General features: G+C 44.2%; 10 protein-coding genes across 15 annotated transcripts in view; 3 read left to right on the top strand and 7 right to left on the bottom strand.

Moving 5' to 3' along the window:
• Positions 1–729: 729 nt before the first annotated feature.
• Positions 730–14429, bottom strand: LOC130194421 (cilia- and flagella-associated protein 69-like). The gene is made up of 23 exons (XM_056415447.1): positions 14325–14429; positions 13699–13758; positions 12974–13039; positions 12496–12605; positions 12284–12360; positions 10696–10863; positions 9918–10070; positions 9508–9682; positions 8810–8933; positions 8274–8322; positions 8065–8186; positions 7728–7959; positions 7312–7509; positions 6834–6949; positions 6547–6665; positions 5780–5861; positions 5452–5644; positions 4907–5044; positions 4531–4607; positions 4165–4362; positions 3084–3170; positions 2909–2992; positions 730–1376 (listed from the first exon to the last, which is right to left on the bottom strand). The coding sequence occupies exons 1-23, from the start codon at positions 14403–14405 to the stop codon at positions 1212–1214; spliced, it is 2874 nt and encodes a 957-aa protein (XP_056271422.1). The 5' UTR covers positions 14406–14429; the 3' UTR covers positions 730–1211.
• Positions 14430–14776: 347 nt separating this feature from the next.
• On the top strand, positions 14777–23738 carry LOC130197026 (lysine-specific histone demethylase 2). Of its 2 annotated transcripts, XM_056419482.1 has the most exons (21): positions 14778–14912; positions 15163–15308; positions 16504–16625; positions 16732–16821; positions 16908–17019; positions 17136–17249; positions 17336–17374; positions 17508–17700; positions 17816–18000; positions 18072–18242; positions 18572–18646; positions 18755–18889; positions 18964–19135; positions 19222–19349; positions 19441–19572; positions 19686–19760; positions 20325–20441; positions 20542–20667; positions 20881–21003; positions 22422–22574; positions 22795–23738. In XM_056419482.1, the coding sequence occupies exons 1-21, from the start codon at positions 14897–14899 to the stop codon at positions 22876–22878; spliced, it is 2508 nt and encodes an 835-aa protein (XP_056275457.1). In that variant the 5' UTR covers positions 14778–14896; the 3' UTR covers positions 22879–23738. The 2 variants fall into 2 exon arrangements, with proteins under 2 accessions (XP_056275466.1, XP_056275457.1); XM_056419491.1 differs by lacking the exons at positions 22422–22574; positions 22795–23738 and having other exon boundaries at positions 14777–14912; positions 20542–20632; positions 20881–20998.
• Positions 23739–23986: 248 nt separating this feature from the next.
• On the bottom strand, positions 23987–28273 carry tekt1 (tektin 1). Of its 2 annotated transcripts, XM_056416756.1 has the most exons (8): positions 28006–28273; positions 26791–26997; positions 26542–26707; positions 26262–26387; positions 25982–26128; positions 25674–25899; positions 25195–25391; positions 23987–24600 (listed from the first exon to the last, which is right to left on the bottom strand). In XM_056416756.1, exons 2-8 carry the CDS (start codon positions 26954–26956, stop codon positions 24441–24443), a joined length of 1188 nt encoding a protein of 395 aa, XP_056272731.1. In that variant the 5' UTR covers positions 26957–26997; positions 28006–28273; the 3' UTR covers positions 23987–24440. The 2 variants fall into 2 exon arrangements, with proteins under 2 accessions (XP_056272731.1, XP_056272739.1); XM_056416764.1 differs by lacking the exon at positions 28006–28273 and having other exon boundaries at positions 26791–27015.
• A 2598-nt stretch (positions 28274–30871) lies between these two features.
• LOC130195928 (probable C-mannosyltransferase DPY19L4) lies at positions 30872–43896 on the bottom strand. 2 transcript variants are annotated; one of them, XM_056417735.1, is made up of 19 exons: positions 43535–43896; positions 43179–43364; positions 39131–39255; positions 38969–39059; positions 38759–38880; positions 37891–38036; positions 37574–37697; positions 37348–37482; positions 36693–36824; positions 36317–36418; positions 36143–36216; positions 35862–36020; positions 34635–34754; positions 34385–34505; positions 33768–33824; positions 33604–33686; positions 33384–33516; positions 32310–32468; positions 30872–31739 (listed from the first exon to the last, which is right to left on the bottom strand). In XM_056417735.1, the coding sequence occupies exons 1-19, from the start codon at positions 43608–43610 to the stop codon at positions 31575–31577; spliced, it is 2310 nt and encodes a 769-aa protein (XP_056273710.1). In that variant the 5' UTR covers positions 43611–43896; the 3' UTR covers positions 30872–31574. The 2 variants fall into 2 exon arrangements, with proteins under 2 accessions (XP_056273710.1, XP_056273718.1); XM_056417743.1 differs by having other exon boundaries at positions 43185–43364; positions 43535–43894.
• A 678-nt stretch (positions 43897–44574) lies between these two features.
• Positions 44575–47979, bottom strand: LOC130195961 (nucleolar protein dao-5-like). The gene is made up of 10 exons (XM_056417816.1): positions 47649–47979; positions 46832–46951; positions 46628–46744; positions 46431–46541; positions 46197–46337; positions 45969–46103; positions 45739–45897; positions 45487–45642; positions 45255–45396; positions 44575–45169 (listed from the first exon to the last, which is right to left on the bottom strand). Exons 1-9 carry the CDS (start codon positions 47698–47700, stop codon positions 45302–45304), a joined length of 1086 nt encoding a protein of 361 aa, XP_056273791.1. The 5' UTR covers positions 47701–47979; the 3' UTR covers positions 44575–45169; positions 45255–45301.
• Positions 47980–48698: 719 nt separating this feature from the next.
• ints8 (integrator complex subunit 8) lies at positions 48699–62150 on the top strand. Its single transcript, XM_056417722.1, has 28 exons — positions 48699–48787; positions 49764–49893; positions 50914–51088; positions 51324–51464; positions 51585–51656; positions 52419–52470; positions 52579–52758; positions 53416–53523; positions 53620–53772; positions 53936–54036; positions 54160–54301; positions 55100–55170; positions 55265–55440; positions 55520–55650; positions 56195–56305; positions 56417–56621; positions 56737–56858; positions 57162–57346; positions 57438–57471; positions 57547–57606; positions 58068–58129; positions 58249–58367; positions 59936–60039; positions 60377–60427; positions 60502–60575; positions 60651–60715; positions 61088–61131; positions 61944–62150. The coding sequence occupies exons 2-28, from the start codon at positions 49770–49772 to the stop codon at positions 62058–62060; spliced, it is 2979 nt and encodes a 992-aa protein (XP_056273697.1). The 5' UTR covers positions 48699–48787; positions 49764–49769; the 3' UTR covers positions 62061–62150.
• LOC130195950 (G1/S-specific cyclin-E2-like) lies at positions 62100–67501 on the bottom strand. Of its 2 annotated transcripts, none has more exons than XM_056417804.1 (12): positions 67441–67501; positions 66766–66798; positions 66606–66651; positions 66449–66499; positions 65472–65611; positions 65220–65355; positions 64719–64865; positions 64385–64480; positions 64159–64293; positions 63870–63981; positions 62902–63059; positions 62100–62644 (listed from the first exon to the last, which is right to left on the bottom strand). In XM_056417804.1, exons 2-12 carry the CDS (start codon positions 66777–66779, stop codon positions 62573–62575), a joined length of 1107 nt encoding a protein of 368 aa, XP_056273779.1. In that variant the 5' UTR covers positions 66780–66798; positions 67441–67501; the 3' UTR covers positions 62100–62572. The 2 variants fall into 2 exon arrangements, with proteins under 2 accessions (XP_056273779.1, XP_056273769.1); XM_056417794.1 differs by lacking the exon at positions 67441–67501 and adding an exon at positions 67212–67421.
• Positions 67502–68694: 1193 nt separating this feature from the next.
• Positions 68695–81493, top strand: LOC130195942 (T-cell differentiation antigen CD6-like). 2 transcript variants are annotated; one of them, XM_056417756.1, is made up of 13 exons: positions 68695–68790; positions 69689–69784; positions 72044–72325; positions 73325–73639; positions 75347–75661; positions 76675–76773; positions 76969–77106; positions 77693–77812; positions 77960–78082; positions 78312–78377; positions 78542–78697; positions 80588–80698; positions 80773–81493. In XM_056417756.1, the coding sequence occupies exons 1-13, from the start codon at positions 68748–68750 to the stop codon at positions 80865–80867; spliced, it is 1959 nt and encodes a 652-aa protein (XP_056273731.1). In that variant the 5' UTR covers positions 68695–68747; the 3' UTR covers positions 80868–81493. The 2 variants fall into 2 exon arrangements, with proteins under 2 accessions (XP_056273731.1, XP_056273739.1); XM_056417764.1 differs by having other exon boundaries at positions 78542–78687; positions 80773–80861.
• Positions 81494–111900: 30407 nt separating this feature from the next.
• Positions 111901–113985, bottom strand: gdf6b (growth differentiation factor 6b). Its single transcript, XM_056417780.1, has 2 exons — positions 113649–113985; positions 111901–113053 (listed from the first exon to the last, which is right to left on the bottom strand). The coding sequence occupies exons 1-2, from the start codon at positions 113983–113985 to the stop codon at positions 112158–112160; spliced, it is 1233 nt and encodes a 410-aa protein (XP_056273755.1). The 3' UTR covers positions 111901–112157.
• Positions 113986–114675: 690 nt separating this feature from the next.
• Positions 114676–139710, bottom strand: part of LOC130195914 (fibrocystin-L-like) — a 62541-nt gene continuing 37506 nt past the window's right edge. Inside the window, exons 42-76 of the mRNA XM_056417709.1 lie at positions 138947–139103; positions 138684–138840; positions 137388–137597; positions 135453–135582; positions 135065–135306; positions 134844–134980; positions 133731–134760; positions 133232–133423; positions 132412–132563; positions 132133–132292; positions 130830–131001; positions 130155–130243; positions 129876–130039; positions 129664–129793; positions 128413–128531; positions 127833–127962; positions 127543–127716; positions 125758–125861; positions 125421–125547; positions 125211–125332; positions 123241–123331; positions 122996–123144; positions 121023–121145; positions 120828–120939; positions 119683–119799; positions 119429–119594; positions 119102–119334; positions 118053–118217; positions 117802–117959; positions 117558–117698; positions 117132–117471; positions 116874–117025; positions 116624–116770; positions 115520–115673; positions 114676–115261 (exon numbers count right to left, since the gene is read on the bottom strand). Of these exons, the coding sequence (XP_056273684.1) occupies positions 115038–115261; positions 115520–115673; positions 116624–116770; positions 116874–117025; positions 117132–117471; positions 117558–117698; positions 117802–117959; positions 118053–118217; positions 119102–119334; positions 119429–119594; positions 119683–119799; positions 120828–120939; positions 121023–121145; positions 122996–123144; positions 123241–123331; positions 125211–125332; positions 125421–125547; positions 125758–125861; positions 127543–127716; positions 127833–127962; positions 128413–128531; positions 129664–129793; positions 129876–130039; positions 130155–130243; positions 130830–131001; positions 132133–132292; positions 132412–132563; positions 133232–133423; positions 133731–134760; positions 134844–134980; positions 135065–135306; positions 135453–135582; positions 137388–137597; positions 138684–138840; positions 138947–139103 (6370 nt within the window). The 3' untranslated portion in view covers positions 114676–115037. The remainder of the gene's footprint in view (positions 115262–115519; positions 115674–116623; positions 116771–116873; positions 117026–117131; positions 117472–117557; positions 117699–117801; positions 117960–118052; positions 118218–119101; positions 119335–119428; positions 119595–119682; positions 119800–120827; positions 120940–121022; positions 121146–122995; positions 123145–123240; positions 123332–125210; positions 125333–125420; positions 125548–125757; positions 125862–127542; positions 127717–127832; positions 127963–128412; positions 128532–129663; positions 129794–129875; positions 130040–130154; positions 130244–130829; positions 131002–132132; positions 132293–132411; positions 132564–133231; positions 133424–133730; positions 134761–134843; positions 134981–135064; positions 135307–135452; positions 135583–137387; positions 137598–138683; positions 138841–138946; positions 139104–139710) is intronic.

The raw sequence follows: 139710 nt of genomic DNA on the forward strand, positions 1-139710 counted from the left end.
GGCCATGAGGCCCCGTGAGGTCATGAGGCCCCGTGAGGCCATGAGGCCCCGTGAGGTCATGAGGCCCCGTGAGGCCATGAGGCCCTGTGAGGTCATGAGGCCCCGTGAGGTCATGAGGCCCCGTGAGGTCATGAGGCCCTGTGAGGTCATGAGGCCCCGTGAGGCCATGAGGCCCCGTGAGGTCATGAGGCCCCGTGAGGTCATGAGGCCCCGTGAGGTCATGAGGCCCCGTGAGGTCATGAGGCCCCGTGAGGTCATGAGGTCCCGTGAGGCCATGAGGCCCCGTGAGGTCATGAGGCCCCGTGAGGCCATGAGGCCCTGTGAGGTCATGAGGCCCCGTGAGGTCATGAGGCCCCGTGAGGCCATGAGGCCCCGTGAGGCCATGAGGCCCCGTGAGGTCATGAGGCCCCGTGAGGTCATGAGGCCCCGTGAGGTCATGAGGCCCTGTGAGGTCATGAGGCCCCGTGAGGCCATGAGGCCCCGTGAGGTCATGAGGCCCCGTGAGGCCATGAGGCCCCGTGAGGTCATGAGGCCCCGTGAGGCCATGAGGCCCCGTGAGGTCATGAGGCCCCGTGAGGTCATGAGGCCCCATGAGTTATAAGGATGAGGATGTTTATTGTCATTGTAAAAACACACAACGAAACTAAGTCGGCCACAGCAACAGGTACAAACATGTATAAAAACATTAAGACAGGACATTTAAAAATAAAAAAACAAGTCATCAATGGCTTAAAAGTGAACAAGTGTGGTGTTTATTGTGTACTTTGGTCCCCGCAGCACAAACAACGTGGTAGAATGAACACATAGAAACCGTTTAATTATGTTTAATGACAAATTAAATTATGTTTCATGTTATCTAAAAAAAACTAAAACACACGTCTTGTTTTGTTATCATTCATGAATATAGTTCCACAAAGGCCAGTCAGTTTACTGTGTGTGTGTGTGTGTGTGTGTGTGTGTGTGTGTGTGTGTGTGTGTGTGTGTGTGTACAATGGGAGGACTAGACTACAAGGTGCTGATTGTGATCATGTGATCATGTGACCTCATGTCTGCATCCACACTTCAGTCTGTGGCTCTGGATCATAAATAGGTAAACGTGGTCGTGGCCGTGTGGCCGTGCTGCTGCAGGGTTCTGGTCCACGTCGTGTTGCATTCAAGTCCACAAGATAAAATAAATGTTTGATAACAATGCGATGGGCGCGAATGAAACATCAGTCCGTTACAGACACGGTGCTGAAGTACTCCGGGTCCTGACTCGAGACTCCGACGGGTCCCGGACCCGCGGCCTCAATGGGAACTCGGGCGATGGTCACTTTCACTCCCGCGGGCCCCTCGGCGCCGGTTCTCTCCACGGACATCGCCTGACCCACGAAATGCTGAGGAGACACAGCAAGACAGCATTTATAAAAAAATAATACAAATAAATAAGTAAAAATTCATACAAATTAATAAAAATAAATACCAATAGAAAGTAGAAATAAATAAAAACATATAAATAAAAACATATAAATAAATTAAAATAAATAAATAAAATAATAAATAATAAATGAATAAATAAATAAATACAAATATATTCAAATAAATAAACAAAAATAAATAAATAATTTCACTTCTTCAATACTGACTGCTCCCTGTTTAATTATGTAGCTTTCGAAAACAATTTCTGTGAATTAGACACAAGACATTCCCTCAAATCACAAAAGACATTTTGAAAAAGAAATTAAATTTCCTAAACTCTAAACTCAAAGCAGCATTACCTCCTGACTTAATTTACTGTTGTATTCTTGTATCATTTAGTGTATCAGGAAGACTTTACTGTTTCATTTGTTCTTCTTCCTGTATTAAAGATGAGTGTTGGGTCTGTGCAGAGGTTATTATTGGAGTCAGAACCGTGGTTCATTAGAGGCTGTAATGAAAACTTCACGAAGAAATGTCAACCTTTCATTTCATATTTTCTAAATCTGTCATTGTTGTCTCCTGAATGAGACACGTGTAATGTGTGTGTATGTATCTGGTCCTCTGCCCTTATCTGACTAACTGTAACTAAACCTAAATACTTAACTTTAGTTTTACAATATTATACGCAAACTATGGGAAAAAATGTGAAGGCCATGTGGGGTGGGTCTGCGGGTGGCTGTTTTATTATTCATTATTATAATAATTATTTGTTATTTTTGTTTTGCCTGTTTTATTATTTGTATCTTTTATTAGTTTCTTTACTTTTATTTTTTCTGTTTTCTTCTTTACAATTGTAAACCGATTGACACATATACAACTAGAATGGGCACTCGGTAGAGCGCATACCTTCGCATATCACAAGATTGGGCATTGAATTATGAACATTTTGGCATTAGTTGCATGCCAATTGGATAAAAATTGACCGTGCTATGGTAAAAAGAAGATGTTGACCTTTTCATGAACTTGAACTTTGACCCGATCGATCCCAAAATCTAATCAAATGGTCCCCGGATAATAACCAATCATCCCACCAAATTTCATGCGATTCAAGAAGATTTTGACCTGTTCATGACCTTTGACCTTGACCGTTGACCCGATCGATCCCAAAATCTAATCAACTGGTCCCCGGATAATAACCAATCATCCCACCAAATTTCATGCGATTCGGTTCAATACTTTTTGAGTTCTGCGAATAACACGCATATAAATAAATAAATAAATACACGGCGATCAAAACATTACCTTCCGCATTTTCAATGCGAAGGTAAAAATGTAAAATACTTGTTCTTTGATCCCTGTATATCATATTGTGCATTATCATCAATAAAGTATATATATATATATATACAGTACATACATAAAATAAAGACCGTGGTCCAGCTGAATGACGACTAAAACTCATTGTGTGTGTGTGTGTGTGTGTGTGTGTGTGTGTGTGTGTGTGTGAGACCTCTTTCGGGTGGGGGGCAGCATCCGGGTGCTTTGCTTCGGCTCTGGAGGATTCAATGTACTCCTCCCGCTGAGCTTTCACTTCCTGTACAAACAAACAAACAGCGTAGTTCTTCAAGTCTTTCAACGCGCAGCGACGACGTCCATCTGCTGGACGTTACGAGACGAGTGAATACCTTGAGGATGTCATAGTTAGAAGTCCTGGAGACGTAACGGTCCCACGACTTGGCCGTGAGCTCCCGCTGCTTCCAGTGAGACTTCATCTGCAAACGGAGACGTGTGAACAAAGAGAAGAGGAGGGCTGCTGTTGCTACATGGAGTATAGGTCAAGTTCAGTGTCAATAGCCACCAATTTATATTGAATATATACAGTGGGTACGGAAAGTATTCAGACCCCTTTACATTTTTATTTAAACACAGCTGGACTCTAATGAAGGAGTAGACCCATCTCAAGGAGGATCAGAAGAAATGGACAGCATGAGGGTTAAATATGAGCGTCACAGCAAAGGGTCTGAATACTTATGACCAGGTGATATCTCAGTTTTTCTTTTCTAACAAATTTGCAAAAATGTCTACATTTCTGTGTTTTTCTGTCCAGATGGGGTGCTGAGTGAACATTAATGAGAAATAAAATGAACTTTTTTGATTTTAGTGAACATTTTAAAGGGGTCTGAATACTTTCCGTACCCACTGTATAAGAAAGCATTGAAGGCTGCACCAATGGAAAGACACCCTACCTACAGACACATGGGGATGCGTTGTGTCAGATGTGTTCCTATTTCAGTTCGTGAGAGGAAAACAGGGGTCACACACATGTTGACCAAGGGGTTTCCAGGACTTTAAACCAAATTCCCATCCCTTATCCCGAAGCTACTGTTGCTATGGCCACCGAACTTTTCAGTTGAGGTGCGTTCACTTGCAGTGGGAAAACTAATATATTGCGCCGCGAGTATGCCGGCTTATATTTTGAGCGTCTTTCTTTTAGTAACATATTGATTATTTCAAACTCTGCGTCAATGAACAAGTGAATATAAAAAAATGTCCAGGACTTTTCCGTAACTTTTGTGATTTCAATTCTTTCAAGGACTTTTCCAGGCCTGGAAATAACCATTTTAAAATTCCATGACTTTTCCAGGTTTTCCATGACCGTATAAACCCTGGAAAGATGACATATCTACACCGGCACATCGGCCGTGTGTGTGGTAAACATCCTCGGCCGACGTTCGCAGACGTTCTGCCGTATCCGACTCTCGGCACCTCCGTGTACAGCAGCTCCTCCTCGCCGGCGTCCTCCTTCTCCTGCTGCTCCAGGATGTCGTTCTGCTCCGCCGCCACCCTCCTCGCCGTGTCCGCCGCTATCCTACAGATGGCGCTCAGGGCCTCCTCGTCGGGGGTGATGGGCCTCACCCCGTCCAGAGTCAGCTCCCTGCGGATCTCGTCCCACACCTCTCCGACCTGCGGCACACGCCTCGATGTTCTCAACGTCTCCGGGACTCTCGCCGTCATTTTTAGAGTTTAAATGTAACAAATGAGAACTTGTTTTACACGTCTAATTATTCTGATGGTGTAAAAATGGCAGAATGAAACTACTTTCCTCTCCGACACATGCTGAAGCAGCTCTACCTTGAAGTCCAGGTATCTCCTGACGATGCTCAAGGTCACATGATGTTGTCTCGACAGTCCGGGGAGGTCTTGAAAACCTGCAGAAGGGACAAAGTCATTATTATTTTGCACACAGCATAGTTCATCATATACTGAATATCCGTTTGCTGATTTACTCTCATCGGGATTTTTAACCAGCCTCAAGTGACACTTCTTTCCTGGATTAAGTTGATTGCTATAATAATCATGGATCTCGTTTTACCATCTGTGTAATACTAAAAGACTGATCTAGATCCACACTTACATACCTGGTGGCTACTTTTTAAGCTGTATAATGGGACTTAAACCACAGCTTTTAGGCATTATAGAAATAGCATTATAACTTTGTAATCCTTACCCAGTTTGCAGAAGATGGAGTAGATCTTTAGCCGCAGGTTCTCCGTCAGCTCCAGCACCGCTGCACTCGAGGTGCTGCCAGGAAACAACACCAGGCTGTCCTCCTGCTGCTGGTGCATGAGGACGGGTCTCTGGGGGTCTTCGGGTCCACAAGGGAACGAGATACAATGAGATGCACGGGAAAGATGTCTGAATATCAGCCGGAAGAGCTGCCGCTGCAGCTTCTATAAAAGGTTAACGTTTTATCAAACAGGATTCAAAATGGGATTATTGTTTCACCCTTTGATTCGGGTTTGTTTCCCCTAATAAACAAATTTTTGGACACTTAGCACTTTGTCCCTCACTCGGCTCCAGTGTGCTAGCGGTGGTGTAAACGCACCATCGTGTGGGGGAGGGGAGCTTGTTGAATGTGTATAACTATAACCATTCAACCAAATTATTCCAAGTCTCTGTTTCATAAACGCTTAAAGACATCGAAGTGTTCCACATGGCATTGAACATTTTCATTTCCATAACAATAACTTGTAAGTCCTCAACGTCTCTGACCTGCGACCCCTCCGTGTCGGTTGCGGCTGACTTGAAGCTCCTCCTCCTCGTCCCTCCACAGGTGCAGCAGCAGCCTGGGGGCGCTCTGCCCACCGGCGTCCCTCCAGCTCAGGACGTGGGACAGGGAGTTGGGGTTGTCGCTCAACTCCAGCAGGGAGGCGAGGACGTTGGAGTGTAGGCATCTGGGGCTCGACTGTTGGAGAGAGAAAGAGAGAGAGAGGGAGAGAGAGAGAGAGACGCCATGTTTGATATCAGTTCTTTACATGCAGGTGCTTATGGACACACACATACAACAACACCTTCAGGTGAACATCAATCATCCACTTACACTGAGTAAGTCCAACAGAAGACACGCCCCCTCTTTAGCCAAAAAGTAATCTTCTGTGGTGTAGCAGCCCACTATACAGGACCTGATGGGGACACACACACACACACACACACACACACACACACACACACACACACTGTGGGGACGCAGCGGGTGATTTCCTTCCTGCTTGTCCGGCAAAATCTCCCATATTAAATGTTTACTATCTTATACTTCATGTGTCTTGGACTGTTTTCAGAAACCTAAGCAACAAGGTCAAAGGTCAAAGGACAAAGCATATCAAGGGAATGACGATGACATATTGTTGGAGGGTGGAGATGAGGTGAGAGTTCAGTGTGTTATTAACCTTCATTTGGTTTCTTCCATTGAGGGTTAATTAAATACCAAACATGTAACTCTTGATTGGGTTTGAGTTGAAGAAAATAATCGACAACATTCATTGCACCTTTCAAATGAAGTACACCTTTGAGTTAAACATTTAAATTAACGAGAGAAAACATTTACATTTCCGACATAAATTCATCATAATAAGAGTCCTCATTTAAACTGTTACGCAACACACACATCAGCTGAACCCATGCGAGGGCATTGGGCCCGGGCTGCAGGCCTCAGCGTGCCTCTGGCTCAGGAAGACGCGGTGATACCTCTAGTCGTAAATTCATTCTGGACGTGTGTGATCGGGACATTCATTTCTATGTTTAATCCTTAAATAAATGACATTTAAATTCAAACGGTTTGCCAGTTTGAGTTTCCTGCGCGGCTCTGACCTCACGCAGTCCACCGTGGACAGGATGAGCTTGTTGTGTCCGACGCCGCTGTAGAAGCTGTCGCAGCCTTTCTTCAGGAAGTGAATCGCCATCTCCACGCCCTCAGATCCAAACAGCTCCTGTGGCGCGACCAAATAAATAAGTTTAGAGCTTAAGAACAATGCCGTGACCTCTTGCCATCTTTCAAACACATTTCAAAGTCCTTCAGTGGCTCTGAGTGAACCTGGTGGTCTCAAAGTGACCTTATAGCACTACTTATAGTTACAACTGGCTTTAACCAGCGTCACCTTTCTGTGCATGTCGTTCTCACACAGCGCCGAAAGTATCAGTTGGATATCGGACTTTATCTCCAGGCTGACCACGTCCTCCTCGTCGGGACTCGCTTCCATCTGCATCAGAATCCCTGAGAGAGGACCACGGGTCAGTGGGTGTGGCCTATGTTTATTAAAACGGCCAGTGTGTAGGATTTCAAAGGTTCCATTAGCAGAGATTAAATAGGTTTTTATTAGTGAGAATCATTGGGTTTTTCTTTAGCTTAGGGCGGGAACACTGGTTCAAGAGAGGCTGTTTGGTGTTTTCTTTTCTTTCTGATTGCTCCTAAAGTGGTTTTCTCATATGAACCACGGCCTCTGAGCTGAATGGTGTTCAGGGAGGAGTGTTGGAGAGCTATTTAGTTGTTTGCAATCTGCAACAGCTCGATGCCACCAAATCGTGCACGCTGGCCCTTTAAGTAAAAATGTCTCTGCACGTTGAGACTGAGCGTACCCAGGAACTGGCTGATGGTCCCTTGATCACAGAAGTCCTGGTTGACCGCGTCTTCTCCTAAAGACGTCACAGACCTCAGCACTCGGATGCAATGCCGCATCTGAGCCTTCGTGCTGCCTCTTCGTCCTCCTGACCCTCCTCCTCCTCCTCCTCCTCCTCCTCCTCCTCCTCCGTGGGAGCCATGACCAAAGAAACCATCTGCAGAAAGAAATATAACAAACAAACGTACTTAAATCTGCAGGTGCAAACATTGCCAAGGGGGTTATAGCGTCTGATAAATGTATTAATGAAAGAGCTATTCTTTTTAGGTTGTCAGTTGACCTATAAATACTTACAGGATGTTTGACCTTTGACCTTGCAGATATAGGACTCCCACTAGCCCCGCCCCACCACCACGTGTTTAGCAGCGTCCCCACCTTGAGCAACGCACCAGTCCAGCAGGAGCAGCAGGCAGGCGTTCCCCTGGTGGGTCATGTAGTCGTCCAGCATGAGTGGGGCGACGGTGCAGAGGGTGGCCAGCGCCTGCAGCTGGAGCTCCTCCCTCTGGCCCGAGGACCAATGGGGCGACGCGGAGCGGCGCTCGGGCGAGGCAGCGGGCGGCTTGGCCAGCGTCAGCAGAGCCAGCATGACTCGCTCCTCTTTGTAGAGCTGCAGGACGAGGAGAAGAGGAGGAGAAGAAGAAGAGCATGGGGGGGGGGGTGTTCAGAAGGTCGCGTGTGGTGTGAGAGGGCGTGGCCTGTGAGCGCCACCGACCTGCAGCGCGGCCGAGTCCTTCGACATCAACACCAACAGGTTCAGCAGCAACTTCTTCATCTTCAGGTCTTCGTGTTTGTAGGCGAGCTTCAGGTTGCGGACCAGAGGGTCGTAACTTTTCACTGAAACATAAACGGAAACAATTAATCTTTAAAAAATGCTACTTTACTCAGAAATATTTAGAATCGAGATGTAAAATGTGGCCTTACGCTCTGGAAATGTGGCCAAAACCACGAGCTGTTTGGCAAATAAACTCTCCTGAAAAATTAGAAACACAATGTCAAAGCACATCTCACACCTTCAAATTAGTGCAGGTTATTTTATACAGCTCAATATAAAAAATGCTGAATTTGCATCAGCGGGCTTTACAATCTGTACACATACGACATCCCTGACCTTTGACCTCACATCGGATCAGGAAAAACTCCCCAAAAAACAGAAAAAAAACCTTCCAGGTAAAAAAAGGTAAGAACCCCTCAGGAGAGCCACAGAGGAGGATCCCTCTCCAGGATGGACAGAGCAATGGACGCCACCTTCTAGAACAATGGACGCCACCTTCTAAACCTACTGGGCCGCTGTGAGGCTATGAATGAGTCTGGTCCCGGACTCACGATGAGCAGACAGCTGGGGCTCCGTGAGGTTATGAATATGGTCATAAGTCTCTGGTCCCGTACTCACGATGAGCAGACAGCTGGGGCTCCGTGAGGTTATGAATATGGTCATCAGTCTCTGGTCCCGTACTCACGATGAGCAGACAGCTGGGGCTCTCCGCGATGAGAGTGGTGATCACGAGCAGATCGTTCCTGAGTTGGAGGTCAGAGGGTCGGGAGCCGTTCATCAGCTGGTGGAGAAACGCTTCTTTCAGAGGTCTGAAGGACAAAAGAAAAGCAAGTAAGAAGTCTAATATCTGTGTGTACTGAATGAGAACACACACACACACACATATAACTTCCTCACCGGCACATTCTTAGCTTTTTCATTTAAAATGTTTAACATTAATGCACAATTTTCTTTATTTTTCTTTGAATTTTGAAAGTTCTACTTTCACCCATAAAACCACGATGTATTGTATTGTATGAGGTGTTCTCATGTTTCCCTCTGGGCCAATTAAATCCTCTTTTCTTATAGTTTCCACGAGGGGCGTAGAGGCTGCTGCTGTTATGCAGCACATTGTTTTAATGATCAGAATCAACGCTATTAATCAGAGACTGTGGATACAAAAAAATCCACATAGCACGAACTATAAACTAAATAATTAATTTTTCTTCTTCTCACAACTACAGTGGACTACTCCGGAGAACCCGTAGGACCACCAGGGGTCGGAGGATCGACCCCGGGCCCCTCCAGCCACATACAGCCCAAGAACATGACCCATTTCAGGATTTTTAGTTTTGAACAATCACACACGCTGGGCCCGTCAGCCTCGTCTGTATCAACACGTACATGACACACTCCATGCGGCTGAGCTGAGCGGTGACCTCCTCGCTGCCTCTCTCCAGCAGGTTCCAGAGGATCTCGGTGGAGCGCAGCAGGACCTGGCCGGACGGGTCGGGCTCGTTCATGTGCGCGCAGGTCGTCTCTGCTCCCCGAGCGTTCAGGATCAGGGCGCAGTTCATATCTGTGTTTGTAAAGCAGAGTTGTGATTAACGTGAGGGAGGATAAAAACAACCCTGTTGACCTGCTGACATTGACACGAGGACTCTTAAAATCACAGTTTGGGTCGATGGTCTGATTGTCGTGCGGTCACGAGAATGATTTATGCACTCGAGAGCGGGGCTACTTTATCTAATGAGCGAGGCCGGATTGACGCGTCTGACAGATCCCCTCCCTCGCACGTCAAATCAGCCACTGACCGGAGGAGCTGGAGAGCAGCTGAAGGGCCTGCAGCAGCGGCAGCTTGACGGCCGGCTGGTGCTCCAGGGCGGCCATGGAGAGCAGCAGCGTGGGGGCCAGGGCGCTGCGCTCCAGCAGCTGCAGCCGGTAGCCCGGAGACGTCGGCTGCAGCCCTGATTAAAGACGAAAAACAATCAATAATACAGTGAATGACCCGCTAGGACCAAACGTAAGAGAAGACAATAACATGTTTGGGGAAACTAAAAGAATTTGGGGGATACGAGTACAACATCATAAAAAGATGAAGAACGATACGACACAAGACAGGAAGAACGGAAGTTTATGGGGAAAACAAAGAATACATGAAATAAATATATATATATATTCTAAAGAATATAAAAAAATACAGACTAACTGATTTCATGAATGGTTCATAACAACAGCATTTGAGGAGGAGGAGGAGAAAAAGAAGGAGAAGAAAAAGAGCAGAAAAGAACAAGAAGAAGAGGAGAAAAAAAGGAGGAGAAGAGAAAGAAGAAGACGGAAAAGAAGGAGGAGGAGGAGAAGGACAATAAACAGAAGAAGGAGAAGAAGAAAAAGGAGGAGAAGAAGTAGGAGAAGAAGAAGAAGGTGAAGGAGAAGGAGAAGGTGGAAGAGAAGGAGAAGGAGGAGAAGAAGAAGGAGAAGAAGAAGAGAGGAGGAAGAGAAGGAGAAGGAGAAGAAGAAGAGAGGAGGAAGAGGAGGGTAAGAACAGAACCAGAGGCACCAGCATGCCCCACAGAGTCCATGAGAGCTCACTCAGGGAGAGTCTAGAGAACCGGGGCCCGTTGGCCGTCCGAGGCTTGGTGCCGGCGGGCCGGTCCGTACCGTGGAGCAGCAGCCGGGGCGCCACGGCGCCGTAGAACCACCTCACGGACTCAACTATCTGCTGCCTCACCTCAGCGTGGGACACCCTCATCAGGTAGCCTGCCAACAGAGACACTCGTCATCATCACTCCTGTCCGGAGACACTGGACCAAGTCCAGAACACAAAGGTCCAACTGTAAACTCAGGAGTTAAACCACAAGGAGGGAGGTGGAGGCGCTGTTGGATCTTAGAACAAAGAGATTGGCCCACCGCCCCTCAAGCCCCTGGAGGAGGTGAAGCCACCAACACACGGCGACACCACGAGGGGATCGCTTCACACGTAGTCCCGTGACACGGAGCTTCTACTCACCAGATGTGTTTCTATCCTCTCTTGCACCGCGGCCTCCTTCAGTTTGAGAAGACCACTTTGCAACTTTCTGACCTGCTTTTGAAGATGTACACCAGGGTTCACACACATGGGGACCAATGGGTTTACAGGACTTAAAAACAAATTTACATGACCATATTTTGTGAAATCTCACAAATGAATGAGAGACAATAGTTTGATAAAAAGAATGAATATGTATAGAAATGTTTATTCTTTTAATCAAACTGTGTAAATGAATGAATGAAAGAAATTACTTTTCCAACATTTTGGGAAATAACATTTTTTTAAAGGAATTTTCCAGGCCTGGAAATAACCATTCATTAAATTCCATGATTCTTCCAGGTTTTCCATGAGCGTACGAACCCGGTACATCTTCAGAAGGATCCGATGGGCTCAGGGCTGCGTGCCGGGGACGCTCTTTCTGCAGCTGTCCTTAAGTATCGAGTCTCTTCATGGGATTTCTCGTCACAGTAAAACAATATATATATAAAAGACACCTGAAATAATCTATGAATATATATATATATATATATAAATATAAAAGACACCTGAAATAATCTTTGAAAAAAACCCACATATAATATATCATATAATATATCCTATACTAATATATGAGTGGATATATGTATATATATATATATATATTTATATATATATATATATATATATATAAAAGACACCTGAAATAATCTTTGAAAAAAACACACATATAATATATCCTATACTAATATATGAGTTGATATATATATATATATATATATATATATATAAAAGACACCTGGAATAATCTGAGAAAAAAACCCCATATAATATATCATATAATATATCCTATACTAATATACGAGTGTATATATCTATATATGTTTATGTATATATATGCATAGAAAAAAGACGCCTAAAATAATCTTTGAAAACAAACAAAAAAAGTACATATAATATATATATATTAGTATTGAGTCTCCTCATGGGATTTCTCTACACAGTAAAACAATATATATATATATATATATATATATATGTATATATAATAGCGGCAGTCTTATCCTTTAAGTCTCACGTCTTCAGATTCATACCACATTGATAGAATGAGAATTAGTGGATGCTGGAGAGTAAAGCAAATGGTAAGTTTTAATTGAATAAGTGGTGGTGTACCCATGTGAGAGAGGAAGTCGATGACATCCTGAGCGTAGTTCAGCTCATCGGAGGCTTTCTCCTTCAGGAAGGGGAGCCTGAGAGGAAGCAAGGTAACGTGTCGATGTTCAGGCAGACGATGTCACACACACACACACACACACACACACACACACACACACACACACACAACAACCATCGGTGCTTAATTAAAATATATCAGAGTTTCTCACCTACAGATTTGAAGGGCCTCACACAGGATGGGCACATACTCACGGTGCTCCTTCACCTTCTCAGCACAGACGTCGAGTATTTTGGAGATGCCCGTCAGCTCCTTTAAAAGCTCGTAAAGAGTTAAGAAGCGTGACACTTCGGTACAACACGTATACGTAGATGAGTCCCGGTGAGGGTTAGGGAGGTGACGGGGCAAAGAGTCATCGTGATAACCGGCGTCATTTCAGAACATGGAAAACGCTGACAGACACAGCGATACAGCGGTAAATTAGAGCCTTGGGAACAACATCTCGGCTCTGTGTTCATGAGAGGAGCAATCTATTTCCACGTCTGTGCCAAGGGAGCGCGATGAGGACGGTTTGACAATCGGCTGCAGTGTGTGGCACCCGGGAGCTTTATTTTGGAAAAGACGGACACGTCGAAGAGGAGTGTGCGTTATCAGACGTGTGTTTCAGAAGAGTCCACATCGAAGGATACAAAGCCGATGTGGCTTCTCTTCAGTAGTTTCTTCAGGACAAAAAGATGCCTCTCCTTCAAGTTAGCCTTTATTACAGAAAACAACAACATGCACAGTCAGAGTACACACAGGGAAGGACATGTAAACACATTTTAGGGGGGAATTTGTTCCTCCACCGACTGGAATCCAGGGGAACTTAAAAATAAATTGGAGGCACTTTTTGAAACATGTGAAATAACATTGAACCTTTGCTTAAAACATAATTACTATACTTATTTAGGCTTACAGGATATGAGCAATGTTCATAAAAAGGGCAATAATAAGACTATTAGGCAATAATAAGACTATCAGGCAATAATAAGACTGTTAGGCAGTAGTCTATGATTAAAACAGAAAACATAAATCAGACAATCATATTCAATTGTACACTTATTTCTTTGTGTGTATTTATTGTTAGAATTAAAGAAAACAATTATAACTTATGTATTTTGTTTTAATATGTCAATATTATATTTATTGATGTATTCATTTGTACCTAGAGGCAGTACAAATATAGGACACTATTACATTATCAGAATTATCAGAGGAAATTATGGGGCCATGTTCTGCCCCTCACCTTGTGACATCAGGGGCAACATTCTACTTCTTAGGGGCAGATTTGCCCTTTGCCCTCGTGTATTTCTGACACTGAGTACATATGACCTCACTTAAAAAAAAAGTCTTATGACATTGAAGTTGAACTTACTGTCAAAGGATCTTCAAGAAGACGGATCACCTTACTGAGCTCAAGACTTTTAACGCCGACCTGTTGAGAAATTACAGTTCTGGTCTTCTGTCTTCTTCGGTGGCAGAACTATTGAACACAAGTTTATCACAATGTTGAATATAAATAACAATAACCCCGCGTATTCTGACGATCTGTAATCCAAACATCTCGTGTAATATTTGGTTGTGCGTCTCCACGCCTGTTTTTTGAGCCAGAAGCCGCTGACCTCTTCATGGCCCTTGGTATAATAACCCAATTCAGAGCTAGTATTTGCTCCATCGTTTATCCATTTACTTTTCACATAACTATTTCTACCGTTATTGTAAATTGTAAATTGTTTCTCAACATCTTGAACAATTCAAACCACTATTGGATTTGTGCTGTTTACAGTCTTTGTTATTTTCTTCCGTGGCATCCACCTGTTATATCTTCTAACTTTAACCCTTTAACACTTTGTAAATATGAGATTTACTTCTCTGCCACAAGTATCTGACATTGTAATATTAAGTACAACATATTAATACTTCTCTCTACATGGATGGTATTAACTGATAAGGACCAGCTGACTCAAACAAACCCTCAAAGTAATGACAGTAACTGTTTACCTCTGGAATATGTGGGTTCTTCTCCGATGCTCTTGGTCTTATGTCCGGGTTTCTTCTGTGCACAATTTTGCCTGAATCCATTTTCAAAACGTCTTGTTGGTAAAAAAATAAATAACGTTACTCACTTTACCAGATCATGTGGATTTTAGTTTTATCCGAGTTTACTTCCTATCCCCGGAGTAACAACGAACTTTAACGGAAGACAGACGTGAACCCCGACTTGCTTTCTCGTAACAAAACTCAGATAAAAAGCCAACAACAGCTCAGTAACTAACGCCAGTCGTCCATCACCTGTCTACCTATCTCTCTCTCTCTCTCTGCTCCCGTTGCTCTGGTCTGACAGCGTAACATTACTACAGTTGCCGTGGTTACCGTGTAGAGGACGGCAAGCCGCGGCGCTCAAAATTAATCCGCAAAAGGAAACGCCCATTTCCCTTTTATAACCGGAAGTGGTTTTCTCGCAAACCGCAGCGCATTGATTTTCCCCCACAACAATAAAAGGGCCACGAACAGTGGCAATTAGCGTGTCACACACTCCCGTTAGCACCGGACGAGAAGCCTCGCGGCCCGCCATGCTGTCGGACGCAGGTCAGTGTCCGTAGCGCCCCGCTGCACATTGCTACATGCTAAATGTGTATTATATGTGGTTTAAAGAGCTCGCTAATGTGTCGCCACCATGTCTGTGTTCACAATGAATATCCTCCTTCCATTCATGAATAGCTCTGTTTATTTTCTGCATCGTGTTATCTGTCAAAAAGAGCTCCAATCAGTCGTAATAAAGGCCCGAGCTGCACGGCATCGTCCACCGGTCAACATGTCCACTGTTCCGATTGTTTAGACTATTCCGGGAATGCCCCCGGGAATGCTCGGCGAGCCAGGAAGAGGAGCTCCGGGGAGTCCCCGGCGGACGGCCAGACGCTGCGCTCCTCCGGGAGGCAGAGCACCGTGCGCGTGAAGCGCACCAACAACCCTCCACCTGGACAGGTAGAGCTGTCTGTCTGCTAGCACGGCCACGTCTCACGCTCCTCACGTGGTCCCCTTTGTGTGTGTGTGTGCCGTCTTTGAATATGTATATTAAAAATAAAAGAATACAGAGCAATGATGTTATTCTGAGGTCACGTGCAGGCCTTTATGTTTTATGCAAATATATATATAGAAAAAAGACACCTGCAATAATCTTTGAAAACAAACAAAACATACACATATAATATATCCTATACTAATATACAGGTGTGTATATATATATAGAAAAAAAGGCACCTGAAATAATCTTTAAAAACAAATAATTCACATATAATATATATGTATATATATATACATTTATATAATACATATATATATATGTGTATCATATATATGTATATAATATATATTTATATAATATGTGTACATGTATATATTGTATACATGTACATATAATATATATTATATACATATATATGTGTATGATATGTATATATATAATACATATATGTGTATGCTTTTGGTTTGTTTCCAAAGATTATTCCAGCTGTCTTTTTCTTTTCTTTAATTGACAACAAAGACAAAGAGTGACATGGAAGATGTGGGGAGAGAAAGGGCGATGATGTCACCCGCCACCTCCCCTCATCAACTGTCATCTACTCCTCTGCTATTCATCAGAGGGATTCAAGAACCCCAACATCTGGGGGGACAACCTATATATATAAAACACGGTTTCAAATATATTTTGGCATATTTGTCCTGCAATTTCTATTAAATTGTCAGATGAATTATTTGCCACGACGTGTTTATACATCTTCCCCTTTCTCTGCTTTATTGAAGAAGAAAACAACTTCCTAAGTCCTCCCTTATTGTATTTAGTTCTCCCTTATTATATTTACTTTGTTTTGAATTTGAGTCTTCTCGTTGCATGCCTTGTTAGTCCTTGACAATTTCGAAGAGTATAATCACTAAGCTCACTATTAATTGTTTGTGCACCCATTGGAAAGTGTAAATATTGTATAACATTGTGTAATCATATGTTTTTAGGTTTATTTTATGACATCTCGGGACTACAGATGAAAAATAGCCTCTTGGCTAATAACTCTGGCACATTTACAGAATTATTTTTTATTAATATGCACTTATGCAATGAACAAAAGAAAACAACTTCCCTCCGTGAATAAAGTTGATGACTTTCTCCACGCTCTCTTTCTAGAGCAAAAGAAAAGCCACGGACACGGAGGAGGAAGACGACCCGTCGGAGAAGAAGTACAGGAAGTGTGAGAAGGCGGGATGCTCCGCCACGTACCCAGTTTGCTTTGCGAGCGCCTCTGACAGGTAGCGCGGCTCTCGCTATATTTGGGGAATCTCAACATGGCCACTCACCTTTTCCCCCCCTCTTTTTTCCATTCAGACAGATTTAATTCTCTCTCTCTCTTCTCAGGTGCGCTAAAAACGGATACACGTCCCGCTGGTACCACCTGTCATGCGGTGAGCATTTTTGCAACGAGTGTTTCGATCACTACTACCGCAGGTAATGTTGACGGAGCAACCACTCGCAGAACAATAATCAACAAACAAACCGAGGCCATAACATTGACCCCTCCCCCTTTGTGTTAGTCACAAAGATGGCTACGAGGTCTTTGCTCTGTGGAAGAAGGTGTGGACCAGTAACGGGAAAAGTGAGCCCAGTCTGAAAGCCTTCATGGCCGATCAGCAGCTTCCATTCTGGGTGAGCGCCGCCTCCATGTTGGACCCGGGGATCCAGCCCAGTAAGCACATGATGGTCAGTGGGGTGTGTGTGTGTGTGTGTGTGTGTTTGTATGGTGTGTGTGTGTTCCTTTTCAGGTCCAGTGTACGAAGCCGGACTGTGGCAAGTGGCGCCAGCTGACCAAGGACATCCAACTCACGGCCTCACTTGCGGCCGCGTACCGCTGTGGGATGAAGTTCAACAACATCAAGGTACATGGGGGGGGGGGGGGGGGGATTCGACAGGCCACTCGCAAGCATCATTTCTAATTATACTAATATTGTGTCGTCTCCTGCAGAGCGAGGGGTTGGACCACTGCTCCCAACCAGAGGACTTGGTAAGTTTCTGATCTTGTGTTCCCACAATATCAAATGTTTATTCTTCTTCTTACAACCCCCGCCCCCCACACACACTGGACGATGCACCCTCTTTAACCCCCCCCCCCCCCCCACGCCGTGTCATTCCCACAGCGGGTGGCCGAGGTGTCCGAGAGCTGGTGGCACTCCATGTTGATTTTGCCGCCGTTGTTCAAAGACAGCCCCGCCGGCCCCTTCCTCGCCGCCTACTACCCCGACTGCGTGGGGATGAGTCCGTCGGGCGCCGCCGGCAACCCGTCTCCGGCCGAGCTCCGGGCGGACCACTGCCGAGCCGTCCCGCCGCAGAGTGAGTCCGCGGCCGCGGGGGGACGGGAGTGCTCCCACTGGGAAGCTGGTCCTGCTCCTCTGTCTTCGAGAAGTCGTGCGGCGTAGTCACCGGGGGGGTGTTGTGTGTGCCTCAGTTCCAGGCCTGTGTCCGTACTTCCAGCCCTTCTACCAGCCCAACGAGTGCGGCAAGGCTCTGTGCGTCCGGCCGGACATGATGGAGCTGGACGAGCTCTACGAGTTCCCCGAGTTCTCCCGCGACCCCACCATGTATTTGGCATTGCGCAACCTCATCCTGGCCTCCTGGCACAGGAACTGCAAGGTACTTCCAGAGGGGGGGGGGGGGGGGGACGCGGGACTCTTCAAACGCCCTCTCCGGTTTGTCTTTTCAAGGAGGTGCTGACGACCCAGACGTGTGGCGTGCACATCGTCGCCCGGGGGCTGGTGCGCGTGCGCTGCGTGCAGGAGTTGGACCGCGTGCTCCACTTCATGACCCGGAAGGGCCTCATCAACACCGGCGTGCTGGCGGTGAAGCGGCCCCTGCTCCCGCAACGCCACGGCTCCGTAAGCGTCCTCGCGCTTCATTCTGGTCACATGACATCTGCTGTCCTGGAGGCGGATCCTCCTCTGTTGCTCTCCTGAAGGGTTCTGCACTTTTTTTTTTCACCGTGAAAGGTTTTTAAAAATATTTCTCGGGAGTTGTTCCTGATCCGATGTGAGGTCAAAGGTCAGGGATTTTCGTATGTGTACAGATTGTAAAGCCCTCTGAGGAGAGTTTGTGATATTATAAACAGAATTGAATTCCTTTATCAGATGTAAAATCTTCTTTTTGTGTTCTTTCTTTTCTTCTGTCGTTCGCTGGTTGAGACTCACGGTCTTGTTCCCCTTTGCAGAGGAGCGTCATCGTCATCGGCGCCGGGGCTTCGGGGCTGGCTGCTGCGCGGCAACTGCAAAACTTTGGCACTCGGGTAAGAGTGGGTTATCTCATCAGACACCCCCCCCCCTCCTCTTCCCCTCCATCCCTCCATCCCTCCCCCCGTTCGTTCGTCACAGTTTGCCGTTGTTTTTTTCTGCAGGTGGTGGTGCTCGAGGCGAGGGAGAGGATCGGCGGGCGCGTGTGGGACGACACGTCTCTGGGCGCCACCGTGGGCCGGGGGGCTCAGATCGTCAACGGCTGCGTGAACAACCCTGTTGCCCTCATGTGTGAACAGGTGAGAGAGCGAGAGAGAGAGAGAGAGAGAGAGACTTCACCCTGGAGCTCTTCATTTAAACTCGTCCGTTGCAGATGGGCATCAAGATGCGCAAGCTGGGCGAGCGGTGCGACCTCTTCCAGGAGGGGGGGCAGGTCACCGACCCGGCCATCGACAAGCGCATGGACTTCCACTTCAACGCCATCCTGGACGTGGTGTCGGAGTGGAGGAAGGACAAGTCCCAGAGCCAGGACGCGCCTCTGAGAGGTGTTGTTCTCAACAATAAACCCAACGAGCGTTCTGGTCGGCGTGTGGAGGTATTTGACCTCCAGGTTTTTTTTTTATCTCCACAGATAAGGTCCAGGAGGTGAAGAAGAACTTCCTCCAGGAGTCTGGGATCCAGTTCAGCGAGTTGGAGGAGAAGGTGCTTCAGTTCCACCTCAGCAACCTGGAGTACGCCTGCGGCAGCACGCTGGACCAGGTGAGGAGAGCTCCCGCACAAAGGTCACGGCCCCCCCCCCACGGGGGAGGAGGACCGCTGGAACCAGGACGCGCTCTCTTTCCGTCTGCAGGTATCGGCGAGGTCTTGGGACCACAACGAGTTCTTCGCCCAGTTCTCAGGAGACCACGCGCTGCTCGCCCAGGGCTACTCCGCCGTGCTCCACAAGCTGGCCGAGGGCCTGGACATCCGCACCAAGTGCCCGGTCCGTGACTCCCGTCCCTCACAGTTTAACCCTCGAACGCCCCGCGCCGCAGGCCGCTCGCGTGGAGCTCAGGAGTCAAAGTGGGTTTTTTCTTCTTCTTCTTTCAAATCCAGGTCCAGGCCGTTGATTACTCGGGTGACGTCGTCAAGGTCACCGCCTCCAACGGGTCCCAGTGGACGGCGCAGAAGGTGGATGACCGTGGATGAATGTTGCAGGCAGAATATGAATATGCATCGTTTGAAAGATGTTTGATTTCAGAGGCGCTGCTCGTGTTCAACGGTTCTTCTTCTTCTTCTTCTCATCCTCCTCCACCTTCTTCTTCTTCTTCTCCTCCCCCCCTCCTCCTCTTTCTCCTTCTACTTCTTCTCCTCCTCCACCTTCTTCTTCTTTTTCTCCTCTTCCTCCTTCTTCTACTTTTTCTTCTTCTTCTCCTCCCCCTCCTCCTCTTTCTTTCTTCTTCCTCTTCTTCTTCTCCTCCTCCTCCACCTTCTTCTTCTACTCCTCCTTCTACTTCTCCTCCTTCTTCTTTTTCTCCTCTTCCTCCTTCTTTTTCTCCTCCTCCACCTTCTTCTTCTCCTCTTCCTCCTTCTTCTTCTTCTTCTCCTCCCCCTCCTCCTCTTTCTTTCTTCTTCTTCTCCTCCTCCTCCTTCTTCTTCTTCTCCTCCTCCACCTTCTTCTTTTTCTCCTCTTCCTCCTTCTACTTCTTTTTCTCCTCTTCCTCCTTCTTCTTCTTCTTCTTCTTCTTCTTCTAGGTTCTGGTGACCGTCCCGTTGACTTTGCTCCAGAAGAACTCGATTCAGTTCCAGCCGGCGCTCCCTGAAAGGAAGCTGAAGGCGATCCACAGTCTGGGAGCCGGCATCATCGAAAAGGTAATGAGCGTTTATTTAATGCGCGAGTCGTGGTTGTGAATAAGTAGAAACGTTGGCACTTTTATTTTATATTTATAAAATAAAATGAAACGTCTTCCAGATCGCGCTCCAGTTCCCGTACCGGTTCTGGGACAAGAAGATCCAAGGGGCGGACTACTTCGGTCACATCCCCCCGGGGCCCGACAGCAGAGGCATGTTCAGTGTCTTCTACGACATGGAGCCACAGGTCCGTTCCTCTCGTCTCCACAAGGACACACGCCTTCAGTGGAGCACTACAACGTGTGTGTGTGTGTGTGTGTCTCTGTCTGTGTGTGTGTGCGTGTGTGTCTGTGTGTGTGTGTGTGTGTGTGTGTGTGTGTGTGTGTGTGTGTGTGTGTGTGTGTGTGTGTGTGTCCGTGTGTGTCTCTGTGTGTGTGTGTGTCTCTGTGTGTGTGTGTAGGGGAAGCAGGCCGTCCTCATGTCCGTTATCACTGGTGATGCTGTGGCTGCTGTCCGGGACATGGAGGACCGGCAGGTGGTGGACGAGTGCATGAAGGTGCTGCGGGAGCTCTTCAAAGAGCAGGTAACGCTGGACTGACACAGGAAAAGGCCCCTTTCTTTTGTAAAAACTTTTTTTCCCTTCATTTTCGACAAAACAGAGACACCTAAATAAACACAACAAAACAAACGGCATGTAATCAAAACAGTGGTATCAGTTTCCTATATCAGTATATTTAACCTGCGGAAAATTCACTTTGGTCACTGCCTTATATTTAGTATTGTTATTGTGTTTTATTTGTATCTTTTATTAATGCTCTAATGTGCACCCGCTGCTGTGTACTGCAATGTCCCCACTGTGGGACCAATACAGGAATATCTAATCTAATCTTTTCGTCGTTCCGCCCACAGCAAGTACAAATGCCAACCTCCAATATCCACATGAACATACTCGTACACATACACTCCACGAGGAGGGTTCACTGAGGAGGGAGGGAAGGACTGACGAGTTAAATTGAGAACATTAAATGATACAAGTAAATATAAAATGATCGGCTCTTTTCAACCAGGAATTCAAACCCGAAGCTCAGTGTCTCTCTCCAGTCGTCGTTTGAAGCGATGGCTTCTGAAGCCACACGACAACACGAGGACATTGTTCCTGACTTACTACTCGGACGGATGTTTGGATGGCTGTAAAGAATGTTGTGGCTGGATTTCTTTCTTTTTAGTCCATTCTGACTCATCTCTTAACCTGACGCTTATAAACTCGTTTCTCTCCACTATCTCACTGCTGGTGAGACGCCACAGGACACACACACACACACACACACAGGACCTCAGTAATCAAACACCCACAGGACACACACACACACACACACTGGACCTCAGTAATCAAACACCCACAGGACACAGAGAGTTTGGATCAGAGTTCAATTCACGTAGATTTATTTGTAACTAATAGTTTCACAAATAAACCCGAGCTGGCTCCGGTAGTGAAGACAACAACCTCCCTCCACATCGGTCTTTCCCAACTCCCGAACAAACAATGACATATTATTGATACCATCACACTCAATGCATGTGCCGCCACTCAATGCAAGTTTAATACACACTATGTATATATGTTGTGGAAGCTGTAAATTAATCAGCAATAATATTAAAAAAATAAAAAGCAATATTTCATTTTTTGGTATTGATAATGAATACATGACATTTTTTTTTTTTTTTTTTAGAAAAAATAAAGAACTTTCACACAATATTTCAATTTTCTTTTAATATATGTTGTGGAAGCACCCAATTCGAAACCTTTTGACCACCACGAGAAGGAGAAGCACACCTGCAGCCTCACACACGGGTCGGAGTTGAGTTCTTCAACTACAGTCCAAGAACTCAACTCAGACCCTCGTTGCTCTCAAAAAAACCAAATGCATCTTAGCACGGTTCTTAAATGTGTCTCTATATTGAGCATCCAGCGGTATGTTCAGTGCGCGTCTCTCCCGGCAGGACGTCCCGGAGCCGCTGCGTTCCCTGGTCACCCACTGGAGCAGAGACCCGTGGTCCCAGATGTCCTACAGCTTCGTGAAGACGGGGGGCAGCGGAGAGGCCTACGACGTCCTGGCCGAAGACGTGCAGGGGAGAGTCTTCTTCGCCGGAGAGGTGACGCTCACTTTACCCAACGCGTCGAGAAACGGCTCGTTGATTAATTTATGATGGGCGAGTGACTCAGACGCCATGAAACCGCTGACTCCAGTGTTGGAATGATCTGAACTCAAGTTCCACGTCCAGCTCGTTCCTTTCTCACGATGAAGACCCAGTGAAGACGAGTCAAACTGGATCACTGATGTCCTCCGTGTTTTGTTGTGTTTGTCGTCACCAGGCCACCAACAGACATTTCCCTCAGACGGTGACGGGGGCCTACCTGAGCGGGGTGAGAGAGGCCAGCAAGATGGCTGCCATGTGAGGCCTGAAGCACCAGCACGGACACACGGGTCGCACTGAATGCGCCTCTTGAAAGTGTGTGTGTGTGTGTGTGTTGTTAAATTTGAGTTGAATGCCTCTGCGATGGAAACGGGAAGAACTCGTCATTTGGAGAGTTCAGGGTTAATGAAACATCGGTGAAAGTCAACTTTAATCTCCAAAGGAGTCAAGTTTCTCGGGGTGATTATCCTTTGAACTATTTTCTTTGCGAGCGCCCCGTGTTTCATCCGGCCGTGTCGCGTGAGATGTATTAGATGTGCAGTCGGAGTCCTTCTGTGGTAGCACTTTTGATTTAAATGAGTATTTGAGTGGTTCCCGTGTCGGACGGCGAGCGCGACCCCCTCCGGTCTCAGGGGCGCGATCGAGAAACGAGACGACGACGGAGGAAAGATGAGCGTGAATGGACATTTCTGGGAATAATAACCCAGCCGGCCGAAGGAGGAAGAACAGCTTCCATTGGTTCCTGACCAACGAGGCTCCGCCCACGTCCTCACGTCTCTGGATCTCTACGTGGAGGTGGTCGCGTCCTGTTGCTCCGGCGTCCCGGGGCTATAGTATTTATCTTGTGTGTAATAAACGGAGCGATCCACTGCCATGGCGACCGCTTTCACTGGTGGACGGATGTTTGGCTCCTGATTGTTTTACAGGATATGTTGGCATGTGTGTGTGTCAAGTCAACTTGAATGGGTTAACTCTTGAGTACTGTTGTGAATGGAGCGGAAACAAGTAGTCAATCAATTAGTAGAAAACTTATCAGCAATCATTTGGATAACGGTATCTTTTCTTCTTCTTCAATTTAACTTTGAGTGGCTCTGAATATTAAACGTTTCATAGTGAACTGGACACGCCTGAAAACATTATGATGTTCCTTTTCTACAAAAACAGCGACTAAACTTATTCTAATGAACAGAATGTGATGAGTCAGCAGCAATTTGCACAGAAGAAAATACTTCAATATTGACTCTAGCTCTTGATTTAGCCTGAATCAGCATATATATATGTATACATATATATGTATATTTATACATATATATGTATATATATATACACACATATACATATGTTTATATATATACATACATATACTTATACATACATATATTTATATATGTATATATATACATATACGTATATATTTATATACATACATATACATATATAAACTTGAATGTATGTAATTTGAAGTATAAACTTAGTTTTCAACTGTTTACAAGGTAAAAATATACTTCAAACTGAAGTGAGTTGAGGTCAAATAAGACAACATGAGACCTCTGAAGGAAAGGAGGAGCGTTGCTTCCCTCATACTCTGACTTTAAGGACAGTGGCATGAATTCTCTCCATCGTTGCGTATATAATCTTGTTTTATGTATTTTACATGCGTAAACTCACCTGGCTCATTCAGGCTAGTGCTGTGAGCCTGATGTCAATGAGGCCTGCTGTGTGACCTTTGTGATCTTCAGTTAAAATGACCACGCCGTAGGTTGGAAGGAGCCCGTGTGACGCGGCCCACTTTAATTCAGGGAACATGTCCGCTCGTGGCGATGCTCAGAAGTTGTGTACGACGACGCGCTCCCGCTGCCGGGCGCAGACGACCTCGTCGACGTAGAGCGCGTTGGCCTCGGCCTCCACGCCGTCCTGCAGCTCCAGCTGGCAGCGGACCAGAGCCCTCTGCTCCTCCCCCGACCGGCCCCACGCCTCCTGCAGCCTGAGGGGCGGAAAGACACGAGGCCTCAACGCCGGTTCACACACGGCGGAGGTCTTCAGACTCATGACGCCTACGAGAACCTAAAGAACCCGTTCCTCTGCTGCTCCTCTAAGTGTTACACTTTATTACTATTTATATCCATTACTTTACTATTATTACGACCTGGAACGTTTCCATGAGTTGTATTTATGTTTCGTGTCATCGCCTTTTATAACCGGCAGATGTAATAACTACGTATTCACAGTTATAGTGTATTGTTTTGTTTGTTATTGTTTGTGTTATTTTGTTATAGTTCTGTTTGTTTTCTTGATTTATGTTTGTTTATTATAGTTTAATGTTGGTTATTGTATTATGTTTATTGTTGTTTTATATTTTTGGTTTTATATTTGTTGTTTTGTGTTTGTTATTGTTTTATGTTTGTTATTGTTTTGTGTTTATTATGGTCTGTCAAGAGACGACAGATGCAGAGTAGCTTTACGTGGTGACATTTATGTTTTAACTGTACATGGTCCCTTTAATTAATATTAATACTACTAATAATAATAATCAGCCCTGTGTCCTGTTGAAAACATGGCGTGTGTGTCGGGGCCTTACGTGCCGATGTGAGCGCTGAGCTGCCGGACCTCGGTCAGGAGCTGGGCCTGTGCCGGGTCGTGGCACTGCTCTTTGCCGGGCCTCTGGCGGCGCAGAGCCAGCCGGGCCTGGGCCAGACTCAGGACCTGGTCCCTCTCCGCGATGGCCACCTGCAGATCCTCCGCAATCCTTTCCTGGCTGGCGAACTCAGACACAATCTAGAGGAGGAGAAGGAGGGTCACCAGGGTCACCAGGGTTTACAAAACGTCCCTCCAAATAAGACGACATCACTACTCATGTCCATCCTCAATAAAGGGATCGTCACTTCTAACATCAGCCTCACACACACACACACACACACACACACACACACACACACACACACACACACACACACACACACACACACACACACACACACACACACACACACACACACACACACACACACACACACACACACACACACACACACACACACACACACACACACGGCCTACCGCGGCCAGCTGATCCTCCATCTGGCTCTTGGCGGACTTGATCTCCCGGACGTTCAGCTGGAAGGCCGCCGCCGTGGCCTGGACCTGCCGCTGCATGTCGGCGGCCGTCTGCTCCAGGAGACATTCCACCAGGGCCCTGAGGGCCACCGAGTTGGCCTGCTGCTGCTCCGCTTTGGCCATGTTGACGTCAGAGATGTTCTCCCACTGCTTTGGGGTCACCGCCGAGCTGAGAGAGAGAGAGAGAGAGAGATAACAAAAGGTCTATTTCAGCTGCGCGGGTCACATGTGAACTCGTCATGGTGGTTCACCTCGGCGGGACAGCTCCAGTGTCTCTGGCCCGCTGCAGGTTGCTGATGGCGTGGTGGGTCATCAGGAGACAGGAGGTGTCGATGCACTCGGCCTCGAACTTCTCCTTCAGATCCTTCTCCAGCTGGTACTTGGCAGATCGGTCCAGTCTGGAACACAGTTTTGTCTCTTTTACCGGCGACCTCGTCTTCCGATTCGCCTTTTCAGGTTTCAGGACTCCAGTCGTTGTCACGCTGTGCGTCCTTCGAGATCCCCTCCGTGGATCAGATGCGTCTTTCTCACCTGATCTGCTCGGTGATCTGCTCCGCGACCCTCTGCAGGAGGGAAGCCACTCCCTCAACCACCTCCTTCTCCTTCAGCAGCTCTCTGTCCACCTCGTCGTGAAGCCTCCGAGAGGGGAGGTGCTTCCTTCCGCAGGACACAAACGTCTCTCACACTCACAGTGCAGATGAACGTTGAATTGTTGCATGTGTCATGTTTGAAAGGTGGACTTCACAATACGTGCAAACAAAAGCTGGCGATTGTAAACGAAGAACATGATGGATGTGTTGGAGATGCTCACCTCTCCTCCAGACAGACCACGGAAACGTTCAGAGTCTGTGTGCAGGCCTCCAGGGCTTTCGCCACCCTGCTCTGCAACGCCACGAGGACGTCGATCTCCACGACGACCTCCTCCAGCTTCAGCTCCAACTCCTTCTTCAGAAACTGGATGTCTCTGACCCGCTGATCTGAACAGCAGCAAGGGAAACCCGACCGTTCAGCCATGCGACGTCACCCTTACGGTGCTCAACACATCTGTACCCCCACTTACCGAGTCGCTTGCTGTCATCGTTCTGCATGCGCTTGCACGCTTTCTCGGTTTCCAGCATCAGCCTCGTGCATTCTGCTCTGAAGAGCTCGGAGCTGTTCCGCAGAACCTCAAAATTCATAAGCTTGGTTCCTTCACCCTGCTGGGGACTGTGGCCCGGGACAGACATCACGCTTCACTGGGGGCCACCGTCAGTATATTATATATCGGCTGTGGGAAGAACACACATGAAGAAATGGTTAGAAATGTGGCTCCTCGAGATGAAAGAGACCTGAAAACACATCAAAACTAGAATGGGCACTCGGTAGAGCGCATACTTTCGCATATCACAAGATTGGGCATTGAATTATGAACATTTTGGCATTAGTTGCATGCCAATTGGATAAAAATTGACCGTGCTATGGTAAAAAGAAGATGTTGACCTTTTAATGACCTTGACCTTTGACCCGATCGATCCCAAAATCTAATCAAATGGTCCGCGGATCATAACCAATCATCCACCAAATTTCATGCGATTCGGTTTAATACTTTTTTACTTATGCGAATAACACTCATACAAATAAATAAATACACGGCGATCAAAACATTACCTTCCGCATTTTCAATGCGAAGGTAACTACAGAGAAAATATACTATACAGGTTTTACTGGACACCATCACTTATGTTGAATGGAAAAGGCATTGGACATACACACACACACATATATATATACACATATATATAAAATATACATATATACACACAGATATATATACATAGACACAGACATATATACCTTTTCCGTATATATATATCTTTATATAGATATATAATTATACAGATATCTATATACATATAATGTAAACAAATAAATATGTTAAGTTCAATAAATATTTAGAACTTTTTATTTCATAAAAAAATATGTTTGCTTTGTTTTGTAAACTGTTGAACAACAGATGGATAAACCACTAAACTAAAGTTTTGGTTTAAGGTGAATTTATTGTCACATAAAAGTTACATCTCTAGCAAATATATATTTATATTATTGTGCAACTGAATTGTAAGTTGTAAATGAGTCTGTCGGTGTGGAGCAAACATGCATCTTGTTTTGCTGTTAGGCTTTCTGAGTTTTACTAAACTCTTCTCATAGTTTCATCAGTTTTTCTCAAAATTGAAATGAAACACGAGTAACTTTAACTAACCTCTAGTTTAACTGTTATTAAAGTATCTCTACGTACCTTTATGGTGACTAATAGGCGGATCGCTCTCGAGCTCTTTCCCCTCAAACGCGACGACAAAAACGGTTACCGTGGCTACCGGTAATGGCGGCCACTCTTCCGGCTGTTTGGATGACGTCACGAGGTGGAAGAAGGATTCAGATTGAAAATACTCCGAGCAATATCAAATATTGCTAATAAATCTAATAAATTAGATTTCTCATTAAAAAAAAAGAGACATTTAATTTAACATTTGTTGTTAATTACAAGAAGCTATGGAGCCCAAAGTCCCGGAACATATTTATTAAATACAATCATTCACAAATAACATACCCTCGTGTTGTCCTGGGGTCAGAATATTAAAAAAAAAATGTTAAACTTTTTGCTATTAAATAAAATTTTATTTATCAATTGGTCTGAAAATAAATAACAGGTTCGATACTCTGCTCTTCTTGATTGATATTGATTTAGTTTTTTGATTTTGGGTGATTTATTGAATTTGATTTTACTAGCTCTCTCAAAAGACTCGCAGCACAAAAAAAAGACAACACAAAGTGGTCCCCAGACGGTGTCCCCCCACACAAAACAACAAAACTGGATCTTGGATGGTTGTTTGTGGGGTCAAGCAAGCAATGGTTCACAACAACAACAAGAGGTCTTTTCTCACATCACAGCACCATTCACATTTCATTTCTAGAGATCAGAGGCAGGAGGCAGGTATATCAGGAGGCCCCATAGGGGGTAAATAATAACAGGAAGGAGGACAATGCTAAAGGACAGGAGGAGAAGAATCAACGGATGAGGGATAAAACATACAGACCACATGCTCCTTCTTCCTCTGAAAAAGCCACTGCAAAGAAAGAAAGGTCTGAAGAAGTGAAACAAAAAAAAGGAAGAGGAAGTGTAGGAATACACTTATCATGATGAAGAGGAAGAAAACTGCTGAGGAAAAAATGAAAATGAAGAAGTGTGAAGTGTGAGGACTCTAACTATACTAAAGAAAAAGAAGAACTGACTGATGAGGAAAAAAAGAAGAGGACCAATAGATAATAAATAATATTTCCAGTCAAAGGATGAGCGATTGATCTGGTCTTACATCCCTCCCAGTGACGACATGCTGACACAGCAGAGAGCCGAGCCACCACGTCATACGCAACGTCTATCATCCATGACATTGACTGTTTTCTGCCTGTTTCTATCGAAGGCCGAAAGAGGAAGAACAAGAAGACAAAGGTGGGAGGGAAGGAGGAGGAGGGGGATCGATTTGCAGACATTGTTGATTTCTGATTGGCAGACGGGTTTGTTGATAGTAGCTACAGCTAGTTCAGTAAATGGCAGCAGTGGGAGGCATGGCTCCCCGTTTCATGACACTCAAGATTGATTTGACACAAAGACACCCAGAGCAGATCGTGCAGCAGACCAACTCTCTCCCTCGAGACGACGTTTGGGGACGTGTGTCTCTCTCTCCGCCGATGTCGCTGTCATCATTCAAACCCAATCCCTGTAAACCCAGGTAAATATAAAATAAAAATATATAAATGGATGCATGGGTGCCAGCTGCATGGAACATGCAAGTAGACACCCACAAACTGCTGGTGCCCAGGTCAGAAATCAAGAAATGCGAGTTGTCCTTGACATGACAGGTCTCCACACCAAAAACCATCACCGACAACTTCTTCTTCACTTCTTCATAAATATAATAATATATAAATATAACTGGTTGACTGATTAATTTATAAATTATAAACTATAAACAGTCAAACAAGACACAAAGACCCCACCCCAGAGGACAATAGTTGGGATTATGAGCTGCCATTCCAAAAGTGGAGTGGTTTAGCATCCTCACCTAGCATCTAATATATACCATACCAGATGATGATGATCTATCAGAACAGAAGACTCTAGTCAGAATAATTAATCATTATATTTATTTTTTTTTTTTTTAAAAAAAAAAAAAAAAAAAAGTAAGTTTATGTAAATGAGGTATTAATTTTCATTTTAAAAAATGGAAAAAAGAAAATGAGTGTTGTTATCAAAATGCTGTTGTTATAAAAAAACACACAAATTGGGGAAGTATCCATTATATTCATTAAATAACAGGGTCACAGGGTCATTTTTTTTTGACCCCCAACAGACAGGTAATTATATATTAAAAGAAACATGCATTAGAAACAATGATTCAAAAAAAGCATGACATGCAAACGTTGACATGTACCGCAAAAATATAAATAATATAAAAAAAATATAAAAAAAAAAAAAAAATTTTCCATTAAAAAATTAAAAAAAAAAAAAAAACAAGGTTTTTTGGCCCTAAATTAAAACAAAGAAAAAAAAAAAAAAATGAGTTGGACTGGGGTAAGACTAAAGTAGTAAAAAAAAAAAATTAATTAAAATAAAATATTTATAATATATAATAAATACATACCTCATTTTGACCTTTTGGTCAGGTTTACAATCAGAGGACCAGTAGGTGGGAGGTGTATAGAGAGTTAAGCCCTTTAAAGTCTTACATGCTACAGTTGTGTGGTGTTCTCACTGATCCCATACGAGGTAACCATGACCCTGAGACCCAAAGTAGTATTAATAATGACCACAACTTTATAATCAGAGTAGAGTTGTGATATTTACCACGCTAACAATCTTGAGACGAGTAACATAAATATTATCACAAACATCATTGCAGACTTAAGATTTCCGACGGCAGAGGAAAAGGCAAAAAACGTCCTAAAAAAAGGAAATTTAAGATGACCAAAATAAAATAGTACGTTTAAATCTATTCATTGGAAAAGGAGAACATGACCTCTAAAGAATAAGTTAGATTTAAGGTATCCAAAATACATTGAAAGCATATTACGCTGAACAAAACAAATGACACCATATAGCAACATAAGGAAATGAGCTTTGTAATGAACTCATACACACTTTTATTTTCCAGGATTAGGGACAGCTATCGGGGACACCTGCATGGCGACACCTGGAGAGATGATGACCACCAAATACTTGAGGTCTGACCCCGGAAGGAGGACCACGGTCGTGATATAGAGGATTGTCGGTCGGACACGTCCCGTCATCTCAAAATAAGGCATCCGGATGAAGAAAATGACAAAGACACGGGAACAGAAATAAGCATCAGCGGCAGAAAATGGCAGAAGCGGCGCACATGTGACACATCGAAACCACACAACCCTCCACAGAAACCAGCGCTCCCCGACATCTGTCGCAGTGAATATATTCGCTGGCTGATGGTTCAGCCCAGGAGTTATAGGTATGAACTCAGGTGGAAGATCCTCTCACCTTTAACGCGTCATCTCTCCCGGCCTCCGTACAGAGCGAACGCACATCGTTAAATACATCACGGTAACAGCGTTTAAAACCACAGTGATCGTGACCTATGGCGCGTTTCAACCGGGCCCTTTCATGTCGATTCCACTCGACCTGCGGGGGCCCGGACCAACGCGCTCCCGGCGCCACCTCCGCCGGGATGTGGGCGGGACCAGTGATTCGACGTGTGCCCCTCCTCCCGAGTCCTCCGGCGTCACGCGGTGGATGTGACGTGGAGGGCAGAGTGGAGGGGGGAGGGGCGGCCGCGGTCAGAACTGAAAGGAGATGACGGAGTTGACTTTGTACACGTGGTACGAGCGGTTCCAGAACACCCGGGTGAAGTAGTTTGTGTAGGGCGAGTAGTTCATCTTCAGCTCGTGGCAGAAGCGGCCGTGCTTGGAGAAGGAGTAGATCTCTCCTTTGTCATGAACCACCTGGATCAAACCAAAGGGGACGGGACGTTAACGACTATATTAATACGTAATACGTGAATAACTATTTTTGTAACCGCACTTAATTTCCCAGAATCATGCCTTCCATAACACACACATGCCGCCTTAACAATAATTCGGAAATACTTATTTATTTTCTAGCTGCTCGTCAGCTGATCGATACCACTCGTGTCTAAACGGTAAATATGAAGCTACACTTAGCTTAGCATAAAGACTGTAAACAGGGGGGAAAGTTAGCCTGGCTCTCTCTCGGCTCCCAGAAGTCACGTCTTACTCGAATCCCAACACCGTCGCCTGGTGTCATCATCTCTTATCCCTCCTATTACCTTTGGGGTCAATTTGACCCCATTCGATGTTTAACGCCTCTAAGAAAATGATTGACATAATTTTTTTTGCTTCATATTTCACGGCTTTTCCTAATTTATTGGGGATAACTGGGAAAACATCAAATTCACATGATGATATGTTTTCAATGTCCTGAACACAACTTGTCTTTATTTTCAAGAACATTTAACCCATTTTACACATTTCTAGACGGGTGTCTGGACTCACGTGTCCGTTGGCGACGTCCAGCAGGTCTTTGATCCGACAGCCTTCGTTGAGACTCAGCGCGTTGCAGATCGACTCCTCGATGATCACGTAGTTCGCCTTCTGAGAGGTCAGAATCTTGTAGACGTCCTCTGGAGACCTCAAGGCATACACCTGGTAAGTCTACGAGGAGAAGAACAAAGACATTCATCGTGAGCGACGTTTTCTTTGTTTTTACTTGGTTGAAGACCGAGGCCAATATAAATCAGGGGGCCACTGGGATCAGGTGTTGATAGATTGGCAGGGAGAACATGTGAAACTGTGTTATTGATTTCATGCATTTTTTTGAGGAATAGACAAATGGGAACATAGATTTTGGTTTGTGTCGGAAGCCGTACAACTTTATAAATAAATAACAATTTACATTACAAACATGACATTGCATCTGATATTGCACAAAACTAAACCTCCAAGCAACCACAGGGACCTCTATCGTTAAGCAACGGGGTCACTACATTAATAACTAGAATGGGCACTCGGTAGAGCGCACACCTTCGCATATCACAAGATTGGGCATTGAATTATGAACATTTTGGCATTAGTTGCATGCCAATTGGATATAAATTGACCGCGCTATGGTAAAAAGAAGATTTTGACCTTTTCATGACCTTGACACCTTTGACCCGATCAATCCCAAAATCTAATCAAATGGTCCCCGGATAATAACCAATCATCCCACCAAATTTCATGCGATTCGGTTGAATACTTTTTAACTTATGCGAATAACACGCATACAAACAAACAAATAAATACACGGCGATCAAAACATTACCTTCCGCATTTTCAATGCGAAGGTAATAAATAAAAAACCCTGTCCATTTATGTTCACCTAATCTGTGATGAAAATCTCTATATATTAATTCTCTTTCGTGTGTGTATGGGCATTTGTTCGCCTTAAATAGAGACCCAGCAGGATAGAAATGACAGAATAACACGTTATTATAATATTTTCATGGATTTGATCACAGGACCGTAGATACTTTATTTTAAACCGTGTGTACTCTTCGAGGTTGTGTTTTTCCTTGTCTCGTCACTCACGTCTTCAGTCCTCCTCAGCAGGTCGATGTCAGAGTACAGCGGTAAACTGGTCACGGCTGACCCTGAACACAACTTCACCGTTCCCAACAGCTGAGGGCTTCCAGCAAAGACTGCGGCCGCCGGAGCCTGGGACCTGGAGGGCGGGGAGACGACGTGAGAGGTGCCCCGATAAAGACTTTAAAAGACACGTGTGAAAATACAGAAAGATGGGGCGACCCACTTGATCCAGCTGATCAGCTCCACTGTGTCCGGGTCGTAAAACTCCTGCACGTCAGACAACTCGGCTAAGATGCGAGGGCAGTACTGCGAGACGGACGAGAAGATACGAGTCTCTTAAACGTCCAACATGGAGAGCGATGGAAGGTAAAGAGCTGAATATCTCACCTCTCTCCATAAACTGAAACCAATGATAGTCGGAACCGCCGTGCTCAGGATCATAGACTGGAGAGGAAGAGCCACAAGGAACAGCTCAGGGTCAAGGTGTGATGGGAGAGTCTGTAGCTTCTGTGACAGATCTCACAGTCAAGAGGAATTATTGAACGGTGTCCAGTCACGAGAGGGATCTAACTCAAATCCTGTGTATTTGATCCGGTGTATTTGATTGGACTCCTAAAAAGTGGGCGGGCTTAAATATTTAGCGTGATTAAGAGCTACAAAGGACTGCTCCACACACACCTGTGTGGCAGCCAGTTGCCCAAAGTTGCATTTTACTGGATGACTTTTGGGGCAGAATGAGTCAAACATTTGAGATTTAATGAATAAAAATACTCAGCTACTGATTTTGCATATACATGGATAATTAACACGGGATTAAACCTGGGAATGTACTTTTTAATTTTACTGGATCTTTTAGCTAGAACCTATATCTAATAATAATCCCAATGATAACAAGTTAAAATTCCCATTGGAGAGAATTTGATGGGAGAAAATGCTCTTTTTCCTCCTCTCTCCTTCTTTTAAATATCACGTTTGCAGTTACAAGTGGACCTCAGACCACTCACCAGGACCACCGGGTGGATGGACTTCAGTTTGAGCCACTTGAACACGGTCATCCAGAGGTCTGGAGAACACACGCCGAATGCTGTAAACATGCAGACGTACGGGGTCCATAAATATTTCATCCTGCATGAAACAAAAAGAACACGGCTGTCGTCTAGTTGTGCCAAAACTCAGCAGAAACAAACAATTCAGCAATGCTAAACGTAGAGACATGTTGGGGATAAAATGCACTTTTCACGCGGACGAGCGTACCCGTCAAACAGCAGGGCCAGGCCTCCGAACAGCAACGTGTGGAAAACGTGATATATGACTTCTGGCTGCTCCCCTATTCGTCCGTCTTCAAGTCTGAGGTCGGTTTTCCTCGGCTGGCCACTGGACGAGAGTAAAAACAGGGTTCTTACACATGTTGACCAGTGGATTTCCAGGACTTTTCCATGACTTTAAACTAGGGCTGTGAAACGATTACAATTTTTAATTAGGTTAATCACAGGTTTCTGTGGATTAATCATGATTAATCCCATATATACATTCAGGGTTTTTCCTGGGTCTGATCAGACAAGAAGACACGCTTATCAACTCCAGTGTTTCCTCCTATTATAACTTTGAGCACATTAAAACATTAAAGAATGACATGCTGCTGAAATAACTAGTTAAACCTGTAATTTAATTACCTGAGTTAAGGCTGTCAATCGATTAAAAATTAACTAATTAATAAAGTGTGTTCCTTCTTTTAAAGACAAAACTTCACACAGAGCTGTGTTTTCAAAGAGATGATAAATTGTTTCTTCAGTGAAACATCAGATTAGTTTGGTCCTGTCATCTTTAACACTGAACAGCAGAACCAGTGGCCTTGGGAACTGACTGACATTCAAATATGTCCTGTTCACCCTCTAAATAAATTAAATTCATTATACATCAAACATTCCAGAACAATCTCAGCTCTGAAATAAGGCTCATTGTCCTCACGCCATGTTCTCTGGTTCTCTGACTGACAGGCTGCTAAATGAGCCTGACCTTGACAAATCACATTCCTCTGTGTATCAGAGAAGGAGGAGCAGGAGGAACCCGACTGATTCATCCACGTTTAAACTGATTTCTGCTCCTTATTTAAGTGGAGAAATAATTGTTTTACTTTAAACCAAATTTCCATGACCAAACTGAAATCTCGGTATACACATGAACAATTTAGAAAATGTTGCGTATCGAGAGCGTACGCCGGCTTATATTTTGAGCGTCTTTCTTTAAAAAAAACATATTCATTATTTCAAACTTGGCGTAAATGAACACGTGATTATGATAAATTTCCATGACTTTTTCAAAACTTTTATGATTTACGTTTTTTCCATGACTTTTCCAGGCCTGGAAATGACCATTTCAAAATATATAGACTTCTATACAACCAGAGGAGTCGCCCCCTGGTGGACAGGAGAGAGAATGCAGCTTCAACGCCCCGTCTATGCATCGTGTTTGCGGGCGAACCTGAGTCTTCTGTAAATGGTCTGCAGGGTGGACAGCAGGCACACAGTGAGCACCAGCAAGTAGAAGGGCAGGACCGAGGTCTGCGTCAGTCGTAGGAACAGGTCCTGACCGGGCGTCTGCAAACTCTCTTGGCACAGGAGGAAGTTGGTGATGAAGTCACTGCCACAGAAGGAGAAAAACACATTGAGATTAGATTCAAAGTAGACCAGATTATGGGGACTATGCACTATGCCATCACTGTGCAAGAGCCGGCATTGTAACTTTTAACAGCCGTGACTCACGTCGTCGTGTTGAGCCAAAATTTTACTTCAAGGAATTTCAAAATGAAGTCACCGCCACTGACAGGTACAAGTTTCTGTGAATGAAGAACAGTAACAGTGGTGATTAACCGACAGTTATGAACCAACACATAACTAATGGACACGGCCGATGCATGTTCCTGTGCTCGACTTTACCTTGACCAGGTAACTGAAGGTGATCCCTGTGGTGAAGACCAGGTGGAAGTGGAGGAAGAGCTTCATGACTCTGGCCACAAAAGGTCCCATCTTCATCTTTTGCTGCATTAGGAAAACAGCAAACGGCAACAGACGATATTCTACGGTCCAACACAGAGGCATCCATATTTAATGATTACAATACAGAGAGACATTAAAGAAGCTGCCACCAGGAAATATACACAAATGTCTCTGTATGAACTACTTTAAATGATGACTCAGTTATCACTCATGATTATCTGTCAGCCAATGTTTTGAATAACGGCGTGAGCACCAAAGGTCACCCATCTTGGATTCTATTCTGTGGTGTAGAATTTGACTGAGCAGCTAACTCTACCTGGAAGTACCTCGCGAGCACTGAGCCAATCAGGAGGCTGAGCAGAGGCGAGCTGACCAGAGACGGGTTCTGAAACTGGAGCAGGTAGGCGAGGAACAGAGCGCCGAGGTAAGCTTTGTGAACGTCGGCTATCTTCACACCGCAGAGGGAAGGACGGGGAGAGAGAGAAAAAAAAGGAAAAAGCAGACAGGAATATTTAGGCTCATTATAACTAACCAAAGAGAGGCAGTGTTTTATTCTTCATCTACATTTATAAATAACTGGCCAAACTGTTCAGGTTTAATTCTATTGAATTATTTTTTTGATATATAAATAATTAATGCATCAATCAAAAGCCGGAGCGAATACATTTCCTCAGTCAACAACATGTGTTGCTTTCAGCGACATGGAGCTAGAAAAGAGCTACAATGCTTTCCCAGTAAACCAAAACACGACAACATCTGATTTCATAATTGAGTTCAGGGTTAAAGGAGAAGTGAGACACTCTGGAGATATGCACTTTATGCTTTGCTAACAGTGGGGAACAGTTAGCCTGAGTGTCTGGAGGCCACACACTTAAGCAGCTCTAAAGCTCAGTAATTAACACATAATATATCATTTCTTTCTTTACACAAAAAGCAGTAAAATAAGATTAAAAGTGCGATGCCTTCCTCACCTTACGCGGCGGCACCAGGTCAAAAGAGTCCAGCAAGAACAGACAGAGGCCTTGGACGAAGAGCACGTAGTGGCTGTGCTCCCACACCAGGAGGAAGATGAAGGTGGTGGCGGTCAGCGTGCAGTAGCAACACATCTGAGGAGAAACGGAGTTCATCAGTGCGCGTCGACGCCGACTCGGATACAGCGGAGGGGTGTTCGTACGACTCGTTTGGCGAGGGGCTCACCTCGGTGGCAGAGCTGATGTTATTGCTTAGGAATCCAGTCAGAGTTGCAACCTGGCAAGAGAAGTAAGGCAGAGCCCAGTTGTCCCGCAGAGGAATGGCGTAGTCCACTTTGGTTGTATCCGGTCTGAGGAAGAAAAGACACGAGTGGAGGGGACGCGTCACCACAACATCTTAAGAGAACAAGTGAAATGTTCGAATGGTTTTCGACTCTAAATGTGTATGAGACGAATGGAAAGAGAGGACATTGTGGTAAAGTCCAGGAGGGGTCACTTCAAGAGGGAACATCCAGAGAAACCGCGGGTCAGAATCCTTCTCACCTGTTGATCACGTACCAGGACACGGCCAACATGCCGGACACCCAGGTGCCGCTCATCACCCAGCTGCACACGAACAGGGCGATGACGTAGATGGACTGGAGGCCGAAGACCGCTCCGATGTAGAAGTAGATCGGCTCCACAAAATCCTGGAGGGAGAGACAGAAACGGAGAAGATTTACCACAGGCAAGGCCAACAATCATATGAGCAAGATGATACATCACGACGTTTACATATTGCATAACAGTTGTGTGATTAGTAGATGACCAGCCCTCGACACGGGAGAAGACGCTCTAGTTGTTTTCTGCATTTTGAGGTTTTCTACAGTGAGATCTACTCACTGATAAAATGATGCGACTTGTGGTGCCGTGCAGCGCGACAAGAGCAGTACAGAACAACAACTACTGAGCAGCAAGCCAACGTTAGACCACTGAATCTGACAAGATTCATCTGTCTGCCAGTGTTGATCTGCATTGTACCGATTTAGCACCTTTGTTCTTAAAGAAAATACACATGCACACTTCCCCTGCATGTATTACCTGATAGAATACGACACCAATATGTTAAAACATGGTGAAAACTGACAAATGGCTATTACATTTCATTTAAAAAGGAGCTAAATATATATATATATGACATTCAGAACATTAATAGAGCAGCAAACAGCAAGGTGCTGTGTAAAGATCTAGTGGAGTCATGGCGTCCTAAACAGAGAGTAAAGATTAGCGTTCTAATCTTCTTAGTTCCACTGTGGGCCCCTCCTCGTTTCTTCCCTTCTGTCCCTGTGGATAATTGCTGCTACGCCTGAATTTAGTTCACAGTCCCTTTATCTTAAATCAGGTGCTGATCAAACGGAAGAAACATCCTCACCTGGCTGCCAGTGACTCTGTATATGAAGCTTAAGATGAGCTCCGGATACAGAGAAAAACGCTCCACTGCGTTGATCGTCTGACCGGACACCGTCCCGTTGTCTAGCGTCAGCTCATAGAAGCCTGGAGAGCACAAAGCAAATAGTTATGAGGAGAGTCCATCAACTTTTAATTCAAGCTAGTGTCCGGTTTGATGTTGTATTTCTCGTACCCTTCTCAAAGGACGGTGCCGTCAGCATGTGCTTGTAGTAGAAGTAATAGAGCCCGCTGCCGCCTTGGAAGGTGATTTCTCGCTCAACGTCCTGAGAGACACGGAAAGTACATTTTAGAATCGCCCCGAGCAGGCTGACGACGAACAAACGGCGTCACCCACCTGTCTGATGGAAAACCAAAACTTCCTGCCGTGATACAGCGACATATACGTGGCGTACAGCACGCCGCAGGCAGCCGCCGCCAGGCATCCGAAGAACAGCCTCGCGAGGTGCTGCAGCAAACCCGCTGAGGAGCAGAACCACAACAATGAACACGTCACCGCAATACTTCAGCGGTTTATAATGACAAGCGTGTTAAGACACAATTGAGTACCACCTTCCTAGTTTAAGATGGCTCCTGTATTTATGTTTTAACTGACTAAATATATACAATACCACGATAAACTAGAACGGGCTCTCGGTAGAGCGCATACCTTCGCATATCACAAGATTGGGCATTGAATTATGAACATTTTGGCATTAGTTGCATGCCAATTGGATACAAATTTACCGCGCTATGGTAAAAAGAATATTTTGACCTTTTCATGACCTTGACCTTTGACCCGATCGATCCCAAAATCTAATCAAATGGTCCCCGGATAATAACCAATCATCCCACCAAATGTCATGCGATTCGGTTTAATACTTTTTGAGTTATGCGAGTAACACGCATACAAATAAAGAAATAAATAAATACACAGCGATCAAAACTAGTGCTGTGAAAAATAACGCGTTAACTCAGTTAATAATCATTTCAGTTTTAACTTTTTTTTTTTTTTTTACGCACGTGATGCATGATGAGCTCTTCAACTTGTTGTTGTTGTGTTGGTCAAAAAAAAAAAAAAAAAAAAAAATGAGCACCACCAATCCAATCACTTCAATCTGAACTCTGTCCGCTCATGTCTGTTCGGTCTGTTCATCGTCCGATCCTTCCGCAGGTTCCCGGAAACTGGAACTTTTTACTTTTCTTAGATCAGTAGATCCAACACGTCGATCGCGACGACCCAGTCGATCGCGCGCGAGTGTTGTAGATCGCATGACATTAAAAAGATTGGCCCGCCCCGCACATGTTCTCTCTATAGCGCCTTTTTTCTTTTTAAATAACTAAACGTCTGTTGATCGAGCATATCGTCTCAGCAGCATGTCATCTTGTCTCTCGCGGCGTTTAACAATCGATCTCCTTCACGCGCGCAGCTCGCAGCGCGCGAGCAAAAAAAAAAAAAAAAAAAAAATCAAAGTCTGTTCTGTCCGTGTGGTGTCCCGGTGTGAGTCAGCTTGCAGCGTCCCCCAGTCCCTTCCTTTCATCACGGCCCAGTTCATGAAGAAAAACCCACAGTCAGTTTGGCTCAGGAGCTAGAAGAAGAGAGAGGCCTTATCATGGTGGAGTGGAGGATTGGTGGGAAGAAAAACAAAACAATGTTCCTCCTGTTACCTTTACATTTATTTTTACTTTTACCTTTTTAATTACAGCAATTCCCAATTTCAAAAAAAAAAAAATTAATATTTAAAATTATTATTGTTTATAGGTAAGTTTGTGTTTGTTGAGGTATGTTATGTTTGTTTGTTTTTAACCTAAATAATAATATAAAAATAATAATAATTTATTTATTTTATATAAACAGGAAACAGGGGTCAAATTGACCCAAAGAACACCGATAAAAAACACGTCAAATAAAACCAAGGTAGGTATAACCACAAAGGTAGGGTTTTAAAGGGATTTATGTGATAATGTGTTGTTTTGATGGAAAACTGCTAAATAAACTACTGCTTTGCTTGTATAGAATAATGTAATGTATAAATGTATATATCATATTTTTGTATATAATCTCAATGTTCTCAAATAAATATATATATATCGTGTATATGTAATCATGATTAATTGATCCAAAAAAATGATTAACAAAACCCGATTAAAAATTGTAATCGTTTCACAGCCCTAATCAAAACATAACCCTCCGCATTTTCAACGCGAAGGTAACTAGGGACCGTCGTTTTGGTGAGACGACTGCAGGAGTAAAAACAAATAAGTGAATTAGCCTAGAGCAGACATGGGCAAACTACGGCCCGCGGGCCACATCCGGCCCGTTAGGCTTTTTAATCCGGCCCGCCGAACTTGTCCAAACCGCGACTTTGTTTACTTCCGGTGTGCGTTGGCGCGGAAAGAACTCGTCACACAAAACCCTTCACCGTGATTTGTCAATCCGTTTGTCTGTCAACATTTTGCGAACAAAAACAACCAATGAACACTCAGTAAATCACAAGGCACCCGCCCACCACACAGGTTAGGCTAATTTAGAAACAGCCGCAGTGATTTTGGCGAGCAGCGCGGAGCCTGGAGGGGCTGCAGAGCCACGAGGAGGAACACGCAGCCAGAAGAGATCCACTGGGACCGGGTAAGAGTCTTTACTACACGTTACGTGTCACGGTGTCCGTCCCGGTGTCCGTAACTTGTGCGCGGTGCTGACTAGTCTTGTATTTTACAGAGAGGATTCACCAGCGCCTACAGCGCAGCCTGCAGCTCCACCTGCCCGGCCAGCAGAGAGGTCTCGTGACACGATGACATTATAGTGAAGCCATATTGTAAATCGTCAATAGTTGTGTTCTGTTTTCTATTTCTCAACATGTATATAATGTAGATTTTTTTGTTTTAATGTACAATACATATTTATAAAAAAATAAATAATGTAATGGTCATTTTTTATTTGCACACACCCCATGAAACTTTATCTGCAATATGAAGTCATTTCTCAGTCCCATCTTTATCATTTTGGTGAATGTGTGACAGACCACATCATTTTTACTAAAAAAACGTTAATACAAAATTTGGTTTTCCTCATTTATTCAATTCAGTTTATTTGTAGAGCCCAATTTCACAAATTACAAATTTGTCTCGGAGTGCTTTACAATCTGTGCATATAGACATCCCTGACCTTTGACCTCACATCGGATCAGGAACAACAGAGGAGGATCCCTCTCCAGGATGGACAGGTGCAATTACATGTATCTAGCATTGTATTCAGATATTTCACTGCTTTTGTGAACCTATGACCTTTGGGAAACCAATTTCAAACACCAAAACAGTTGGTCCACATGAGTAAAGGTGTGTTTTCAGAAGAGATATGAATAATTTTTAAAAATCGAACTTCAATTGTCAGCTTTAGGGTCATATTTTCTCGAGTAAAGCGCTGTCAGTCTGTTTGTGACGGGTTCATACACATGCTGACCAGATGACGCCGCACATCGCCCTCACTTTAAAGACCCCTTTCTAGTTTCTGCTGCAGGCAGGATATTTAATACAGTCTATCTCTCAGGACAATCCGTCCATTATTTTGCGGGGTTTAAAACCATTAGAAATTATTGAGCTTGAGTATTTCGTTGGGTAATAATTTGTTTTGAATGTTGAAAGTGATTCCATTGATCTCTTTCCAGTAAATGTTGATTACTTTAACTTTGCACCTTAAATTGAAATGTATAAAAAACAGACGCAATCTCCAGGTTTAATAAATTACATTGCGTGTCCAAATGCTTCTGGCCCGGCCCCTCTGTCACATTTTTGAACCGAATGTGGCCCGCAGGTCAAAAAGTTTGCCCACCTCTGGCCTAGAAGCTGGAGCAGAACTTAATAAAATGATTAGTATTGATATTATTGTATTATTTGATGTCGATCACAACTTCTCCCACATGCTAGTGTATAACAGTGGGATACAGAAAATAGTTTTAAAGGACAAATCCCCAAAAAAATTCTCCACATTAGAGTTGACACCATGAAGCTCTTCTGACATGACGCACGTGAACACTTTATACTGTGTACATGATCATTTTGATTCAGTGGCTTAAGGGATACAAGAAGATTTGGGATACACGCCATGCAAAAGCAGTGGGAGGTGAATACCCAGGGTTCTTACACATTTTGACCAGTGGATTTCCAAGACTTATTTCAAACTCGGCGTAAATGAACAAGTGATAACACATTTCCATGACTTTTCCAAAACTTATGATTTAAGTTTTTTCCAGGACTTTTCCAGGCCTGAAAATTACTATTTTTAAAATTCCATTACTTTTCCAGGTTTTCCATGACCGTACGAACCCTGAATACCAGAGGGCCGACAGAGCATCATCTACGGTGGACATCGAGCTTAAAGGGCACACAGTGGAGATCAGGGGACGTACACTTACATGCAGAGGAGCACTTGGTTCGCTTGGCAGAGGACTCGGGTGCGTTGGATTCTTCCCGTTTCTGCTGTGCATCCTCTTCTTGGACTTCACCCTCTTCTTCTTCTTCTTCTTCTCGCTGCTCGTCATCTCCACCGACGGACGCACCCGCGTCGTCTCCCGCGTCCACCGGATCTCGGGCATCTAAACACAGAGGGTGGTGCACCTTCAGGCTCCGTGGCAGCCCGGACGTGTTGACGTGGAACAATTCACTGAAGTTAACGGATGTTTGTTGTTTTTGTTTTTTGGCACAGGCAGCTAGCTTGTATTCGGTTAGCACACCGCTAGAACTCAAAGCTTAACGGTTAACTTACGTGTGCTCGTCAGGTCCAGCTGCTCGTCGCTTCCTCCCTCCAGACAGTCCGTTTTACGATATTTTAACTCCGTCATGATGAGACAGAATTAGAGGAGTCGCCTGGCGCGTGGAGACAACAGCATCGCTCGCTAACAAGCGGCCGCCGGAAGCTCTCAAACCGGCCCTCCGCTTCGAGGTGAACTCTGCATGTCACGCGCCGAGCTGCTCGCGCCCCTCTTCGGAGCTCGCGCAACTTCTCTCGTTTGAAGTTTAGAAGCTAGCGGTTGACGTTTAAAGGTGTGTGCGGCGTTGCAGCCGTTGGCACTCGACGGAGCGGAAGTTCCGGATGCGGACATGTACAGAAACCAACGAAGAAGAGTAGAGAGCAAATTTAAGAGAACGGTGACCTTTTCAATGTTTGTGTTTTATGTGAATATAGCATCGATGTTAAACGTTCATTTCGAGGGTTGTTATCACGAATAAATTTTTTGAAGATAATTTAGTCAGTTTAATCGGGAATATAAAATATATAAATTCTAACGCTAAACTCAGTTAATTACATATATTTGGGGGAAATAATCTAATTGTTTCTGATGCAGGGCTCTCAAGTTTTGAAGACAGGCAAGAGTGACATTTCCATCAGCACCCCCCCCCCCCTCGCAGAACGAAATTTTCGGATATCAGCCAGTCGCGCGCAATTCCAGGATGTTTTATTTTCATTGTTTGCTGGATTAAATCTTTTCCAGATACAACAGATACGTTTTTTTTTCTGATTGGCTATTGTGTAGCCCATTTCTTTTTTCTGATAAGTGGCTCCTCACAGCAGAACTCCAGGGGAGCGCTTGATTCCTCCACGGTGAGGGCAGAGTTTTTTTCAGCGTGAGAAATACGATGTGTGGCGGGAGTGCGTGATTTAAGACCGAAATGCGTGAGTCTCACGCTCAATGCGTGAGACTTGAGCCCTGCTGATGTGATGGACATATTTAGTAGTTTAAGTGTTAATTGATTGGGGAAAAAATCCTTTACATTGATTAATAAAAAAAAGTAATTGCAAGTTAGTTAATTGCTTGTTAGTCTTTTTATTATAATAAAACCAATTTGACATCCAATCTCACTAGAATTAAAATAACTCAAGAATAAAGTAGCCATCAGCTGAAATGGAGACCGACTCATCGGTTATGAATGTCACAGTGAAAGCAGTTTAATCCAACACAACAGATTCTCCGCGGCATGCTGAGCGTACAATTCATATGAAAGCAGAGCTGTAACTTAATATCAGTGAGCGTTACATTGTTTTCTTTTTTCCTAAAACATTAAAGCTAGAGGAGATGGAAAATGCAAACAATAGGCACACATTGTAAAATAACATCAAAGACTGTGCATAAAATCCTTTGGGAAACTACAAAAACTGGTCCCAAACTTAAAAATGAGTAAAAATATCAACACCTAAAATCAACATATAAAAAACACTTAACGTGATCACTAAGTGTGATTTTGTTTTTTTAGGATGTTCCTCGGAGGAATTCAAACTTTAGCAAGTCCTTTAACCACGAGGTGCTTTTAACTTCCCCGTCCAGCTGAAAGGTCGCTGCCTATTCTTCTTCTGGTGATTCCTCAGACTCCTCCCTCGACATCTTCCCATCATTCTGTGTTTCTGTGTCGGAGTGGAAGAATTCTGTTAATCTTTAATTATCGACTCCATTACATCATCAATAAGGACGCGGTTAAGTATTCAGTACCTTTCCTGGGTTTTTTCAGGCTCCCTGCATCACCAGTTTCTTCACCATCACACCTCGAGTATAATGTCCAGGATTTTGGTCACTTGTGGGTGTGTGGCTGCCTTGGTTAAGGGTTCATCGTCTGAACTGTGGCTTGATGGCTCTGGGAAAGGATTCATAAAACATGAATGCACGATAGAGAGTAAAGAAATGCTTTGCATAACTACAGTTTCCTAAATGCGTTGGTCCTGACCTGACTCAGACTCAGACTTCTTTCTTGGCTTTTTGGGAGTGGCTTTTTTCTTTTTCCGAGGTGAAGCCTTCGGTTTTTTTGGACTTCGTTTGCCTGTACGTTTCTTTTTCCCGATATTACTCGAGGGTTCATAATCTGAACTTTCATCGGAGAGTCCTGCAAAACAGTGACGGGAGCAAGGATGTAAAAAAAAAAAAAAAAAAACTTCAAAATGATAGGTTTTGTTCATGAACACGATTACTGCTACGGTACCTCGTCTCTTTCTCAACTCTCTGCCTGGTGACGCAGTTGCCTTCTTTGCATTTTTCTTCCCTGGTTTCTTCTTCTTCTTGGCAGCAAGCTTCACCAGGGGCTTGTCGTCGTCATCATCATCATCTTCTTCGGAGCGGCTGTCTGAGTATGATGGGTCTTCTACAAATCTAAGAGGTTAGTACTGAAATGAGAGTATTCTCTCTGGTCATTCTGATAGAAGTGCTGCCTACCTTTTGGGGATTTGCCTTTAGGTTTTGTTTTCTTGCCCTCTGGTGAAGACATTGGCTCTATGGGACCCTTTGTCACCCTTGCAAAAGGCAGCGGTTTATCATCCGAGTTGTCACTGGAAGTCTCTACGTATTTAACTAGAATAAACAAAGCATGTATTTTATATACAAGTCCAAAGAGAAAAGTGTTTTAGGTGAGCTTTGATCATCACACTGGAACTCATGGCCTACCCTTTCCCCTTCCTGCATTCCTTTGAGATTTTATTACTCTGGGAGGAGCAGAGGCCTTACGCCTCGGGTAAGTCTTCTTGGGAACTTCACAGAAAGTCTCATCATCGGCCGAGCTATGAACTTCACTCTCTGATTCTGTGTCTGAAATGGAAGTTAAGAAAAATAAGCATCTGCTGCATAGGATAGAAACTTTCTGTTGATACTGCAAACTAACGGGAGATGACACGGCCGTACCTCCCTCAGATTTTTTCGGAGGCGAGGGGGAAGACTTCTTTGCCCCCTTACAGGACTTTCTGCCAATTTTTCCCTTGTCGGAGCCGTCATCAGAGTTGATATCTGAAACAGCTTCACATATCAAAAGATGTTAACGCCATGTATTAAACAAAAAACAAACAGATAAAATATGGCTGATGAGGTGACAATATAACCACCTGCTTTCTTGTCATTTGTGCCATTAGATTTGCTTGACTTGGTGCCTTTTTTCTCTGGTTTCTTAGCTGGTGTTTTCTTTTTTGTCAAAGGCTCATCATCTGAAGAATCATCCGTAGCTACAACAAGAGAAGATGTACACAAACAAATTAGTGATTTTTGCTCGTCACAAATACATCGAGTTGAGAATGTGTTGTTGTCCTCACCACTTTTGTTCTTTGCTGACTTAGAGGCGGCTCTGTGCCCGTTTCCACGCGACTGTTTCCCCTTCCTGTGTGGCTTCTTCGGGAGCGGCACGTCATCATCAGAGCAAGAGCCACTGTTTTCTAATCAGAGACAGGATGGGAGGAATACCAGGAATTACACCTCAAGTTTGGCCTGGTAAAAACAATCATACAAATTCAACAGTAAATTCATACCCATTAAAACCCATTTTTCTGGTTTGTATATTCAGATTTTTCTTTAATCTGAGTGTTTCTCAGTACCTGGCGCCAATGAGTCAGTTGACTCCGCAATGTAGTGGCGCGAAACCAGTTATGTCACACGTTACCAGTACCGGTCTGAAATCAATTAACCATTCAGGCACCCGTATATATGAATACCATCAGGATATCAGATATGCGACTATTGTTCTCCACTAATTACCAAATTGATCATTAAAGACCAAAGTTGATCTGAATTATGAGGGGGCAACTCTAATAACTCAATTTAATTAGTTTTTTTAAACATCAGATTACAGCATGATAACCGTTTACCAGTACTGAAAACACGTAAACGTAGTATTACAACATAACTCATCTCGTAGAAAGGCACCTTTCAGAGCGCATGCGTTAACTTTATAGTTGTTAGATTACTACTGATGTTTTTCTTTTCAGGTCAAATGACCACCTGCAAATAATTCGTCGCGGATGTCAATGCTTCACGTTGCAGTTGTAAATCCGTCACGCTGACTTGGCTTCTGCGCAGCCCTATTACACATTTGCCTCCTCGGCTATAAATCAAGTACATTGTTCCTCGAACTACCTGGAGAGTCGTGCGCCACATCGCTGGCCGCGTCATTTGTGCTGCAGTCCATCCTGGTAACGTGTAAGTTCGGTAATGCCCTTCTTCAAAACCGCGCCAAGTGGCTAGCTTTTTGTTTTAGCTAGCGCCAAGTTTGTTGTCAACAGCCGTGACGCGTGCTGGAGCACGAGGATACCGCCGACGTCACAGTCCTTGTGTCACAGGGTGTCGTAAAACACGCTTTAGAAACCACTTCTTCCACTCATAGCTGTAATATGTCCCCGGTTCACGTATAGTTTGTTGTATTCCGTTTTTGTTTCGGAGCGAAGCACCAGCGGCGTGTGTTGATGACGTATCTTCTTTTTCTTCTTCTTCTTCTACGGTGGCTTGGAGCCGAACTTTATAAGGGTGCATACCGCCCCCCACCGTATCGGAGACGGGTAACTATTTAATACATAAATACAACTGGTATATAACGTATTGCAATAAAGTATTTATTTCAGGTACGTGTCCTTCTCTTGAGTATTTTCATGTTATGCAACTTACCACTCGGCTACACCTCAGTATCTTTGCCTGACCCTGTATCAAGAGGGGATTTTATGGGATTTTTTTCCCACCAATGTTCATTTATGGGTTGAGAACAATCGTCATCCTATTTTTATTTATTTTGTACTTTGTATTTATGGAGTCTGACACTCAACAGGAACATACGTAAACCAGAATAAGGGGTGTGGTTCAACATCACTGATATTGGTTGTAAGATTTCAAAGTGTTAGTATTGTAATTAACTTTAGCTGATTATACTTTGATTACGGTTTGGAATGCAGGACTTGTATTAGTCGTGGGATATTTTCACAGTATAGTTATAGGACTTTAGTTGTTCCTTATAGACTTAAACTATCTGGAAAAAGTACATATATCAGTCACGAACATAACCAGAACCAGTCTGATCTTTTATAAATATGCGCAGACGCGACGCAGTGTGTGTGTCCCTGACAACGAACCGGAACCGGAAGTCTGGCGGCGAGATGTCGAAGCGCAGAATGAATAATGTGAGAGGCAAACAGTTGGTGTTGCTGGTCCAGCCTTTCATTTTTATATATTTGTTTATGTACATTTAGCTCAAATATTGTACTTCTTTTTCATTTTGGCCTGTTAAGGTAAGCTAACCGGTCCCTCTCGGGCTGAAGCCGGGTTGTAGAATATAGCGAGTTAGCCGGAATATCAGCTCCAAACAAAGGTAGCAACAGAGACTGGGTGGAAGGGATGCGCTTGGTTTTATATACTCGTACCCCGAGCCGCCTTGGTGCGTTCATGTTCCCACTCATCTTGTGGACAATTAGAAAACTCCGCCCTCACGGGATTGTACGTTAATCATTATAAACCTCCCCTGGCCACCAGCTACATAACATTATACTATCATTGATTAGGAGCTAACGAGCTGCGTTCAGGGGCTGGGCAGCAGTGGAGGACGTTTCTGTAAACATAACATGCATAACAATAACGCATAGACAGGAATTATACAGAATCTGGCTATTCAGTCAGGAAATGTATACGTTTTTGTACAAATACAAATTTATTTAGATCTTTATAGAAATATTAGTAAAATGACAGTTTTTTCTTAAACTATGAAAAGTCAACCTGATCAGAATCAAGTTCTTTGGTTTTCACATTAAAAAAAAATAGATTTAACTTTATCTATTCACAGGGAAGTTATTATAAATATTTGTATTAATTATTGTGCAGCGGCTGCAGTGCAAATATGTTGGCTTACCGGTTTACTCTGAGGATCATGAATACACAGGTTGATGGAAAGGTGCAAGTGAACAGAAGGGAACAGCACCCGGTGTCTGCTGTCCATCTCTGGGCGTTAGATGAAGTTCCATTTGTGCCAGTGTTAACATACTTCAAGTTAATTACTATTTACACGACAGTCAGCTGCTTTTGGAAGCTCAGTGTCATGAGTAAACCGATCCTGCGTGCTAATATGAAACACATTCATCACACATCACTGTATTCTTACGGACATACTACTCAAATCTAGTGAGACAAAGTCCCTTTAACTTTTACTGTTGGTGGGATGCCTCAAAAGACAAGTGAAAGACAAACGTTCAAATATCTCTCTCTTTTCTCCAGAGGAGGATGAGTTCGGAGACGGTGGACCGCGTGGTCGGCAGTTGGCCCGGCACGCCTCTTCAGATGTCCTGGTTTGAGTTCCTGCTGGACGACAGCCTGCTGGAGAAGCACCTTCAGAAGTCCAACCCAGGTCAATGACCGTTATGCAATGCCTTGTGCTGGATGTGTCGTCTTGAGTCTTTAGCAAGTAAAACGAGAGCCAACAAAATGTCTCGGACTGCTCAGTGAATGCGGATTCTTGTTCTCTCCTTCTCTTTTTTTACTTGCTTTTATTATGCCTTCCCTCTGATTTAGCTTAAAGTTAATAGACACAACAGTTCCCCTCATGTTTCAGTATAATAGTTAGTGTTAAGGTGAATTCTTCGTACTCTTTCTTGCAGAATCAGTAACTTCTTTTAAATCACTTCTTAAAACCCATTTTTATAGAACAGCTTTTAACCCTTGTGTTGCCTTCGGGTCAATTTGACCCGATTAAATATTACACCCTCCTGTCGCCTTCGGGTCAATATGACCCGATTCAATGTTTAACCCTCCTGTTACCTTTATATTTACTAACATATTTTACCCTTGAGGTCAATATGACCCCAGCTATTAAAATCTCCAGAAAATTATTAGAATTATTATTGTTTTCCAAGTTTAAGTGTGAGGTACTTTATGTTTGTTTGTTGACTCCCGAAAGAACACCGACATTAAACATTGAATCGGGTCAAATTGACCCGAAGGCGACAGGAGGGTTAAATATTGAATCGGGTCAAAATGACCTGAAGGCAACACAAGGGTTAAATGATCTAGTCTTTTTATGCAGAACTTTGGTTCCCCTAATTTAGTTGTCTGTTTTTCATTTATTTGGTTTTAAATATATACATTTATAATTTTCCATTTAATTTTTAATTTTAATATATACTTTTAAATGTAATATTGGTTTCTTGCTATTCCACTTGTGTTGCTTTGACTCTCTGTGGAGCACTTTGTAAACATTGTTTTTGAAGGTGCTATATAAATAAAGTTATTATTATTACTCATGTAACCATATTGAATACTTGCGGTGCATCTAGAATGAGAGTTGTACACACAGAAAAGTTATTGGCTGTCTAAATCATCAGTTTTACTGTCATGTAATGTGTTTCTTTCTTTCTGTATGTTTCCACAGACCCGTTACCAGTGCAGCTTATCATCCAGTTCCTGGAGCAGGCGTCCAAGCCCTCCATGAACGAGCAGAACCAGGTGCAGCCTCCGGCGGACAACCGCAGGAACCGCACCCTGAAGCTGCTGGCGCTGGAAGTCGCCGCCCACATGAAGTGGGATCTGGATGCTCTCGAGAAAGGGTGCGTAGGGACGGCTCCTCAAACGCGTCGTCGGGACGACGCAACTCGTCCGCCTTGTATTTAGAGAAGAAGTTCCCGGGTTGCAGAACTGTGTGTTTGTGCGTTCCTTCACTTTAGTTAACGTCTAAATGAAGCGAATGTAACCTCCCAACATTTGGTATATACAGCTCCCTCGACGGAGTTGCCGTATAAAGCTGACGCATCATGTGATGAGTCATCCTTCTCTCCCACCCAGCTTGACCATTCCCGTCTTAAACATGCTCCTGAACGAGCTCCTGTGTGTGAGCAAAGTGCCACCGGGGGTGAAACACGTGGACCTGGAGCTGTCCACGTTGCCTCCCACCACGGCCATGGGTGTCATCATATACAACCGCTGGTGAGTCGGAGGCCAAAGAAGTTATCGCAGTGGTCACAAAGAGTACTTTGGAGTATTTTAAAAAGAAGAAAATGCTTAAATGGAAAGAATGTCACCGAGTGTCTCCGTGTGCATTCAAAGGGCCATCAGAACCATCGTGCTCAGCAGCTTCCCGGAGAAGCAGATCAAACCGGGGTCTCACCAGATGAACATGTAAATACTGCTCCCCCGCCCCGTGAACACACTCTGGGGCTTTCTCAATTTCCCCATCTTTGCGCCGCGTGATCAAATGTTCCGCTCGTACGTCGCCGTCTCATTTCTTCTTTAATGACATTCTACTGAGCGTCGTCTTCAATTGATCCTGACATGATGTTCACGAGTGAAAACATGGAATCCAGCACTAGCTGTATTTCATGCTCTCGCATAGAAAGAGAGGAGTGTGTTTGTGGGTTCATGATGCATATCAATCCGTCGTCTATATAATATGACACTCGTTCTTTGCATAGTACTTGCTCCACGCAATAGAACATATGAAATATGTATTAAATACAGCCTCTGTGTGTGTATTAAGTAGAAAATGCAAAACATCCGAATAATCTCGTCACGCTGTGATTGAATTAATAGGAAATCTCGACGTTGTCGTGAGCGTCTTGATGCTCATCGGAGGAGATCGTGTCGTGGCTTATCCAAACGGGGGACAGCTGATCAGCTGAGCCTCACCTCGGATTTAATCGACGGTCCGAGGCGAGGACGTCCCATTTGTCGAATGCCTGCGGCCTCGACTCCTCTCCGCTTGTCCCTCCCTCGCCTCCTCCAATGACGAAGACGCGAGGCGAGGAAAAGGAGTCGAGGAGGCACACAAATGGGGAAATGAGAAAGACTCTGATTTGTGTCCCGCTGCCCAGTCTCACATGTAAATCTAGCTTTCAAAGGCATGACAACGATGGTGAGCTCTTGTCTTGTGGCCTCTTGCAGGCTGAGCATCATTCAGCAGGAGAAAGAGATGACCGAAAACATCCTGACGGTGGTGAGTACCAAATGGAACGTCCATGGAACGCTAATATAATATCTATATCGCCATCGAATCCACATTTCAGGGATACCTGACACCCTTTGGTGTTGTTCTGCCCCTCAGCTGAAGGAGCAGGCGACCGACTCCATCAGCGTGCTGGAAGGAGCTGTGCAGCTGAAGAAAGACTTCTACGTCCACACGCTGAGGACTCTGGACCTGCTGGCGGCCGACGGCGCCGCCAACGGGGAGACGGAGTCCTCCACCGCCGGGCTGCGCATCAGCGCGAACGAGCTGCACTGTCAGGTCGGTGGATTCATTCAGACTCAGTATGAGGAACTTCATCGCCATGGAGCGACGAGAGAGACAACTAAACGTACTTCATATTGAGTCTACAGAGTAAACTGTTAAAAAAACATATTTACACTGCCGTTCAAAAGTTTGAGGTCAGCCAGACAATTTGGTGTTTCCCATGAAGACTCACACTTTTATTTATCAAGTGAATTGAAAATGAATATTAAATATAGTCAAGACATTGATGAGGTTATAAATAATGACTCTTATAGTAAATATTAATGTTGTTCTTCTTGTGGCTCAAAGGAAGGCCAGTGTTATAGCTTCTCTCAGCAGCATAACTGTTTTCAGCTTCGCTCACATAAAAAGGGTTTGCAAGGGTTTTCTACCCCTCCGTTAGTCTTCTAAGGCGATAACACAATGTTCCACTAGAACAATGGAGATGGGCTTCTACACACCTCTGGAGAGACTTTATTAATAACCAGAGAATAGTCATTTACACATTAACTATATAGAGAGTATTTATGATTCATTTAATGTTATCTTCATTGATAAAAACAGAGCTTTGAAAAATAAGGACATTTCTAAGTGAACGACTGTAAATATATCTCAAAATGTCGTTTCAGTCAAATGTAAAGAACCCTGACCGTGTTCTCTTGGGTGTTTCAGGTGCATTATGACTTGGGAGGTATTTTCTTCCAACAAGGCTGCACTGACCAGACGGCCTACCAGAAGGCCCGGGACCACTTCCAACAGACAAAGGAGCTGCTCACTAAGGTACATGTGCTGGTCACTGACCCGTATTCAGATGTGGGTCTTCCTTCAGTCCTGCAATGATCTCAGTCCTTTTAAAAAAAAAATCTTTTTGTACAGCTGGACTCGACTGTCCACGTGCATCTGGATGAGAAACGTCTGGCCGGCTACTGGAACGCCTGCAAGGCTCTGACCGAAGACTGCGACCCCTCGGACTCCCAGAACATGCCCTACAATCAGATCAACAGCCTGATCCGGGCGCAGAGCTACCCGGTCAGAGCCGCAGGGCCCTTTAAGGGGGGGGGGGGGGGGCTTGTATTCTGCGTCTCACACCTGGGACCCGGCAGTGCGGCTGCAGCTGTTAACTGAAGGTGCACGAGAGACACCGGAACAATGTTTGACCGATGCATTTCGGATGTGTTCCCCTCTCCGACAGGCCGTCATCGAGTCCTTCATCAAAGACAACGCGTGCCGCAGTTTGCCCAACAACTTCCGGCGGTCCGTCCTCAGGGAGTTCCTCTACAAAGCCCACCAGGGGTGAGGAGGTCACGATGGGCGACGCAGCCCATAGATGTGATATGCATGGAAACACGAGGGGGACGCTGCTTTTCTTTGTGTTTATGAATCAAATCTGCACATGCAACCGCCCGTGTCTGACAGGGAGGCGAGCCTGGAGGAGGTCTGCTTCAAGCTGTGCGTGTGCAATGCCGTGCGGGACGCCCTGGAAGGCGAGGTGCTCAGCGTGCGCTTCCAGCAGCTGCTGCTCAAGCCCAGCAAGCGGCTGGTGGACTTCATCTTGGAGGTACCGCTCTCTTCTTCAGGTTCCCCGCAGGAGCGATTCGTGCCCGGGAACTCCCGGAGCTTCAACTGGTAGATGTGCGAAGGCCACTGGTCAGGTTGAAGAGGGGGCGGAGCTTCGATGGGACTTAATCATCATCAGCCTTTTGATGACGATGAAGGTGTCGTCACATCTCACATCCTAACAGTAGACCAATCAATTAGTCTTTACACCTGTTCATCTTTCCTTTACTCTCTGACATGAACTGTTAAGTGAAGCTCAAAGTCCCTTTTTAAAGGGACAGTGTGTCTTTATTGAGGTCGTATACGGTACTTCTCTATAGTCGGTGTTCGTATCAGGACAGGAGCAAAGCAATGAACTGCTGGGAACTTATTTAAGACACCTAAAATATCTGATTCAATCCCAGTTTATCGGCTCTGCTGAGGTGTTAAAGAGGTTTGACGTCTGGGACGCATCTGAATTATTCTCGTGACGAATGAATATCATTTAACCCTCCTGTTGCCTTCAAATGCACTAACATCTTTGACCCTTTTTGACCGCAGCAATTAAAACCTCCAGAAAATGATTAGAATTAATAGTGTTTCCCAAGTTTAAGTGTCAGGTACTTTGTGTGTTTGTTGACGACATTGAAAACATATCATCATGTGAATTTGATGTTTTCCCATTTGTCCCCAATAAATTAGGAAAAGTTGTGAAATATGATGTCAATCATTTTTCTAGAGACGTTAAACATTGATTGGGGTCAAATTGACCCCAAAGGTAATAGGAGGGTTAATAAGCTGCCGCATGTTTGCCGCGCAGGTGTGCACGCGTTCTCTGGAGAAGGACCGGCCGCCGGAGACATCCAGAAAGAACATGGCCACCTTCATGAAGTGCGTGAGAGCAGAGTCGCGCTCACTTCCTGGAGTCATTACTCACGGATGCACGAGTGAAAGCGGCTTGAACCTCCGCGCTGTCCTCCCGCAGGACTCTGTGTGAGACCCTGGAGGAGCTGCCGCTGCTCTTCACGATCTCCTCTCACAAGCTCTTCACGGAGCTGTTGACGGAGGACGAGAGGAAGGTCCTGGTGGAGCAGCTGAGGAAGAGGTCCACCACGATCAACCTGAGCGCCAAGCCTCTGCCCTCCTTCTACGACATTCCAGGTACGGCGGCGCGGTTTCTTCTTCCAGATGTTTTTCCCGCTGGTTTTGCCGCGTGTTGAACGACGCGTTCCCTCCTCAGCGTCGGCGAGCGTGAGCATCGGGCAGCTGGAGCAGCAGCTCATCCTGTCGCTGGAGCCGCGCCGGATACGACAGATCCTCATGGAGCTGCACGGCATCGCGGAGCGGCCTTTCTGGAGGGTCAACAGCAAGGTCGGAGGTCATTTATGGACTCGAAATACTAAAACTCGGAAACGCGGTTCACGTAGATTCATTGTCGGATCAAATAATATATGAACTTAAATGATTATTGTTGGAGCTATTTAATTTGACATTTGTATTTAGGTTTTATTGTAAAGTAATATTGATTATTTATTGCTTATTTAGGTTATATTTTGATATGTTAGTTGTTTCTTATGATAGTTGTAGTTTAGTTTAATATATTTAGTTGTAGGTTCACTGATTGGGTAACACTGGGCACCTGTGGTTATATGTAGAGGTGGGTAGGCACAGGACCAGCATGCACCAGGGTGGCCAATAGTTTTTTTTACCACAGCACAGAGAGGAAGTGTCAACATTTTGATTGTTCTTTTTTGTCGGTTTAAGAAATAAATTCTCAGAATAATAACAGGCGGAAATGAACATTACTTTCTTCTGCATGCGTCAACAAAAAAACCCACGGTGCATCAGTGGCGGTTTGATTTATAGTTTAAGGACAAATGGCCACGACAATTCTAATGTTTGTCTGTGTGCCCAGTGGGAAGTTCCTCCGGACTACATCCACGTGATCCTCGGCATCAAAGACAACCTGACGAAGGACCTGGTGTACATCCTCCTGGCCAAAGGACTCCACTGCATATCGATAAAGGTGCTCTCACACTCGTCCAACCGCCGATATTGAAATCGTCCCGGTGCGAGTTCGTCGGCCCGTTGCGCGTCTCCTCGGACGTCGTTGAATCCCCGTTCCCCGTCTCCTCAGGACTTCGCCCACGCCCGCCAGCTCTTCTCCGCCTGCCTGGAGCTCGTCACCGAGTTCTCCCCGAAGCTGCGGCAGGTGATGCTCAACGAGATGTTGCTGCTGGAGGTCCGGGCGCACGAGGCCGCGGCCGCCGAGGGCTGCAAGGAGCGGCCGCCGCCCGACCTGGTCAGCCGGGTCCGAGGGTACCTGGAGATGAGGATTCATGGTGAGAGCGGAACGCCGTTCGCCCCCCCCGCCGCCCGGGATTTTTTAGTTTTGAAAGCGTTCCAACGCGGCTTACATCTCAGATGCACCGTCACGCTCTTTTCCTCCGTCCCCAGATCTGCCGCTGCGCCAGGTGGTGGGCGAGGAGTGCGTCGCCTTCATGTTGAACTGGAGGGAGAACGACTACCTGACGCTGCAGGTGCCGCCGTCGCTGGTCATGAACAACCCGTACATCAAGGTACGGGCGGCCTCCATCATGCCGATGTCTACTGTAACGTGGCTACCGTAGAGGCGGGGAGCTCGCACTAAAGTTCATTATTCAGATGCAATTTAGCTCGGATAATAATAATGATAATTTAAAGTATCATGAATTTAGCGCTGCCTGCAAGTGGCCGTAAAAAAACCAATCTATCGTTGAAGGTTTAAGCCGCTTTATGGCTACAACAATAACAAATTGTTTGCACATTATTGTTTAAACGGGTTCCCACAATGCATTTGGACCTATTTGGTAACCCTCCTCCCTCCTGCCTCCTCCCGACAGCTGGGCCAGCTCCTGGCGTCGACGTGCAAAGAGCTCCCGGGTCCTAAAGAGTGCCGGCGCACGGCCAAGGAGCTGTGGGAGGTGGTGGTGCAGATCTGCAGCGTGTCCATCCAGCACAAGAGGAACCACGACGGCCGAGTGGGCCTCATCAAGCACCGCGAGTCCTCCATGGGCATCCTCTACCGGTACGCTCACCAACAACCACACGCTGTGTGTAAACACACACACACACACACTCACTCATCCCGGTCTGTGTTCTGTTTATCACCCAAACAGGAGCAAATTTATCACTTTCATCAAGAAACTCAGAGTGAGTATTCCATAAGGTAGATATAATAATCCCCCCGCCCTGGGTGATGCTTGAGTAACGGTCCGCGCTCCACAGGAGCCGCTGGTGCTGACGACCCTCATCTCGCTGTTCGTGAAGCTGCACAGCATCGTGAGGGTAGGTCGACTCGAGCTGGTGGACGGGCGCGGTGGGCCTACACTGGAGTCTCACACAAGCTGTTGGGAGGGGGGGGGGGGGGGGGAGGGGGAGGAGGAGGAGGAGGAGGAGGAGGAGGAGGAGGAGGAGGAGGAGGAGGAGGAGGAGGAGGAGGAGGAGGACTCCTCTAATGTTGCAGAAAGTAAACTCGTACCATAGTTGGATTGTAGGTTTGTCTGCTGTTCAGTCTGGACATGTAAAGTAGATATCTGTGCTGCTTCTCACAATCTGCTCTCTCTCTCTCTCTCTCTCCTTCTCGATCTCTCTCCCTCTCTCTCTCTCATCTATTATCTCTCTCTCTCTCGCCCTCTCTCTCTTATCTATTATCTCTCTCTCTCTTTCTCGTTCTCTCTCCTCTCTCTCTCTCTCCCCTCTCATCTCACTCTATCTCTCATCTATTATCTCTCTCTCTCTCTCTCTAGGATGATATAGTAAATGAAGTGACAGCAGAACACCTCCCCATCTGGCCGTCTACTCTTGCAACGTAAGAAACCTTTTTGCTCAAATATTTCTCAAACAAAGCCATTAAATGTAATGTGTGAGTGTGTGTTAAATGTGTGTGTGTGTGTGTTAAATGTCTGTGTGTGTGTGTGTGTGTACCAGCATACAGGCCGTAGACGTGGAGGCCGTAGCCGTGACGGTCAAAGAGCTGGTGTCCTACGCTCTCACCCTCAACCCCAACAACCAGTCGTGGCTCATCACACAGGCGGATATCTACTTTGGTGAGCAAGACTCAGCTGCTCTTTAGGCACAGGATTTAATTAATAATAATAATAATAAATTGTATTTATATATTGCATTTCATAGTACTCAAAGACACTTTACAAATGTTTAAAATCATCATAATAGAGCAATACAAAAACAATAAGAACCCAGAGCTCACAGGCACACGTTAGAAGGGGAAAGGTCAGTGCAGGGAGCAGAGTTTGGGGAGAGAGTTCCAGAGGGGGGGGGGGGAAATTAAATTCTGTTCATTTTATATAGCCAAATATAACAAATTATGAATTTGTCTCAGAGAGCTTTAAAATCTGTACACATATGACATCCTTGACCTTTGACCTCACATCGGATCAGGAACAACTCCCAAGAAATATAAAAAAACATTTCAGGGTAAAAAAGGTGAAGAACCCTTCAGGAGAGAACAGAGGAGGACCCCTCTCCAGGATGGACAGAACAATAGACGTCATGTGACCAGATGAACAATAGATGTCATGTGACCAGATGAACAATAGATGTCATGTGACCAGATGAACAACAGATGTCATGTGACCAGATGAACAATATATGTCATATGACCAGATGAACAATAGATGTGATGAGACCAGATGAACAATAGATGTCATGTGACCAGATGAACAATAGATGTCATGTGACCAGATGAACAGTAGATGTCATGTGACCAGATGAACAGTAGATGTCATGTGACCAGATGAACAATAGATGTCATGTGACCAGATGAACAATAGATGTCATGTGACCAGATGAACAATATATGTCATATGACCAGATGAACAATAGACGTCATGTGACCAGATGAACAATAGATGTCATGTGACCAGATGAACAATAGATGTCATGTGACCAGATGAACAATAGATGTCATGTGACCAGATGAACAATAGACGTCATGTGACCAGATGAACAATAGATGTCATGTGACCAGATGAACAATAGATGTCATGTGACCAGATGAACAATAGATGTCATGTGACCAGATGAACAATAGATGTCATGTGACCAGATGAACAATAGATGTCATGTGACCAGATGAACAATAGATGTCATGTGACCAGATGAACAATAGACGTCATGTGACCAGATGAACAATAGATGTCATGTGACCAGATGAACAATAGACGTCATGTGACCAGATGAACAATAGACGTCATGTGACCAGATGAACAATAGATGTCATGTGACCAGATGAACAATAGACGTCATGTGACCAGATGAACAATAGACGTCATGTGACCAGATGAACAATAGACGTCATGTGACCAGATGAACAGACTCTGGCTCCCCGGGGTCGGGGCTCGGTTCTGTGAAACTGGAATTGAAGTTCCAGTTCTTAAAGTTGCCACCAAGGGGTTGAAGCAAAAGAGATTAAGAGCATTGAAGGAGCAAGAAAAACTCAAATATTTGGTTTTGTATGACAAACCAGATGTTTGGAGCTCACAACGGGAATCTTGGGGAAGTCTTCCCACATGCAGACGTGTGTAGTACAAGGGCCTCGTGTGGATGTAGTTGATGTGTGTGTGGCTGAAGTCTTCGTGCTCTTGTTTTCCGGCAGTGACCAACCAGTACTCCGCTGCGCTGAACCTCTACCTCCAGGCCGGCGCCGTGTGCTCGGACTTCTTCACCAAAGCCGTCCCCCCCGACGTCTACAGCGACCAGGTAGCCCCTAGCAACGGGGAGCGATGCACCTGGACCCAGAGCGGTCCATTGAAATGACTACGTGACGCAACGCTACGCAGTCTATGAGAGAACTATATATATATATATATAGTTTTTTATTTTCTTTATTTTATATTAATTTTCTGATTTATTATTAATTTAGGATAGGAATATTTAAGCATGTTTTGCTTCTACCTATACCTTTTCAGTCTTTCTGTTTTGTATATTATATAGAATAATATTGTATTGTATTTGATTTGATTGACTGAATAAAATACACAACAACAACAACAACAAATAGGAATGATCCCCCGGTAACACTGACTGTCGTCCGCAGGTCCTGAAGAGGATGATCAAGTGCTGTTCCATGATGAACTGCCACACACAGGTCAGAGGTCGCGCCGCACATCGACCCCCAGGCTGTCCCCGTGTTGATCTGGTTTTCTCTGGCGTCCCCATCAGGTGGCCATTCTCTGCCAGTTCCTCCGGGAAGTGGACTACATGACGGCCTTCAAGGCGCTTCAAGAACAGAACAGGTACGCCGGGCGGCTCGGGGGCGGCAACCCCGAAACGCCGAAACCCGGCTGACGTGTCCCTCTCTGTCCCCACAGCCACGACGCCATGGACTCGTTCTACGACTACATCTGGGACGTCACCATCCTGGAATACCTCACCTGTATCCTTCCCTTCTCCTCGTCACGGCGGTACGGCAGCGTCCCCCGAGGGCCTCCGGACAGCGCCACTGAGAAAAGGCAGCGTTTCAGAATGTTTTGGGAGATATTCCATCAAAAACCTCAAAGTCGAGCTTAATCCAGCACTTTGTTTTCATCCCGGAGACGTCTGTCTCCATGTTTGATGAGCTCACGGTCAGTTATGGGGGCGGGTGGTGCCTCGTGATGTTCCTGAACGTCCCCTTTGTTTACTTTGTTTATGTATCTGGTTGATGAACATGTTGATGGGCGGAGCTACAGAACGGCCACTTTAAAGAAGCCCGCCGTCGACTACCCCGTCCACGCTCGTCCTCGTGTTCCTCCTTGACTGCGTTCAGACATCCATCACAAGCGGGGCGAGGCGGAGAAGAGACAAATCGCGGTGAGCGGAGGGGAAACCGGCGAGTCGTCAACCCGGTCCATCTTTAATATTTGCAGCGTCGGTGTGATGCATTCAGTGTCCACTAGGGGTTGAGATGCTTTGGATCCCAGCTCTCGTAAACATTGATATCTGAAGTGTAAAAGGTGGTTCTAGTATTCACTAGACCGACATGACAGTAGCCCAGGAAGCTTAAAACTAAATCAGGGTCACGCTGGTTTTAAAATGACCAGAACTCTGAATATAGTTGGTGTGCTTAAACGTGAGTTTAAAATGCAGAATGAAAGATCACATGCTCCATTAACCCTCCTGTGACCTTTGGGGTCAATTTGACCCCATTCAATGTTTAACATCTCTAAACAAATTACTAACATCAGTTTTTTTTGCTTCACATTCCATGACTTTTCCTAATTTATTGGGGACAACTGGGTAAACATAAAATTCACATGTTTTCAATGTCCTGTACACAACTTGTACGCATCGGTGTTCTTTGGGGTCAATTTGATATAAAAAATATGTACTTGGAAGGAATATAAAATAATAATGAGGTCAATGAGTGAGATTTTAATGGTGATCTGCATATTTCTCCATAGTCGTGAACAAGTATTCTGGATGTGGAGTTTTTTATTTAATGGGCTATTTAGGTAGTCAACAAAAAAACATAAGGTACGGGACACCTAAACTTGGGAAAAAATATGAATTCTAATAATTTTCTGGAGGTTTTATTGACCCCAAGGGTAAAAGATGTTTATTACATTTGAAGGTAACAGGAGGGTTAAAAACTAAAAAGTTAACGTCCTCGTCTCTGGCTGCAGATCAAGGCGATCGGGCAGACGGAGCTGAACACCAGCAACCCGGAGGAGGTTCTGCAGCTCGCCGCCCACAAGAGGAAGAAGAGGTTCCTGCAGGCGATGGCCAAGCTGTACTTCTAGGAGGGCCGAGGGCCACTGGACAGACTTTCGGGGGAGGGGTGGGGTGTATATTTTTTATTTTGTTGTAGAAAATAAATACAGTTTGTCTTGTATACTTGTGATCATTAACACGATCAATGCTCTGCAGAATCCCCTCAGCCCTGATGAAGACCAGGTTTTTGAATCTGTCGGCTAGAAACATATTTCATATGCTAGAAGAGTAAACGATTGCACATCACTTTCAGTAATCTAACATTTCTTAGAATTAAAATGCACTTTTTTTCCTCCTTTTCTGAAGATTTTTTTTTTTTTAAAGCACCTAAAGAAAAAACAGCTTTGGTCAAAATGTAAAAATCTTAAATATCCTCCTGTGATGTAACGGTGGAACAGTTCACGTCAGCAGGCTTGAAATAAATAACCATCCAGACTCCGTGTTCCCGGTAAAGCGGTCGGTCCGTTAGTCCCGGTTGACCCGGTCTCCGTGGACCTTCACTTCCCGCGTCCTCTTCGCAGCGCCCCGGTCTTCCTCTTCGTCAGCGCGTGCAGCTTTTCTCCGTGCTGTTGGGAGGCGTGAGGAACCGGCTGTGTTCCTCTTGACCGGCGTCCTAAAATAAGACGGACACCACAGACGGCGTTAAATACGTTCAATGATTTGGCTCAGTGACAATGAGGCACATGACTCAAACCCTACACGTGTTCTGTTTCACACATTAAGAAGTGCATTTCACACTAAAGGCTTCATCCTGGTGGGCAAGGAACCAGATGAGGAGCCAGGAGGTGACCGAAGGTCTCGTCCACGGCTCACAGGCCGGAACATTTAGCTCTTGTTCCAAAAACAGAGAATAAAGAATTGAACACCAACCAGCATGCTCATGTAGTCCGTGTGCGTCTGGACGTCGTGTCGGTCTTCTTCCTTCACGCCGACGAAATCCTTGAGCGGCGCTCCGCCGAACCCGTTCACCGACTCCACGAAGGGCGCCATCCAGTCCACGCACCGCTGGAGGGCGTCGCGCGGCAGACCTGAGCGCAGAAAGTACCACCGTGAGAGATATATATATATATATTTGTAAAAAGGCATAATTAAATGATTTGATTATTAATTACATACATATCAGTTTTTTAAAAACGAAACAAATATATGTATATATAGCATTTTATTAAATATACACTACCGTTCAAAAGTTTGGGGTCACTTAGAAATGTCTTTATTTTTCAAAGAAATGCACTGTTTTTTCAATAAAGATAACATTAATCAGAAATACCCTCTACATTGTTAATGTGGTAAATGACTATTCTAGGTGGAAACGTCTGGTTTCTAATGAAATATCTCCATAGGTGTATAGAGGCCCATTTCCATCAACTATCACTCCAGTGTTCTAATGGTACATTGTGTTTGCTAATCGCCTTAGAAGACTAATATCTGATGAGAAAACCCTTGTGCAATTATGTTAGCACAGCTGAAAACAGTTATGTTGGTGATATAAGCTATACAACTGGCCTTCCTTTGAGCTTGAAGAACAAAATTAATACTTCAAATATTAATCATTATTTCTAACCTTGTCAATGTCTTGACTATATTTTCTATTCAATTTTCAATTCATTTGATAAATAAAAGAGAGTTTTCATGGAAGACACGAAATTGTCTGGATGACCCCAAACTTTTGAACGGTAGTGTATATATATACATAGCATTTAAAAAAAAGAAATTATATATATATATATATAAAATGTATCCCCCGGTCCTCCAGTGTAAGGAATAAATACCATGGCGCCTGTCATCCCGCTCCCATTTATACGACATCAACATCTCTATAAACACGACAATCTTACCTGAAACTCTCTCAGACGTTTCCCTTTGAGTGAAGTGGCTCAGGACGGAGGCGGCCAGCACCCTATACTCAAAGTCCAGAGCGTTTATGTGGAGGATACACAGGTCCAACAGCTGGAAACAGACGAGAGAGAGATGAGAGAAACGCTGGGACACCACCGAGGTCACGAATCCCAGGAGCTCAGGAAGGCTTCTTCCTTCTCATCTCGACCGTCGGGCCGTTTTTAAAGTCGCTCAGATACAAACACGGGTCGTTCAGTACTGAAAAAACAAACAGATCCAAACACTCACCCGCGTCATTTCCACGTAAGCGCCCTGTGGGAACTGCGGCTGCAGCAGGTCGGAGCCGGCGCTCATCGACGCCACCTGGAAGTAAAGCTTCAGCCACGAGACGCTCGTCTCGGGACAGAGGTTCCAGCTCAGCGCCTGGCAACGAGCAATTACAAATTAGAAGGATGCAGAAAGAGACTATTTATGGGCGTGGTCACACACACACACACACACACGTAGGCATTACCTTCAAAATGATTAACTCCATCTGAAGGATCTCCTCTTCGTAGTAGGTCCCTGCCGTCACAGAGGCCATCTGGGAGAGCTTCGGAGGACTGGCCTCCTGCAGGCAGACCAAATAAGTCATATTAGAAGTGTGTGTGTGTGTGTGTGTGTTGCTCCCCAACTAATGCAATAGCTCAGGATCAATGGACCCAGTTCATAAACAGCTTCTCAACTGGCTGATGTGTGATTTGCTCCCTGATTGTGGGTCCTCCTCCTCCTCCTCCTCCTCACAGCTCGGTTAACGTAGCTTGAAGGAGTCGTGGGAGAGGAGACCCGACCTGCCGGCGTTCCCTCACCTCCATCTTTGACGCGATGAAGAGACACGTGATCCCGATGAGCTGCAGCAGGCCCTTCTCCACGTTGTCCTGCGTCAGCATGAAGCGGTCAAAGTAGTCCTGGGCCAGGTAGAACGTCTGCCGGTGGAGGGTGTAGGCCTCGCTCACCTGGAGACGCCAACCACAACAAAGATGAAACATTACGTTGACAGTTTTTAGTCGACTTGATGAAAAAACCTCAACTGTAAGAGCTGAGGAAGCGATGTTTCAGCCTGAAAGACCTCAAACATGGCGGATGGCGAAAGGTCAAACTCACTCACGTGGTTAAGAGTTTTGCACATTGATATTTATGCATTTACAACATTGCGACCCTAATATTTTCTACCATTATCAACAAATACCCAGAGATGAGAAAAGCAAGAGATGAACGTCTCACTGCAACAGGTGTTCAGGGAGCGTTTGCTCAGAGGCTCGTTTCCTCCGGCTGAAGCACGGAGGCGTGTCTTAGAATCAGAGACGCACCTCAATCAACCAGTCGAGGAGAACCGATCTCATCCGGGGTCGTAGCGCGGGATGCCTCCGCATGAAGCTCTTGCTGTGCCTGTAGCTCTGCTCCTTGACGCCCATCTTGTCCCACACGTCTGCAGGAGATCCCCACCTGTTACGCAACAAGCAGTCAGCTGGACGCAAGTCTTTCAATCAACAAACACGTCACCGTCCCGGCTTCTTGAATGTAACGATAAACTGTCACACCACATGCAAATGCTCAATCACCCGAGATGAGGCAGAGGCGACGGGTGCAGTGGAGACTCTGTGGAGGGGGGGGCGGCGTCACCACGGACGCTCCTCACTCGCTTCTCAGCCGCCTCGGTGAGAGAGGACGGCTCGGCGACGGCGTCGGGAACCAGCTGGTTCTGAAACGGAGAGAGAACCGAATGACACATACGTACGGATGAACTGAAGACGGCACAGGGCGGCGGGTACGGCGTCTGCAGCGGCGTTTAGGGGAGGAGTCAGGTGGCTCTTTATCCTCATATTTCCTGCAGCTGTTTATTCTCTATATAAGATTAGATTATATATTCCTTTATTAGTCCCACAGTGGTACTATAACCCTCCTGTTACCTTCAAATTTACTATTATCTTTTACCCTTTTTGACCACAGCAATTAAAACCTCCAGAAAATGATTAGAATTAATATTGTTTCCCAAGTTTAAGTGTGAAGTACTTTTTGTTTGTTTGTTGACGACCTAAACAGCCCTTTAAATAAATAAAAAAGTAGATATTTCTTATATGTTTTACACAGTGAAAAACAGCCTGGGGTCAAATTGACCGATGCGTACAAGTTGTGTTCAGGACATTGAAAACATATCATGTGAATTTTATGTTTTCCCAGTTGTCCCCAATAAATTAGGAAGAGTCATGAAATATGAAGCAAAAATAATAATGTTAATCATTTTTTTAGAGACGTTAAATATTGAATGGGTTCAAATTGACCCCAAAGGTAATAGGAGGGATAATAGTCTACGGTTAATATTTCTTGTAATTACACTCTGCAATTTATATATTTTATACTAATAGCTGCACAACTTACTGTGTTCATGTTTCCCAAAGCATATTCATACACACCATTAATATGTTATATCTTTGTGTATTAATAACCCTTATTGTTCCACATCCTATATTTGATGTTTATTCGAGCGTGTCCTTGACAATAAAGTTGAGTCTGATGAGATCAATAGAGAGGGGCATACCTCCTCACACTGCAGCTTGGACAGGGGCGGGACTCTTTTTCTGTTGCTTTGCTGAACAAGGAAATCATAAGTTTGCATGTCAGACCTTCAGGAATATATGTCAATATAAATAATGACGTATTAGAGCTGTGTGCTCTTCGAGGAGTCACGTGCTCACTTTGCCCCTGTGGCCTGGAACATTTTCAGATTTCTGCAGCCGAACACTGCAAAGACAAATCACACTGAACTCATCCAAATGATCATTTATGATATGATATATTCCTTTATTTGTCCCACAGACAATAAGAAATAAAGCAATAAAACAGAGGGCTCTTTACCTTCGTCTGGACATGTTTGTGGCCGCTTCTTGTCTGTAAAAAGAATATTTAATATAATTTAGAGAAGCAAAGTGAGTGTTTGTTTACACCATACATGAAGATGGAGGACAGACAGCTGCACACTGCTCAGGTATGAGACATCATCATCATCATCATCATCATACGCGCCAACTATAATATTGAGCGCGTAAAAAAACAACCAGCGAAATTATGACGATAATTATCGTCTTCACACGACTTCACCGAAGTAAGGACCACGCAGACTATCGTTACACCGACTGGGACCGCGTCTACCTCGGCCGGAACCGGGCCGCTGTTCCCGGGGGGACGTTAGCCGTCTGTGACGCTAGCTAAACACCACGAGCTCCACAACGAGCGACGTCACGAACACATCGGCGAATATATTTAAAACACACCGCCGCCGCTTCGTTGTAGCCATTACACACCTGGACAGAGGTGTGAGGGAAAGGTGGAGACGTGTAGAGACGAGTTATGGCGACTGAGAGCAGCTTAGCGCCTCGGTTCCGAGCTCTGGTTAAACTTATCTCCAGTTGGCGCTGGCGCCAATAAATGAGCGCTCGCGACACATTGCGCATGTGTACAACGTCCTCACGGACAAAGTCAACCGGAGGTTTAAAGCAGGTTAACGTTACATTTAAGCCGACTGCTCCTTACCGAAGTATGTGTTTCGTTTGAGAAGTATTAAGTCTTAAATGGTATAGCAAAGTTATTACAAAGTTATAATATCTTCCGTTCACTTCGTCCCTTTTCTTTCGGTTCTTTCAGTTGTATTTTCCGGTCGGCTTTGATGGGCGGAGCTACAGATCAGGGCAGCCAATAGGGGAGCGAGTTGAGTTGAGCGCGTGCTCCCGGACCAGGATGTAAACAAAGCAGGCAGCTGTCAGAGCGGCTCCCTCGTGAAGGGAGACGTGTGTCTTTATTAGTAAGCAAACTACAAAATATGTTTTGAGAGCAACTTTCTCGTTTGTAAGTAAATGTTTTGTTAGTTTTGCTTATGAAACTAAAATGTGTTGCTACAAATCAAAAATATTTGCTCTCAAAATGCGCAATAAAAACACATTTATACTTCCTTCAGTTTTACACAACTTTTAAAACCGAATCATGTTTGATATCAAAAGTTTTGTATTTGAATAAATAAATATATATATATAAATAAACAATGCGTGTATATATATCAATATATATATATATATATATATACACACACACACACACATATATATATGCAAATATGCAAATATGTTTATGCAGTTATATGCTTTCCCCCCAGAAAATACATACTGTAGACAGTATTTATGTATTTTTTTCTCCTCATAGTCAATGTGTTATAACGTGAAAACAAATATAATTACCTTTATTCACCTTTCCAACTCATTGCTTCACCTACTTGGAGAATATCCCAGTGTATACAGTCTGCTATGTTTTGTACCTAACAGCCCAATCAGTAATAACAGCCCAATGAGTATTTTCGTCAAATAATACTCGACCACTTGAAGCTTTGTCTCCCCCCCCCCCCCCCTGGTGAAATTAGGTTTTAAATCACCAGACATATAACATAATATTTTACTTTATTTATCTTGCTGTCCAGCAGTTGCAATACACAGTTAGAAGAGTGTAAATATGGATATTTCCCTCTGATCTCAATCTAACAACACCAATTGCTTGGCAGCATACATTATTTAGCATATAATTAGAATTCATGAATCTTTTAAACCTCCAGTTAAAGTATTACATAATTAGCACAATGTGCTTCTGATCTTCCAGGCCTCGGCATCTTGAAGGTGGTCGAGTCCTGATAATGTATCAGTGACGCCACAGACTTCACTTCCTGTCATGAAGCATGCGGTAAATGGGAAATTCTGTCTATCAAATACGGAGGGAACAAGAGGAAGCCACACTCGGCGCCAAGAGGCTCAGCAGAAAAGAGACAAGAGAAGCGGTTCCCCCTCTCGGCCTGCAGCATGACGCTGGTTCTAAAGTTGCTGCTCAGCTGTCTGTGTCAAGGTATTGTGTTTATATATTTATAAACCTGATATGTACAAATGATTCTCAAACTGTTTGAGTTAAACTAAACCAAAACAAAATCGCATTTCTTTTGGTTTTATAAACTTGCATTTGTGTTTAATGCTATTTTTTCAAATGTGTAAATTATGCGCGTATACATTTTAATTGGAATCATACTGAAACTGAAATATGTTGAAATATATATCAGTGATAGAAAATCGTAGAAGAAGCACCACCAACGACACGCACAAGAACACCAGCAACAGTCTCGTGAAGCTTTTCCGTATTCAGAGTATTTCTGAAGAAAAGCAGGAGCTTCTGTATCTTTTGGTCCAATTATATCTTATGTGTAGGTTTGAAAGTTTACAAAAGCTTTAGAAAATGCTCTGACGTCAAATAAAAAGATGAAATGGATGTTACAGTTCTTCTCGATTGCTTAAACACATTTAAACACAATTTCTGACACTGGGGCCTTCTTTTTTGAAACTCTACACACAAAAATAGAGGAACAAAATGAAAACATCTCGCATGTATAGGTAAAGCAAACACTTCATTCAAAACTATATAAACTCTGAGTTGTTACAACGTGACACAAAACCCCAAAACAAATAGTTATTTCCACAAGCCGACTCCACACTGATGTGTATTGCAGTCCTCTCACTCCTCTAGTGACAACAGAGCAAACCTCATCGTGTTTGATACTTCTGCTTTCTTGGGTTCTCTGACCTCTGACCTCTAACCACATCTATCCGCCGGCTGAAACCCAAAAGTCAGACATGAGGTCATGTGGTTCTTCATCATCGGGCCTGTGGCCAACACGCGGTACAGGCCCGATGCCTCAGGGACTCTGACGCTGCACGTTAGCGAGTCTTTTCAACGAGTCTTTTCTTCATCCCAGCTGTGCTGACCTCGTCTTCTCACACCGAGCCCTCTGATGTCCAGAGGACCGCAGAGGGGAACAGCACAGGAGGGAGGAGACGAGAGGAATCCAGCAGTGAGCTACCGTTCTTTCTGTGATGTAAATGTGTTTACAGTTTTTCTCGATTGCTTAAACACATGTTTTGAAAGCATGCCTCATTTTCTCAAAACTCTAAACACAAATCCCAAAACCACTCACACAAAATGCTAAACCCTTTATATCTCCTGCAAAATGCAACTTTGCTTTCAAAACAGTGTTATGTCACCTCAAAAGGGTATTTTGTTTTCAAATGACAAACACAGCCCATTATATGAGTGGACATTCTGAACACCGATGTGCTCAATGGAAAACACGACGATGAAATGGGAAAACACCAGCATGAAGGCGTTATCAGGAGCATTATGCCTTTTCATGTCCAGTGGTACTGTACGCTTTCTCCTGTTGTAAAATATTGTAAATGTATAATGTTTTAACTCAAAATATAAAACAACACACAAATATACAACAAAAATGTTTCTTTCTTTTTTATAATTTTTTCACAGAACAAACAATAGAAAATAGACCACAACAGTCAACAAAAAAAGAGAGAAAAGTGTAAATAAAAAAGCACAAAGAAAATACTCCTCTGCCTCTCTGGTCTCCTCTGCCTTCCATGTTTTCATCCATTCTTCTTCAAATCAGGAGGTCACCTGTGGTCCTTATATTGCTAGAGCCTTGATTCCAAATTGCACAACAGCCGTAGAAATGGAAGTTTTGCCAATTGAACAGCAGTGTGTTCTGTCTGGACACGAGGAGGTTTTGGCATTGATGAAGTGTGCCAAGTAGAGAGGATGGTGTTTAGTGTTTTGAAGAAAGTGTGGTTAACAATTGAAATCTGTGTCTAAAGCAGATAATTGTGCTTATAGTTTAGCAGACTTGGTTTAGGGAGTTGGCACATGAGTTACAGGTTGTGGTCATTGTGCTATAAGTTCCAGTTTTTGTGTGTAATCAATTGAGAAAAACTGTAATGCATGGTGATGAGTGTTGGTGCTCCTCCCGTCACAGGATGTGGGCTGAAGACGTGCCACTTGAAATGTGCAGGTGCAAAAACAACGAGGAGAGAGAAACCGTTTCTCTCCCACGTAGACGAGTGCTGCTGCTGCTGCTGGTGTGTGTGTGTGTGTGTGCTCCACTGTGTGTGTTCCACTGTGTGTTCTACTGTGTGTGTGTGTGTGTGCTCCACTGTGTGTGTTCCACTGTGTGTGTGTGCTCCACTGTGTGTGTTCCACTGTGTGTATTCCACTGTGTGTGTGTTCCACTGTGTGTTCCACTGTGTGTGTGTGTGTTCCACTGTGTGTGTGTGTTCCACTGTGTGTGTGTGTGTGTTCCACTGTGTGTTCCACTGTGTGTTCTACTGTGTGTGTGTGTGTGTGCTCCACTGTGTGTGTTCCACTGTGTGTGTGTGCTCCACTGTGTGTGTTCCACTGTGTGTATGTTCCACTGTGTGTTCCACTGTGTGTATTCCACTGTGTGTGTGTTCCACTGTGTGTTCCACTGTGTGTGTGTGTTCCACTGTGTGTGTGTGTTCCACTGTGTGTGTGTGTTCCACTGTGTGTGTGTGTGTGTTCCACTGTGTGTATTCCACTGTGTGTGTGTTCCACTGTGTGTTCCACTGTGTGTGTGTGTTCCACTGTGTGTGTGTGTGTGTGTTCCACTGTGTGTTCCACTGTGTGTTCTACTGTGTGTGTGTGTGTGTTCCACTGTGTGTGTGTGTGTGTTCCACTGTGTGTTCCACTGTGTGTTCTACTGTGTGTGTGTGTGTGTGTGCTCCACTGTGTGTGTTCCACTGTGTGTGTGTGTGCTCCACTGTGTGTATTCCACTGTGTGTGTGTTCCACTGTGTGTTCCACTGTGTGTGTTCCACTGTGTGTGTGTGTGTGTTCCACTGTGTGTTCCACTGTGTGTTCCTGCACTTCACACTGGAAACAGTTCAGTTCAAAGCCCTTTACATTCAGAGTACCGAAATAGAGTCTGTGTGTCTTTTGCTGGAATGATCACCACATAAGTAATTTTCTGGTTCTCAGTCCTCAGGTGACCCTTACACCCTCAGGTGACCCTTACACCCTTATGTCCTCAGGTGACCCTTACACCCTTATGTCCTCAGGTGACCCTTACACCCTTATGTCCTCAGGTGACCCTTACACCCTCAGGTGACCCTTACACCCTTATGTCCTCAGGTGACCCTTACACCCATATGTTCTCAGGTGACCCTTACACCCTCAGGTGACCCTTACACCCTTATGTCCTCAGGTGACCCTTACACCCTCAGGTGACCCTTACACCCTTATCTCCTCAGGTGACCCTTACATCCACAGCCTCTCTGTTAAATGCCGCTGGACGCTGAGGATGCGTGGAAACCGGAGCGGTGCTGCGGTGGCTTTGCCGGCAGACTCTCCAGATGTGCTGGTTGAACAGGTGTGCCGGGACCTGGGCTGCGGCAGCGTCTACCGTGTGAAGGGAACCGGCTCCCCTCCCGATGCCCGCTGCTTCCACGACTGCTCGTACCGAGACGGTCGCTTGCAGAACTGTTCCCAGAGGGTGGGGGGGAACTGCACAGTGATCGCTGAGGCAATTTGTGGTGAGGTTTCTTTTAATATACATATTTAATATAATATTTTGTCACCTGTGCCTCATTAGCGCCATCTTTTCCTGGTGTATTTAGATTGAATGCACGGGTACTGATACCAGCACCATCGGATATCGGTGACATTGAATCCGATCTATTCAATTCTATATGTGTATACTTTACACATAATATGCTGGAATTTTAAGTCTTTTAAGTGTCTGTTTTGACCAATTTCTCGCAGAATTTTAAAGGTTTACAAACAGGAACAACCCACATGCAGATAAGATAAGATGCAGTACTTTAATACCCAGAGAAATACACATGAAAGGATTGAGATAACGAGGGGCAGGTGAAGGTTGATGAGCAACAGGTGAAACTCATTATGGCGGGGCTAATGAGCAGCAGGTGAAACTCATTATGGTGGGGCTAATGAGCAGCAGGTGAAACTCATTATGGCGGGGCTGATGAGCACCAGGTGGAAAGAAACGAAGTCAGGAAGTGAAGACAAGATGAGAGGATTTTCAACTAAAACAGGAAACTAACTGTAAAAAACAACAACGTAGGACTGAAGCTGTATATCGAATTATCATTATGAAATGGGACGTTTTGTATCATGAGTAGCCTACTGTACTTTCACTTAATATTTTGAACAGATGACTTTTTACTGCTTTTACTTTATTTCTACATTATTTGTGTATACTTTAACTGACAAAGATATATAATACTTATTTCACCACTGCACAATTGTGTGTATGTGTACATAGGGATACATATAATAAATAAATAAAGCCTTTCTAGGTTATCAGTCCAATCAGATGCTATTTTCTTTATTGATTAGGCTCCTAATGGACCTTTTATATTCACTGATAAAAGTTAGATACTTATTTGCATTATTCTTTGATTCAATTGCTGTAAATCCTGTCGAATAAACTGTCATAAGGCTCTTCCCGGGCTGCCTCGGCCCTTCATCAGTGGCAGAAGTAGACCTTGTACTTGTGTGCTCCGGCTCAGGCCAGCAGGCGGCGCGGCTGGCCGGAGGGCCGGACCGCTGCGCCGGGCGGGTGGAGCTGTGGAGAGACGGGAGGTGGGGCACCGTGTGCGACGACCGGTGGGACCTGCGGGACGCCCACGTGGTGTGCGCCCAGCTCGGCTGCGGCTCCGCCCTCAGTGTGACGGGCCAGGGCGGCTCCTTCCCCCCGGGTCGGGGGCCGGTCCACCTGGACGAGCTGAACTGTACCGGCACCGAGGAGAACCTGTGGGCCTGCCCGGCCGCACGGGGCGAGCCCGACTGCGGACACAAGGAGGACGCCGGGGTCGTCTGCTCGGGTAACAACGTCATAAAACAAATCTAACGAAGATACAAGTCTAACAGAATGCTTCAGCACCGCTGTCACTAGGACCGAGACCGGAGAACATTCCAGATACAGGAGAACATTCCTGATACAGGAGAACATTCCTGATACAGGAGAACATTCATGATACCGGAGAACATTCATGATAACATTCCAGATACAGGAGAACATTCCTGATACAGGAGAACATTCCTGATTCTGGAGAACATTCATGATAACATTCCTGATACAGGAGAACATTCCAGATACAGGAGAACATTCCTGATACAGGAGAACATTCCAGATACAGGAGAACATTCCAGACACAGGAGAACATTCCAGATACAGGAGAACATTCCTGATACAGGAGAACATTCCTGCTATTAGACGTTATAATAAATCTCCTCTGGCCAGATCCTCCTCAAACTTTTCATCAATAAACTTCGCACCGCTGTCACTTTATACTTTAGAGACACTGTAAACACTTTAATTTTGACATTTTCATTTCCTTTATTATTTAAATCTTAAATGTCATAATTCCTGCTATTTAATTTAATTTGTTGTATTGTTTTATTTTTATGTTTTGCTGCTGCATCAAGAAATGTCCCCTTGAGGATGAATACATTATAATCTAGTCTAATTCCAGGTATTTGGTCATAACCCAAATCATTAACATTGTATGGTATAGTTAAATATACTATGAGCTACTTGATGACACGGAGGAGCAGATCTCCAGAGGGAGTAGTCCTTCGAGGCGTTTCATTGAAAACCACACATGAGAACCTCACGGTGGAGCTAGAGCAGGGGTCGGGAACCTATGGCTCTTCCGGTGACGGCATATGGCTCCCAGACAATTTTGACAGATTACAGCAGAAGTAATTTAAGGTCCCTTTCTTAAAGACGTCTTTGTTCTTTTATTAAACTAAACAGCCGTGTGTTATTGATCGTATCTACACAACAGCATGTCATTTCTGTCTCTACGTGTCACGTTAACACTTCTCGGCTCGCCGTCTCGCGCGCCGCAGAGCTCCGATGCCGGCGCGGAGCAAAAAAAAGTCACCTGCCCCCCCTCCGTAGCATCATGCAGCACCAGAAGTCGCATTAAAAGCAAGACATATTTAATTCATTATACGTTAAAAATACTATATGGTTCTCAATTAAATATATTTAGAAATATTTGGCTTTTATGGCTCTCCCAGTCAAAAAGGTTCCTGACCCCTGCGCTAGAAGAAACGATAGTGGACCACCAGAGTGGGGGGTTTATCCTCTGGGGAAAAGAATGCCTGGCCAAAGGTCTCTGGAAAACTATGACAATATTTAATTTTAATTTTACATTTATTTAACCAGGAAATGCCTCATTGAGATTAAAAATCTCCTTTACAAGAGTGTCCTGGCCAAGACAGCAGCAGTAGCACGCCACACAAAGTTTCAGACAATACAACATAAAACAGTGACAGACAATATAAAAAACCAAAAAACTAAATCGCAGCATGAATAAAACCAAAACTCATATAGTTAAGATATTCCATGTGGAACAGAGCAGAGCGCTGGACGTACTGTGACTCGTGGAGGTGACACATGGAAACGACCCTCGGGTTGATAGAATCATGACCTCATGACCCCAAAGTCCTAAAGGTCATTCTCTCAACATAGACCGAGTGTCACGCATCTCTATGTCCCTCTCCCTCCTGCGTCTGTGCAGAGATGAGGGCCGTCCGGCTGACGGGCGGTCTGGACCGGTGCTCCGGCCGAGTGGAGGTCCACCGCCACGGCCTCTGGGGCTCCGTGTGCGATAACTGCTGGAACAGGAACATGGCCGCCGCGGTGTGCTCCATGCTGCGGTGCGGCGCCGAGCCGCAGAAGTTCTCCCAGTTCCTTCCCCCGCTCGCCCTCGGCGCCGGGCCGCTGTGGTTCTATGAATGCGACGGCAACGCGCGGACCCTGTGGCAGTGCACGGAGTACGTCAACCAAACGCACCTATGCGTGTCCTCCAAGGCGTCCGGGGTCGTCTGTGAAGGTGAGCGGCACCGCGGCGACGAGGCCCGACGTCGGGGCTCAGAGGTTTGGCTGAAACATTACATCATATCGTTAGTTTTCGGCTTCTTTTAAAATAATTAAAGCAGCTGTGAGCATCTATTTTATTCATTTAATACAGATGTATGTCACAGTATATTTTGAGGTCTTTTCATTTCATTATTTGACCTTTTTCTCCAATGAATAAACAGCTGTTGATATACAGATACCTTTAAATATTCCAAGATTGACACATTTATGATGTGAAAGTCAAAATAATAATTATAGGTTTGATTTAGCTACGATGAAAAAACTTTACAAATAAACAACAACACTTATTCTCTTTATTTTTTTTAGACTAGAGTCATGGTCAGATAATCAGTTTCCTTCATATTTAATCCGCTTTCTTTCAAAAACAATCTCTAAGGGGACAATATTTTATTCCCAACGTCATTATCCCTGAATGTTTTTGCGTGCTGTTAAGTGTTTACAGAATCATATGATTTCTAAAATAACTACACTACCGTTCAAAAGTTTGGGGTCACTTAGAAAAAGAAAAAAAAACGTAGAAATGTCCTTATTTTTCAAAGTAAAGCTCTGTTTTTATCAATGAAGATAACATTAAATGAAGCATTAAATGAGCATTAGAAGTCTAGCGGAGGGGTAGAAAACCCTTTTCTATGTGAGTGCAGTTGAAAACAGTTATGCTGGTGAGAGAAGCTATAAAACTGGCCTTCCTTGGAGCCATAAGAAGAACAACATTAATATTTACAATAAAAATCATTATTTATAACCTCGTCAATGTCTTGACTATATTTTATATTCATTTTCAATTCATTTAATAAATAAAAGTGAGTTTTCATGGAAAACACCACATGGTCTGGGTGACCCCAAACTTTTGACCGGTCGTGTACGTCATTCATCTGGAGCTCAGTCTGCGTGTGTAAATAAAACAAAGTGAATAATGCTCACATCCAGATTGTGTTGAAGTTGACATATAACATTGTTGTGCTGCAGGTTCTCTCGGGTTTCCAGCAGCCACCACCACCACCACCACCACCACCACCACCACCACCACCACCACCACCACCACTGGTTTGACCAGTTGGACGACTGGTAAATATTTCATCTTTTCATCTCATTTAAAATATACAGATACCCTCCAATGTTAATAAATATAACTTTAAATATCATTTCACGTATGTAAGAGGTTAAGTAGGACGTCTCGGTGGCGTTCAGACAAACACAACCAACCAATGTAGCTCTAATAATACCAGAAAGAAGGAGAATGAGGTGTATTTGTTCTTTTAGGCGCCGCCTCGGTCCTCCCTGCTGACGCCGTCCTGCTCCCGTCTCCAGAGCTCCTCAGCTCCATCACTCTGGCTCTCATCCTCCTCGTGGTCCTCCTCGTGAACTCGGTGCTCTGCTGCCGCTACCGGAGGCGGCCCGGTTGGTTCTGCTCGCCCGAGACTCATTCCAGTCTCACTCCAGTCTCACTCCAGTCTCACTCCAGTCTCACTCCAGTCTCACTCCTCTTGTCTGGACACCTTAACGATCACTCCTGGAATCTAGAAGGATGTGAACTCCATCAGTCAAACACTAGTTGGGATTATCACGCGGGCTCAGACAGCTTGTTCTCTACATGAGATTTAAGGAAATGAAAATATGTTGCGCAACTTTTCTTCAGGATACTTTCTAATGCTACAGACAGGTTGGCCTTTATTTCTTTAATTCGGGAGATAGAGGAGCATTTAAATCTTTTTTTCTGAAATATTTGTATATACATATATATCCAGCTTTATGTAAAAGTGAGCAGTTAATTGGCTTTTCTGTTGGAAAAACCCCAGATACAGACACAAATTATTGTTCAAAGAAGAGTATTTCTTTGTCTTTATAAAGGTGTTAAATCTCAACGACCAACAACAACAGACCGTATTCCAGTTTTTCGAAGCACAGCACATGAACCCACCTCTTCAGTATTCTTCTGACCCGACAGCCCATAATAACCTCCATCCTTGGTGAACTGCGTCCACAGCGCTCTGTTTCCAGCAGACTCGCTCCAGCCCTCGACCACCGACCTCCGAACTTCATCACAACAGCTACCGAGGCGCCGTCGACCTCGTCAAGGTCACTGCCGAACCACTGCCGCCTGAAGGTCAGTGGCCCAACACCCACAAGAATATGATATGATGAAGAATATGACAGCTTGTGCTTTTCTTTTTAAGATCTTACATATGTTCATGTAGATGCATCGTAGTGAGAAGCGTTCACATGGAATTAAATTGTTTTAGTTTTGTTGTAGTCCTCTCCAATCCCCGGCACTTCTGGACCCAGCTGAGTCGAGCTCACAGCGCCTCAGGAGAGACGGACTACGAGCAGTACGAGGCGAGCAGTGAGCCGCCGGCCCCGCTGTCGACCTTTCGGAGTGAGCTTCTTTCTTCTGATTCCTTTTGTGTTCATCCTCGTGTGTTTCTCATGTTTCTCGTCTTTGCCGCTGTCGAGATGTTCTCAGCGTCGCTGCATTTAGCGGTTGCATCTGCCCTGCGTGTGTGTGTGTATGTGTGTGTGTGTGTGTGGTCGTTGGAGATCAGTGTTTGCACTGCATGCTTGAAGGATGGCTTGTGATTAAACCGTGTGCATCCTTTGGTCTCCAGACTCTCAGAGGAACAGAGCAGAGCCTTTGATGAGGCCTTCAGGTCCCAACAGCCTCTGGGAGGAACGTGAGTCACAGAAAGACAGAAACACTTCTCAAATACTGTAATACTTTGTATATATTGTGCATTTCTTATATATATATATATATATATATATATATATATATATATATATATATATATGTATAGAAGAAGTTGTTAATGTTAAATATCAATTATTTATTTCCCAGCTCCTGAACCCACAGAGGAGGTGATGGGAGCCTTTACAAGCTGTAACCCGGCGGCGGCTCACTATGCCAGAGTGTCAAAGACCTCGGTGGACTCATTGGACACCTCCAGCACCTCCTCCGGGGACACGAACCACGGCTACGTCCAGGTCATCGCAGGTCACCACACTCATACTTCCCTTCCACTAAGTTACCATGGAAACCAAACTATGGAACTGGATACAACATGTTTTAATTAGTTGTATAAGCAGCAGCTAGCATAAGGACAGCAGCTAGCACAAGGACAGCAGCTAGCATTGTGTTACAATATTAAAAGCATAGGAATTAGGAAAACTCTCCTGTCTGCACACTTAATATGAAGCTACAGCCAGCCGGTGTGTTTAGTTTACTCGCTGTTTACATGTGTGTTACTATAAGCTACATGCTAAGTTAAGCTAACATGGCGCTAAATCAGAGCTACCAACTCTCACGGTTTCGCCGTGTGACACACGCTTTTGCATGTTTTCACACGCACTCACGCCACACAACCAATTTCTCACGGCAAAAGAAATTCTGATTTTGGGCCGAGGCGCGTTGGTTTCTTTTCAAACTCCGCGACGATAGATGGCGCTAAGGAGCGCATCTATAAACCTATTCGCTGCATAGACATCCTATTTACCCCGCACTCCCGCCGCACATCGTATTTCTCACGCTGAAACAACTCTCGGCTATTTAATGTTTTAATGTGCCGCAGCGCGCCAACATGAGCCGCGCTGCCCTCACGATGGAGGAATCAAGCGCTCCCTTGGAGTTCTGCTGTGAGGAGCCACTTATCAGCCAATAAAAATAAAAAAAGGGCTCCACAACAGCCAATCAGAAAAAAAACATGTTATATCTGGGTAAGATTTAATCCAGCAACCAATGAAAATAAAGCATCCTGGATAGTTATGTCACTCTTGCCTGTCTTCAAAACTTGAGAGCCCTGTTAATGACATGTGGTTCAATTAAGGTCTCACTCTCTTAAACTTTAAATCTTGAAATAATTTGTTGTGTTTGTGCGTGTGATTTTGTGTGGTGATGTAAACTCAGCTGTCATAACAAGCAGCAGGAGAGCACCGTGTTAACCTCTTGGTATACTGCATGCTCAACACATCAGAGCATTGTTTATTAAGGCTGCCCACATAGCATTTATCACTTTATTTGCAGGCCTAGGAAAAGGACCCTCTAAAAATGTTTCCAAACAGCACTTTGAACAAGTAAGATGTATTCTAAAGAATTTAACATAAAGACAGGAAATTTGTGCAATAGAATTAGGCATATTTTTGTACATGAGAGTAGAGTTATTAAAAAACATTTTAATTCTTTAAGGTAGCAAAGATGCCTCGTAAAATAACTTTGCCAGGCCAGAATGCAGGGTACAACATGGGTACAACATGGGGACAACATGGGGACAACATGGGTACAACGCCACATTAATTCAAATTTCCTGATATTTGAGCCACCAACGTGTGTGGCTGCGTGCGCGGCAACATTTTGGTCACCCCCGACAAAATCTCACTCCAAGGTTTTTTGAAAAGTTGGCAGCTCTGGCTAAATGTTGCTTCATATTTGACAAACATGACATGCGTTCGCTCCAGTTGTCTCCCGTAACTCTATGCAAGAGAGTTAATTAACTAAACTGTTCCTTCAAGATTGGGGCGGCTGTAGCTCAGTGGGGTAAGGGGGTTGTCCTGCAACCCCAAGGTTGTCGGTTCGATCCCAGCTCTCCCCATTAGTTGCAAGTCGAAGTGTCCTTGAGCAAGGCACTGAACCCCCAGTTGCTTCCCGGGCGCATCACTGCAGCCCACTGCTCCTTAATAACTAAGGATGGGTTAAATGCAGAGAACTAATTTCCCCTTGGGGATTAATAAAGTATATATCTTATCTCTTATCTTAAATGACTAATTTATTGATACTAATTTAGCTTTTTTAAATGTACGGTTCATCTTTTTGTACAGTCCCTCCCTGAACTACTACTAAGAAAGATGAAAGGTAAATGTCATCAGAACATGTTCCCCTCTCAAAGGACAGATCCAGGCCCGGCCCAGTCTTCTGTCGTCAGTGACCCCCGTGACCCCTCAAAGCTCGTCTACGCCGAAGGTCAACTGAACCGCGGGCAAAACACCGACCTGCAGAATTCAGGTAACTGTCGGCGAACGGATATGACACTTGATCTGTAACCTTTCCTGACCTCTGTTACCGTCCGATCGCTGTAGGCGACGAAGACGAGGGCCCCGTCTACTCCCCCGTGAGCCCCGACCGAGACTCTGCACCCGAGGACGACTACGATGACATCGACAGCCCGAAGTAACCGGAGGTCGCAGCTCAGAGGCTGGAGTGTGTGGCGCTCAGACCACTGAAGCCCAACGAGCTTCCACGGGGTGGTTTACAGGGTAGAATGAGTCCCTGCATATAGAAACCCACAAAGCTAGAAATGGGTTACATTTTGGTTGAAAAGCGTGAGTATAGGTTACGAGGCCTCGGCATCTAAAATGGTTTTTTTTCAACTAAGTTCAGACCAATTCTGACTCAGATTTCACAACTGACCTTTTGACCTGCAACGTACGATCTGCCGCTTCCTGTGAACCGCATGAATAAGTTTAATATACAGCTATTGAGACGTGTGATCGACCCACTGCAGCTTTAACAAAAACATATCGGTGGCAAGTCCTTACATGGTGCATTCAATGGCGCTCAGACATTAAAGATGCCGCTGACAGTCGGCTACAGAAGGCATGTTTGTCCTACATCTAACCCTGGAGTACATGTGAGTGTGGTTCTGGTCAGCGCCGCTCTTACTGGGAAACCTTCGTCTTTCTGGACCTCACTTTGTGCACAGGAGCACGACTCTCACGTGGAAACAGTGAACGCCTCCTAAACTGCTCACTGTTGTCTAAATATTATAACTGTTTGAATAAATGACCCCCAGACCAAGTACACGTCCTCATACTTGTTGCTGTATCGTGTGTTTGCAACGCAAAGTGTGAGTCCTACCACAGGGTGGCGCTGTGAGCTTTCAAGTGTCTGACTGGAGCCTTCCATAGAAACTACAAACTTACTTAAGCCATCACATATTTGCCAAATAAATGTTATCCAGGCCGTGAGACTTTCATCAGAATGCATATTATTTGTGCTCAGCGAGGGGTCAGAGCTCCGGGAAAAGGCTTCTGACGGGGGAGCTGCGGATCCTGATCGGGGGCCAACATAAACCAGACCTGGCAACGCTCTCCTCGGTCGGTCCATTAGGCCCGCAGCAGCTGCAGAGCATCAGCGCGTCCCCTGATCCAGAGGGTGGAGGAGTCAGAGGGGGAGGAGTCACAGGGGGAGGAGTCACAGGCACGTCGTGTTGTGTCGGAGCAGAGCGAGACGAGCTGCCCACGAACGCACCTGTGAAACTTAGAGGAGCATCAGGGGGGATGATGATGATGATGATGTTGATGATGATGATGATATCATTGGGGTGTTTTCGGAATGGAAGGTATTTGGCACAGGAGGACGAGTGTGTGTCGAGTATGTGTCGAGTGTGTGAGGAGCTGGAGTGAGAGGGAGGAGGCGAGATAAAAATGTGTCTCAGAGAATCAAAACAGACGAAATAAATACCAGATCTCATGAAACTCAACCTCTATCCAGCAATCTCTACTCTCTCTCTCTCTCTTTCACTCCCTCTCTTATCTCTCTCTTTTCGTTCTCTTTTCCCTCTCTTCCCTCTCATCTCACTCTCTCTCTTATCTCTCTCTCTCTCACACACACTCACACACACAGAGACACACAGACACTCGCACACACACACACACACACACACACACACACAGACACACACAATCACACACATACACTTACACACACCCACACGCACAGAGACACATAGACACTCACACAGACACACACATGCACACAGACACATACACACACATACACACAGACACAACCGCGCACACTCCCACACACACACCCACACACACCCACACACACACACACCACTGAACTGCGGGTCCATCTAAACTATGCGGCCTGATGGATTACAGATCATCCTCCGACAGTTAGCTTTTGTTTTATTCGGCTCCGAGGGATCGATAAATCAGAACCTTCAAATCTGGGGATTTACAGCCCGACTAACTTCAAGGGGAAAGAAATGTAGCGCACCAGTATTTGAAGTAGCTTGTAGTATTTGAGGGATTATCAGATCAGCCTGTGTTCATTAAATCAGTTACACACAGCGGATTACGGCTCCATGAGTTGCTTAAAGTGTCCCGACAACCTGCCCAGTTTGAACTCTTGAACTCTGGAGGAGACGACAGCCCCGGCCTGCACACACACACATGCCGGATTACACACGCGCCGGCCTGCACACACACACATGCCGGACTACACACACACACACACACCGGCCTGCACACGCGCCGGCCTGCACACACACACACATCGGCCTACACACACACACCAACCTGCACACACACCAGCCTGCACACACAAACACTGGCCTGCACACACACCAACCTGCACACACACCGGCCTGCACACACACCGGCCTACACACACACACCAACCTGCACACACACCGGCCTGCACACACACCGGCCTGCACACACACCGGCCTGCACACACACCGGCCTGCACACACACCGGCCTACACACACACACCAACCTGCACACACACCGGCCTGCACAAACACCAACCTGCACACACACCGGCCTACAGACACAACGGCCTACACACACACCGGCCTGCACACACACCAACCTGCACACACACCGGCCTACAGACACAACGGCCTACACACACACCGGCCTGCACACACACCGCTGCAGCCGTAGCTCGGAGTTTAATACAAATTAAAAACAAATAAAACAATAAAGAAATGATAGAAAGATAATTACACCAACCACGACTTGGCCAGCTGGTTTTGGGGCTTTTTCAGCACAGGAAATGAGTTGATAATCACGTGTTACACCTCGTGTAACTGTATGTGATATGTTATGAAACTATATTCTTTAAGCTCAGTGCTCTATCTTGAGTAAGCGGGTCGGTTCTGGGAGGAGACATTACTGTAGAGCTGATTTTTATTGTCTTTTTGTTGTGCTTTGATTTGTTGAAAAATGGCACTATATATATATATATATATATATACACTGTATGTTCAGTTTACCCCCGCCCATATATATATAAATAAATAAATAAATAAATATATATATATTCTGCTTACCCTCGCCCATATAAATATATATATATATATATATATATAAAAGAAACAAGAGAAAATATCACAGTGTCAGAGACATTTCTCATTCATCATATTGCACACACATAAGGGTGTTAATTACTTTGCATATTTAAGGTTTCATTTATTCATACAACATTAAAACGTCACATATCCATGACAGTACTAGTACTGCTAACCCAGGGTTGCAACCTTTCATATTTGACCTTTGACCTTGTTGGTTTAGCTCTTGGCCTTTGTATTGCTGCTCTCTGATTGGCTCGTTGCAGGAAGGACTGCAGCCAGCGAGGTTATTGGTTCAGGTCGAGCCCCAGAGGGTGAGAGGCCCAGGCGGAAAACACACTTCAGCTTATTAATCAGCTTTTTATTTCACCCTTCGGCCTAAAAGTGGCAAAAGATTTCTACAACTTCCGTTACATTCACAGTGAGTCCCTCTCCTCCCGGTGAGTCCCTCTCCTCCCGGTGATTCCCTCTCCTCCCGGTGCTTCCCTCTCCTCCCGGTGAGTCACTCTCCTCCCGGTGCTTCGCTCTCCTCCCGGTGATTCCCTCTCCTCCCGGTGAGTCCCTCTCCTCCCGGTGAGTCCCTCTCCTCCCGGTGCTTCCCTCTCCTCCCGGTGAGTCCCTCTCCTCCCGGTGCTTCAAGATTCAAGATGTTTTATTTGTCACATACACACACAGGGTGTGCAGTGAAATGAAAGTGGCAATGCTCAGCAGGAATGTGCAAGGGCAACAAGTACACACTATTTACAATAAAAAACAACAACACAATATTTACAGTAAGTGTGTGTGTGTGTGTGTGTGTGTGTGTGTGTGTGTGTGTGTGCCTAAGAGGGGCAGTTGTGTGGGTCTATGGGGGTCCTGGTGAGGTCGGAGTTCACAATCCTGATGGCCTGAGGAAAGAAACTCCGTCTCAGTCTCTCTGTTCTTGCAGCGTGACTACGGAGGCGCCTGCCTGACCGCAGCAGCTGAAACAGTCTGTTGTTGGGGTGGTGAGGATCCTTCATGATCCTGCCGGCTCTGGTTCTGCACCTCCTGGTGTACAAGTCCTGCAGGGTGGGGAGTGTAGTTCCAATAGTGCGTTCAGCCGAACGCACTACTCTCTGCAGAGCCTTCCTGTCCTGAGCGGAGCAGTTGCCAAACCAGGCTGTGATGCTTCCTGTCAGGACGCTCTCTACAGCTCCAGAGTAGAAGGACTGAAGGATCCTCTGGGAAACTTTAAATTTCCTCAGCTGCCTGAGGTGGTAGAGGCGCTGCCTTGCCTTTCTCACCAGAGTGTCTGTGTTCGTTGACCATGTCAGATCCTCGGTGATGTGGACTCCCAGGTATTTATACCCGCTCACCCTCTCCACAGTAGTCCCGTTAATCCCCAGTGGTGAGTACGTCCTCTGTTGTTGTACCCTCCTAAAGTCCACAATCAGCTCCTTAGTTTTGGTGACATTCATGATGAGGCTGTTGTCCTGGCACCAGAGTGACAGATCAGCAACTTCCTCCAGGTAGGCCTTCTCGTCGTTGTCGGAGATCAGGCCCACCACCACTGTGTCATCCGCAAACTTGATGATGGTGTTGAGCTGAACCTGGCCACACAGTCATGTGTGTACAGGGAGTACAGTAGGGGCTGAGGACGCAACCCTGGGGGATCCTGTGTTCAGGGTGAGGGATTTGAGGTGTGTCTGCCCACCCTGACCACCTGTGGCCTGGCGGTCAGGAAGTCCAGGATCCAAGCACACAGGGGTGTTCAGTCCCAGCTCAATCAGCTTGCCGGCCAGTCTGGAGGGGACTATGGTGTTGAAAGCTGAACTATAATCAATGAACAGCAGTCTCACATAGCCCGGCCTCTGGCTGTCCAGATGAGAGAGTGTGGTGTGCAGTACCTGGGAGACAGCATCATCCGTGGATCTGTTTGGGCGATAAGCAAACTGCAGCGGGTCCATGGAGGAAGGGAGGAAGGCGCAGATGTAGTCCTTTATCAGCCTCTCAGCATTTCATGACCACCGAGGTGAGGGCCACGGTCGGTAGTCATTCATACATGCTGGAGAAGCATTCTTGGGCACAGGGACAATAGTGGATCTCTTGAAGCAGGCGGGGACCACGGACTCAGCCAGGGAGAGGTTGAATATTGTGGTGAACACTGGAGCTAGCTGGTTAGCACAGGTCTTCAGTACTCGCCCAGATATGCCATCTGGACCTGCAGCTTTCCTGGTGTTCACCCTCAACAGAGCCCTCCTCACACTGTGCTCGGTCACAGAGAGTGTGTGTTCATCCCCAGCGGTAGAACTCACCTCGGCTACGCTAATGGTGTTGTTGTTAGCCGGCGAGCTAGCGCTGTTGTTGCTAGCCTCAAACCGTGCATAAAATGAGTTCAGGTCGTCCGCTAGGGATGCGTCGGCACTCACCATAGCGCGGGGTCTGCTCTGGTAGTCTGTGATAGTCCGTAGCCCCTGCCATAGGCGCCTGGTGTCGCGCTGCTCCATCTGTGATTCCACTCTGTCTCGGTACCTCCTCTTGGCTTCCTTCACCGCCCTCCTCAGTCCATAGACCGCTGCCTTGTACTCGTCCATGTTGCCGGATACAAGACCGGAGTTATAGGCAGCAGTACGGGCGTTCACAGCTTCACGGATGGATCTATCAACCCACGGCTTTTGGTTAGGAAAGACCCTAACTTTTACCGTGGGGACGATGGTGTCCGCTAGCGTTGCTATGAGGCTCATTGCTACTTCCGCAAACTCGCTGACGTCACTGGAACTGGATTGGATCATGTCCCAGTCGACGACACGCAGAGCGTCCTGTAGCTCAGCCTCTGATTGGTCAGACCACCGCTTCACGTTCCTCGTCACTACCGCTTCCCGCGCGATCTTTTTCCGGTACTCCGGAAGCAGAAAAATGGCGGCATGGTCCGATTTGCCGAACGGAGGGAGAGACAGCCTTGTAGCCTCTCTTGAATGGCGTATAGCAGTGGTCCAACGTTCTTTCCCCTCTGGTAGCACACGTAATGTGCTGGTGAAAGTTCGGCATGACTTTTTTTAGGTTCGCCCTATTAAAGTCCCCAGCCACCACCACAGCCGTCGGGATACTTGTTCTGATGCCGACATAACACATCATGTAGGTCCGATAGTGCTACGTCGGTGTCCGCTTGTGGTGGTATGTAGACGGCTGTGGTGATGACCGAGCTGAACTCCCGGGGAAGGTAGAATGGACGGCATGAGATCGTCAGATGTTCCAGGTTCGCGAGCAGGAACGAGAAAGAGTCTTAATGTCCTTGGAGTCGCACCATTTGTTGTTAGTCATGAAGCAAACCCTCCACCCTTAGATTTACCAGACTCTTCCGTTCTGTCTGCACGGAAAACAGAGAAGGACTCGGTTGGGCATATGACTCGATCCGGCACCAGCGGGTCAGCCATGTTTCCGTCAGACAAAAGATGTTACAGTCCTCATGTCCCGTTGGAATCTGATCCTTGCCCTAACATCATCCATCTTATTTTCCAGAGACTGGACGTTAGCAAGAAGGATGCTGGGCAGAGGTGGACGGTGGGCTTGAACTCTCAGTCTGTTCCGAATTCCGCTCCGTTTCCCTCGATGTTTTCGTCGTCCTACCGTAGTAGCGGCTCCACTGTTGTTGTTGTGGTTCGCTCGTACAATCTCCGCCGGCCACGCTGGATCGATGGAAAAAGTGGACAAAAACCCTTGTTTTGCGCAAAAGTTTATGTCCAAAAGTGTGCTGCGGTCGTATGCTGTTAGTGCCGATGTGTTTGTGGCAAAGAAAACATTAAAAATAAACACAAAAACTAAAAGAGCGCACAATCTCCGCGGAGCTACCTCGACGGCGTCTGGACACAGCCGCGCCATCTTCCCTCTGCTCCCCGCGAGTCCCTCTCACAGCCTGCAGCCGGCTGGTGGTCGGTCCTGGTGTTGATGACTCCTCACTCATTAGGTCGCTTTCACCGCGGCCGCTAAGCCCTCATCAGGAGGCCTTCGGCTGAGTGGACCTGTCTGGGTCGCCACGGGTCAGCGCATCGCTCCCCATGCTGTGCACTCCCAGAGAGGCTCCCATTACCTCACTTCCTGTTCCTACTGTACCAGACGCTTGAACCTCACGGTGTGGCCGTGAGAGCCGGGCCGCTCACAGAAATGTTCTCCAAAACTCTGGAATGAGCAAAATAACAGTGATCATCAAAAAGTACATTTTGTTCCTGATGGACAGAACCAACGCCGTCTTTGGAAAAGTTAATTTGAGGGATAACTAACAGTTATTGTGATTGTTAATTAATCTGTTCATTACTTCATGAATAATCGTTATTAGTATTAGTGACATCATCATTAATAACAAAATAAAAAGCACAATAATAATTCACAAAACAGACACATCAAAATATTAGAATCTGCAACATTTTAGAAAATATACAAGAAAAAATATTTTTGAAAACATGTAAACAAATCTGAAAACTAGTTAAATACTATAAAATAGTATAAAATAATAAAATAACCACATTCATATCAGAGTGAAAGAACGCTGATATGAACAAAATACAAAGCACAATAATAATTCACAGAACAGAGATATGAAATTATAGAAACTGGAAAGAAATTTAAATTTATACCTCAAAAAATATTTTACAAAACTTGTAAAAAGAACGAAAAAACTAGTAAAATAATATAAAATAGTATAAAATAATATAAAATAATATAAGTTTTTATTATTGATGATAGACAGAACCACATTCATATCAGTGGAAGAACTCTGATATGAACAAAATAGAAAGCACAATAATAATACACAGAACAGAAACATCAAAATATTTAAAACTACAACATTTTAGAAAATAGCCAAGAAAAATAAATTTTTTAAACATGTAAAAAAACCGAGAAAACTATTAAAATAATATAAAATAGTATAACATAATATAAGTTTTTATTATTGATGATAGACACATTCATATCAGAATTCTTCCTCTGATAGATGGTCACTCACTGAAATAATAGTCGATTCAATATTTATTCATTAACTTTTAAACATTTTTGTTGCCGATGTAATTTATTTATATAGGCTATATACTTATTTGAGAATGTACAATATGATATACAGTGATCAAATAAGTAGTATTTACATGTTGTGTGTGTATGTTTCAATCAGGTTACAATTGTAAAGAAGAAAACATGAAAAATAAATAAATAAAAATAACAGAAAAACAAAATAGTCGATTCAATATTGACTTATTTTATATTAATATACCACCGACCCAGTACTGGATTAGCTTTACCCAGCACCAATGGTGGGAAATGTGTTTATTATTGTAAAGTTATTTACCCAGTTTAGTTATTTTGACCCAGTGTGAGACACAACATGTCCAACTTTGAATTACAAATTTATTATTAGTTACAAAATAACGACTGTATTTAAAAACCTTCAAAACTACATTTGTTTAAAATGAGTTAGAGGAGATTTTTAACAGTTTGTAACATTTACAGCCTTGTCATAAAAAAAAAAAAAAAAAACTCATATTTGGAAATATTGATAAACACATAACAAAGCAAACATGCACTTCATCTGACATTACAATTGTTTTTTTATCTTTTTCTTGACATATACGAAAATACAACAAACCCACCCCTCCCACTGGTACACCCACCTCGAGTGCAGGAAAATAAATACATTAAAAAAAATAAAAAAAGGTCATCCAACAGTCAGATTAATACATGAATAAAAAAACATTTTAAAAAACAGTTATGACTATTGCCGTGCCATATTCTAATGTGGTTAAATAATCTAACAATCATCCAGCACAGGGCGAAATGAGCCCATTATCATGTCAAACTGACACAGTGACCTTTAGTGTCTCAGACATGTTCTATGTTGCTAATGAGTCTCCTCCAGCGCTGCTCTGCGCCTCACCCCTGTCACATCCTCACGAGACACATTTATTGGTCTGCATAAAGAAATGAATCCCGACTTGAAAGCTGTCCGTGGCCGCGCGGCGTTTAGCTCATTAACCTTTTTTTCCCTCCTTCTCTTTTTCCCTTTCTTTCTTCTTCTTAGCACCTCGCTGCAGTTAACGGTGCGCGGCCTCTTGCCCACCACGACACATTCACGGAGCTGCCAATCAGGTCAATGCTGCAATTAAGCTGCTTTAAACTTGCTCAGTGGTGCCTGGAGGCCGTAAAAACACTTCCGTTTGAGCGTCAATGGGAGCCCGCGGTGGTTGGACGCTGCATTCATGGCCGCCTGCATTGTGTGTAGTCAGTGTAAGTGGTCTCCTCAGCGGGTCAAAAGGTCAACGCGGCCGGCTGATGCGAGGACGTGCGGCCGCAGTGCTCCTGCTCCTTCGTCTTTCTTCTTCTTCCCTCGTCCACATGTTTCACTCAAGCAAGTTTAAGAACGTGGCGGACTCAGCTCCCGTGTTTGCCTCCGACCTGACGGCCCGAGCTTTACGAGTGTGCCGTGCGTGTCGGACGGCGGCGGCTCGCTCAGCCGGGACGGGCCTCGTCAATCTTTGTCTCCAGTGAAAGGCAGATTGGCTGCCATAAAGCGGGCCTGGTTGCTGTGCGCCGGTCTCTCTCTTCGGGAGAGCTTTCAGGCCCGAGGGAGGCATGGCAACTCAACCCCGCAGATACAAACAGTGTGTGTGTGTGTGTGTGTGACACTGACCACTGTGCCACATTGCAGGTTGGTTTACTGTAAGATCCTGTAAACACGTCTGAAGTAACGACGGGTTTCCCACGCAGGGTTAATAATGAAACCGCATTGTAAACACATGAAGTGCCACTCAACCAGGATTTAGCCACGGCCACAGTTTCCCTACCGAGACCCCCCGGGCCGAAAAAGATCTCTCTTGTGTAAATTCATTTCTGGTGAGGGGCCAGGTGAGGGGCCAGGTGAGGGGCCAGGTGAGGGGCCAGGTGAGGAGCCAGGTGAGGGTCCAGGTGGGTGGCCGGGTGAGGGTCCAGGTGAGGGTCCAGGTGAGGGTCCGGGTGAGGGGCCGGGTGAGGGGCCGGTTGAGGGGCTGGGTGAGGGGCCAGGTGAGGGTCCGGGTGAGGGGCCGGGTGAGGGGCCGGGTGAGGTGCCATGCTGTGGCTATGAGTCATCACGGTTGTCATGGCCAAGCAGCATCTTCATTTGGGAGGAAGAGGAGGAGGAAGAGGAGGAGGAAGAGGAGGAGGAGGAGGAAGAGGAGGAGGAAAAACTCACTGAACTTTATGTACTTTATACTCATATCAGAATTACTAAATAAACTAACTTTCTGACAATATTACAAATCAATTTATTTACATTATGTATATAGCATTTCTAGGATTATATTTTAAGACTAAGTGGAAAAAAAAGAATTTCCATAGAGCTGCAACTAACTTGTTTTCATGAGTGATTAATTTGACCTATTATTAACATTTTTGATAAATATTGAATTTGCTAGATGATAAGTTTTGCTATTAAAATAGTAAGTATTAAAATACTTGCCAATTAATTTTCTTTTTAATGACAAATATATCAATCGGCTCTAATAATGAATTACTCTTTAAATGTTTAATATTAAGGCGTTTCTTCCACCGAGGTGATCGTGATGCTCCGGATCACATGACCACGGGTCATGGACGCGTGTTGTTTTTCAGATTGAATGAGGTCACCGCAAGATTGATGGCATGGTAGGTGATGGTGAGTGAGTTGAGTGTGTGTGTGTGTGTGTGTGTCCGGTCAGCCGCTCCATGCCTCCAGCTTAACCCCTGGATTCTCTACATTCCAGCCCAAAGTCAGGCACAAGTCTCGCCGCCGGTCAGTTTAAGGTGATTGACGTTATTTGCTACCATTAGGCACTACTATGTAATTGACCTTTGACCCCTCACAAGCGACCCGTTGAAACAGCTTTCAACCGGATCGTCTAATCTCCTTGGGAAAAGCCCTCGATGGAGACTCAGGGCTCTAAAAGCAATCAACACCTAAAGGTGAAGGAGGGGAGCCGGGTCCTCTGATCCCGATCATTCTGCTCCGACTCACCGAGCCACGAACACTCTGCACCGGGAAAACAACTCAGGCTCCGCCTCCACCGGCACCACACTATCACCTACCTGTCGTTGTTGTTGTTGTTTACCAGGTAAAGAGATCCAGGATTAAAGTTAAACACGTGTGAATACCATGATGTAACATTTAAGAAGCATTTTATAATTAAATATGCTAAGTATATTTAATTCATCATACTTGAGTACACTTGAAGCCCTACTTATCATAGGTATACTTAAAGTGTGTGATTTTGGAACAACTTATTTTAAAAATATATTTAAGTTGTGTTTAAATAGTATTTAAGTCCTATTTAAAGTATATTAAGTATATTTTTTGGTGCTAAATTGGAACAATTTAAAGTATACACGATTTTAGTACATTATTGTGTATGTGAGTAATAGCATGAATAAGTTACTAATTTCAAAAAAATGTGATATATATGAACTTGGTATTTATCAAATGTGCTTTAAATACATAGTTTCAATGATAATTTAAAGCATATACATTTTGAAATATACAAAGAATATGTGTGAAAACAAAGTTTAAGGAAGTACGTTTAAGTAATTACACATAACTTACACTTAAAGTATATTTTTATTATATTATATTTCTTGAAAGTACAATTATCTTAGTGTGTTAAAAGTTGAATTTTTAAAATAGGGGAAAGTGTGACTTTATATACTTGCAGAAAGTACATTTCTTTGATAGTATATTTGAAATGTACTATTGACATTTTTTATAGCACGTTTCGAAGTCCTCAAAGACACTTTACATCACATATTTAAAACATCCTAGAAGCTATACAATAAAAACAACTAAATCAAAATAAAAACAATAGATAAAATCAATAAGAACGTAGAGCTTTACATAAAAAAACTAAATAAAAGTAGATTCACGCCCCTTACTGGTGCAAATGTACAAGCAGACTTTCTCTGGATGTTTCATTAAAAAAACAGACATATAATATATAAATATAAGTACATTTACACCCCCTACTCACATTTAAGAAGTAAAAATCTAACAAAAATCAAAAAACATGTCTTACTATTAAAACCACACAACAACTAAATCACATGTTTTGCAGTGATGTGATCCTTTTATTTCACCTTTACGTACAAAATAAGACCTCAAACATCTGAAAAGTGACTCCTTTAATAATAATAATACTCAAAGACACTTTACATCACATATTAAAAAACATCCTAGAAGCCGTTCAATAAAAATAACTAAAATGACAATAAAAACAATAGATAAAATCAATTAGAATGTAGAGCTTTACATAAAAAACCCAAAATAAAAGTAAATTCGCGCCCCCTGTGGGTGGAAATGTACCAGCGGACTTTCTCTGGATGTTATCTTAAATCTTTTTGTTTCTTGTTGTTCTGAGTTTGTACTTATTGAATTATTGCAAGTCGCTGTAGATGAAAGCGTCCGCTCAATGACACGTGTACTCTGTACTCAAATGTGTAAAGTGAAACAAAATGGACCTTTAACCTCATGTCCTAATCCTCGGGACGAAGTGGCGTTCTTCTCGGCAACGAGAATATCTCGCAGCACCTTCGCCGCGTTGCATTTCTGTGTCCGCAGAGCCTCAGCGTGTGACTCCTCCTGGAACTCTGGGGAAGGTTCTCCCCGCCGGACGGTGATGCGGTCTGACAGTCCGGGGGGGGGGGGGGGGGTCTCGACGACAAGACATTGTTTGGAACGATATTGATCAAAGTCCACTTTAATCCCGTTAATTAAAGCAAAGAATAACACGGAGCAAATCCAACGACTCAAAAGAGAGCGGCCTGGATGAAAGGCCTGGCGGGAGATTTTCATCGTGTAATTCTCGGGGCGGGGGAGGAGGAGGGGGAGGGGGGGTTTGTGACTCCGCCCTCCGAAAATTGCGAAATGTGTGATTGACAACCCTAACAAGGCCCGAGGAGCGAAAGGAGCCGTTTCATTAGATGAATGCGCCGCGCGGTGGGAGGTCCGTCTGACTGGTCGTTAATGCCCGGCGCGCTGACCTCTCCCATGCCATGTGCTCCCCAAATCCAAAATATGAAAAGTGGCTTACGGATCAAAACACGCTTTCATCGCCGCTCACGCCGACGACGGCCGAGAGAGAAAAAAACATCGTGGAACTGCTCGGCGTGATCACAATGTTACGATCACAACGCTGTACGGCGCTCGAGGAGAAAACACTGAGCCACGATATCCGAGACAAGATAAAGATATGACACGACTACGTTTACCGTCACAATAACTCACTTATTTAGCTGTAACTGTCTCCAAACATGCAGCATGTAAAGTATAACAGGGACGGGATAACATCAGGACACAGTGGCTTCATAGTAATGGTTCTGTCCGAGGTCAAAGGTCAAAGCTACAACAGATAAAATCCTCACATTGGAGTTGCTTGAAGAATGACCTGTAATCAATAATTACTTTTCACGGATCAAAGATGAATATGCAATGTTGAGGAAGTAAACTCACTGAATGTATTAGATGATAAAAAATACACAATATCTACAAAATATGCACAAATTAGAGAGAAAACATGAATTCAAGGCAACGTCATCATATTTTTATCTGAGCTATTGCTCAACAGATTGTCCACAAATATATTTGTGTATCGATCTTCATGACACAAATGCATATACAGGACTGTCTCAGAAAATTAGAATATTGTGATAAAGTTCTTTATTTTCTGTAATGCAATTAAAAAAACAAAAATTTCATGCATTCTGGATTCATTACAAATCAACTGAAATATTGCAAGCCTTTTATTCTTTTAATATTGCTGATTATGGTTTACAGCTTAAGAAAACTCAAATATCCTATCTCTAAATATTAGAATATCATGAAAAAGTATACTAGTAGGGTATTAAACAAATCACTTGAATCGTCTAATTAACTCGAAACACCTGGAAACACATTTTCAAATGTTTGATTTTGTTTTGCTGTTATAAATCTTTTTTTAACTTGGTCTGAGGAAATATTCAAATTTTATGAGATAGGATTTTAGAGTTTTCTTAAGCTGTAAGCCATAATCAGCAATATTAAAAGAATAAAAGGCTTGCAATATTTCAGTTGATTTGTAATGAATCCAGAATGCATGACATTTTTGTTTTTTTAATTGCATTACAGAAAATAAAGAACTTTATCACAATATTCTAATTTTCTGAGACAGTCCTCTGTATGTATATATATATATATATATATACAGTATATATACATATATATAAATTATATATATAATTATATTTATATACATATATATGTATGTATATATATGTTAGTATGTATATATATAATTATATATATAATTCTATGTATATGTATATATATATACATGTATTTATATATGTAAATATATATATATATATATATATATATGTATATATATTAATATATGTATATACATATGTAAATATATATATATGTGTATATATATAATTATATATATATACAATTTATATATATAACTATATATATATATATATGTATATTTATATATTCATATATATATACACTACCGTTCAAAAGTTTGGGATCACCCAGACAATTTCGTGTTTTCCATGAAAACTCACACTTTTATTCATCAAATGAGTTGCAAAATGTATAGAAAATATAGTCAAGACATTGACAAGGTTAGAAATAATGATTTGTATTTGAAGTATTAATTTTTTTCTTCAAACTTTGCTTTCGTCAAAGAATGCTCCTTTTGCAGCAATTACAGCATTGCAGACCTTTGGCATTCTAGCTGTTAATTTGTTGAAGTAATCTGTTGAAATGTCACCCCACGCTTCCTGAAGCACCTGCCACAAGTTGGATTGGCTTGATGGGCACTTCTTGCGGACCATACGGTCAAGCTGCTCCCACAACAGCTCAATGGGGTTGAGATCTGGTGACTGTGCTGGCCACTCCATTACAGACAGCAAGCTGCCTGCTTCTTCCCTCAATAGTTCTTGCACAATGTGGAGGTGTGCTTTGGGTCATTGTCCTGTTGGAGGAGGAAATTGGCTCCAATCAAGCGCTGCCCACAGGGTATGGCATGGCGTTGCAAAATGGAGTGATAGCCTTCCTTATTTAAAATCCCTTTTACCTGGTACAAATCTCCCACTTTCCCAGCACCAAAGCAGCCCCAGACCATCACATTACCTCCACCATGCTTGACAGATGGTGTCAGGCACTCTTCCAGCATCTTTTCACCTGTTCTGCGTCTCACAAATGTTCTTCTGTGTGATCCAAACACCTCAGACTTGGATTCATCTGTCCATAACACCTTTTTCCAATCTTCCTCTGTCCAATGCCTGTGTTCTTTTGCCCATACCAATCTTTTCTTTTGATTGGCCAGTCTCAGATATGGCTTTTTCTTTGCCACTCTGCCTAGAAGGCCAGCATCCCGGAGTCGCCTCTTCACTGTCGACGTTGACACTGGCGTTTTGCGGGTACCATTTAAAGAAGCTGCCAGTTGAGGACCTGTGAGGCGTCTATTTCTCAAACGAGAGACTCTAATGTACTTGTCTTCTTGCTGAGTTGTGCACCGGGGCCTCCCACTTCTCTTTCTGCTCTGGTTAGAGCCCGTTTGTGCTGTTCTCTGAAGGGAGTAGTACACACCGCTGGAGGAAATTTTCAGTTTCTTTGCAATTTCTCGCCTGGAATAGCCTTCATTTCTAAGAACAAGAATAGACTGGCGAATTTCACATGAAAGTTCTTTTTTTCTGGCCATTTTGAGAGTCTTATCGAACCCACAAATGTGATGCTCCAGATAATCAACTAGCTCAAAACAGTTTTCAGCTGTGCTAACATAAGTGCACAAGGGTTTTCAAGGGTTTTCTAATCATCCATTAGTCTTCTAAGGCGATTAGCAAACACAATGTACCATTAGAACACTGGAGTGATTGTTGATAGAAATGGGCCTCTATACACCTCTGGAGATATTTCATTAGAAACCAGACGTTTCCACCTAGAATAGTCATTTACCACATTAACAATGTATAGAGTGTATTTCTGATTGATTTAATGTTATCTTCATTGAAAGAAACAATGCTTTTCTTTGAAAAATAAGGACATTTCTAAGTGATCCCAAACTTTTGAACGGTAGTGTATATATACATATACATATATACAGGACTGTCTCAGAAAATTAGAATATTGTGATAAAGTTCTTTATTTTCTGTAATGCAATTAAAAAAACAAAAATGTCATGCATTCTGGATTCATTACAAATCAACTGAAATATTGCAAGCCTTTTATTCTTTTAATATTTAATAATTTTTTAATTGCATTACAGAAAATAAAGAACTTTATCACAATATTCTAATTTTCTGAGACAGTCCTGTATATGTCGATCACACCAGATAGAATATTATGACGTTGCCTTGAATTCTTGTTTTCTCTGTAATTTTTGCTCATTTTGTAGACATTGTGTATTATTCATTATCTAATACATTCAGTACATACATTTCCTTAACATTTAATATTTATTTTAGTTTCACATATTTTCTTGTAGCTTTGACCTTTGACCTCGGCTCTTACGCTTGTAGCTACTTTAGGTCACTTCAGGGCATTTTTGTCGAACACTTCTGAAGTGAAGCTGCTCCTGGGGACACATGTGTGCTCCTCTTCCTCCACGCTCCCCCGTCTTGGTTTTCTCTGCCGCTTCGTTCTCCTGCTCTGTGAGCAGATAAAACCCTGAGTCGGCGGTTCACACACACAATGCTCCTCTATCACGTCCACGCCACGCCACACATTTCCTCTTGAAGTTACCACACGTTTCCTCAAACTGCTTAAAGAGCCATGATTGGAAACAGACAGCTCGTGTTCCTCCCAGCCACGGTAGCCCGACATGTATTTAAATCTTTATTATTTACCTTCATTCCAACTGATAGTTGTTTTTATTCTTAAAATTAAACTCTGGGAAACGTTGCAGTTTGCTGGGGATTCAAACCCTCGATCACACTTTAAGCTTCAGTTTAAACCAAAATGTTTGTGTGTGTCGTCCCTTAAAGTCTGCATGGGAACCGCTCCCTGTGAATACATGAATCTATGTGTGTGTGTGTGTGTGTAGGTGTGTGTAGGTGTGTGTGGCATAGCAGCGGGGCTTTTCCGTCTTGTCAATGGAAAACATTAGTGTCATGCCCCCCCCCCCCCTCCCTTGTTTAATTCAGTCCATCAACACTTCCTCCTGCAGCCTGTTAGTGTCACACTGCATTTCCTCTCCGGCCTCAACCGGAGCGACTCGCCACAATCAGGCCCGGTTCAGGTTTCCCTCCAAACGGCAAAAGGGCTTCAAAGTCAATAACGGCCTTTTTGATTTTTATTGACCCAAAGTCTCCCCCCCCCCTCATTTCTCTGTCTGCCCCCCACTGAACGCCACTCCCCCCTCTCTCACTCTTCTTTTAAGGGGAATAAATGATAGTACGCGGGCCGATTGTGTGCCGAGGTTTGAGAGCGGCGACGTCTCGCTGATTCAAGGCGTTCAGAAAGAAGAGCTTTTAGTTGATTGATTAAAAATGCCGTTCATTTTTTAACTCAGTAGTAACTGCAGAACAGTGATGAAGAGCTGAAGCTCTATCAGCACTGAAAATAATAATATATAAAATCAGTTGAAAGCTGTCAGCGCTGTACTCATTGAACACAATTATTATGGCTTGTATTAATTACTTTTAATGGTCTTCATTACTTACTTTAAATAGTATGTATTACTTATTTGTAATGGTTTTTATTACTTATTTTAAATAGTATGTATTACTTACTTTTAATGGTTTTTATTACCTACTTTAAATAGTATGTATTACTTACTTTTAATGTTTTTTGTTACTTACTTTAAATAGTATGTATTACTTACTTTTAATGGTTTTTATTACTTACTTTAAATAGTATGTATTACTTACTTTTAATGGTTTTTATTACTTACTTTAAATAGTATGTATTACTTACCTTTAATGTGTTCAACTGTAGCTTCGCTTTGTGTGTATTTTGTGTTCTTATTACCACATATACAGTTGGAGTGCGTCTCATCCTGGACTTTCTGCTATTATTTTATATTTGTTATTGTTTTGTGTTTGTTATTGTTTCATGTTTGTTATTGTTTTATGTTTTTATTGCTTTATGTTGGTTATTGTTTTATGTTTTTATTGTTTTATGTGTGTTATTGTTTTATGTTTATTATTGTTTTTGTTTGTTATTGTTTTTATGTTTTTATTGTTTTATGTTTATTGTTGTTTTTGCTTGTTATTGTTTTATGTCTTATGTTTGTTATTGTTTTATGGTGTTATTGTTATTGTTTGTTATTGTTTTATGTTCATTGTTGTTTTGTGTTTGTTATTGTTTTATGTTTATTGTTGTTTTTGTTCATTATTGTTTTTAAAATTGTTTTATGTTTGTTTTTGTTCTATGTCTTTATTGTTTTATATTTGTTGTTGTTTTGTGTTTGTTATTGTTTTATGTTAGTTATTGTTTATGTTTGTTATTCTTTTATGTTTGTTATTGTTTTATGTTAGTTATTGTTAATGTTTGTTATTCTTTTATGTTTGTTATTGTTTTATGTTAGTTATTGTTAATGTTTGTTATTCTTTTATGTTTGTTATTGTTTGTTATTCTTTTATGTTTTTATTGTTTTATATTTGTTGTTGTTTTATATTAGTTGTTGTTTTATGTTTGTTGTTGTTTTATGTTAGTTATTGTTTATGTTTGTTATTCTTTTATGTTTGTTATGGTCTGTTCAGGGACGACAGATGCTAATGAGCTGAAGCTACAGTCTGGTACGGAGCATCAAACGGTGACATTTATGTTTTAACTACATGGTCCCTTTTAAATAAATAGAATAATAATTTCCAAAAAAACTAATCTTTCTTTCATAATCCACTTGCCTGCTTCCTTTCTTCAGTTTGCTCACTTGTTTCTCAGTTTCATTCATCCCACATGACATGGGTTGTACTTTTTACTACATTTATCTGGACACTCTTTGCCGATTAAGATTTTACACTCTGCGTCAGAAGGGCTCAAAAAATATAAATATATCGCTTTTCTCTCGTAAAAGTCTTTTGTTTCAAAAGGTCATCTTCTAAGTAAAGGTTTTGTTTTGATGACATTCAGACTGTCATATTGTTTTCTGAAGGTTTTAAAAGAGTCAATCTGAACAAAGCTCAATCTCTCTCTCTCTCTCTTTCATTCCTTCTCGCCTCAGTTTCACTTTGAGTGTTTCAGTGCCAGTTTGCTTCAACACCAGCAAGAATATAATGAGAATATATGTATCTGTCGGCAGTCTCTGAATAAGTTGTTGAAAGTATTATGACAGCATCATTTAGACAGAAATGAACGTCATTCCTCGAACCACTGCCAAGCCGGTTGTGTTTGATTGTTGTGTTTTTAAACCCCAGTATCAGTTTGACAGTTCGCTCCTTACACATCTTGGATCCATATTATTGCTTGTGAGTTGATGTCTATATATGTATATATATATATATATATATATATATATATATATATATATATATATGTAAACTAGACTTTAATATAACCTACCAAAGCTTTTACATGGATGGAGCGAGAGAATCAGAATAATTCTAATTTCAAGTTTTATATTTTTTTTAAATCACACTCCATTTTTGATAACTTTTAGTGGTCATTTTCCCTCGAAAAATAAATAAACATCACCTGCTATTTCTCGACGTAGACTTTAATATAACCTACCAAAGCTTTTACATTTTAATTTTATAAGAAGAAGAAACAAGTCAAACTTCTCGTATATATATACATATATATATATATATATATATATATATATAGAGACATCAACTCACACAGTGATTCAAATGACAGTTTTTTTTACAGTCCATTACATTCAAATATATATAAATATATATAAGATTTAACTGATGAAAACAATGTATGTTTAGGCCTCTGCTCGAAAATTGCATACCCAAACTAAAAAGGGTTTATCTCTGCAACCACGAGGGCTATTTGAAGACTTTTGGTGTTATAACAAAAGGCCCCACATGTGATTTTCTGTTCAGATGTCTGCATATCAGTTTACTGTATATGTTACTGGTCAGAGAGTAAATGAAGATGGCACACCGCAAAAATGTTTCAGGCAGAGCCAGGCTACCTGTGTCCCTCTGTTCACAGACCTCATGCTAAACTAAGCTAAGCTAAGCTAAGTGGCTGCTGGCCACGGCTTCACATTCATAGCACAGGCATGAGAACAAATGAGCGTATTTCCGACAATGTCAAACTTTTCCCTTTGTGAGAATCCACCTGTGTCCACAACAACATGTACGACTCTGGGGATGCGTCACATCACACGGTCGTGGCATTAAAGTTCTCCTCTGTGGACTTCTTCGGAGGATATAAAAATAAAAAAAAGAGTCTTTAGTGAGAAAGAACAGACAATCTGTAGGTAATCAACCGGCCATCGGCTGCCTGTGATCTTTTGTGGGGAATCGGCTCACTAATGTCTCACCCTGTGTCCTGTGTCATTTCCTTTTGATGTGATGTGGCCAGTGATGATCAGCGATCTGGCTGCGTGTAGTAAAGAGCTCTCAGCAGGCACTTTTAATTACCGGGGGGACTGATTTTGGCCGTGGAGCCCACCCCGTCTGGTTTTTATTTCCAACTGCAGACTGACTGTAAAACAACACTACCAGCGCCGTCACCCAAAACCAAAGCCGCTCGTGTACCAAAGCAGCCGGGGCCCTGATTATCATTCTGTGTCGGGCATGTGAGCGACAGTTGCTCTGTTTTTACTTACTAACCCCCTTCCTCCCCTCCCACCTTCCCTCCTTCGCTTCTCCCTTTCCTTTAAGTATCTTTCTGCACACGTAAAAAAAAAAAAAAAGCTGATGTCAAGTGCACACGCTACATGCTCTATCTCAGACAAATCAGAGCCAGCTGCGTCCGCATGGGAGAGTTCATATTAGAGAGATATTGCAAACATCTGCATGTTCTGCGTGTCCTCATCATTTAGATCCCTGTGTGACAGTAAAAGGAGAGGAGACGAGGGGAACACCCGCTAGAAACTCTGCCCGGTTTGTTCTGCTGCCAAAAGGCCTGACTGATGGGGCACACACACACACACACACACACACACACACACACACACACACACACACGCACACACACACACGCACAAAGTCGGGTTTCCATAACTTAAGAGGACATTTCCTGGAAACTTACCGATCCATAATCGCTATGAAACCTTAACCTTACCCTAACCTAAGCCTTGATGCTGAAATGTAACAGTTTACGTGATGGATTTTTTCCCCAAAGGGAAGGGAGGACCCCGCAATGTAGCCGTAGAGTGAGATTTAGGTCCCCACAATTCCTAGCGCTATGTTTCCCCCCTAATTTCATTCCCTATTACTGGTGGATGAGATCATATACGACAGAGTGCCCCGTATGGTGCCCGCCCAGTGGAGAACACATGATGCCCTATATGCTAGAAAACGTACCCCCCCCCCCCCCCTCCCCATGCAGCTGGATCCCTTTGCTTTCTTTCCCTCAGGGTTACAGCGGCTCCACCGACAACATTCGAGCAATGCTATTGCTGTTGCATTATGGGAAATGTAGGATCCGGTGTCGTCAGAACCTCCCCTATAGTAGTGACTGAGAGTCAAGATGTCTCGGATCTTGTCACTTTAGGTATTCTTCGTTTCTTTTTTAGACAAACTGAAATTTTCCGACTATATCTGGATTAAAACACAGATTAGCACTTCAGTGGCTCTTAAATGGCTCTTATTATGGTAGTACTTATAGTACGACTTATGGTATTACTCATGTTATTACTTATGGTACTTTTGTCGTTCGACTTTCTTGAGGAAATGTTACTTCCTGTTATTCTTGTTGTTCTTAGTTTGTACTCTAGGTTGAATGCACTTATTGTAAGTCGCTTTGGATAAAAGCGTCTGCTAAATGACATGTCATGTAATGTAAATTTCTCAACAATTATTGGATGCATGTTCAGTCATTCGTGGTCCCCAGAGGAGGAATCATCGTGAAGTCGGTGATCCTCTGACCACGACCCCTATTGGATGGATTGACATGCAGTGTGGTGAACTCGTAATTTCTCTTTTTAGCACCATCGTGGTTTTTGTCAAAAATAGCAAATGTTTGCGTGCTAAAAACGCGAAGCATCACCAATGTGAGGGTATTAGCATGCAGGCGTTAGCTAGCATTTAGCTCAAAGCACTTTGTCTTTCAAATGTTCTTTCTCATTTACTTCTTTCACTCTTTCTCTCCCTCTGTTTGTATCTTCTACATGAACACACACACACACACACACACACCCTCTGCTGGCCCTGGTCCTCTTCAGAGAACAAGGAGTGGTATCAGGACTTTTCCTATCTCCATAAAACGTCCCCGTTACGAGGTGTTGTGGATAACGTGCATCTTTAAGATGTCAAAAAAAAGTGGATCCGCCCCGGCTGCCCTCTCATGAAACCCTCACCCGAGGCCACAATCTGTAGGAGAGCGGAGGAAGATCAAGCACGGGAAGGAAACCAGAGGATCTTGTTCAAAGTGCGGAGACGCAACATGTGTTCCAGAGCATGTGTTCAGATGGAGATAGGGAGGCTGCCGATACGAGGCTTCACGTCGGTCAACTTCAGTTTTAACAAGTGAAATCTAATTCCTGTCTTTGAACTTTAAGAGGAAGAAAAGTGCCGGTATTTCTGGCCGAGCGCTTCAGACACATAATCAACAGGCTGTGATGGCTGATAAAGTTGATAACATTTTTTTGTTGAGCCAACAATTCCCTCTGCAAAATAATGCAAACACTATGTGACAAAGAGATGTGAAGTAACACATTCTCAGTGTAAACGTATAGCGAGCTGCACTCAGCGGTACATTGTGGAGAGGACTCAGACATTTACTTATTACATGGCATGTATACAGGTATACACACTCACCCACCAGGACTAATGCTACAATAGCTTAGCTTTGAAGAATTGTAATAGCGTTTAATGTACTGCACAGTTATGCAACCTTGTTGTTATCATCATCTTGTATTTCTTGACTTTTTTTGATGACTAAAGGCCACAATTCATTTAGAGACTGAAGTCCATGTCCAGAAATAAAAAGCTGTTTTGGGGGAAAAGAGGAAAAACAACCATCCAGCTGCCCAAACAGAACAGAATTGATCATCCACAACCCCCCCCCAAGCCTTTATTTTGTAAGTGCCTTTGTATGTTTTAAGTCATTTTATTTTGAAGCTCTTCCGGCAAGACCAGAAGTAGATGTAAATCTCATGACTTCGCAAAAAATATCCATTAGCTGACTGAAGGAAAAGGTGTTCATCAGTGTTTTTCTGAATTACATAAGTTACTTTATGGACCGAGCTGGAACAGAAAACAACTCTGTGTTTTATTTGGGCTTTGACTACATGTTTAGTGACTTTATTCTTTAATTTACTTGTATTGTATTGCATGTAATAAAATGCTAATGTTAGAGTTTAGCTGTGTGTTCCCTTTAAGAATGAGAACATGTTGTGATTAAAGTCCACATGTATATATGATCTAATCTCATTAATGTTTACATCATAAGAGCTCATTTCTGTTTTATTGGTTCCGTCAGCTCTTACGCTGATTTCTGGAAAATAAATGGAGAGAGAAACTCTTAAATGTGTGTTTGTCAACGCGGCTCATGGCTGAACACGAATAAAAGAACTTCTGGAGACATCAGTACGCTCCACTCGTGTCCGGCTGGGGTCCGCTACAGGTGGTGTTGTTTCTACAGTTGGTCAAGATTTTAGAAAAACTTTCTACTGGACTGCACAGCATGACATGCCGACTGGAAATAAACAAACCAGTACCTATTATTTATTCCCAGTGAAAGATACTTGATTCCAATTTGGTGAACAATCAAATTCATACGCAGCAATTCTGGTATTTGTGAACATCTTGGGGAACCTTTGTACTTTTTAAAACGACTAACCCACAGGTTTAGTCCATAAGTGGACATTAGTTCTGACGTTTGGGTTTGATTGAAAACAAACAGTTGCAATCAGACCCAAGTTATCCATCTGTGGTTTGAAGATGAATGTGTCTCTTTACAGCCTCCAGAGCCTTCACGCTCGTGGCTCAGGACCAGATGGAGTTCCCGTTGGAGCATTTCTCAGAAGATATTTTGTCAAAACCTGATCTGTTCTCTAGAATTCGGGATTACCTCGGACGGTAGTGGTAATAACATAAGCGTTGCATTCTCAACCGGTGTCAAGCGGGAAACATTCCTTTGCTTTCTGGTGACATTGTGCCAGCAGGAAACTGAGACGGGAAACGAGGATTTAACTTCAGATAATCAACATCACATTTTCTCCGTGGGTTACACTCGGCCTGCGGGATTTGTCTGGGTTTTACAGGATAAAACAAGACATCTGTCGTCGACAGAGTTATCAACGCTAAAGAGAGGAGACTTGTTTTTATTATCAAAGCATACTTCTCTTGTCCGTCTTGTAATGCATCAGCTCGTTGGTACACACAACGTGCTTTTGTACTTGTGCCCACAGTGTTTGGAAGATTTCTTTTCTGAATGAATAGAAAGATAATATGGTAGTTTGTTTTTAATGATAGACGATACTTGTTTACACAAAAGTTAACACAATATACAAAGAAAGCAGCATTTTCTTTTCAGGTGTCTGTCATGCTGCTGATGGAGGAGGAGGCGGAGGAGGTCCGAGGTGGGTTTTACTGCACACTGCAAACTGACTGCTTGCAATTTAGAAAGAAGTAAATGAATACACTTTAAACTAGAACGGGCACTCGGTAGAGCGCATACCTTCGCCGCAGTCACTTTTTTTGGGCACCTTTTCATGACCTTGACCTTGACCTTTATCCCGATCGATCCCCAAATCTAATCAAATGGTCCCCGGATAATAACCAATCATCCCACCAAATTTCATGCGATTCGGTTTAATACTTTTTGAGTTATGCGAATAACACGCAAACACACACACACATACAAATATATACACAGCGATCAAAACACAACCTTCCGCATTCTCAGAATGCGACGGTTGTGTTTTGATGATGTCGATCAGGAGCATCGTCGTACGTTGTGTGTCTAGTGTTCATAATATGAGTGATAGTGATAGATCGGTGTGTGTGTCACTCACCTGTGACGTGTGCTTACAGGATGTCACCACATCCAAACTCTGAGACGCCTTCTGTTGTTCCAGGTGACATTCAAGAAGATGCTGTGACCCACAGAGACCATTCTCCTCCTCCTCCTCCTCCTCCTCCTCCTCCTCCTCCTCCTCCTCCTCCTCCTCCTCCTCCTCCACCAGCACTTTGCTCTCTCACTCAACTGTGTAATCCTTCTTCTACTCTGAGTCCACATCAGTCAGATCACAGGCAGATCGTCTCTTCGCGTCTGATTGAAATGTGGAGAAAGTCAAAGCCCTGGAGTAAAGTGGAGCCGAGGTACAATGTTATGTAACACCTGTAGGACCCAGTATTGCATGAATACTAAATCTCCCTGCACACACATTATTACCTTCGCATTGAAAATGCCGGAAGGTTATGTTTTGATCGCCGTGTATTTATTTATTTGTATGAGTGTTATTCGCAAAACTCAAAAAGTATTGAACCGAATCGCATGCAATTTGGTGGGATGATTGTTTATTATCCGGGGACCAGTTGATTAGATTTTGGGATCGATCGGGTCAAAGGTCAAAGGTCATGAACAGGTCAAAATCTTTCGCAGAACTCAAAAAATATTGAACCGAATCGCATGAAATTTGGTGGGATGATTGTTTATTATCCGGGGACCAGCTGATTAGATTTTGGGATCGATCGGGTCAAAGGTCAAGGTCAAAGGTCATGAACAGGTCAAATCTTCTTGAATCGCATGAAATTTGGTGGGATGATTGGTTATTATCCGGGGACCATTTGATTAGATTTTGGGATCAATTGGGTCAAAGGTCAATGTCAAGGTCATGGAAAGGTCAAATCTTTTTTTACCATAGCACGATACATTTTTGTCCAATTGGCATGCAACTAATGCTAAAATGTTCATAATTCAATGCCCAATCTTGTGATATGCGAAGGTATGCGCTCTACCGAGTGCCCGTTCTAGTTTATTTATTTGTTTATTTGTATGCGTGTTACTCACATAACTAAAAAAGTATTCAACCGAATCGCATGAAATTTGGTGGGATGATTGGTTATTATCCGGGGACCATTTGATTAGATTTTGGGATCGATCGTGTCAAAGGTCAAGGTCATGAAAAGGTCAAAATCTTCTTTTTACCATAGCACAGTCAATTTGTATCCAATTGGCATGCAACTAATGCCAAAATGTTCATAATTCGAAGGTATGCGCTCTACCGAGTGCCCATTCTAGTTTGTAATGTTTAATTGTCGTTCTTCTTGGCCAAATTTGGACAAAGTATGATTGAATTCACTCTGTCTTCTAAATTCCAGTCTAGTTTTTACATTTTACGCATGTGTTTGTATTATTTTGTCCACTCTGTTCATACCGATGAGGATGAAGGCCTCTCTGTTCAACGCCACCTAGAGAAAACACATCCTCTAAATCAGGGGTCCCCAAACTTTTTCCTGTGAGGGCCACATAACTTTTCCCTTCTCTGATGGGGGCCGGGGTCAGTGTGACGATCGCAGGGGTGCCTAAATGTAAACATTTATTGTTTTCCAGAAAGCCACACATAACCAAATATTAATAACCCTTTCCGGGATCTTCACAGAAAAAAAAGTCTGGAAATAAATAACACTATTTATGAAATAAATAATAACCAAATAACCCTCTCTGGGTTCTTCACAGAGAAAAGTCAGGAAATAAATAACACTATTTGTGAAACAAATAACTAATATCTAATTCCGTTCTATTTGACAGGGGCTAGTCTAGGATTTGCGTGGCCAGACTGAAAAATAAATCATAATGGGTCTCCGGTATTGTTCAGGGGGCCGGGCCAAATGTGGAGGCGGGCCGTGTCTGGCCCGCGGGCCTTAGTTTGGGGACCACTGCTATAAATAATCAACACGTTGTCTCCTTCATGAAAGTCAGATGTACACTACCGTTCAAAAGTTTGGGGTCACTTAGAATTGTCTTTAATTTTCAAAGAAAAGCATTGTTTTTTCAATAAAGATAACATTAATCAAAAACACACACTATACATTGTTAATGTGGTAAATGACTATTCTAGGTGGAAGTGTCTGGTTTCTAATGAAATATCTCCAGAGGTGTATAGAGGCCCATTTACATCAACTATCACTCCAGTGTTCTAATGGTACATTGTGTTTGCTAATCGCCTTAGAAGACTAATGGATGATTAGAAAACCCTTGTGCAATTATGCTAGCACAGCTGAAAACAGTTATGCTGGTGATATAAGCGATACAACTGGCCTTCCTTTGAGCTTGAAGTTTGAAGAACAAAATTTATACTTCAAATATTAATCATTATTTCTAACCTTGTCAATGTCTTGACTACATTTTATATTCATTTGATAAATAAAAGTGTGATTTTTCATGGAAGACACGAAATTGTCTGGGTGACCCCAAACTTTTGAACGGTAGTGTACGACAGGTCTGTAGTTTGAGCTCGGTGTTCTGAACAGTGTGAGTGTGTAACGTCCTCTTATTGTGATGCAGTACAGATCGAACAAAGACCACGGCAAAGACAGTGACGTTCTTCATAAGTTGCATCTCCACCAGCTGAGCTGATGAGGAGGAAAACTATATGACGTGACTATATTTCAACATTTATTTAGGGCCTGTTTCAAATTTAGATTTGGCTGGTTTGGTGCTGCCGGATACTTTTTACACGCAGTTTTAAACTCGACAGCTAAACGTAAAAGGGGGAAACGCTGCAGCAGAGACGGACACACAGAGCGAGTCAACAAGCCGCTTCCCTCGCGTGTCGGGGAGCAGACACCGAGGTCAAGATGACAACACGTCACTTTTGCCGGCGACAAAAAAGCAAACAAAGGAGACACGTGTTTGAAGAACATCGAGTAAATACTTTGGTTTTCTTTCTGTCTTCTTGGACTCGTCACATGTTGTAAACCATCTCGTTCCAGATCTCTGAGCTCACCCCTCATCCCTTCTTTTCATCTTGAATGCACTCGGGACACATGTGTGCGGAACATTTGAACAACACAGAAAAAGTGAGCAAGAAAACAGAAAAACATGCCCCCCCCCCCCCCCAACTGTCGGATCCTGGACCCGATTTACATCCCGCTTTGTGTCCCGAGCGAAAAACAGTTTTCTTCATCTCGCAGCAAATCTACCACAGTGCAGAACGGCTCTGTGCGCCGCCATGGAGACGGAACATTCCGGTCTTTTGTCCTCCCCTGGCTGTTCAGAGCAGCTGCTTCAAACCGGACGCCCCTTTTTTATATCTCACCTTGTTGTTTGGGGGGGGGGGGGCTGCCCTCAGAGAGCATCACGCGCATTCCTTCCCCGTCGCCCCCCCCCCCCCCCCCACACACACCTCCCTCCCCCCCAGATTGCCGCCCTTTTTCTAAGGGGACGTGCACGTAGATTTAATGTCCACAGCCCACGGAGACAATGCCCCACTTGACCTTTGACCCCAGTGAGGAAAAGGCAGGCTTAATCTGATGTTGAGATCCTCGACTGCCATTGTATGTGGGGCAGGGGGACTCGGTATGGCTCTAGACTGAAGGGGGGGTGGGGGGGCGGGGTCAGTCCCTACATCTGCACACCAAGTTGTGTGTCACATATTGTCTCCCCCCCCCCACCCCCCACACACACACACAGAACCACAGCCCACCCAGGGAAGATGGCGCTCTTGTCTGCTGACCCTGTCTTCACCCTGCAAACCGTCACTCACCCGTCTATTCACTGCAACACCACAGAGGACGACCAGCGAGCCTCTCAGCTCCTGACCATTCGTTTGTATCGGTCAATAAGCCGTGCGCTGTACCTTTAAGAGCAACAGCAGTCCTCGCTTTCATCATAGGATATCTGGCCAAAGGCAGAACAGATACTTTCCAGTACTTAGGATAAAGACGGGAATAGCTTGGCTCTGGACCTGAGGTTTACCACATGGCATCTCTCCTCTAAGAGTAAACAATACATGCTGGACAGAAAAGAAACATATGTAGAAGTTTTTACACTTCTTGTATGAATTAACCATACGAGATATATAACTTGTTCGTGAGTGAACTTCAGAGCTGCTGGTAGGTGAGTCAGGCGAGCTGGTTCCCCCTGCGTCCAGCCTCTGTGCTAAGCTAAGATAACTGGCTGTTTCTTATAATTAATAAATAGAAATGAGCCCCATGCATGAGGTTGTGTTTTTTTTTTTTGCATGCTAAAGACCAATTTTCAAGCAGGGATCAAGTTAGATAGTTTAAAGGTACCATCATAATAGTTTAGTTCACTAACTAGACAAATATGACATCATAAAAACTGTTGACTTTATTGTTCTGCTATTTAAAATGAAAAAGAGTGAAATTAAGACTTTAAAACAAGCACCATAACTAATATTAGTATAGTATTAGCAGTGATGAATTGTGAACACACAAGTATTAGTAAATTCCACAACAGCATTCTTAAGATCAAGACATTTTAATTTGCCTGTTACTCTACACATCTTACAGTTCAGACAGTTTATAAGAATAGATTAATTTGGTTAAACAATTTTACAGATCATTTTACTGTGTAAAAATACATTATCAATCAATGTTCTGCTTTAATGAGGTTGGCTGCAGGAGAGCAAACAGATGACACTGATCCATCCATTCATCTTACTGACAGTCAATATCGATCAGTATAATATATTATTTTCAGATTCCAGTAAATAATAAAACAAAATATATAAGAGGCTAAAATGTGCTACCAATGTTTTAAACAACAGTATAGCCTAAAAAAGTTCAACAAACAAATACAAGGTTATTTTGTTTGGTGAATAATTATTTCTTATGTATATATACAACAAAAACACTGATAATACCTCAGTATTTCACATTGTGACCAGAACATAGCCCATATGTGTTTATTTGAACCTGAGCATCCAGATGTGTGACTCATGCCGTCTGGAGGTTGTGTCGGAACAAAGTGAACAATAAAAAAAAAAAAGAAATGAAATAACTTATTCATAGAACATAAATTATTATTTCCAAATATTTACACATGGTACCTCTGAACATCAGTGCATCGCAGACAAAATTATGTATCTCAACGAAAAAAAGTAAACTGGTGAGAAACCCTGCGCTGGTTTTTCGGTGGAAATGGAATCCGTGGTTCAATGTGATCAAACAAATAAAAAGGACTTCACACTCTCTCCAGCTCTCGAGGACGTTCCCTGAGTCGTAGGTCAAGTGCTGAAAATCTGATTTTTTAAAAATCCTGCAAAGATGTCACCTAATATGTCGATTATGGGAATAATCCGTCTTTCGGTTTCCATAATAGAAGAAGAGACAAACGTGTTGTCTTAAATTAAAATGGATTGACTGGTTTTGGAGGGCGATGACATTGCTGGGCTGCTTTGACCATTTGGGGGACTTCACATTTTTACGGTTTCAGTTGTGTATATTAGCGTACATTGTACCTGGATTCTTTTTACTACAGGACGTGCTTTTAAAAATATACTGCAGTCTGAATCTAACACCACATATATTAATCATATGCATATAAGTCTTTGTAGTACGAGCAGTCCATAAAGGTTTAACATAGTGCCTGTGTTGCAAGGGCCAAACAAGGGGGGTTGAAATTATAAGAGACACCATTGTTCTCCTTCATTTTCATAAGAGTAAAAGATTAATTTTCCTTAAAGTGGGGATATTTAATGTGTCTCTTTTTAAAGAAATGGTTCAACTTTTTTTGAGGAAATTATTTGCTTTTCTTCCTGAGAGTCACATGTGAAGCTCGATATCACTGCAGTCTGGAGGCGGTTAGCTTAGCTTAGCATAAAGACAGGAAACAGGGGGGACCCTGGCTCTGTCCAAAGGTAACACAATCCACCTATCAGCACTTCTGAAGCCCACGAATGAACATGTCACATCTCGTTTGTTCAAGATGTTATGCTCAGCTAACCAGCTGCTGGCTGTAGCTTCATACGCAGCATCTTGTCATCTAACATCCTGCAAGAATGTGAATAAGGGAATTGAACAATTAAAAAAGAATATTCTTGATTTGGCAACAGAAAATATATATAGTTTCCAACATGTTTATCTGATCGTACATTCATGAATATGCAATCACTGTCGTGTTTACGTGGCCAGAACGTACAGAGAAAAATAAGAAAACAAACGTCTGAGGTATTGATCTCGACCCGGTTGGCTGCACGGTGAGGAAAAGCATCGCTACGTTTTTCTTGTCAAATAAAAGAAGCACGTTTTCCTCATTTCAGGCGCAGCCTCGTCTCCGTAATGCTGGCCGACGCCCACTCAACCCGAGGCGAGGGAGCGGGGCCCGGCGAAGCTCTGCTCCATGACTACCGGCAGCCACAGGACTCCACCACCATGTCCTCGTACTGTTTGTAGACCACGTTGTTCCCCGAGTCGATGTAGAGGATGCTGATGGGGCTGAGCTTGGACGGGGCGCAGCAGCTGGGCGGCATGTTGCTGGGGTTCATTGAATTCATCAGAGTCTGGATGATGGCGTGGTTGGTGGGCTCCAGGTGGGAGCGCAGGGGGAAGTCGCACACCCCCTCGCAGTGGTACGCTTCATAGTCCAGCGGGGCGATGATCCAGTCGTCCCAGCCCAGGACTCTGAAGTTAACGTGCAGCGGCTTCTTGCTGCACCGGGATTTGGACTTCTTGCCGTGTCTCTTCCCGTGGCGGGTCTTGGCCGCCGCCGCCGTCCTCCTTCTCCTGCTCGCCTTGGCACCAGGGCCCCTCTCTTTGGCCTTCCTCTCCAGACCCAATAACGCTCTCCCCTCTCTCCTCTCACTGAAGAGGGTCTGCCTCTTCTGAGACCTGGTGAACACCACCAAGATGGCCTTCTTCTGCTGGGGCCGGCCGAGCCTGTGCAAGCCCAGATGCCGCAGGTCCAGCTCCCTCTCGGGGTTGTCCAGCATGGCCCGGAGCTCCAGGCAGAAATGCTTCCCCTGGCTGAGGTGCTGCTGCTCTTTGAATATTTCCCAAACGTCCAACACTTCCCACTTCGGCCTCCGGGCGTCCTGCAAGTCCAGCGTTTTGGAGTGGAGCAGCTGCCGGTCGCGGCAGGAGAGGAGCTGGACGTCGACGGGCTCCGTTTCCGAAATCTTGACATTCCCAGACACTTTGGTGTATATCCTGAGCTCGGCTCCCAGCACCTCCGCCTTTTTGGAGAGCGTTGAGACGTCGAACAGATACTGCTGTCTCCTCAGAGGGAGGAGTGGGAGGTCATCTGTGGAAAGCATTAAAGCAAGCGGGGTCAGACGCATTCTCACGGGGACGGTGTTACATACCACAGAGATGCCAAATCCGACAGGAAAGAACATCACACTATTGTCTGCACCGAATTAATGTGGGAGACAAAGTATTAGTCATGGGTGTTCAACCCTATACCTGCACACACAGACACACAGACACACACACACACACACACTTGTGTTTCCATCACTTTAGCTTTGGCTAACATTGATTTTCTGGAGATTTATCCGAACCAAACCTAACCCGAGTCTTCACCCTCATATGTAAAGATGTACATGACGGGGACCTGCATCGTGTCCCCAAAAATAAAGTGAGTCCCTGAATTTTGTCAATATTTGTGTCAGTTACACAAACACACACACACACACACACACACACACACACACACACACACGTCTTCACCCTCAAATCAGAATCAGTTTTATGTATTGATGTATGTCATGGTGATCTGCATCTTGCTCCCAAAAGTAAATTGAGTCCCAGAATATTGTCAAAAGATACAAGTCCCCACCTTGTGCGTAACACAAACACACACACACGCGCGCGCGCGCTGTGAAGCCTCCACATACCTTGTCCATTGTCTACAAAGCTCGCAATGGTGTTGGCGGCTTTGGAGGAGCGGAAGAAGCTGGCGTTGAGTCCCAGCCGCTCCGCCGTGGAGAAGGTCCTGTAGATCGACAGCATGTAGTCGTGCGGCTCCACCGAGTCTCTGGAGGTCGCCTTATAGTTCCTGTCGACGTGCGGCGGCGCGTAAAACTCCTTGAAATACTTCGAGGCTTCTTGTGCGTCAACGATCCTGGACACCTTGCTGCTCTTCGGAGGGGAGATGGCGAGGGCCTGAGAGCGGGGGATCCCGCAGACGAACAGCAGGGCCCCGCACAGCGAGGCGACGCGGTAGAGATCCATCATCCTCTGGTTTCCTTCCCGAATCAGAGCCGGAGCCTGAGCAGTGGCACCGGGGAGGGGTTGGGGTTGGGGGGGGGGGGGGGACCACCACGGGTAAAGCCGGAGCTGACCTCTGCATCCACTCCGCAGCAAGTGGCTGCTGCGCAAAAGTGCGCACAGCTCCCGAGGACCCGCGGTGCAAAAGTTTAAAGAAGAAAAAAAAAAGAGGGAGGTGGGAGAACACGCCCACATTGTGCTGTTATCGTTTAATGGAGGGCGCAAATTAAGGCTGTAAAACTAATTGTTCCTCCGGCGGCCGTCACCTCCCTCCCGGGAGGCAGATGTGCGCTGAAAGGACGCTCTTCAACTTCCGGGGGACGCTCACCGAAACGGGTTTTTTTCTCACACAACGAAATTGGCTTTAAAAAAAACTTTTTGTCTCAGTTTTAGAAGTTTGTAACTGTTGACTGTGCCTGCGTAAAGGATGAATTTAGGATTTACCACGGGGTCTCCCGCCCTCTAGTGAGGGGCGCACATATCGCCCCGAGGAAGACTCTCAGCCAATCAGCTCCCCTTCAGCACCATGGACAGAGTCCCCACCCAGCATCAGGAAGACACGGATGCAATAAATATGTGATGAATGACGAGTAGAATTTATTAAAAAGAGAAAATATACATATACATATATATTTGTAATCATAATACAAATGTAAACCTCATATCTTCCTTCATGTCGTTAAGTACCTGCACCCGTTTTACCATAAAACATTTATGTGTCCTCCACCCTGAGAGTAACCATTAAAACATTTACGCATAATACAATAAAGAAACAAGAAATATCACCACACAGTCCTCACAGAGGGGAGGGGTGGGTGCTCTTTATTTACCTTCTTTAACTATGAGTTTTAAGAAATAACCCCATCCACGTTCATTGGTTTAAAGTGCTAAATCGATCCCCGGAAACAGAAAACCCATTCACGATATATTTTAAAATATATATTTTTTTCTTCAGCGGACTTGTTCGTGACGAGGTGTCCTTCCTAAAAAGAAATCTCTCGACTTCACAGAACCATCTAGCAAATGGGGTCGGCGTCCGAGCAGCAGGCCACGGCGTAGATCACGCTGGCCAGGCACAGACCGCCGGCCGGCACGGGGGAGGCGGAGCCGAAGATGCTCCACTCGCCGGTGGCGACCGTCGTGGTCGTCGGCATCTGGGTGGTCGGAGTGTCTTTTACGGTGAAGGCGCGAGACTCGGCGCCCCACGTCTTCAGGGTGAAGACCATGGTCAGGTCGTCTCCTGCGGGGAGAGGAGGAGTCATTGCGGTGGCGATCCGGGTCGCCCGGTGAACACGAAGGACGCGCCACAAGGCAACGCCAAGATATTCAGTTTCCAATCGTTAAAAAAAAAGAAGAGTAAATATGCAAATCCTCATGTTTGAGAAACTGGAATCTGAGATTATTTGGCATTTCTTTGCTTGAAATCAAATCTGAAATGAGTATTTATGTCTTATTTTAGCTCTATAATGAGAAACAAGAATCTAGGTTTTTTTTCCACCTCTTTCCTGGATGGACAGGTCGGTGAAGTTCGCCCAGCAGCTGCTGAACAGGATGGTGACGTTGCCTTCCAGTCCGTCCACGGCGGTCCCGTCGGCGTTCTTCAGGCTGGCTGTGACGGTGAGACTGGTCACTCCCACGGCGACACAGTTACCCTGCAGACACACGGGGCAGCGATGACCTCCCGTACCCACAGATTAGGATGTTTTATTTCTGCCCTCAGCTCAAACCTGATCCTGATGACTTTCATTCTAAAATGGCGGGTGAGCTCTCTGCGTTGACATTTGATAATCTAGTTTTACCACTAAGGGGAACACGATGTCTGTGGTGACTGGTTTCCGTCCTCGGCCAATCGGCTGGGATCCTGTTCTTTACTCGCTTTTACGTAGAGATTCCAGGCTGTGTGTGTCTCTGGGTGAGGATCCCGTTAAATTACATTTCACAACCGACAACACAACTGTATAGAAATTATTTTCCTGGTCTCCCTCTGGTTTGTCTCAGATACGGTAAAAAACATGCGATCTCCCCGCCACCCACACGTCATTACCTGTGTCAGTTGCACCTGTGTGCCGCATACATAAACTACCTGCCACACTGATACACACTCCACCCTGAGATAGGCGCCACGCTCCAACATGCAGTGGGTACGGAAATGTGATATTTCAGTTTTTCTTTTTTAATAGATTTGCAAACATTTCTACATTTCTGTTTTTTTCTGTCAACATAGGGTGCTGAGTGAACATCAATGAGAAATAAAATGAACTTTTTTGATTTTAGCAAATGGCTGCAATGAAACAAAGAGTGAAAACTTGAAAGGGGTCTGAATACTTTCTACTGTATAACACACAGACTTAACCAACGACGTCGTGGAGGTTAAGGAGGCCTCCTGAGCACCTTCAGAGAGGGTTCTACATGAGGAACATTCTGCATTTCTATGGCCTGTACTCGGTAACTAAGATTGGAAGACTGAGGACAGAAAACCAGCAACAAGACCACAAGCCGATCTTTTTTTGGGGCGTATTTTGACAGGAAATGAGGGCGAGATATGCAACAACCCCCGGGCCTGAACATCCCAGCCTGCCACAGTTTCCTCTGTGTGCCTCACCAGCTCGTCCACGGCCTGCAGCCGGGGCTGCTGGGTCAGAGGACCCACGAACTCCCCGGCCGTCGGCTCCTCGATCAGCAGCAGGTCGCTGACGCTGGACACGAAGCTCACCGCCGGCTCCTCCCTGGTCACTTCTTCCATGGCCTCCTGAGATCACAAGGAAGAAGAAAGAAAGAAAAATACAGAACCAGTGAGAAGGTCGATGTGATTCGTGTCGTTATCACGACGCAGATGAGGTCATCGCGTTCACCTTATTCCAGTCGGGGTCAGACGCCGGAGGAGGAGGCGGGATGACGCCCACCGAGGAGACGTTGAAGCCGATGGACTCACTGAGGCTGCCGGAGACGGCTGCCTGACCCAGATCGTCAGCGGCAGTCTTCAACAGCGTGAAGTCCGCCTCGTCTGAGAGGACGGCAGGAGAAACCAGACACGAATGCAGGAACTCATATGAGACGTTCGTCATGAATCGATTAGTCTACGGAAACGAGACTCTTCTCCTCCCACCAACCGTTGGTGGCGTTGTCGGTTTTCAGGACCGGAGGTTTCTTGATCTCCACCTCCACCGTCAGGCCCGCGGATCTCTTCCTGCGCCGCGAGGACCCGTCCTCTCGGATGATTTTGGTGATCCGGATCATGTTCGGGGGAATTTTGAGGAATGCCGCGAGGTTTCGAATCAGGCTGTCTCCGAAGAACTCGTCCTCGGTCATGGCGGGCAGCTCGAAGGAGATGATGAGGACCGGGGAGATTCTGATCTCCACCGGCAGGGAGCCTCTCACCACCAACCTCAGCATCTTGCTGTCCTGCTCGAAGTAGTTGGTGCCCAGGGTGGCGTTCAGCTGGGGCTCGAACTCACCTGGAGGGGTAGAAGAAAGACCGAGAGATACACGTGTGAGTCAAAACACACTGCACATGGCGCCCCCTGCTGGTGGAAAGCAGGAGTACCTGAGATGGGCTTCTTCAGGGTGTAGTCCGTCTGCTCAGAGTTCCACAGGACGTTAGTCGGAGCGACCAGATTGTCGTCCACGTACACGTCCAACCGCTGCGGCTTGGAGTAGAAGACCGACACGATGACGCTCTGCAAAGACGAGACAAAAAGCAACCGGTGTGAAAAAAGAGGACGAGAAGTGATTTTAAGAGGTTTGATTTCATAGTTTTTTAGTCGATCTGTTGATTCTGACCTCAGACGGATCCGCGTTGAGCATCATGAGGCGGAGCTTCTGGGGGCCGACGCTGGTGAAGAAGACGTCGAAGGAGTGGCCGGTGGCCACGATGCTGTGGAAGAGGGACACCCTCTTCTGGCAGGTGTAGCCCGAGCACCAGCCGTGGTCCTGAGGACCTGGAGGCCCACACACACCGACAGAGTCAAGACTCCCTCCACTTTCTGTTTGAAACTATTTAGAGAGAGACCCGTTTCCATTCTTCCACCCACCGTTGATCAGATCCAAGTAGCCGTCTCCGAGCACGGCGACGGGGGACAGGCGCCGGGTCTCCGTGTCGGAGTCCAGACTCTCGATCGCCAGCATCCGGTAGTTCAGGCCGAAGCACTTGTAGCTCTGCCAGGAGCTCATGTAGGAGCAGCCGGCCCGGATCACGCCTGAGGACGGAAGCAACGGGACGTGTTGAGTTCTTCTCTTTTTATTTTTCCTCTCATCTTTTTCATAAAGATGCAGAATGTTCAACGACAGCGTTAACTTGAATGTTTACTTTTCATATTACCTCTCGAATTTAAAGATTTCTGTTTGTGGAATTAATATAGAATTCTTTTTTTGGGCACAATCATAACGCACATAATGGAGACTGGCTGTCGTGACTTGTATATGGATGATTATTAATTAGTTTTAATAAAATGTATTTGAGGACACTCTTGTTGAGGACATTTTTATTCTCAATTAAGCTTTTCCTGGTTAAATCAAGTTAAAATTAATATTTGTGTCTTTCTTTCTTTCAATCATTTGGTTTAAAGTTTTTACAAGTTACACCAGACAACCAAAAAAAAGAACAGATAAATAAAAATTACATAACAGCATGAATTATAACTATATTTATTATATTATAACCAACTATAAGAACAATCAGACAAGGACAAAATTAAAAACACAACATAAATCATCATCCTCCATATTGAACCTACTATAACCTTTCCTTCACAGAGTCATATGGGTCCTACGGTTGCAATATTTTGTCTATAATTTCCAGTTTAATTTAATTTGAAAGTTGGAGAAAAGCAAAGATTTACTTAAAGAACCTAAGAAGAATAAAAACGAGGAGCGACCTCGCCTGTTTCTAGCTGAAACCTCGACCAGCTACGATGGCACATTGAAGGTAAAGGTAAATCATAAAGACGTTTTTGTTGTTAAATGTATGACTTTTTTTACCAAGTTTTATCTCAGAGAATCCCGGGTGCGTAATGTATTTATCTCTACCTCATAACCGGCTGCTGTTTAGTCTCAACATCTTCATCTTCACTCTTCTTTGTACCTTTGTGTGGCGCTATCTGGTCGACGGGGATGCGGCTGCCGTTCAGGAAGGTGAGCATGACTTTGGGGATGCGGTAGTCGCCCAGCCCTCTCCGGGCATCCCCGTCCCACTCGTACTCCGACTGAGGCACCACCGTTCCCACGGCGCCCAGGAACGAGCCGTCCAGGTCCTTCACCATGCTCTTCTTCTTCGCGTCGCAGTCCATGTCCACGCAGTCGGCCGGGTTCGCTTTACTGCGGACAAGTCACACACACACACACACACGTCTCACACATCACCCTCACAGCTTGGAGGACATCGTGCGGTGACCCCCGCGGTGCGTCTTACGCCACGTCCGGCCGGTGGATGAAGACTCTGTTGTCCTCGGCGCTGTCCACCATCGTGACGCCCGACACGTGCACCGGGTGCTGCAGGTCCTCGTTGATGGGGTTGGTCATGAACATGAAGCTCATCTCCTCGGAGCAGACCTTCTGGAAACCGGCGAACGTCGTGTCTGAAGAGGAAGATGAACGACACGCCCATCTTTTTAAGTCGCCGCGTGGATTGTGATCAACGGGCCGACGGGAGAGAACTGAACTCACCCGAGACTCTCATCAGGCCTTTGATGGCGTTGTAGTTCATGTTGATGTGATGGGCCATCTTCGGAGCGGTGTTGTGAGACGAGGCGAAATTGGGCCAACAGATTCCAGATCTGCCTCCTGCGCAGAGAATTCACCCCACCGAGAATTTTAACATCATTCAAAACGTGTTCCTTTTGTTTTGCATCTGTTTAACTCCTCTTTTCTAAATGCTCAAAACGACCCAATTGGAACGTCTTTTTCTAAATTTATTCAAGATTTTAAGTCCAGGTTTAAAATGTTTAGTCTAAATTTCAGAGTTATCAGCAAAAATGAAGTGAATTTAACTTTAGGAAATACAAAAATAAAATAATAATAAAAAAGGCCTTATCCACCGATGCTGACTTGATTTAAAGATAGAACCAAGATGTGTTATTTGTAGGGCTGTGAAACGATTAAAATTTTTAATCGGGTTAATCACAGGTTTTTGTGGATGAATCATGATTAATCACATATTACCGATATTCTCGGTATATTTTGTGAGAACATAGAGATTTATGACAAAAGACGGATATATACATTTATACATTCTTCTATACAATGGTGCTGCAACTCAGCAGTTATTTAGCAGTTTTCTTCCATATGGAACATTAATACATCTTCATCCTAAACAGAATGTTTAACCCTCCTGTTACCTTTCGGGTCAATTTGACCCCATTCAATGTTTAATGTCGGTGTTCTTTGGGGTCAATTTGACCCCAGGCTGTTTTTCACTGTGTCAAACATATAAGAAATATCAACTTTTTTATTTATTTAAAGGGCTATTTAGGTAGTCAACAAAAAAGCATAAAGTACCTCACACTTAAACTTGGGAAGCAATATTTATTCTAATAATTTTCTGGAGGTTTTAATTGCTGGGGTCAAATTGACCCCGAGGGTAAAATATGTTAGTAAATGTAAAGGTAACAGGAGGGTTAAACAGAACATTTTTCTCTTGTTTGTCAACCATTAATCAAAATAAATATATGAAACAAATAAAAAGGCCTCATAATATGAAGGCAAAGAAGAAAAAAAACATTTAACACCTTTTAAAAAGTCTGCTGCAACCCCTTTTCCCAGATTTCTCGGGCTGTGAAAGTCACGGTCTCACACACACACTCTCTGGGTACCTGTGAGCGGTCTCGGGGCTCGGCTGCCGAAGCTGTTGGCCATGTTGAAGTCACGGCCGGGCAGAGTGGCCGAACAGTTGAAGTTCGGGCTGCTGCCGACAATCAGGGCGTTCTGGGGGAGAGACGAGCGGCAGGAATGTGAGACCCGGCGACCGCACGGCGTGGGATGAGCGCGAGAGGAAACGAGTGAATCACCTGGACGTCGACGGTTTTATCGGCGTACGAGTGGGAGAGCGACGGCGGGGCGAAGATGAGAGGCATGACGCCCATCCCGTTGTCCACCAGCGTCACGTTGGAGACGATGACGCTCATGACGACCTGTCGGGCGACAGGAAAGAGGGCGGTGAGGACGGCGAGCAGCAAGCTATTGTCAATAATCTATAATAATTAATATATATACAGGACTGTCTCAGAAAATTAGAATATTGTGATGAAGTTCTTTATTTTCTGTAATGCAATTAAAAAAACAAAAATGTCATGCATTCTGGATTCATTACAAATCAACTGAAATATTGCAAGCCTTTTATTCTGATTTATTGCTGATTATGGTTTACAGCTTAAGAAAACTCAAATATCCTATCTCTAAATATTAGAATATCATGAAAAAGTATACTAGTAGGGTATTAAACAAATCACTTGAATTGTCTAATTAACTCGAAACACCTGCAAGGATTTCCTGAGCCTTGACAAACACTCAGCTGTTATAAATCTTTTTTACTTGGTCTGAGGAAATATTAAAATTTTATGAGATAGGATTTTAGAGTTTTCTTAAGCTGTAAGCCATAATCAGCAATATTAAAAGAATAAAAGGCTTGCAATATTTCAGTTGATTTGTAATGAATCCAGAATGCATGACATTTTTGTTTTTTGAATTGCATTACAGAAAATAAAGAACTTTATCACAATATTCTAATTTTCTGAGACAGTCCTGTATATATATATATAATATTTATTATATTATATATTATATATATTATCATAATATATATATATATAATATATATATATAATAAATATATATTATATTATATATATATATAATAATTTACAATAATTCTTTATTACAGACAGTTGTCATTGCAAGTGCAGATTTGTAGATGATGCTTATTTTTGTTATATTTACATATTTATAGCAAGAAGTGTAAAACATAGGATAAGCAACAACAAAGAGACAGAATGAAACAAAAATAAAACAATGTATATCTGGGGAGTGATCTATTCTCTATTTTACGTAAAATCAGGTCCATGAGGTCTTACGTATGGAACACATTTTTCCCAATATGTCAAAAACTGTTCCAGTTTGTCGTGAACAGATGACGTTTATCTTCTCCATGTTGTAAATGTCCATCCATGTATTCAGAGTAGGACTTTCTTAGATCTTATATATATATATATATATATATACACGATCGTTCGAAAGTTTGGGGTCACTTAGAAATGTCCTTATTTTATTTTTCAAAGCACTGTTTTTATCAATGAAGATAACATGCAATAAATCATAAATCCACTCTCTACATAGTTAAAGTGTAAATAACTATTCTCTGGTGTTTAATGAAGTCTCTACAGAGGTGTGTAGAGACCCATCTCCAGTGTTCTAGTGGTACATTGTGTTATCGCCTTAGACGACTAACTGAGGGGTAGAAAACCCTTTTTATGTGAGCGCAGCTGAAAACAGTTATGCTGCTGAGAGAAGCTATAAAACTGGCCTTCCTTTGAGCCACAAGAAGAACATTAATATTTACAAGAAACATCATTATTTATAACCGTTCCAATGTTTTGACTATATTTTATATTCATTTTGCAATTAATTTGATAAATAAAAGAGTGAGTGTTCATGGAAAACACAACATTGTCTGGGCGACCCCAAACTTTTAAAGGTATTGTACATAATATATATTAATATTAATATATTAATAATCTATCTTTGAATCATGTGGCAGAAACAGAGAGATCTTAAGGTACTTCCTCCAAGCCTACTGTCTATGAATCAATACCCAGCGTATTTGACCTCTTCCTGACCCCTACAGCATCACGTGACCTCGAGGTTTAGAGCCCCATCTCCACACTTTTGCATCCTGATGCGGTCCCATGAAGTCAGACTGTTGCATTGTGGGTGAACGAAGCCCATGAATAAAGGTGTCAGAAGGAGGAGACGTTCTAAAAGCCACCTGGAAGTAGACGCCGTAGTCGAAGCTCCTCCAGACGAAGAAGCCCTGGACGAGGCTGCAGCCGGGCAGGCCGTCTTTGTTCAGGTAGACCCCGAACAGACCACCGTGGGCCTCGTTCTGCATCCACTTCTCGTTGTCGTTCGAGGAACCTGCAGAAACGACGGAGGAGGAGACAAAAACAAAAGTCTTGAAGGAGATCGGTTCTGGGTCTTTTCTCCTCGGGCTTTGATGGAGTTCCCCGTTACCTGGACACGGTTCACCGTCGATGCGATAAGCGACTCTCTCGTAACCGGCCACGATGTTATGCTGTAGCACCACGTTGGTCCCCTCGTTGACCTGGAGGAAAAACACCCCAAAACAGTCCAGATCATAAATGCAGCGACACATTTTCATAGTATGAGCCAGTGGTTCTCAAAACGTGAAGGCACTCCAGGGGGTACGGGAATAAAAAAAATATATATTTAAAATGAGCATCCATTAAAAAAACCTTTAAATAGAAGTTTTAAAAAGTGTATGTTCATAAACTGAATTGTATATATTCTATATTAAATCAGACACTGATGTCACAATGCTGCGTATTACATATTTTTTTTCCAACCCCAAATGCTTTGCACTGGTGGGGGGGGGGGGGGGGCACTACTTTAAAAAATCACAGGAGGTACCAGTGGCGGGCCGTGGGCCTGGGGCCTGGGCCTTCAGTGAGGTCCTACACAGTCCCACCCGAATTAATCCACCTCTTATTACTATCATTATGATGCCATGCCTCTTGACCAGGGCTCAATACGTGATCACGGCGTAGTATTGGTAGATCGCATGACATAAAAAAAAATTGGCCCGCCCCCGTCATTTTCTCTATAGCACGTCTTTGTTCATTTATTAAACTAAACAGCCGTCTGATGTTGATCGTATCTACACAACAGCATGTCATTTCTCTCGGCTCTCCGTCTCGCCCGCTGCAGAATGCGCGCATCGGGACGGAGAAAAAGAAGAAAAAAAGTCACTTGCACTCGTTTGTTCACTAAACAGGGCATTGTCGCACCCAAAGCAGATTTCAAGTATATGCTCGACCAAATCGACATCTTCTCCTCCTTCCGCCATTGTGGGTTGAAAAAACAGCTTTGTAGTCCGCGAATTAATTCCTTTATCAAATTCAGTTTCCTAGTTCTGAGGTTTTGCATCTACCTGCCCATAGGACCCGCCTCTCAATATTGGTAATCCAATCAAAAGACCTGCAGCACTCCGCCTGCTAGCTGGCTCCTGTGCCGCTTCCGGGGCCTTCTCGAAGGCCTAGAGGAGCCAACTCTAAAGCTGATTGGTTGACACAACATCGTCATTCCCATTCACTTGAAGCTACCAGCGCCTTCAATGTTGATTCTGAAGGCCTAAGGGCAGATGTTAGCCCCCTGGCAACACACGATGGCTGAATATGATTGGATAAAAGATCTAACATAAAGACCAGCCCTCCAAATCTCAACCTGGCGCTGGCAGCAGCGCAACCAAGAGGAACGCTATGAAATTAAGAGAATAACTCTTACTCTGGGAAATAATTGAATACATATTTGTGGGGAAATATATTTAGAAAAAAATATATATTCTGATGATGTTTAGGCCAGCAGAGAAGGCCTTGCTGGCCCTGACGGCCCGCCACTGGGAGGTACACTACTGTTCAAAAGTCACTTAGAAATGTCCTTATTTTTCAAAGTAAAGCACTGTTTTTTTCAATGAAGATAACATTTTATGAATCATAAACACTCTCTCTACGTAGTTAATGTGTAAATGACTATTCTCTGGTGTTTAATGAAGTCTCTACAGAGGTGTGTAGAGGCCCATCTCCAGTGTTCTGATGGTACATTGTGTTATCGCCTTAGAAGACTAACGGAGGGGTAGAAAACCCTTGAGAACCCTTTTTATGTGAGCGCAGCTGAAAACAGTTATGCTGCTGAGAGAAGCTATAGAACTGGCCTTCCTTTGAGCCACGAGAAGAACAACATTAATATTTACAATAAAAATCCTTATTTATAAACTCGTCAATGTCTTGACTATATTTTATATTCATTTTGAAATTCATTTGATATATAAAAGTGTGAGTTTTCATGGAAAACACAACATTGTCTGGGTGACCTCAAACTTTTGACCCGTCGTGTACGTCACTGAAAGGAGGTTGAGAACCAGATGTTTACAGTATATAAACTGTTCATGTTATGAGCATTCGGACCTCGATGGCAGCGTTCCAGTCGTAGTTGAAGTCCTCCTCTCGGTCCTGGTACGAGCCGGGCCACAGCGACATCATCACCAGGTTCCTCCTCACTGTTATCCTGTCGCCCCAAATTCTGATACCTGCACAGGGAAGAGCCGTCTTCAGACTTTAGAAACACGTCAGTTTGGAGGGCGTGTCCTCCGGCGAGGACGGTATTGAGCGGGTCACCTTCGCCCACGGTGTGGTGGACCACGTTGTCGTCGACGCTCAGGCCCTCCGTGCCGTAGACTCCGATGGCCGGGGAGAAGCCGTCGTGGAACGCACATCCCTGAATGTACGAGTCCTCAATAGAAACCTTTCAACGCAGGAGAAAAGAAGAAGATTCATTTAGATTCTGTTCTTTTTCTCGTTGAATAGATTCAACGTGTGAACCCCAGGGTTGAACGTTACGGGATGAAACACAAGTTCAGCCCCTCAGATATAGAGAGAGAGAGTGTGTGTGTGTGAGAGAGAGATAGAGAGATAAAGAGAGAGAGTGTGTGTGTGAGTGTGTGTGTGTGCGTACCTCTCCCAGATTGAGGAAGGCCACAGAGTAACGGGGGTCGTCGTCGTCGGTCCAGCCTTCCTGACCGGAGTGGAAGAACTCCACATTCCTGACCTGAGCCTTTCCTGCAGAGCATCGAACAACGAGCCGGTGAAACCAGAGCGGTCCTCACACACCAGGTGAAACCAGAGCGGTCCTCACACACCAGGTTAAACCAGAGCGGTCCTCACACACCAGGTTAAACCAGAGCGGTCCTCACACACCAGGTGAAACCAGAGCAGTCCTCACACACCAGGTTAAACCAGAGCGGTCCTCACACACCAGGTGAAACCAGAGCGGTCCTCACACACCAGATGAAACCAGAGCGGTCCTCACACACCAGGTGAAACCAGAGCGGTCCTCACACACCAGATGAAACCAGAGCGGTCCTCACACACCAGGTTAAACCAGAGCGGTCCTCACACACCAGGTTAAACCAGAGCAGTCCTCACACACCAGGTTAAACCAGAGCAGTCCTCACACACCAGGTGAAACCAGAGCGGTCCTCACACACCAGGTGAAACCAGAGCGGTCCTCACACACCAGGTTAAATCAGAGCGGTCCTCACACACCAGGTTAAACCAGAGCGGTCCTCACACACCAGGTTAAACCAGAGCGGTCCTCACACACCAGGTGAAACCAGAGCGGTCCTCACACACAAGGTTAAACCAGAGCGGTCCTCACACACCAGGTTAAACCAGAGCAGTCCTCACACACCAGGTGAAACCAGAGCGGTCCTCACACACCAGGTTAAACCAGAGCGGTCCTCACACACCAGGTGAAACCAGAGCAGTCCTCACACACCAGGTTAAACCAGAGCGGTCCTCACACACCAGGTGAAACCAGAGCGGTCCTCACACACCAGATGAAACCAGAGCGGTCCTCACACACTATGTGAAACCAGAGCGGTCCTCACACACGAGATGAAACCAGAGCGGTCCTCACACACCAGGTTAAACCAGAGGAGTCCTCACACACCAGGTTAAACCAGAGCGGTCCTCACACACCAGGTGAAACCAGAGCGGTCCTCACACACCAGGTGAAACCAGAGCGGTCCTCACACATCAGGTGAAACCAGAGCGGTCCTCACACACCAGGTTAAACCAGAGCGGTCCTCACACACCAGGTGAAACCAGAGCGGTCCTCACACACCAGGTTAAACCAGAGCGGTCCTCACACACCAGGTTAAACCAGAGCGGTCCTCACACATCAGGTTAAACCAGAGCGGTCCTCACACACCAGGTTAAACCAGAGCGGTCCTCACACACCAGGTTAAACCAGAGCAGTCCTCACACACCAGGTGAAACCAGAGCGGTCCTCACACACCAGGTTAAACCAGAGCGGTCCTCACACACCAGGTTAAACCAGAGCAGTCCTCACACACCAGGTGAAACCAGAGCGGTCCTCACACACCAGGTTAAACCAGAGCGGTCCTCACACACCAGGTACGCATGAATCTACTGCTGCTGTAAATAAGACCAAACCCCTCTACTGTCTACCTCTTGAATAATAACACCATCATATGATAAACACCTTCAGGTAGCATGAATACATAGATACACCATATATAAAACAATAAATAAGTATTAGCACATAACAAGCTGGATGGACGTGATCTACCATCTTCATTCAACTAATGATTCAAACCCTAATAAACGATAATAAAAGGTCAAGTTTCAAGGTTTCAAAAAGGAAAATGGCAGCAGCCATGAAGCCCGATGCGTCGTCATAATCACAGTTCACACATCACTCATAAAGCCCTCAGACCTTTGTAGTCGATTCCATCCCAGGAGTAGCTGCCCACCAGCAGTCTGGCTCCGAACGACTCCGACATCATCTCCGGATACTCCTCTCCGATGATCTTGATGTTCCGGGTCACGAGGCCGACGTCGGCCGCCAGCACGTAGGAGGAGGACGTCCCCGAGACGGAGTGAGCCTCACCTGGAGGCGGGCGGAGGTCAGCGCGGGCCATCGGAGACACATCGGTAATACAACGACGCCACAACTCTCTGTCACAGGTAGAGGGTCACATGTCATGGAACTTCATTTCGACTGACCGATGTGAGCGTGGTTCAAAGGTCGGTTCAGGGTCAGGACGCGGCCGTCTGTCGACACGGCGGCGATCTGGTGTTTCTCCGTTTCCCACGCGTCGTAGCTGGTGGTGGAGACGACGACCTCGTCTCCGACCTGCACACCACGAGCAAGGCACGATACAGAAAGTGATTTAGATTCTTTTAGGCGTCTAACATCCATGTGTATTTAGTGAGATTGTTTGGTCCTTCCCTCCCTCCTCATTGGGTCCTACTCTTGGAGGGTAGATGTATAAACATGTGGGAGGGGATGGGTGGGAATGTTTGGCGGGTGTGTATGTGGATATGGATGGATTTGGATGGGTGCTGATTTTATTTTGTTTTAGATAAATATATATATTTTTTCTTCTCGATGTCAAAGAATAATCTGTTTGTGGAAAATGCAAAATAAAAAGTTTAAAAAAAAACCCATCCCTGTGTTGCTTTGGTTCTCCAAACTCCATCTAATGCCCTTAAAATGGATAAATATCTCATATAAAGCATCCCAACTGTCCTCTGCATCACACCATCACCGTAAAGAGAGAGAGAGAGAGGGAAAGACTCTGACCTGCCAGTCCACAGGCTGAGACAGCTCCAGGGTGTCGGACCCGGCCTCAGCCGTGGAGGCCAGCTTGGTGTGGTAGACGTTGTGAGGGAGTCCAAAGAGCTCCAGGGCTCCGAACACACCTGCCATTCAAAAGATTCATTGACTTCATCCTGTTGTGGGAGGAAACTCCCCGTGACTCCCTGGTGTTATTGTGTTAGACTCTTAAAATGTATATGTCTTTCTTTCTCAGATTGTATTTCTCATTGGCGTTAATTATATTTGTTACAATACATGTGTGTGTGTGTGTGTGTGTGTGCGTGTGAGTAGAAGAATGGCATGTAAAAAATGTTCCTGATAAAAAAACTTACATTTTTATAATTGATTTAGGGGGCCCAAGTGTACATGATGTAGATATATTTACAACATACAGAAGAATATTATCGTATCCATTTTTTATTTTATTTTATGTTTTCAATTTTGTAAAATTTTTAATTATTATATCGGCGGAGGCGTCAAATAACAAAAAAAGGCTCTTGCTGCTCCGTGATATTCATTCATCTCTGTTGTGATTTTTATTTAGTTTTGTTGAATTGTGCACAAATTAAAATTAAAATATTACACTATTTATAAGAAATAGGGCTTGATTTTATGACTCGCTATATAAGATTCATATATTAATTAAATTGTTCTAAATGTAAATAACGTTAAATATTTTCCATTTTTTAAAGAGTATAATATTTTTTTCTTCTTCTATTTTTACCCTATATTGCAAAACAAATGTCACAAATATATTTACAATATGTGCAAAAATAAATAAATATTACACTATTTATAATAGGGCTTAATTTAATGACACGCTAATTCAACTCGTTATATAAGATTCATATATTAATTTAATTGTTCTAAATGTAAATAAGGTTAAACCTTTTTTTATTTTTAAGACTATAATATTTTGTTCTACTTCTATTTTTACCCTATATTGCAAATCACATGTCACAAATATATCTACAATATGCGCAAAAATAAATAATTAAATATTACACTATTTATAATAAATAGGTCTTGATTTTATGACATGCTAATTCAACTCGCTGTATAAGATTCATATATTAATTCAATTGTTCTAAATGTAAATAACGTTAAACATTTTTCATTTTTAATAGCATAATTATATATTTTTCTTCTTCTATTTTTACCCTATATTGCAAATCACGTCTCAAATATATTCACAATATGTGGAACAATCTAAATGTCCGTGTTGAGTTCTCTCACCCAGGACCTTGGAGCCCTGGTTGGGCCCCTGGGGGAGGGGCCAGTCCGGCGTGAGGTGGTTCCCTCTCAGGCGGATGAGCAGCTGACCCCTGAACGGCTCGTCGTCCCAGCCCGCGATCAGCCGGCCGCCCTGAAACGCCAACGCCCCCCCGCTGAGCATCACCGACACACAAAGTGACACAACACACGCCGCAGAGGACCGGCCCACCGACCTGGATGGAGATGTAGACGGCATCCAGGACCACGGAGCGGTACTGGGGAGCGGCCCGAGACGGTCTGGAGGAGGAGTTGAGGGCGTGATCGGGGATCTCCAGAACCCCGACCACCGTCAGCTTGTTGAGCGGAGGCGTGTCGCCGTCCAGCACCACCCACGTCCCTGAGGGGACGCACCGGTGTTACATCACAACGCGTCCGGTTCAAACAGAGTGTGTGGATGTTGTTGTGTATTTAAAAATGACAATAAACACAAAGAGGCCGTGTGCATCGGTCACCTGAGGGGATGACCACGTCAGCGCCCTCCACGGGGGCCGTGAAGTTGTTCTCAGCTGAGCTGGTCCAGAAGGAGGCGTTAGACCACAGGCTGGAGACACACACACAAACACACACACAGAACCGTTCAGCGTCAACCATCAGAACTATTTCCACTATTATGAATCACAGATATTGTGAACATGTGCTGGTTTTTTTAAACCCGTGTAGCCCCGGAGGGAAAGAAAATTAACACAACGTCAGTAATTCTTTTTCTTCTTCTATTTTTTACCCTCCTTGTTCCTTCTGATTTAAGTTTTTGTTATAAAAAGTGAAAGAGATCTTAAACACCAATAATAATGATAAAAATAGATAGCGCTGAAAAATAAGTATTTTAGCATGTGCTTATGGAGAGAGATGTCTTTATAAGTCTGGAAGGGTTATTTTCAGAATAAAACTGTAATTAACATGTCAATCAAAACCCTCTCGACCAATCACACCCAAAAAATACCGCCTTAATAATGCATCAGTGATAACTCTATAAAATAACACTGACAACTAAACGCTGCTCCTACGTCTAGTACTTGAAGAACATTTGGCTTTGAATACTACTCGTGACACGTTACTTCCTGGTCATGAATACCACGCTGATGTGGGGGGGAGGGTGTGGTGGTGGTGGGGGGGGGGGTTGAACCTACATGAAGTTGTCAGGCCGCTGGGTGGGGAGCGGGGCGAGCGTGGCCGGGGGCGGGGGCGGCGGGGTGATGCAGTCGGGGTAGAAGCAGCGGTACACCTCGAAGTTCACCGCGGTGTCCTTCATGGAGCGGTCCACGCTGGACCGGCGCCGGCGCTGGCTCGTCTTCCCCGACACTGCAGACAAAAGAGTCAGAGCACTGAATGATGTAGGCCGGGATTTAAGACGTAGATAATCATACAAATAACGGGGATAATGAGTGTAGTTTGTTGTCTGTTAAAGGAGAACTATCACGATCATCGTTATTGAAATTCGAAACTTGAAAAGTTTGTTTGTTTTTGTTTTATGTATATATGTATGTGTATGTATGTATGTGTGTGTGTATATGTGTATGTATGTGTGTGTATATATGTATATATATATGTATATACAGGACTGTCTCAGAAAATTAGAATATTGTGATAAAGTTCTTTATTTTCTGTAATGCAATTAAAAAAACAAAAATGTCATGCATTCTGGATTCATTACAAATCAACTGAAATATTGCAAGCCTTTTATTCTTTTAATATTGCTGATTATGGCTTACAGCTTAAGAAAACTCTAAAATCCTATCTCATAAAATTTGAATATTTCCTCAGACCAAGTAAAAAAAAAGATTTATAACAGCAAAACAAAATCAAACATTTGAAAATGTGTTTCCAGGTGTTTCGAGTTAATTAGACAATTCAAGTGATTTGTTTAATACCCTACTAGTATACTTTTTCATGATATTCTAATATTTAGAGATAGGATATTTGAGTTTTCTTAAGCTGTAAGCCATAATCAGCAATATTAAAAGAATAAAAGGCTTGCAATATTTCAGTTGATTTGTAATGAATCCAGAATGCATGACATTTTTGTTTTTTTAATTGCATTACAGAAAATAAAGAACTTTATCACAATATTCTAATTTTCTGAGACAGTCCTGTATATATACATATATATATGGTTCTTTGAAACGTTTTTTTAGAGAAATCATAGGTTAGGGCACTTATAAGCTAAATAGCTTCAGCCTCGACCTTTTCGGTCAGCCACTTTCTTCTTTTGTTGAATTTTGATTGTTGTATATTTTGCTGATTGAAATAAACTAAACTAAACTAAAACTAAATTATTGGGTTCATAACTAGAAAAAAACATACATTTTTGGACACTTTTATCATCCAACAGTCCCGAACCCAAAGTTATTCAATTAACAACGATATGTGTATTTAATATTTAATATTTAAGAAGCTACAGCCGGTCGACGCCGGGCTCCCCGTGCGTCTCACCGATGTATTCCATGTTGTTGGTGGTCTCGTCGAAGTACCAGTCTCCGTTCTCGTTGTCGCTGAAGCTCAGCGGCGCCGCCGAGCCGTTCCTGTCATCGATGACCCTGAAGCGGTCTGGACTCTGGGTGAAGTTGTGGTTGATGATCACATATTGATCCGACTGCGAGAGGGGGAAGCACAGGGTACGGTGAGCGGGCCGAACGCCGGTCTGACTACATGCGCGCGTACGGCGTCGCCCTGATGTGTCACGGCGTGCGCCGCCCGGTGCGTCTCACGTACGCCGAAGCCGTAGAACTTTGCATCGTAGGTGATGTTGGTGATGTGGTCGGCATCTTGGAAGAACCAGTTGTACTTTTGTCCAGAGGGGATCAACGCCATCCAGCCGAGCTTGTGGGTCATCCTCTTCTTCAAATAGGGAACCGCACTGCTGCCTGTAGTTAAAAACAACATCAATATATATTTATATATATATATATCTCCACTATATATATATATCATGTTATATTACAACAGATACATTTGGATCCCCCATTTGGCATTTATAAGATATATATAAACATTTAATACATGTTTTTTTTGGTCTTTTATTATCTGTTTATACATCACACTTAAATATAAATAAATATATATATATAGTATGTGTATGTATATATATATATAGAGTATGTGTATATATATATATATATATATATAATAAATGTTTTATATATATATATGTATATATATATACACTCGCATGCTATATTACAATAGATACTTTTATTTATTTGGATTCCCCATTTAGCATTCTTAAGAGATATATATATAAACATTTAATACATGTTTTCATTGTGATTTAATAACTGTTTATACATCACACTTAAATATATATATATATAATATGAATAATAATAATATTAATAATATGTATATATATATAAATAATATTAATTTGTTTGTGTTATATGCTTTTTATAATCGGTTTCATTATCTTTTTTGCTTCTGCAGGAACAACAATGTAATAACAGAGATCCCCTGCACTTGCCACTAATCACCACTAGAGGTCACCATAGATGTAAAGATGAGTTTCTGCTGCCTCAGTGTCTGTGCGTGTCGGTACCGTGAGCGTTGGTCAAGATGATGTCCTTGGCCTTCAGGGAGGAAGGCGTCGGGTTGTTGAGCGCCAAGCGGTGGAAGGTGACCGTGTGGTCGCACACGGCGCCGGGGAAGCCCACGCTCCACTCTGCGCTCTGGGTACAGTGGGCGGGGTCCAGCAGGGGGCTCATCGGCACCACCTTGTAGTTGATGTTCCCTGAAGACGAGGAATGGAGGGTTCAGTCTCAGGGATGGAGGAGGATTACTACACCGACCTCTCACCGGCATTTGCAGTTCTATGGAGCAGCCAAGCGAGCTGTTTGAGGTCCGACTGACTTTAAAGTATACATTTTAACCGATGACTTCAGCACTGACAGACTTCGGACTGAGTGTTACAGCCAAGGTAGGCATTTATGTTTAATTTGGGCTATTTGATGCCTATTTTATAACAACAGTTTTCTGAAAACGAATTGAGGGAAAGATGAAGCAACGTTGAACAAATGAAGAGCCGAAAGACGGAGTACCTGTGAGGGAGCCATCGGTGTCCACCAGCTGCACCGCATGCTCCCACCTGAAGCCGGCCTTGTTGAAGGAGTTGAAGTACTGGTTCCCGCTGAACCGGACCGACCAGCCGCCGCACCGATCGGGACACGTCCCGTCGATGGCGGCCACGCCGATGGCGGCGCAAGAGCTCCGGTCGAAGTTGACGAACTTGGTGTTCAGGAGGCTCAGGCCGTCGTCCAGCGGCGCGATGACGCCGCGGTGCGTGCAGTAGTCGTCCCCCAGCCCGAGCTCGTCCACGTGGCCCACGATGGTGCAGTTGGACACCGTGGCCCCGTCGGCTTCTCCGAAGCCGCCCACGGCCCACTGCAGGATGCGCTTGGCTTCGATGCCGGCTTTCTCGTTGTTGACCAGCAAGAAGTCCTTGAACTGCACGGCGCCCACGTTGACCCACTCGGCGCCCTTCTCGCAGTTCCAGGCGGTGAGGCCGCGGAAGACGGCGGGCTCGGGGGTCTTGGAGCGGCAGCCGCCGTCCTTCATGGGGTAGTAGTCCTTGAAGATCCAGATGCCGAACCAGCCCTGGGAGTGCACCGTGTTGTTGTAGAACTCCCCGAGGGGAACCTTCTTCTGGCAGATGTTTCCGTCGTAGGACGAGCCGCCGGGGTGCTCGTGCATGCGGTACCAGAACCCGAAGTGGGTGCCGCCCGCGGCGACGTTGTGGCGGATGACGTTGTTGGGGTTGGTGACCCAGTAGGCGGCGGGCGTGACGTCGTCGTTCAGCAGGCTGGTGCTCTGCTTGACGAACACGGCCAGGTTGTACTGCAGCACGTTGCCCGTCTCGATGCCGTCCTCGATGAAGAAGGCCCCGCCCATGATGTCGAAGATCACGTTGTGCTCCACCAGCAGGTGGTGCGTGTTGTGGATGGTCACGGCCCGGTTGAAGGTCCGGTGGATAGCGCAACCACGCACGTATGACTTGCCGGCGACGTCGCCCATGAGATGCCAGTGGATGGGGTAGCGCCCCAGTTTGAAGGCCTGTCCGGCATGGGTGACCTGGAAACACATCACATTTAGTTTTTTTTTACCATCTGAGTGATCAGATCGGCACGATTAGGGGCGGAGAGTAAAATACGTACCTCAACGAATTCCAGTCTGCCGATGGCCAGGTTCTTGTCGGGTGTGGGCGCGTGGAACATGATGCAGCCTCCGAACTGGTCGCTGCCGGTCTCCTCCCCAAACCTCCCTTGGAAACAAGTCTGGGTGCTGAATTCACCTGCAGGCCCGGGACAGAGAGATGTTACCCAAACACGGCGTGTCTCTTCTTCTTCTGCTCTTTAGGTTTAGAAACACGCGGTACCTGAGTTGAAGCCCTCGGGGCAGGCTTCGATGGCTTTGTTCCAGTCTTGGTGCACGGCGCCTCGCACCACGATGTTCCTGGTGAGGAGACCCACCTCGGCTCGGCCCTCGAACACCGTGCCGTCGGGCAGCGTGACGGTCACCCCGAGGTGAGAGTACTCGAGCGGCTCGGTCAGGGTCAGGGTCCGGCCGTCGGCCGACACGGCGGCGATCGTCTTCTGCTCGTTCTCTTTCTGGCTGTGCCTGAAAATGGAAATACATTTTTTAGTTCATCTGGAGTTCCTTTTCTTCTCCACTATGTTTTAATTTCACTACCACCTTATAGTCTTGACTTCTAATCATTGTCTCTTTTTCTGCCTTCGACCACATGCACCAAGTGGAGGCCTCACCTGTGGCCGGTGGAGGCGATGACAATTTCATCTCCGACTTTCCACGTCACCGCCTTCATCAGAGTCAGCGTGACGGAGCCGTTGGCCGCCGTCTCGGCCAGGTGGGTCCAGGTGACGGGGACGGGAATACCTGCAGGGACAGGTGGTCAACAACGACTTGCATCACTAATAATGACATCGCTTCTGGACACGCCACTCAAATGACTGTCTGCTGACTACGTGACATCATGACGTGACATCATGACGTGTCATCATGACTAGGGCTGCAACAACGAATGATAAAATCGATAAAAATCGATTATTAAAATAGTTGGCAACGAATTTCATTATCGATTCGTTGTGTCGCGCGATTATTACGGCGCTCAATAAGTCACGGAGTATAAACAAAGTTGAGTTGAGCGCAGAGCGGCGCAGGAGAAACAAGAGCCGAGGGAGAGAACGCTGCGTTGTGAGAGCCAATCAGAGCTGAGCTGCTCCTCTGTTGATGAATCTAATTGGCTGCTGCTGCTCACGTGGCGCTGGATGCGGAAGTCCTTCACGTAGTCGGAGACATTCACGGAGCTAAGTGCGCCTCCGGGTCACGTTATGAACCCAGACACCAGGGCGCTACATGTCACGACGTGTGTGGCATTTCCACAAGAGTATAACGTAGAAAACGTGGTTATTTATTCCGTGGCGGATAGCGGAACATATTTTTCCATGGAGAAAGGCAACGGAGATAAGCCACGACGCCACTCGCTGTGAGCGCTGCGCTGCGCGTGCAGACAACGTTTAACGGAGCGGAGCAGCGCGTGCGCTCTGATCGCTCTTTTAATGAAGTATCGATACTAAACATATGCTAAATCACACCGTTTTTAACGTACAGGTACTTCGTTAGTATCGCTACACCGTGCAGCATGACAGCAGCAGATGTAGAGGACTAACATTCAAGCTAACCTAACTTCCCAAACGCTGTCGACATCTGAACGCTGATTGGCCGAGACTCGACACGTCTCATCAAAGATGTTTTGTTGCGAAGAGCACCACTTCACATTTTCTCCGCGTCTCACTGCAATCTCAACGGCAGCGGGCCAGGTGAAAAAAATAATAAATCGGAACGCGTCTCTGATATTGTTCAGGGGGCCACATGGGGACCACTGCTCAGGAGAGGAAAGCTGTCAGTCTGTTTGTGACGGTTCATCCACATGCTGACCAGTGAACAGGTTCATCCACATGCTGACCAGTGAACAGGTTCATCCACATGCTGACCAGTGGGTCTCCAGGACCTTTCCATGACTTTAAACCACATTTCCATGATTAAACATTTTGTGAAAACTCTGTCTATACGTGACAAAGTGAGAAGATGTAGTATTTAAACTAACAATGAGAATTCCAAAGCATACCGTATATGTACCGTGTAAATTAACATTTGAATAAAACAAATTTGCATTACTTTTCCAAATATTTTGGGATTTTATTTTTTTCAATTACTTTTCTAGGCCCGCTAATAGCCATTTAAAAATTCCATGACTTTTCCAGGTTTTCCATGACCGTACGGACCCTGTTTTGAATAAAGGGTTGAAAATTAAAGTTTTTTTGTTTTTTTATCCGATTAATCGATTAATCGATAAAATAATCAACCGATTAATCGATTATCAAAATAATCGTTAGTTGCAGCCCTAATTTCATGACGTGTCATCAGGTGCCTTTAGGAACATTTGGGTTACGACTATTTAATGTCACTTCTGCTGGTGGAAGTATTCTGACAGCAATGTACAAATACGTACATACATACATCAATTTAAGTGTTATTTAATCTCACTATAAAAGGTTTTCTTTGGACAAAGCCACGCTAGCTGGTTGCTCTTGTTTCCAGCCTTTGTGCTAAGCTAAGCTAACCATCTTCATATCTTGATATTGATGCTGTCATCTGTCTGAATGTGTGTGTTTCCATACCGTGCAGGTCCAGCACGCCCTCTCTGACACCCAGAGTCTTGGTCCCATAAACCGGTATCTCAGGCGAGCGCAGGTTCCCGTGCAGCGTGATGATGGCTTTGTGCTGGAATGGCGCCCCCTCCTGTCCGATCTGGAGCACTCCGCCATCCGTGATCAGGATGTTTTCTGCCTGCAGCTCGATGTCCGCTTCATCGAACACCAACGTGCCTCCTGAGGACAAAGGGCATTTATTCTATACACAAGGCTTCTTTAAGTTGTTGCATATCATCTTATTGGCACTAGCTACACCAAAACAATACTGAATTCAGAAAATACATACAGATAAAACAAATCTAAATCTAAAAACTCTTTTTAGTTACTCAATCAATTCTCTTTGTCACGTGAAATGATTCATAATGCTATATAATGAATCCATCAATCTATCCATCATTCAATATAATGTATTCATCCATTATTCTATATAATGTATCAATCCATCCATTATCCTATATAATGTATCCCTCCATCAATCCATCCATTATTATATATAATGTATCAATCCATCAATCCATCCATTATTATATATAATGTATCAATCCATCAATCCATCCATTATTCTATATAATGTATCAATCCATCCATTATCCTATATAATGTATCCCTCCATCAATCCATCCATTATTCTATATAATGTATCCCTCCACCAATCCATCCATTATTCTATATAATGTATCAATCCATCCATTATTCTATATTATGTATCCCTCCATCAATCCATCCATTATTCTATATTATGTATCCCTCCATCAATCCATCCATTATTCTATATAATGTATCAATCCATCAATCCATCCATTATTCTATATAATGTATCAATCCATCAATCCATCCATGATTCTATATAATGTATCAATCCATCCATGATCCTGTATAATGTATCCCTCCATCAATCCATCCATTATTCTATATAATGTATCCCTCCATCAATCCATCCATTATTCTATATAATGTATCAATCCATCCATTATTCTATATAATGTATCAATCCATCAATCCATCCATTATTCTATATAATGTATCAATCCATCCATTATCCTGTATAATGTATCCCTCCATAAATCCATCCATTATGATATATAATGTATCAATCCATCCATGATCCTGTATAATGTCTCCATCCCGGCTCCTCTTGCTGTGAGCTGACAGTTCTGAGCCACGCTGCCACCATGCAGCCCACACAGGGTCTCAGGAGCTGCTGTTTCAGTGACGAGTCAGCTAACATGTCCGAACGCCGCCAGGATGAAGTCCTTGAAGTACCTTGAATGAGGAGCATTTTCAGCACCGGGGTGCTGGTGTCCAGCAGGATGGTCTGGCCTTTGGTGATGACGGCGAAGGTGCCCTGCTCGGGTGGAGGCTGGCCGCCCCACGTGAACCTGGACGACCACACGTCCACGTAGAAGAAGTCCGCCTCGTCCTGCAGAAAGAGGCGAATAACAAGCGCGTGTTACAGAGACCCGAGTCTCACGGCATCAGGACAGACCCGGGTCCCTGTGATGAGGCTCAGGACCGTCAGCGCTCACCATCGTGGCGACGCCTCGGTCTCCGATGCTGAGTCGGACTTTGGTTTCCTGAGACTGGCGCTGGGAGTTGGTCACACAGATGACGTGTGTGCTGTTGGTGGACTGAACGTCGCACACGGAGCCCGCGATGGTCACGTTGACTTTGTTTATGTCGGAGCTGTGGAGCGATCAATAGATACATGACATAAATATACATACATACAGGACTGTCTCAGAAAATTAGAATATTGTGATAAAGTTCTTTATTTTCTGTAATGCAATTAAAAAAACAAAAATGTCATGCATTCTGGATTCATTGCAAATCAACTGAAATATTGCAAGCCTTTTATTTTTTTTTATATTGCTGATTATGGCTTACAGCTTAAGAAAACTCTAAAATCCTATCTCATAAAATTTTAATATTTCCTCAGACCAAGTAAAAAAAAAGATTTATAACAGCTGTTAAGAATATATACTCTAGTTAGCCTAGCCTAGTATTGTTTGCATAAATATTATGTGTAAGATGGAAAACACTGAATGAGAGTTGAATACCTCGGCAGGGCACTCTGGTGTCTGAGCTGATCTAAAGAAAGATAACAGTGACACCTAAGGAATGTTGATGTAAACCCCCTTCTGCACTGCACTCATCAAAGAAGATGACTAGAGAAAGAGCTCATTGTATTCATTGTTTAGAAAGAGCAATCACAGTCCTTACCTCATCGGGAGGATAGATAACAAGGGTCCAGATGGGGCCATTTATTCTCCTTCTTAGACACTTTAAACCC

Source organism: Pseudoliparis swirei, chromosome 1 (genome assembly GCF_029220125.1).
Source record: "Pseudoliparis swirei isolate HS2019 ecotype Mariana Trench chromosome 1, NWPU_hadal_v1, whole genome shotgun sequence".
Classification (NCBI taxonomy): Eukaryota; Metazoa; Chordata; class Actinopteri; order Perciformes; family Liparidae; genus Pseudoliparis; species Pseudoliparis swirei.

Bases quoted from the DNA above. Each gene is read 5' to 3' on its own strand.
- LOC130194421 (XM_056415447.1), bottom strand. From the start codon at position 14,405: ATGGATTCAGGCAAAATTGTGCACAGAAGAAACCCGGACATAAGACCA. The intron at 7,960-8,064 runs GTCGGTGGCGCT...CTCGTCCTGCAG, and splicing joins AGGACTCGGCCGCGCTGCAG to CTCTACAAAGAGGAGCGAGT. The intron at 7,510-7,727 runs GTGGGGACGCTG...TTCTTTCTGCAG, and splicing joins GGACTGGTGCGTTGCTCAAG to ATGGTTTCTTTGGTCATGGC.
- LOC130197026 (XM_056419482.1), top strand. The intron at 16,822-16,907 runs GTAATGTTGACG...CCTTTGTGTTAG, and splicing joins TTCGATCACTACTACCGCAG to TCACAAAGATGGCTACGAGG. The intron at 17,701-17,815 runs GTGAGTCCGCGG...TGTGTGCCTCAG, and splicing joins CCGAGCCGTCCCGCCGCAGA to TTCCAGGCCTGTGTCCGTAC.
- tekt1 (XM_056416756.1), bottom strand. From the start codon at position 26,956: ATGTCTGTCCCGGGCCACAGTCCCCAGCAGGGTGAAGGAACCAAGCTT. The intron at 25,900-25,981 runs GTGAACCACCAT...TCTCTCTCTCAG, and splicing joins ACTGGAGCTGTCCCGCCGAG to CTCGGCGGTGACCCCAAAGC. The intron at 24,601-25,194 runs GTAAGGCCCCGA...TCCGCCCCTCAG, and splicing joins CTCAGCGCTCACATCGGCAC to GCTGCAGGAGGCGTGGGGCC.
- LOC130195928 (XM_056417735.1), bottom strand. From the start codon at position 43,610: ATGACGGAGTTAAAATATCGTAAAACGGACTGTCTGGAGGGAGGAAGC. The intron at 34,506-34,634 runs GTACGCTCGTCC...TGTTTCATGCAG, and splicing joins CTGGCCCTGCTGTTTGACGG to GATGAAATATTTATGGACCC. The intron at 33,687-33,767 runs GTGAGATATTCA...TCCGTCTCGCAG, and splicing joins GTTTCAGTTTATGGAGAGAG to TACTGCCCTCGCATCTTAGC.
- LOC130195961 (XM_056417816.1), bottom strand. From the start codon at position 47,700: ATGGACTGCAGCACAAATGACGCGGCCAGCGATGTGGCGCACGACTCT. The intron at 46,542-46,627 runs GTGGTTATATTG...TGATATGTGAAG, and splicing joins CACAAATGACAAGAAAGCAG to CTGTTTCAGATATCAACTCT. The intron at 46,104-46,196 runs GTAGGCCATGAG...TGTTTATTCTAG, and splicing joins GAATGCAGGAAGGGGAAAGG to TTAAATACGTAGAGACTTCC.
- ints8 (XM_056417722.1), top strand. From the start codon at position 49,770: ATGAGTTCGGAGACGGTGGACCGCGTGGTCGGCAGTTGGCCCGGCACG. The intron at 57,472-57,546 runs GTGAGTATTCCA...CGCGCTCCACAG, and splicing joins CTTTCATCAAGAAACTCAGA to GAGCCGCTGGTGCTGACGAC. The intron at 60,428-60,501 runs GTCAGAGGTCGC...CGTCCCCATCAG, and splicing joins TGATGAACTGCCACACACAG to GTGGCCATTCTCTGCCAGTT.
- LOC130195950 (XM_056417804.1), bottom strand. The intron at 65,612-66,448 runs GTATGCCCCTCT...TCTCCGTTTCAG, and splicing joins CCAAGCTGCAGTGTGAGGAG to AACCAGCTGGTTCCCGACGC. The intron at 63,982-64,158 runs GTGAGTGTTTGG...GTCTGTTTCCAG, and splicing joins CTTACGTGGAAATGACGCGG to CTGTTGGACCTGTGTATCCT.
- LOC130195942 (XM_056417756.1), top strand. From the start codon at position 68,748: ATGACGCTGGTTCTAAAGTTGCTGCTCAGCTGTCTGTGTCAAG. The intron at 73,640-75,346 runs GTAACAACGTCA...GCGTCTGTGCAG, and splicing joins CGCCGGGGTCGTCTGCTCGG to AGATGAGGGCCGTCCGGCTG. The intron at 77,107-77,692 runs GTTGGTTCTGCT...CTGCGTCCACAG, and splicing joins CCGCTACCGGAGGCGGCCCG to CGCTCTGTTTCCAGCAGACT.
- gdf6b (XM_056417780.1), bottom strand. From the start codon at position 113,985: ATGGATCTCTACCGCGTCGCCTCGCTGTGCGGGGCCCTGCTGTTCGTC. The intron at 113,054-113,648 runs GTATGTGGAGGC...TGCTTTCCACAG, and splicing joins CTTTGTAGACAATGGACAAG to ATGACCTCCCACTCCTCCCT.